The sequence below is a fragment of the Haliotis cracherodii genome, unplaced genomic scaffold (genome assembly GCF_022045235.1).
Source record: "Haliotis cracherodii isolate W230 unplaced genomic scaffold, xgHalCrac1.p SCAF_11, whole genome shotgun sequence".
Taxonomy (NCBI): domain Eukaryota; kingdom Metazoa; phylum Mollusca; class Gastropoda; order Lepetellida; family Haliotidae; genus Haliotis; species Haliotis cracherodii.
This window is the reverse complement of record NW_027266266.1, coordinates 26,755,879-26,877,774: the sequence shown is the minus strand read 5'-3', so window position 1 is coordinate 26,877,774 and position 121,896 is coordinate 26,755,879. Positions and strand designations below refer to the sequence as shown.

Genomic DNA, 121,896 nt, shown 5'->3' with positions numbered 1-121,896 from the left:
AGCCGATAATACGTTTATTGATTGTTCATTATTTTCTAACTCTATGGATATTTTAAAGAACCATGGACATCATGAACATAATTGTCACACGTGCTATCTTAGCTGACCGATGAGACTTGACACCTTTGTGAAACATCTGAAACAAACTTAGTGATCAGTTGAGAAACGAACACGGGTTATAATATCCAGAAACGCTATATGTATATATCTTAACATTTGAATGTAACAGAGCCATTTGACGTCGAATAAGTTTATTTGTACAGCTGCAGACGTATGGGATATTGTTCCTATTTGTGAATATTCACGGATACATTCCTCGAACAAGGAAGCTGCCCAAATGTATACATAAAACTTCGGTGGGTCGTAATTATGATATTTTCATTTTGTTTTCATTCATTTGCTATAGAATCAGTTTTGTTCCCCTTGTAACTGTAGGCGTGTATACATGTATATTACATTCAATGTGTAAAAAGTGATTCACTCAGGCAATTTATAAAATGTCTAAATGTTTCAGTCATATAGAAATTGACTGAATCCAAGTCCAGATTGACTAACAATTTTTAAGAGGTTCAAAAGGGCTTAAAAATAGATTATTTATCCTAGTATTAGAGTGAGTGAGTGTGTTTGTTTTTACCCCGCTTTTAGCACTATTTCAGCAATAACCACTATACTACCCGACCGCCCCGCTAGTATTAGAAGCCAAAACCATAGAAACGTACTTTGAATTTTGTTTTCTTTTAATCCTATCATTTTCAGTCACTGGGTGATGAAATTAAAACCTAAAAATGTTTGGAATTCGTTTAAAAAACCCATAAATTGACCGATTTTCAGTCAGTTTGAAAAATAAATGAATCTTTAGGCGTTGCAAAAATTGCCTTCGTGAAACTTTATACATTTTGGCTAAACAATATACCCACAATGAAATACTATCAATAAAAGCGATACATGCGCTTACGAATGGCGCAGCACAGGTCGCGAACTAATCTTGATATCTGCTATATCATCCGGACAATGACAATGACTAAGGCAACAACCAGTCTCGGGGCATGGCTGTAGATCAGTGCCCCTTTAAAATGGAAGGAAACCTGCCATTGTAGGTTTCTGGCTCATTCAAGGGACGCAACTCTACTCAACGAATTGCGGCAACTCAGAAGACTGAGCAACAAGATGACTGTATAGGCAATAAGCACAAAAACACGAGAACGCGAGATCGCGACACTTGACCAATGTCGCAATCTAGCGTTCTCGCGTTCTCGTGTTTTTGAAAATAGTTACATTGTGCTAATTGCCTATACAGATATATGTAACTATTTTGTAAGGTTATTCGCCACCGTGCAACGGCGTGAACTGAGGTGCGCACGAACCATTGTATCCAACATCTTTAATACACTGCTTATTACTGTCTACAAACTGAAAAAGTTGGAAGTATGATGTTGGATGATGAATAAAATTTCACGCTCGTGTCTTTTGACATCTAAACGACGAGATGAACCACAACGTTCATGGAAATATCTGCTTTGCAAATTAATGCAGTTTATTTCAAAATGGCTGCTCAAAATCACGTGACTTTTGACAATGTCAGAATACAATTTTTCCAAGTCTTTTGATTATACAGAACTATATATGTAGACTGGTAACATAATAAAGTCAAGAACACGCTCCGTTTCTTGCCTGTGAACTGACTGAATTTGACAAATATTTTCTGACAACTAACACTCAAATAACCAACATGGATGCCTTATAGTATTTTTCTGAAAGATTTTGTTTGTTTGTTTGTTGTTAAAGCCGCACTCAGCAATATTCCAGCTATATGACGGCGGTCTGACATCAAATATAACAACACTTGTTAGGGTGGCCCAGCCGTCTAAGGCGCCGCATTTCTCTGCAGAGTTGCGTCAGTTGGGCACGCCCGAAACCTATGATTGTGGGTTCGAATCCCGGTTCGCCCCGATTATGTTTCTTGTTTCACCATACCCGTTCTCGTGGGCTTCGTCGAAGAGGTAAACGTCTGAAACCTGCATCACTTCGGGCTTTCCTCTCATATTAAGCTGACACGATGTCATATAATTGGAATACTGTTAAAAGCGGTGTTAAACCGAACTCACTCACTTACTCTATAGATGACTACGCGTTTAATCGCTATGATCATTGAAGAAGGAAGCAGGGTGTATTATACGATTTATCATGACCTCATTTCCGATGATTCGATTCTGATCTTGAAACATTTTCACGCAGCGAGTTGTACGACGTTAATTGTGAGAGGGAAGTGACGTCAAGTTGCTCACCATGGATGTTGAGACAAGTCCGTTTAACAAACGGCTGCATGAAGGCGATAAACATCCCAGTGTCACCCACAGGGTACGGGTAATTTACATGTTTGTCGTGTCTCGAAATATGAATTGTAAAGAGTGTATCGTGCCAAATATATGGTGAGTTACTGAATAAATACAGTAGTTTCAAGAAAGTGGTAATTGTATTTATAATGTTAAGTGTATTTTACAACATGGACCAGGTTTATATTGTATCTTGTGATGTCAGGATCGAGTTATCGCCCTTGATGAATTGTTTGTTTATTATAGGGTTAAGATAATGATTTTGTATACGATTGATTATTAAGTTCATGTACAGAATATAGACGTATGTTTATATGAAATGAATTAATGTGTGAATATGTATGTGTATGAAACCTATGCAGTATTGTTTTTATAATGTTATTGTTTTGTACATTAAAGGATGTCATTATCTACTCTGGCAATAAACACTCACACCCGTAGCCTATGTTTGAAATTGTATTTTCCATCACAATCCCCGGTTACAATATGACAATCGGTTTTGGGAGAAAAGGTACGTGTAATCGACCTGAGGATTGTGTGAGCATATGCAGGAAATACCCAGGCACCTTAAAGAGAGGTAAATATTTTTAAACCTTGTACATGTTATCAACATCCTTAATGAGGCTGTACATAATGTTGATATCTCATATAATCATTAAACGACTCGTGGTTGTTGTTTATTGTACAATAAAACACTCGCCCCTCATGGTTTATTCTCCCTGCAGTGTTTTATTGTACCCCACTCGTCGTTTATTTCTTTAACAGTGGCCCGCTCATTTTTGATAACATGCGGGCGGTTTAATGATAATTTTATCCATTTTAACTATAAATAATGTAAAGCAGGATGTTTTGTAGTCAGGTTGGAGCGGATGAAAATATGATAATTAATTTTGTATTTCAAATTGGTCTATGAGAATTTTGCCTTTCATGAATATGCTAGCCGTGTATAAAATTGCCTCATGGAGCAACTCACTGGCCTGTGATTATTTCTGTAACTGTAGTACTGCTGATGCGGCTTTAAGGAATATTACTCACTCACTCACTCACTGACGGTAATAGTTTTGTTTCCAGCTTTCGGACACATTAATGCCTTCACCATCATTGGACATTCATGTACACAATTTCTTTTGTTAAATTATATTGAGCATGTTGAGGGTTTTATTATAAAGTACATAGGAAACTGTAACAACGGGAGATGACTCAGACTTTGAGTATGTAAATTACATAGCATTTCAAGCTCAAGTCATAAGTTTGCTAAATGCTACTTGGAGAATGAAGAGCATGAAAAAAGCATGACCAAAGGACAACTAACGTGCGCATGCGTTTGACCTTATGATATTACGCATGTGCACAGACAGCGTCTAAAACGCGAGAACACGAGAACGCGAGATCGCGAGAAAATAAAATGTCGCATTCTCGCGTTCTCGCGATTTCGTGTTTTTTTATGATCTCCGATAATTGCGGGTCTTTGGAGTAACCATTGTAAGGATTTGACAGAACCAGATTCATTTTCACTGAATTCGAATATTTTGAAACATCAGTTGTCGGGGTACTCCAATTTTGAATGTCCGTTCTTCAAAACCTGTGTCATTATGTCTATCGTTGGAATAACTGAGGTTGTGCATTCTCGCGTTCTCGCGATTTCGTGTTTTTGTGGCCTAATTTGACAAGTCGAGATTGCGAGATTTTGCATCATGTCCAAATGTCGCATTCTCGCGTTGTCGACTTTTGACAAAAAGTGCTATGTACCAAAAACACGAGAATGCGAGAACGCGAGATTTTGGCCAAATCTCGCGTTCTCGCGATCTCGCATTCTCGTGTTTTGGGCATATTTACCTCGTTTCCAAAGGTCGAGATCGCGAGAATGTCCCTAACAGTATTCCATAGCATACAGGGGAAAATGATCTCACCAGTGGCGGGTATGGGCCACCGTACTACTGCTATTTATACGGTAATGTACCTTACGGAAATGTTCGTTACCAAATTATGCGAAACGACCTATTTACGTGAAATTAGCTTAGTCTTAAGGCTACAAAGTGCTTCCTTCAGTCATCCATAGGCTGCAGGCAAGTATCCAAGATTGGTTATGCTTGTAGCAGATAGTGTGCTTCTTGTTCATTTTATTACATCTGCTTGTGATCTTGTGTAACAAACAGTGGACATGTCTAAAACAAGACGAGGAATGACTGCATTTATATGTCAACACGAAATACTGTTACATTTTGCTGAACAAAGATGTAACATACATTTCATAAAAAGAAACCTTTTCAAAATTAAGTGAGTTTGGGATAATATAGATGTTTTCTGCCAAACTTTTGACATTTAGAGAAAACTATTGTTCTGTTAATAATGTTTTAAAGACAAATGTCTTTACATAAACATTTTATTAATGGAAGTCAGTAAACTTGTCCACCTGAATTCAACTTTACCTCACGACTGAATGTGATGTAAATCTTAACGCAGGTAAAACTCAAACTGATTTCTTCTGACATTGAAATTATGGAGGAGCGATTTAGGAATAGGATGTGATAACAATGATACTGTTTCATCATTTAATCTGAAATAGGTACACATGAAGGAAGTCATATGCGGCTTAAATCACATACGAAGTCAAACTGATTAAGTATGAAACATATCTTCGTTCTTTATGGATGTTTGATGTTCGTTACAGTTGAAATATTCATTACTAGTGTGTAATTGTCTAGTTATATTCAAAGGAGTATGGCAAACCATTGTTTTTTTAATTTGCATACTCGTGTTGATTAATGTTCCTGGCTAAATCTGGTGGCCCTAGGTGTTTGACACTTTCATTTTAAACATCAATTATCTGTTTTTCTTTCACAATCTCTTAACGTAACTGAAAGTATAATGAACGAAGTAAAATTATTTTATCTTGTTCACCTATATTTTATCCAAGTAAAGATCTTGTTCAGATATCCTTGCTTTGATTAGCAATGTGTCTGCTGAGAACATTGTTTGAAAACAGGGTGGCCTTGTATACAAAATCAGGCAATTTTGTAATGTACGTTACAACTGTTGTAGATCTTCGAATCGCATGTTGTGGTGGGATATATATTGTTGTAGCCATCAAATACAGGAGATATGATCTCCGATAATTGCGGGTCTTTGGAGTAACCATTGTAAGGATTTGACAGAACCAGATTCATTTTCACTGAATTCGAATATTTTGAAACATCAGTTGTCGGGGTACTCCAATTTTGAATGTCCGTTCTTCAAAACCTGTGTCATTATGTCTATCGTTGGAATAACTGAAGTTGTAATAAAGATAGATCAATTATTCTCCTGTTTGCTGCTTTATATCAAGCATTGTTTTCGTTTCCTTAATCTGTAACGTACATTTCAATACATGTTCCCTCAGAAGCATACCCCTGAACTTTAATTGCTAATCCTGAGCTAATAATACAACTTAACTTGAAATCCAGTGATATACATACACAATATGCATCATGCTTACAAACCAAACAAGTTACATGGGGCTTAAATGGCTCTTCGTGAGTGTTGTAATATAATAATTTATTTTTTCGGTAGACAACTACACAAAAAAATATGATAAATAGGATATTCCATGTCTCGTGAAATATCACGTTTCTCTCATCTCGTGACGGCGGAAAAGGAGATATTGTCACTTGTAAAAATATCTACTTTCCCCACGTCACTCGATGAGAGAAAGATATTTCACTCGACACCTGAAATAGCCTCTATGTAGTATGTGCTATACTTAACATTTTTTAAACTTTATATATCACACGAACTTGAACCGACCCATCAATAATTACATGTATTTTGTTGTTTTATAAGTATTAAATGTAAGATTATCTGAAACGTATAACGATACAATATGCCTAATTTTAATCACTTTTTGACTGTTGTAAACTTCTTTCAGGTATGTGATGCGGTTATTGTTATTGGTAAGGGTCAATGATAACCGGTCGTATACATATAACCTGTACATCAAACATCCTAGTCTGTCACAACAGAAAATAACGCAATGAAAGTGATATATATCTTAAAACGTAAGGAACGTAAGCCGGGACATGTAAATCTTGTATAATTACGTGGTATTTCCGATACTCCCTTACAAGTATATTCTCATGAAAGACAACTTTTAGTTGTTTATGAATTGGCGATGGGACGTTTAGCGACATTTAGAGTATTTTATAGTGCACTTTCTTTACTATATAGGAAATTATTTGTGGCTAAGGGACATTACAATGATAGAAACGTTCCACTTTATTAAAGGAGAATGAAAGTTTTACGGTTATAAGCAGATACCATAATATATACCGAATATGGTCTGTTATAAATAAAGATAAATTGAAATGATACGTCTCTTTGAAACAAACTACACCAAGGTTATGCTTATGTTTGGTTAATAAGTACGAATGCGTAAGAAACAGCGTCATTTGTAATGTAGGTTTCTCTCTCTCTTTGTTAGAGGAACACGTAATCAGAAGTATAAATATTACTTCGTCATTTGAGATTATTTTAATGCGCATCTTTCTTTGGAAATACGGCTTTTGTACATACAAGAGTTATCTCCTATTTTGACAGTACTGCATTGTGGGACGAAAACATGTGACGTCACTTCCTATGAAAACATCAGCTGTAAATGTAAGGACGAAGTATTTTCAAGTAACAAGTGGATGTTTTGCCCCCAAAATTGGCTTGATCGTGTAGATCGAAATGGCCGCCGATTCTCCGAGAAGAACATCCCGTTTCAACTGCGCATCAGTGCGGCCCCAAGCTTACAGGTGCAAATAGTACCCATTTCGTTTGGAGTTTTAAATGAATGAGAAACATAGAAGTTATTACGCGAGTGTGTTTGGGGATGGTAAATATCCTGCATTAGGAATAAACATTGTGTTTAGGAATAAACATTGTATTTAGCGGGCCTGACTTGTTTGATGCTTTTTTTTCCATCTTATCCCAATTGCATGGATCGATGCTCATGATACTAATCCCTTGATTGTCTGGTCCAGGCTTGATTATTTACATACCACGATCATACAGCTGGAGTATTGCTGACTGCAGCGTTAAAGAACAAAACAACAAATAAACAAACATAGTACATTGATATATCACCTGCTGATAACTGAAATACTGTTTGTACCAGCATTTAAAACCCAACTCCCAAGTCTGATCGCATTGCTTTGTCAAATATGTGATTTCAATGATCAAGTTGTGAGTACTATGATTGATGATTAGTACAGATTGACAGAGATGACACTCTTCCTCGGGACGTTCTCAGCCATGGTTATAACATTGGTTGTTTTTCTCCAGTGACAAGTCTGTGGTGGAGAGTGTGGTGGACCTGATTGCTGATGTTGTGCCCCAAGTACAGGTGGGTCAATAGGAAACCTTTTAGGCCTTTTAGTTTTTATCATGTAGCGGCCATAAAGTTTCTGAGTCACGTGATGGGATTCGAACCACAGACCTTCTGATCCGAGGTCGGACGCCTTGTCCACATGACCAAAGAGGTTTACCCTGTCAGCAAGCTGACAAGGTAAGGATGTCATCTGTGGGATGACTCCACGCCCTGCTACAATTAGATTGTTAATAAATATGACTGTCATATAAAAACTAAAATTGGAAAAAAAATAAATGACTTTTGTCATGTTAAATATAATTAGGTCCGACTGTTTCACAATTAGTTCCAGGACAGTTAAAGTGATATCATCTGTGGCTGTTTACATATAAGCTGTTTATAAGCTCCTGCGATTACATTAGGCCACCCATTTTTTATTTTTGTTTCACAGGCCTGCCGACCCTACAGATGGAAAAGAAATAAAAAAAATTAAATTATGTCGCCTGCTAGTTATATAGACCCTGTTATACAATAAATTCCATGTCTGCATCACTATCAGTGATTCAGGAAGCCAGCTGCAGTTTGACATTCATATAAATAAATATATGATTGATATAGCTATTTATTTTTTTATTTCAACTGACCTTGTGTAACTGGAATATATCCGTTAAACATTAAATTAAAAAAGTGTGGCCTTTCAGTTGGTAACTATATGTTGACCATTGACCAATGTTTATTGACTGATGTTTATTGACTGTTTATTGACTGACAGTTATTGACTGATGTTTATTGATTGATGTTTATTGACTGAAGGTATGTGACTGATGTTTATTGACTGTTATTTATTGACTGATGTTTATTGAACAATGTTTATAGATTGATTTTTATTGACCGATGTTTATTAACCAATGTTTATTGACTGATATTTATTGACCGATGTTTATTGACTGATGTTTATTGACTGTTGTTTATTACTGTTCTAGGCATACAGTGGAACACAGAAAACAGATGACAAAGACAAGATTCTGTGGGTGAAGTTTGAGAGATGTGATGTCAATGGTATGATAATTATTATGATACACATTGTATGGCAAATGTGATGCCAGTAATATGCCAGATGTCATTTGTGTCTGGTCTGGACTTAATGATTTACAGTCCGTGTTCATTTGACTGGAATATTATTGACTGATGTTGACTGTAAAAAACCATTCAGTCTCTTTTTCCTGAATGTTTGATTTGACTAACATAATCATGATAATGTTATTCACATCTCAATATAACTAACCAATCAATGGAGAGTATCATTTTGACCAATCAACTTACAGCTGACATACACTTAGCTCTGTCTTTGGAAATTCTTGTGGAATTTGATTGAGTGAGTCAATGTTGTTGTGTGCAACAGTGAACAATGCTCCAGCTGGATGTACCATGAAACACAGCCGAGTTGCCAAGTAGAACTGTCTGGTTCTTAATGTTAGTTGCTAGGATGATGAGATGAGTCCAAACAGTGTTTAAAGCACATCATCTAAACTGCCTCAGTCAGAACGCCAATGGTGTTTATTTCAGATTTGTCTCACAACCCCAACTTCCATGTGAATGAAGCAGGTGGTCCTCCACTGCTGTTGATCATTGGTTACAGCAACGGTGTCCAAATATGGCATGTGACGGTGAGTATGGTTTTATGTCGCTTTTAGCAATATTCCAGCAATATCACGAACACTTTAACCGCCCCCATTAGAATAAGGGGTGAAATGGTACAAGGTCACAATACGTATCATGGTACATGTGTCATGATGCAATGCATATCCTGATACACATATTTACGTCAAATTGCATGGATTCTTCTTGACAATAAATATTGCAGAGAGGTTAAAAAAGAAAAGCTAACTGTAGACACATGTTTGTAGTGGCTATTATCATAATTCATTAGAGAACTTGGAACTCAAATTACAACACATTTTGCCATGTTTGACTGACGGAAACGCAGGAATTCCTTAAGCAAGTCACAAGTAATATATTTCAATATTTCAGCAAGTGTGTGGTCTGGTATCGATACAGAAAATATGTATTGTGTATTGTATCTCAGTGATAAAACTCATGGTGCATCGATGTATTGTCTCACCCCTTATGAGAATCACATGTTTTACTCTGCTATACCTCTCAGCATACAGATCTGAAAGCCTTCAGGTTGTGTAAGGAGAACCCTAGGTGAACTTTGACTGTCCGTATGAAGGATGTGTGGGTTCTTGAGACTGCTTCTTTACCGCCTTTATTTTGGAAATTTTGATTTGTATATATGTAAAACATAACACAGAACACAAATGTTGCTTTTATGATGATCCATTTTCAACTATGCCCAGACGGGCAACCTGTCGCACTGTTAACATGACGGCGTGACATTTTACATGCTCTGAAACAAGTGACAACATGTGATTGAGTGAAGAAAATGGGAAATGGCAGGTCTTAATTTTGAATCTTTTAATTGTAATTCTTATGACGTAATAAATGTCAGTTGAATTGGTTTAAATGATTCAACCAGACCTACTTTTTTATGTGTATAGTATCCAAAAGTTTCAGTAAGGTAGAATCCTGCCTTCTCTCTGACTTTGGAGAAGCATGTTACATCTCAAATAATATATTACACCGCAGAAGAAACATCACTTCAAGAAAATAATACATGAAAGTTTCTCATTGAAATATCAATGCATTTTGTTTAGGTTTTAGGTATCCTGTTTTTAATAGTCTGTATCCAAATTTAAATGTTAAGGGCCAAAAAGTGACCCAATTTATGGATATAAAGGGTCTCCAAGAGATGGCACTAGTAACAATACAAGAATGTTGGATCCACGTATTGGGGTGCCGTATCAGAAAAGGCACTAGGAAAACGCAAGTGAGTTTTGATTTTCTTGGTCATTTAGCTGCCATTAACACTAAATTTGGATACATACTAATGTAAAAAAGAGATACCTCCAAAAAATGCATTGATATTTCAATGGGAAACTTTCGTGAATTACTTTCATGAAGTGATGTTTCTTTTGTGGTTCAGTATAGTGGGGAAGTGAAGTGCTGCTGGAGTATTCTGAATCTAGTTAGAACTGCAGTTTTGCATGAGTCACTCTGTTTAATTGACACTAGAACTTTGATCAAGCTTGTTTCTGTGCTTGTATAGATCTATTGACATTTTTTACATCTTCAGTGCAATGGAGAGGCACAGGAAGTGATGTCACTCCGACAGGGACCTGTGAGAATATTGCGGGTTTTACCGACACCTGAACCAGGTAATGAGTTATCTCCCTTCACAGTGATGTTAGCTGGCACAATACCACATTTCAATGTTGAAATATTAATTAGCTGTAGTATTAAAGCAATGCAGTGCTTGTACCAACAAAACTACACATTATGAAAGAGATGTTGCCTGGTTTCATAAACCCAGCCCTTCAGTGTAGCATTGACTGGAAGATGCTGAGTAGTGTTTGACACTGGCTGAAATTTGTCAGTGGTCAAAAGGACCAGCACATAGAAAAATCTACTGGTCCATCTATATCTCTACTGGACACAATGGTTCTGACCACAAAGGGTTTTAGATGGTATCACTTCATTCTAATTCGACAATGTGTACCAAATTACAGTAATAAAAGACAAGTTAAGGCTGATTAACTTCAGAGAGTTGTTTGTTTCCAACGAGTGAAGTTTTCAGCTTTTCCCAGATACCGATTTAACACATCCATTAGTCATAAAAACAGTACCTCACACTGAAGTTAGATGATACATACAAGTAAGTGTTACTGGCGAACACTACTGAGTACAGTATTTGATCACAAAGATCTCCTACAGCTCCATGTCATGGCACAGCTGCATTGGGGCTGACCATTTGATATTTGGGGTGCTGAGGTAGCCTAGTGGTTAAGGCGTCAGCTCGTCACGCCCGCAGCATGTATAGTCCCCCCATTGACAGGCACAGTCGACCTTCAACAACCTTCTGTTGAACTTCAAGCCGACCTTATCAGGGAAACATGGAAATTTCTTGAGGCAAAGGGAAGTGAAAAGCTCATCCACGTTGTGATGACGTTTATTTGGAATGAGATTGGGCTATTTAAAAGATGACATTATAATGTGAGAACACAGAGATGTAAAGTCAAATCCGATAAAAACCAGACAGTTTCATATCAAGGTGGTTAAAAACCACATACAGGGAGGATAAAGGGAAACTGTTTTGAAAATGTTCCTCATGCTGAATATTTCTGGACTTTTTATGTCAGTTCTATCTTGAAACAACTATAATACATTCTTTTGCAATTTGTTTGAGGTTAGCATATTTTGGTCATGGATTGGCTGGAGTGAGTGAGTTAATGCTTTACGTCACATCTGCAATATTTCAGCCATATTGTGACGATGGATTGGCTGGACAAGGAAAGTTTAAACATGTTAATGAAGTTATTCTTTTCCTGCAATTGTTGCTTACCAGTCTACAGGGTAACAGGAACTGACTCTCTCATGATGTTGTGTGATGTGCATCTACTGTTGATCTCAGTATACTCAGTGGATGCAGTTGATGAACACTGGTAACTAGTGACTTCTGTATGTGATGATGTTGTTTATGACCTATCATGATGAGGAGTGTTGTGATGGATCCAAGTGTCACTGCATTAGGACTATATGATGTCAGTACATTGCTGACAAGTGGTACTCACTGGCCAACAACACAATTATACATAAAACACTGCTCACTTTACAGTAGTACTCATATATAGTGGCAGGGTTTTGCCTACCTACCTAGCCAAACACAACCACCCACCCAACCGTGAAGAAATGGGTTAGAATAGGTCTTCAGCAACCCATGGTTGCCGTAAAAAGTGACGGCTTGTTGTAAGGGGTGACTAACAGGACTGGGTGGTCAGGCTCGCTGACTTGGTTGATGCATGTCATCATATCCCAATTGCATGGATCAATGCTCATGATGTCAATCACTGGATTGTCTGGTTCGGACATGATTACTTACAGATCATTGTCATATAGCTGGAATATTGCTGAGTGTGGCATTAAACAAACAAACAAACAAACCTACTTAAGGCCTTACCATGATGCATGTTGTATGGTGACATCATGAATACTATAAATAGTTCAAGCTATGTGTTTTGTTCCAGTGTTTGCAGACATTGACTCCTACGGTGGAAAGAGGCCGCTGTTTGCCATGTGTGACTCCTCCAGGTACGACTGTGTCACACGTGTAGCCACACACCATGTGTCACATACACACATTCAGTCATTGTTAGTTGGATATTGCACAGGATGCTGACACTATACAACGTGGACAAAGCTAATTCTACTGTCATGAACCCCTTGGGGAATTTTGGTTTGTATTGGAGCCGAGCATCCTATGCTTGTTGTAAGAGGTGATGTTTAGAATCGGGCGGTCAGGCTGAGTGTTTGTTTGTTTGCCTGTCATCATGCCCCAGTGATGGGGAATGCTGCTCAGAATGTCCATCACTGGTTTATCTACATGCCACCATCATACAGCTGGAATACTGATGAGTGCTGTGCCACCATCATACAGCTGGAATACTGATGCGTGCTGTGTTCACAACACAAATTGTGTCTCAAAATGTGAGGCAGACTAAGAAATAGATTTAGTCAGTTTATCTGAAAGTTTATCTCATAAAGTATGCTTACATTTCAGTATGTGAAAAAAATTGGATGCAGTATTTTCCAACATTTATTATTAATGAGTTAGGGACATTTTATTATGAGTGAGTGTGTGATTAAGCATGGTTAGTAGGGTGTCAGAGTTAGAGTTTCTGAAAAAAAACTTTTTTGATAGAAACAAATAACTAGATTTAAATTGAAAAGGAGCCCCAGTGAAATGGGAGATTAAGGACATGAGAAAAACCTAGACTTGCTTCATTTAGGGCTTTTGCATTACAGAAAGGGCTGGGCAGAAGGGAGACTCATATGAGACAGGCTATGGGGTGTTAGTACACTAAAACATTCCATTCGTATCATGACTGGACACCAGAAATGGGCTTCACTCATTGTACCCAGGTGGGGAGTTAAACCTGGCTCCTTGGCATAACAGACGAACACTTTAACCACTAGGCTACCCGCCCCCTCTCATTATATCATTATCTCCACGTGGTGATGATGGCGTTGTGTTTCAGTGCTGGTCAGCCGTTCTGTAGTGTGAAGCTAGTCTCACTGAGGTCAGGAGATGAGGTCCACCACATCTCCTTCAAGACACTACCAGTCCTCAACATAGAGAGTAACAAAAGGTAAGTGACCTCAGGTGACCTTGGGTGACCTCCTGGTAGAGTCATCTCTCAGGTGGAGTCTGTCGGGTGTGGTATACCCAGCTATAGAGACAGAGCACGAGTGACAGTACTGATCAGGATGTAGAGGTACAGCTGCAAGAACAAAGGGTGAGGTGAAGGTAGATCTCAAGGTACTTTTGTATAAATTGTAAACATCAGTTCGGATAAACATTGGTTCATTTCAGCTCAATGATACTTATGTGAGATAAGCAAGTTACCTAACGTGTATTCAGATAGGTTAACCTGTACCACATGGTGAAAAAATACTTTTCAATGGCGACCCCCTAATCATGTGTCTGACACTGACCTTGAATATTGACACATGATCAGTATTGACCGCCTAAGGGGTCGGGTTGAGTCTGAGGGTCCTTGTTTTCACATATTGACCTTGTGAAGAGTAAATTTTTCAACCTATCCTAGCTCACACTTTGAAATTGCTTCGATCCTATGTGGGAAAGTACTTGAATCATGTTTCCAGCTTCTGAAATAAAGATAGCCACCCAAGCCCCCCCCAAGCCCCCCTGCATCTCCATGGTTACGTCCAAAAGTTGGTCAATTACGTGCCTCACGTGCATGTTGTGCCTGCTTGAACTGACCACATGTACACCTCTACCAAATCATCACTACCGTGTGGTGACGTGTTTGTAATATCAGAGAATATTGTTTGTACATCGCCAAGTTGTCAAGTATCCTACGGTCTATAAATATGGGAAAAAAGTACAGACAACGTCCTGCTTGTAAACAATTCTGACGTATCTTATCCCAGTCGGATCCTCACTTCTTATGTTGCGACTGTCGTGAACAGTGCACCCTGGGTTCCTGGATGTGCAGAATGTCATTCCCTAACTAACTTGGCGTTAAAAATTTATCTGCAGCGTTACTGATCGCTGTTCCAAAGCGGCTAAAACCAGCTCCTCACACCCTAAAGACAACTGTGAGGAGCCTGTAATGTCTGTCACAGACGAGACCCTCTCAGACAGCTTCCTTACAGTCCCATTTTTCAACTCACGACCACTTCACAAGAAAATACGCAGGTCGATGTGCGCTCGGTCTGTCTGTCCAATCCGGGTCCCTCACTCATTTCACCAGCAGCAGATTGCTCCAGTCCATTTAAAATACTGCTCTTGGATTCGGCTTGCTCTACTCCCCTGGCTGCTAGAGATACGACTGTCAGTATTACTACCTCTCAGGTTGTATTAGATTGTCACACTCCCGCTCCCACGATCGGTGTTCCCGCTCCCAGGATCTGCATTCTCGAGCTAATCACCATTCTCACTCCTCCGCTGATATTGAACGCCTGCACCATGATTTTTATCATTCCCGCTCCCAATCGTCTTCAATTGACCACTTGTCAGACAGTTCTCACTAAGCCTACCCGCCTCACAGTTCACAGGATTGGCGTTTGTCATCGTATTAAGAATGTGATCGTCAAAGTCATTCCCGGAGTCGTTTTCATTCGGTGCACAGATCGCCCGATCATAATCCTTCTAGGTCAGCTCCTCCCGACCCTTGTCCACCTATCCTACCACGTGTTGGGATCCCAGGGACTTCAGAACCATCGTTCGATTCTCTTGTGAAAGTGATATCCTTCACCGTTCGGATCCTTCATCGACTCCTGAACCTACTGACCCGGTCCCAGTTTCAGTTGCCTCTTGCTAGATCCCTCCCGGACCTGGCGTTCTTGATGATCACCGCCTTCCTCGGTCGGGTTTTGAACCCACAGACTCTGAATTGACCTTTCATTGGATCGCTGATAAATTGCAGTTACCACAGTCCCTGAATCAGTCCTGTATTAGATAAATTGAAGTATCAGCGGATGACTTCGGCTGCAGAACGGTTTACCAGATTTGCAGTGATCAACCTTACACAAGACAAGCTTATGCAGATCTTGGACCTCCTCACAAACCACACTGGCTCCATGTCGCCGTGGTGTACTGCAACATTTCTCCTGGGATGGTCAATTCAAGGCCAAACTGGTCTTCCTGCTCCTTGTTTGCTGATGCTATACAACAGGTCGCACAGGATGTGCATAGCGACTCTAGCCTTCAGGTCTCTGTGGATCTTCTACGTCTCCAGAAAAGACAATTGGAGGATCAAGAAAAAAAGGATTGCCAATATTCTGAATTTGTTCCTGCCCGGCGCGATTTATGCAAGCTTATTTCCTCTCGGCCTAATCCCTTTCGGTGGTGCAACAGAGGCCGGATTGTCAACGGGGTTCGAAGCCCTCCTTGGGTCGATTGGTCTCATCTACCGGACCAAAGGGTGCCGGTGTGACTGGGAACTTCTGCCCCCAGCTGTTCCTGTTACAGCCACGCCATAGGCGGAAGACTTGGGATTTTTGCAAGCAATTGGACCTTGCTCGCAGAAACCTTCATCACGCAGCTACATCAACAAGGGTATCGATCACACCTACGATGTCCATCCACGTTGGAGAACGTATCCGGCCAGACAGTTACCGACGTTGATCGACACTGTAGGTACGTTACTAGCAAAAAACGCTATGGAATGTCTCGACGCACTTCCTGTGACCCCCAGGTTTTATTCCCCCATTTTAAAATGGGCAGTTTAAAACTCAGGCTCATTTTCAATATGAAAACTTTCAACGCTACGAACCTCGAAACCCTGTAACATTTTCGCATAACGTCGATCACACTCCTTCATACGCTCTATCATCCCGACAATTTTAGGTTCAGTCTAGATCTCCAAGACGCCTTTCTGCACCTTCCCATCCTTTGGGAGCACCGTCACTTCCTCTGCTTCGTTTTTCATTACCAGTGGAAGGTGCTCCCGTTTGGAATTCTTCGGCCCCATGGCTTTTTACCCGCCTGACCCGGCCTATCACGAAGTTCCTACATTTTCGCGGGATCATGTTTAATTCTTATCTCGATGACTGCATTCGAGTTCACGCAGATGCCGATTTTGTCCATCTACAACTCGCCTTCACACTGCCTCTTCTCTGACAACTCTGCTGGCTAATCAACATACAAAAGTCGGGAACTCATTCCTACCCAGCGTCCCCAATTCATAGGAGCCCTGTTTGACAATCAGCAAGGTCTGATGTTTGTCCTGTACAACCAGTGAGTAAAGATTCAACGTCATGTATTGTTAGCAGCCCCTTCAACTGCGCCAATGGCACTTCTCGCACTCCTGGGCCTCCTAACATCGACGCAGGCGGTCACTGTCACATCATTTGCGACTGCTTCAGTGTTTTCCTGCACCCTTTATCAGCATCACCGATTGTCACACGCCGATCTCTCTACTGGTCCATCTCCACCCTCACCTTCAATGGTGGCTGGTCGCATCGAACATTTGTGAAGTGGGTCTCCTTCATCTGTTCGTCAACGCTTCAACCATTGTTTTTGGAGCATGTCGCCTTCACATAAAAAATCTCAAGTTCAAGGCAGCCATTCTCACGATTTTGCATTGGTCAAACCTCATCCGGTCTGACAGCATGGCAGTAGTGTGGTACATCAACTGGATGGGATCCACGAAGTCGATGTCCTTACTCTCACTTGCTCTCAAGTTCTTTTGTCTTATCGACTCTCTCAACATACATGTTTGCGCTCGGCCCATTCCGGGGCTATCCAACATTATAGCATACTCCCTGTCCCAACCAGACAGACAATCACCAACCGAGTGGTCTCTTCATCCACAATCGTTCCAATGGATATGACAATTTTATCGTCCTGGAAGTAAGACCCCTCAGCCATCCGCTTCAATGCTCAACTATCCCGATTCGTATATCCCATCCCTGACCCGCGGGCTTGTGAGCAAGACTTGATGGCAATCTAGTGGGAAGGTCTCAATGCTTACGCCTTTCTCCCGACAGGGCTTCTTTCCCGGGTCCTGCAGAACGTAACAGCCACCAATCGCCTGTCTCTGATTTTGGTCGCTCTCTATTGGCCAACACACAACTGGTTCCCCACCTTGCTTAGGCACGCCGACGAACGATGTCAACGTCTTCCGTTCCGCGACGGCCTCCTCCTTCAACCTCACTCTCGGTGGTTCCATCAGTCCCTGACAACGCTCCATCTTTGTGTTTGGCGCATCTGCAGAAGTCCCTCATTGCAAAAGGCTACTCAAAGCGGGTAGCGAAGACCATCACTGCTGCCCATCGTTCTTCCACCAGGCGCCATTATGACCACAAGTGAACGACTTTTGGGACTGATTTGTAATATTTGTGATATTTCCACTCCTACCTCGGCTTGGCCTCAACAGATCGCCGAATACTTACATCACCTGCATTCGACTTGGAAACTTCGGGGATCCACATTGGCAACCTACCTCGTGGCTGTTAACTCAGTCATTGCCACCACTTCCGGTGCGAAGGTTTCTATGGTTACGGAGCTACAATCGCTCATCCGTTCCTACAAATTATCTGACAAAACCGCTCGCTTTCGGCCTCCTTCGTGGGACCGAAACGTTATTCTTCAACACCTGTTTCCGGCGATTACGAACCACTGACGGAGAAGGACTTGGAGACATTTACGCTGAAGACTGTCTTTTTGTTGGCTTTGGCCACCGCTGCACAGGTTAGTGAAATTCATGCTTTCGATGAAAAAGATCATCTGTGATGTTGGGTTTTGGTTAAAGGGCCATTGCTATGGAATATAATTGATTGTTCCTCTTCTCGTTTTGGTTCGCTTCACTTGAATGTGTTTGATAACCTTGACGAAGCGTTATAAGAGTTACCAAACCTATGATCTGTGGGGGATAGTTGCTGCTGTTTCAATTATGCGTTTACAGCTACGCAGTCGTTCTATATGTATGATGACATACAGGGAAACAATTTGGGCATGTATACCCAATCTCATGCTGTTTCATTTGAGTAACGTATCGGGATCGTTAACACTGGATGATCATTGATCAAAGTTTTAAAATTTGGAAATTTTAGTATAAATTGTATATTTATATACTTATCCTATCTCACACGCGATAGGCCCACCCGACCATCCCTGCATCACATTTACTCTATCCTTATAGCTCTGCGAAAGAGAATGATTTGGTAGAGGTGTACATGTGGTCAGTTCAAGCAGGCACAACATGCACGTGAGGCACGTAATTGACCTAGCTTTTGGACGTAACCATGGAGATGCAGGGGGGGGGGGGGGGGGGGGGGGCTTGGGTGGCTATCTTTATTTCAGAAGCTGGAAACATGATTCAAGTACTTTCCCACATAGGATCGAAGAAGAAGGGAGAAGTGTGAGATAGGAGCAAATATGGTGGAAAACTTCGCATTACATAATGACAGGTGATGTCAACCAGTGTTCATGACATTGGCAATAGACCCGTGAAGATCCCGGGTAGAATAGGTCTTCAGCAACCCATGCTTGTCGTAAAAGATGACTCACAGGATTGGGTGGTCAGACTCGCTGACTTGGTTGATGCATGTCATCAATCTCAATTGCATGGATCGATGCTCATGATGTCATGTCAATCACTGGATTGTCTGGTCTAGAGTCGATTAATTTACAGACCACCGTCATACAGCTGGAATATTGCTGAGTGTGGCGTTAAACAACAGAAAAACAAACAAACATTGGAAATAGGTGACATTACCCCGTACACTTGAGTGAACATGGTGAAATTTCTCTGTGGGCTTGAGCTGTCATGTGTTTGTCATTATAATGTCAATCTATGTTCCAGGTTCCTTGTTGTTGTGTGTCAAGAGAAGCTGGCAGTGTATGAGACGTGTCAGTTCCGGGAGCTGTTCTGGGTGTCAGGTGAGTCTGTGTAGAACTGTTTATTACCTACAGGGTTAGAGGTAACTGAGTAGGGCAAATATCACTTCACACCAGTTTATTGTTTACGTCATCTGGACAGCATTGCTGACGTCTTTCATATCTTCGGGACCCACCACAAAATTTTGAAAAAAAAATTATGCTTCAGATTGCTGAGAAAAAAGAAATTGCCTGCCACAGAATTACATTGTTGCTAGGTGTTTTTCTTAAAAAAATATTCAAACTCGTTTTAAATTTTAAAAAAATCTGGTTTTGTAGCTGTAGCTGAAAAAATAACTGATCTCGACATAAAATCTCTCCCCCTACTGTCATGTAGTTTGTGTGGAGCAGACGGATGAGTCATCACGCGAGGATGTATTTGTCATGCGACTTTGTAGAAGGTTTCTTGCTATTTTATCAACAATATTGAATCTGTTTACATCCAGGGTGCTATCCTTGTCCAGGGCCCAATGTTAACCCTGTCGCTCTGGGCACAAGATGGCTGGCGTATGCTGACAGACGGGTAATGATCACTCACCAGATACTTGCAGGGAAAGATTTATAGGAATAAATATTAATATGAAAAAAAGTAATTTGTTCATTCTGACTTCATTGAACTTTCACAAATTGTTAAGCTGTAACTGTGGTAATGGAGATATCAATTCTCTTGTACTTAAATCTACTTTAGCTTTGATTTGCATGTGTGGTTGAGGTGTTCTGGGATATTCATTCAGGTATGGTAGTTTGAAAATGGAAGTGAAAACAATATGCAATGTGATAATTGTTGAAATAATTACAAGGCAGCAGGAACTAGTCAGAGATAGTTGTTAGGAAATTTTGATGCTGAATTTGTTTTTGTTCGTGTCTTCAGCTGGTGTCAATGCATCAGTCGTGTGGTGGAATGTCGGGAGATGGAGCCCAGTCTTACGCTGCCACAGTCATCAGTGCAGCCAAGGTAAGATGCAGTCTCCGAAACTACCTCCACTATGTAGCGGATAGAGAGATTTGCAAGTATATGTTACTAAGATATAAAAAATTGATTTTAGGCAATGACTTTCGAAAAGTCTGTTTGCCGTAAGAGGCGACTAGCAGGATTGGGTGGTCAGGCTCGCTGACTTGGTTGATACATGTCATCGTATTCCAACTGCGTAGATCGATCCTCATGATGTCAATCACTGGATTTTCTGGTCCAGCCTCAATTATTTACAGACCGTCATATAGCTGGAATATTGCTGAGTGCGGCGTTAAACAAAAAACAAACAAGAACAAACGAAAGACTGTTGCAATTGGACATCCTCACATTTACTTATAAAATATATGCTGCACTGCTTTCAGAATCTTTGTTAAGCTAAAAAAAGGTCTTGGTTCTCGGGCACTACGCGCATCATCATAAAGTCTTCCGGACGTTTCGTTTTTGTTTCCATTTTCAATAAAACATTAAAAAATCCTAATATTTAAAAACAGTGCAATCCAATAAAGTACACAGTTACTTCCCTTTACATGTGCACTGCTTCACTGTACATCTTGTGATATAGTCATGGCCGCAATTGGAGTTTGTATGCTCGTTCATGGAGGGAGGCCCTTTCCCAGGTTGATGGTACACAACTGTTTATTTGGTTACATACTGCTGTGAACAAGCAGAAAAAAACCAAATCATCTCCCGCCCACAATATATTTTCAAAAGTCATTGCCTGAGAACCAATTCTTTTATTTTTTTAAGCCTTAGGCCTTCCTGCCCAGCTCTGATATTTGTGATGAATGTTGTTAGTTGAAACATACTGTACATGTTCAGCTGAAGTGCTTCTTTCACACATTTACAAGTATCTTTATCTTACTTTTATATGACATGTTTGAAGAGCAGTTCTTATAAAAGTTAAACTACCCATGAAGATCCTGGTTAGAATAAGTCTTCAGAAAAACTATGTTTTGCCTGATAATTATCCTGACAATTTGATCTTTGTTATTTTCCCTATATTGCATGTCTAGCCACAATTGTTTAAAAAAATGAAGCAAGCAACGAAAAGGGATCTTCACAAAAAGTTTTCAAGGGGAAAGCTAAGTGCTGTTCTGTGCATGTCTATGTGGGGGTCTACTTATAGTATTTTTAACATACTCCTTGCTGAAGTTAAATGTTAAAAAGTCCAGGTGCTGATGTCAGTAAGAAGATATTCCTACTTCTGTAGTTAGAATTCAAGAATGTTATTGCAGAATTTGAAGTATTTTCATCTGAATGGAAAGCACACACATTAACCTGAGGTTCATAGTCAATAATTTAGAGGTATCAAATATATGACTAATTTAGGGGTATGAAATAGAAGGCAAGCTACGTCTAAATAAAATTTTCTACCAGAACTATCTTGAGTCACAATAATCTCTAAAACAAGTTTGTGTTCCCTCCCAGGGAGCGTTCAAGGGTCTGACGATGTTCGGGGAAGCCATGATGAGCAGTGTGACAGGCAACAAGAGCTCTCCGAGCACCAAGAAAGGGGAGACAAGTTCACAGGTTGACAACAACTACAGGCCGGGGATTGTGTCCGTCATCGACATGCAGACTGTGACCGGCAGCCATGTGAGTTGGCCACACCCGCACTACAGTTACATCACCACAGCACTCCCTAGATACAAGCTAGCTCCTGTACTACTGTCTGGAACTGCTGTCTTGTGTTTCCAGATAACTCAATTTACATTTTCGGACCAAATTTATTGTTTCATCAGTACATTGATTTCAAGTCAAATTGGTTTATATTTGGTATGGCAGAGGTCATGTTACAAGTGTTCATTCTTGACTTGTTAAAATGTTGACCCAGCACCCACTTGACTGACGTTCCAAGATTGTAGTGTCATCAATGAACAAATTCCTATCCCAGTAAATAAGTAATGAGCCCGTGGGATTTTTGGGTTAGAACCGGTAGCCAGGGACTTTTACTTGATGTGAGAGGTGTCTAAATAAGTCAGGACTTTTCATTACACCCCGATGGCCTGTATCTTTACTCATACTATTAGTACTTGTATTTCTGGTCCCACCTTGATTGTTTAGAAGCAACTTTCATATATAGCTTGAATATTGTTGTGTGCAGCGCTAGACAAGAAACAAGCGACTTCCATTCCAGATTAAACTTTGAATACTATTTTGGCAAAGTTCTCAATTCAAAATTTGAAAACTGACCGAGAGAACATGTAGAAATGTCAACAATATGGCCTAGCTATATAGATTTTATGGCATTACTCCCTACAGTCTGTGTAGAGTCTCTTCCGTTCAAATGTTTGTCTCACTGAAGTGAGAGATAGACAGTGATAATGACAGATTCAGTACGACAGCCTGTAACTGTCATTCGGAATACCCTGTGTTAACCTTTTTTACTTTTCTGATCTTGTAAGCAATGCTCTGATTAGTCAGATGAAAGGTTGTTCTGACATGACCAGTAATGGATGTCCTCACGATATGGCTGAAATATTGCCGATGTGCAGGGACCAGGTTCTGATTTAATGATGGAGTAAGTAGACAATGCCTTTGACAAATTTTGATGAATTTCCAGCCTGGAAATGATGCACACCTACACACTCTCTTGTTTCAGTTCCATGTCAATGATGATCAAGACTGTGATGGTCTGATTGCTCACTTCCATGCACATGCTAATGAGCCAGTTGCTGCTATGGGCTTTGATCAAAGCGGGACACTGCTTCTGACTGCATGTAAACTGGGACACAACTTTCACATCTTCCGCCTGATGGCCCACCCCTGTAGCTCCTCACTAGGGGCCGTTCATCATCTGTATACACTACACAGAGGAGATACCACGGCAAAGGTAGGTCTCTGAGAATTGGTACTATTCACATATTGCCTTGATGGCCCACCCCTGTAGCTCCTCACTAGGGGCCGTTCATCATCTGTATACACTACACAGAGGAGATACCACGGCAAAGGTATGTCTTTGAGTATTGGTACTATTCACATATTGCCTGTGATGGCCCACCCCTGTAGCTCCTCACTGATGTGGAAAGTATTCATGTTTTGATTGGACGTTTGATTGGAATGGGGTTTTTCCATCTGGTGTCTATTTCAGGTCATTGACATCACCTTCACACTTGACACTCGCTGGGTTGCCGTGACAACACACAGGGGAACAACGCATGTGTTCCCTATCACGCCATATGGAGGTAAGTGACCAGACCACTATGAGTCTGACCTGAGTATCTACCCTTATATCCTTAGCTAGACTAACCCATGCCTTGTTTCATCCTGGTTGTGTCCTTGTAATATTTTTTTTCCCCGGCATATAATGTCTGTCTCATCTGTTCGTATGCCCGTCTATCCATCCATAATCATTAGGTTTTTGGAGCGTAACTCGAAAACCGTTCAGTATTTTTCAATCCAAATTGACAGATATATCAAATAGATCCTGAATAGGTGCCTGTTGCTATTTGTGGATTTGGGGCATTTTTATTTTTATTGATTTCCATGGAAACAATTTGGACTTAGTCTTTAAAGGTAGAGGTGGGTGTCATTTTTGGAGCACAACATGAAAACTGTTAAAAACTTTTCATCCAAACCTGGTAAATGTTATTCACCAAGGGCAATGTGATGCTTTTTCCTATTTAGGAATTTTCAAAATTCAGAACTTTTTCATTCAAACTTGTACATGTATTAATCAAGTGGTGTCTTTCGCTATTTAGAAATTTAATTTTTTTTATAGTTTTTCCTGTTTCCATGGCAACAAATTTGTCTTTGACTCTGTTCATAGTGGTGTGTACCTGACATAGAAATACAAGGTTCGGAATCCCAATTCCATGGGATAGTTTGATAACTACTCATCAAGTTGGACTTAAAGTAACAGTCAGAAGATGTGTTCTTTCGATTCTGTGGGGGCCTGGGGTATATGTCATCTGCTGATGACTCTTGTTATCCGTTTCTATTAGTTTTGTCTGTTAATCCTTGTTTTATCCATTAATCCTTGTTTTATCCATAACGATCATTGTTTTTCACCATCCTTGTACTATTCTACCCTTTTCTTTTACCATTGTTTACTGATTAGCCTAATCAAAATTTTAGAAGTAAAAGTAAAATACTAGAACTTAATTGTACATCATGCTTCAAAGTGAGTCTCCTGTGTGACATTGAGGTAAACACAACAAGCAGCGACAAGACAGCAGCCATTTTCAAAAGAACATAACCATGGTTATCAAGTTTGAACTGAAATTCCTTTTGATTCCAAGTGACTTGGTGTATTGGCACGTTACAGGTGCTGTGAGCATGAGAACCCACTGCAGCCCTCGAGTGGTCAACAGGATGAGCCGCTTCCACAAGAGTGCTGGTCTGGATGAGATTGACCACGCCTCCCCCGGGCGACGCAGCCCCGTGTTGTCGGGCAGCCCTGGCTCGTCAGGTACATGGTGCAGTCAGTGGAAGAATGAGAATTAATTCACTCTTTGTCAGATATGTAACGCTGTATCTTTGACAATTTGATTCTCGGCTAGCTGCATTGCTTCATTTTGGTGATTGATTGAAATAGGGTTTTATGGGACCAGGGCTCGAAAAATTCACTTGTTCAAAACTTTATGAAATTTAACAGGGCAAGTGAAAATATTACAGGACGACTACAAATTATTATGTGGTTGCCTTGCAGGACAATTTTGGTTTAAAAAACTTTTCAAGCCCTGGGGACACCTGCGTTTTAAGGGTTTGAGTTGCAGAGTGAGCACAAATCCATACTGTAGTCCGTCAGTCATTCTGGCACTTCTGAGTATCTGAAATCAGATGCGCAGTCATTGGAAAATCTGTGTTTAATGTCAGTGTCATCATATTATTTATTTGTCTCTTCGATACCACTTGTCACAACTGTCCAGTTTTTCTTTCTTCTTGGGATGTGAGATGCCCCCTTTGGTTCGTCATCTGCAGATTTTGAACCCTCATCAGGGGAGATAATTCAGAATAAGGGGCGCCTTGGCTGCAAAAAAACACACGTCATTTTGAGTTCCACATTTCCCAGACTATGATCCTTTGTTCCTTAGAATAGGTCCCCAGCAATCCATGCTTGCCATAAGAGATGATAAAAAATTATAGAATGGTCAGGTAGAGCGTCTGCCTGGAGAGAGGAAGGTCCGGGGTTCAATCCCCGGCCGCGTCATACCAAAAGACGTTAAAAGATGGTACTTGTTGTTACCCTGTCTGTCACTTGGCATTAAGGGGCTAAAACAAGGACTGGTCGGCTCGGAGTCAGTATACTGTGTCTGAGTGGGGTATTCATGTTAAACTGCGGCATGGTATCTCAGTGAGCTAGCACTATAAATTGGCATCAGTACGGACTAGTACAAGCAGCCACACACACACACACGGGCATGCACGTCACTATATAAGTGCAGTAATCTTGGACGCGACGTTAAACCCCATTTCACCTCACCTCAGGCTTTGTGATCATTTTAATTGCGTCTCTTCATACAGCATGTCAGTGGTATAGGATGTTGCTCATAATATCACTAGATGGATCGTAGACTCGATTATTTACAAGCCACCTGAAATGCTCTTCTTCACATGACTTGATCTAATTTGCAGGGATTCCGGACCACTACCCAACCCTGATCCGCCACAACGCTCTGAACAACAACATGGGTAACCCCCGCCTGCCCCCCTACCCCCACCCCACCACCATCTACCCCCTGGCTCAGCTCAAACAACAGCTGAGTCTGCCAGGGATTGGCCCCGGGGTGGGGACGGGGGTAAGGCAGCAGAGCCCCACCCACGCCACCAGCAGTGACAGCATCTTCAGTGTGGCTGCTTTCTTTGCTGTGCCCAGGATTTCATCCATTGGGACACAGAATCTCACTGTGGAGAGGAGGGGTGAGCAGGATTATATTTGTCATTTGTGTCAGCTCACCTGACGTTATATAGCTGGAATATTACTGAGTGCGGCACAAATACACAAAAATGACCTATACTATTAACAGTCCCACAGTCTACCTATTTTGATCTACAACAAATATACTTTTTGAGAGTCAAAATATGGCATTAGTAATACATGTATCCATTCTCTGTCAACTAAAATTTGTTTCAAGGGGTCAGTAGCAGTAATCTGCTCGTGGTTGCTGTAAATAACAATCAGATGGACTGATCTGGTGATCAGTACACACACAATTTTGCTGAAATATTTGTAAACTACATTGAATGAAATTCAGAACACACTTGGGATAGCGGAACTGCAGTAATAACAACTGTCTGTTCCACATACATTAAGCAGCAGTTGTAACAAGTTCATAATGAGCCATTCAATATTGAGGCACATTTTTGTCTTGGGATCAGCAGTCAGTCAGAATTAATTTCAAGATTTACAGTGAGTGAGTTGGGTTTAACACCGCTTTTAACAGAATTTCAGTTATATCACGGCATGTCAGCTTAATGTGGGAGGATAGCCCGAAGTGATGCAAGTCTCAGACGTTTACCACTTCGGTGAAACCCACGAGCACGGGTATGATGCTGACAAACATAGAAACATAATCGGGGCAAACCAGGATTCCAACCCACAATCATAGGTTTCTGGCATGCCCAAGGGCCGCAACTCTGCTCAGCAAATCGCGGCATCTTAGACGTATGGGCCACCCGTGACCCGTCAAGATTTACGGTATTAACTTTTTTGATAATAATAGATCAAATGTTTATGTTCTGGCCATTTCAAACCTCTTGCAAATCCATCTCAGAAATACATACTTATACATACAAAATTCTGCTCTGAACAACTCAAGGCCAAATAATAAAACATTTAACAACAAATATATTTTCATTTTATTGTCACAGACCAAGATAATTGGTTTGCAAAAATGTGTAAATAATAAAATAATAATAATTTGATGTTCCAGTATTTTGAAGTAATATTGCAAGTAAGGGTGGCACATGGAGTCACAGGGCTTATTAAGGATGCTCTGCAGGCATTACAATCAAACATGCACTTGTCGGTGTACTTGGCCATGGCACACTTTATAACTTAACTCTCGTGACCTCCTACAGGTTTAACAATTTCTTTATGCGTTTGCCAGCAGTAGTTACTACTCTTTGGTTTTGTGTGCAATAAGTGACTTTCATAGTGACATTTATCTTACATGATACTTTGGGTCTGGAAGTCTTCCAGTGTTGCTCACTGACAACCTCTGTTTGAATGTACACATTTGATAGGCTACTCATCGTGTTGTATGTTTCAGAGGGTACAAAGAAGCCGGCTGAGTCACTGTTTATTATGGGCCAACATGGGAGCCTGATTGAGTACAGCCTGGAGCCCCGGGCTCGGCCTGGAGGGGAAAGAGTGGCAGACGACAGTCCTCTAGATTTGGGCGTGGCTGGGAGACTCCAGTGGTTGTTACAGAGGTGAATTGAAAACTTTGTTTCCTACGAGTGTGAAACTTGACTGTTAACAGGTTTGATGGATGTAAGGAAGATTGAGTCAGTAAGTAACCAGGGACTATGTGAGTGCCAGGATAGTCTTCAATGGGTTCAAATCCTAGATTCTCCAAATGTTGATCCTTGGCGAGTCAGCACCATATTTATGGCTTCACTAAAGTGGTGAATATCTACAGCCTTTGCCACTTCATGGACATTAATGATGCAGGTTCATTTCACATGTATGGGTATGTCTGTCACAGATAGCAACACATATTGAGTTAGGTATACTGCACTGGAATACAGATTTGCAACCCTTGCATCATCTCTCTGATCAGTATGCTTGGCATGTTGCTATGGAGGAATCTTGCATCAGTGTGTCAGTCTGAAAGGACTTCTGAAGTTGTGTTTGTTTTCAGAACAAAAACATCAACAGAAGTGAAGCCTCAGCAGCCCAGCAACCCCCTTGTGGTGGCCAGTGAAGCTGTGGTCAGCCAGCAGCCCACCCTCTTCCCAGGTCAGTCCCAGTCTTGTGTGTTCCATACACCCCATGTATAGCCCCACCCCTCCCACAGTCAGCAGCTCACCCTCTTCCCAGGTCAGTCCCAGTCTTGTGTGTTCCATACACCCCATGTATAGCCCCACCCCTCCCACAGTCAGCAGCCCACCCTCTTCCCTGGTCAGTCCGAGTCTTGTGTTTACATACACCCCATGTATAGCCCCACCCCTCCCACAGTCAGCAGCCCACCTCTTCCCTGGTCAGTCCCAGTCTTGTGTTTACATACACCCATATAGGGCCCCACCCACCACCCACGGTATGGTCTTTACAGGTCATTGACCCCATATAGAACCATCAATCACCTCCCCAGCAACTGTCCCGGATACACATTTATTCTTTTTAATGAAGTATGGTATAAATTGGGTAGCCCCATCTAGTAACTCACTCTGTCTATTTGTCAGACATGTCCGAGATGGATCCTGTATCTCGCCACGACTCCAGAGACAGTCTTTCCTCCGACCACAGCATAAAGGATGACCTTGACGAACAATGGCTCTCCCAGGTACTCGATTAGCATGATCACTGAAAGTGAAGTTGAAAGTTGAGGAAACAGAGTTGACAGAGCTTTGCTTATTGCCTTATTTAAACATGATTTGCTATTCAAAAACAAAGGGGTCATTATCCCCAAACTTGCTATCCATTGTCTAGATTTTTGCAGTCACTTTGTTTTGGATTTTTACCCAGCATTTTCTCAATGTTCATCTGTACTGAATATCTTTGTTGATTTTGCATTCAAACCATGTTATTCCAGAAGACACTGTATATCAGGGATACTTGGGAAATTAATATGTCACTTGACATATTATGTTCATGATTTACAGTAGCAGGCTGTATTAACCCACCCTTCCATGTGTAGTGTGTCCTACAGACCCCCCAGTATTTACTGTAGTAATAAAACAACTACCCTCATCCCGCCTCACAGCTCCCCATGGCAACCAATACTCATCCCCTTCACAGCTCTAGCAGCCAATACTCACCCTGTTACAGCTTTAGCAGCCAATACTCATCCCTTCACAGCTCTATCAGCCAATACTCACCCTGTTACAGCTTTAGCAGCCAATACTCACCCCTTCACAGATCTAGCAGCCAATACTCATCACCTTTTCAGCTCTATCGGCCAATACTCATCCCATCACAGCTCTAGCAGCCAATACTCACCCTGTTACAGCTTTAGCAGCCAATACTCACCCCTTCACAGATCTAGCAGCCATTACTCATCACCTTTTCAGCTCTAGCGGCCAATACTCATCCCATCACAGCTCTAGCAGCCAATACTCACCCTGTTACAGCTTTAGCAGCCAATACTCACCCCTTCACAGATCTAGCAGCCAATACTCATCACCTTTTCAGCTCTAGCGGCCAATACTCATCCATTCACAGCTCTAGCAGACAATACTCATCCCTTCACAGCTCTAGCTACCAATACTCATCCCTTTACAGATCTAGCAGCCAATACTCATCCATTCACAGCTCTAGCAGCCAATACTCATCCCTTCACGTCTCTAGCAGCCAATACTCATCCCTTCACAGATCTAGCAGCCAATACTCATCCCTTCACAGCTCTAGCAGGCAATACTCATCCCTTCACAACTCTAGCAGCCAATACTCATCTCTTCACAGCTCTAGCAGCCAATGCTCATCCCTTCACAGCTCTAGCTACCAATACTCATCCCTTTACAGCTCTAGCAGCCAATACTCATCCCTTCATGTCTCTAGCAGCCAATACTCATCCCTTCACAGCTCTAGCAGGCAATACTCATCCCTTCACAACTCTAGCAGCCAATACTCATCTCTTCACAGCTCTAGCAGCCAATGCTCATCCCTTCACAGCTCTAGCTACCAATACTCATCCCTTTACAGCTCTAGCAGCCAATACTCATCCCTTCATGTCTCTAGCAGCCAATACTCATCCCTTCACAGCTCTAGCAGCCAATACTCATCAGCCGATACTCATCCCTTCACAGATCTAGCAGCCAATACTCATCACGTCACAGCTCTAGCAGCCTATACTTACCCCTTCACAGATCTAGCAGCCAATACTCACCCCTTCACAGCCCTAGCAGCCAATACTCATCACGTCACAGCTCTAGCAGCCAATACTCATCCCTTCACAGCTCTAGCTACCAATACTCATCCCTTCACAGCTCTAGCAGCCAATACTCATCCCTTCACAGCTCTAGCAGCCAATACTCACCCCTTCACAGCTCTAGCAGCCAATACTCATCACCTTTTCAGCTCAAGGACTGGTGTTTAGAGTTAACCTTATACATAAGTTCAGAGACTGTATGTTATTCTGACCTCTGTGCTACAGGTTGAAATCATCACCCATGTCGGGCCTCACAGGAGGCTGTGGATGGGTCCTCAGTTCTCCTTCAAGACCTACCAGAACACGACCACGCTGTCCTCGACCTCCTCGGCCCTCCTGTCCCACAGCCCCGAGACACAGGCACATGTGTCTGGGATGGACATAGCCGCAGACGAGTGTGATTTGGAAAGTCTCAAGTAAGTGTTTGAACAAACCACTTGTGTCATCCCAGTGTTTGCTGCAGCCGAGCGTGTCACCTGTCAGGTTTTACTGCAGATGCTTAGGATCACTGTGTCGAGCTATAGAGTCATGCCCAAAATATTGTCTAAAATTAGGACGTTGTCTCAAACTGACTTTTGCACAAGTTTTTTTTTTTTTTTTTTTTAATCTTTTTTTTATTATTCCATTTCATGTATATTGTTACAAGTGTAGGTATTAACATGTATATATATGACAGTATTAACACAAGTTATAGTTTTCATAGGTGAGGACAGGCAGGTTGTGTAGGATATGTCGTCATCTCAAACTGTGAGGGAGATTATAAATATTTGTTTACAACTACAAGAAATAGATGATTACAATTAACAGGTAGTATGTTTCAACTGCTTCGTTAGATTATGAGATGTAAGTTTTGCCAATTCTGAGCATTTTGGTTAAATTGATTATTTTTTTTAGCGATAAAACTTTACAAACAAATTGTGTCTTTTAGTAGTGAAAGAAATTGCTCGAAAGATAAATCTTGTTGTTTTATGTTTGATATGTAGATGAATCTTTTTGCTAGTATAATAATATGATTTGCTACATGGTTTTGAGTGGAAATACCAAAAAAGATATTAAATTTCGAAAGGATAAAATTTGTTTGCAGGTTGTTATTTAGGAAGTTTTCAACTTTACGCCAGAATGGTTGAACAGATTGGCAATCGAAATATACATGAGACATATCTTCAGAAGCAGTTTTGCAGAAAGTACAAATATCTTCATCGACAAGTTTCATCTTGAATAACTCTTTCTTAGTGTAAATTATTCTGTTTGTAAATCGATATTGAAAATCTAAACGTTTACAATCGCGTGTGCATTTTCTATAACATAGAAGTATATCTTTCCAATCCAAACCTTGAGGTAAAACCGTATTCCAGTGTTCTAATGATTTTGGTACAGTATCATTCCTAATTAGTTCATCATAAAAGTCCTTGATTTTTTAACGTTATTAAAAAAATGTTTACATATATTGTTCAGCTGAACTACATTAACATCAAGTGGTGTCTCTGATTCGAAATCTCCAACTCTTTGGAATATTGTTCAGTAATTTTTGAAAGTCTAGAAAAGTTCCCTGGATCTTATATTCTGTTTGAAATTTTCAAAACTAAGAAAACCGTTGTTGTCGCAAAGGTCTCTAACACTCTGAACACCTTGATTAAACCAGTTTTTTATAATATAAGATGATTTAAATAAATGATTCAGCCAGAGTGGTTGATTCAGAATGTGGTCTAAATCATATTCATACAAACTCATTTTTTGGTAAAATATCTTCCAAGCAGACAATACATCTCTCCAAGGGTTGTCATGTTTAGATAAACATTCTACAGCATTAGAACCATATTTGAAAAGATGTTTTAGAGGAAAGATTGTTGTAGAATCTTCATGCTTTTTTATATACTTTTGTAATGAAGATAGTTTGAGAGCATTAATAAAACATAATATCTATCATCCTTAGACCTCCATCTTCATTATTTTTTTACTAATAGTTGATCTCTTAATTTTGTCGTTTTAGTTATTGCAAAGGAATCTAAAAATTAATGTGTTTAGGTCGGTAATAAAAGCTTTAGGTGGATTGGGTAGAGCAGAGAAGATGTGTACCAGAGTTGATATAGCAAGAGTTTTGATAACCGTAATTTTTCCAATAAGAGTTAAGGTTCTACTACGCCAATTAGCTAGTAGTCTATAAATATGTTCTAGTCTTTTTCTAGTATTGATTACCCAAAGGTCGTTCAATGATGCATTTAAAGTTATCCCTAAAATTTCAAAATCTCCCATATGCCAATCAAGTTTAAAGTCTTGTGCTAAAACTAGATTACTTTCAGACAATGATCCTATCCAAATTGCTTTTGTTTTTTCTACATTTATTTTAAGTCCTGACATTTGATAGAATTTGTTGAGGGTATCCATTGAAGTATTAAGGCTTTTTTCAGATCCATGTAGAAATAATTGAGCATCGTCCGGATACTGACCTAGTTTACTTTCCTTATCGTTAAGTGTTATACCTTTTATATCTGTATTTGTTCTTATCATAATACCTAGAATTTCTACAGCGATAATAAATAGATAGGGTGAAATTGGATCTCCTTGTCTACATTCCCTTTCAAGCCTAAAAAATGATGATAGATGTCCATTTTGAATAACAGATGCAGTGGTATTAGAAGTCAAAATACATACCCATTTAATGATATTTGGTCCAAAACCAAATTTTGTCATTACTTGTATTATAAAAGGTTTAGAAATTGCACAAGTTGAGAAAGCCTTGATTTGGCAATACAGTCTTGAGAAGCCCTAATTTTGAATTAGCCTTTGAAAGACGTTATAATTTAATATGATGTCTTGAAGAGCCTTGAATTCGACAATAGAGGGAAATTGAAGGAATTATGTGAATTTGTGCACTCATAAACATCCAGAAAGTTTGATGTTTGGTATGGGTTAATGAATCTTATTTCCAATCTTAAAATTATCCAAAGGATTAGAAGGTGGCATTGTACTGAAGATTACAAAGTTGGCATTATATTGAAGATTAGAGTTGGCACACTGAGGATAAAGTTGGCATTATTCTGAGGATTAAAATATTGGCACTACAATGAGGATTACAAAGTTGGCATTATACTGAGGATTACAAAGTTGGCATATAATCAGTTTAAGAATCTCTTATATAGTACATGCATATATGCAATGCGTACAAGGTTCATATGATACATATACTTATCTAGAAATAGTTGACATGATAATTATGGTGTGATATGTGTGCCTGTGGATGAAGAGAGGTAAAACGTGCTTTAACATCACATCCAAGATTATTGCACTTCTATAGCGTGCGCTTGGAATACTCTTGACTAATGCATATTTTATGGTGATATCATGATACCATGTTTGAACATGAATACCTCACTCACATAGTATACTGACTCCGAGCCGACCAGTCCTGGTTTTACCCCCTTAATGCCGAGTGCCAGATAGGTAACAACAAGTACCATATTTTAACGTCTTATGGTATGATGCGGCCGAGGATCAAACCCCGGGCCTTCCACTTTCTGGGCGGATGCTCTACCACCAGACTGCAGAGGTGGGGCTGTGAATGAGACCAGTACTGCATCAGATCCAAAATAACCTCTGAATTAAACATATTTTTTACACCTTATTATATTACTCCACCGGGTTGGAATAGGTCTTCGGCAATCCATGCTTGGCATAAAGGGCGAATGTGATTGTCGTAAGAGACGACTAACAGGATCGGGTGGTCAGGCTCGCTGACTTGGTTGATGCATGTCATTGTATCCCAATTGCGTAGATCGATGCACTGGATTGTCTGGTCCAGACTCGATTATTTACAGACAGCCGCCATATTGCTGGAATTTTGCTAAGTGTGGTGTTAAAACAAACAAACAAACATATGGAATCGTATGACCAGTCCCACAGTGTTGCTATTTTGATCTTGAAAACATCATGTGGACATATAATAGTGAACCTCAGCAAACATATGGCATATTGTACAGAGCTAATACCAAAGGGTTTAAAACATAGCCTATTTCGTGAAACATGCTTACACTCATTTCTCATTCATACCAGAATCAAGAAATAGAATGGTTATTATATATTTGTCATTCCCAATGTTTACAATTGATGGGCCTAGTTGTCCATGTGTACTTACATAGATAATAGCTGAGATACTACTGAACACATTGTTAACTTATTATTCCAGGTGGTAAAACCTCCAAAATATATATTATTAAAAGGATTGAGTGGCAATGCATCCATATATAACTTTTGGAGGGGGGTGGCGTGGAAGTCTTTCCTTACTAGTTTATATACTGCAACATTGAAAGCAATAACATTCAATACAAATAGATATAGACATTTTAAAGTAATGTAATGTACCTGGTGTAACTGTGGACGTGTTGGTGCAGAGAGTGTGTGCAGACTGAGTGCATGCAGTGAGACAAAGGGTCACCTGGAGGGTTAGCTTGGCCAATCAGTTGAGCATGGCATGGCTTGATATGTTATTAGCTTGGTACATGAAGGACACATGAACTACATTTGAACTATCCTAACCACTAATTATACATTAAAGTTCAACACAGAACCTGAAATGGAATAAAATAGCATTCACTGAAAAAATATATAGTAAGTATGTACAAAGGTTACATCTGCTACACAAAGCTTGCATTTTACTGAGGGTTTCAAAAATATGGCATTATACTGAGGGTTACAAGATGGCATTCTCCTGAGGATTACAAGATGGCATTATACTGAGGTTACAAGGTGGCATTATACTGAGGATTACAAGATGGCATTCTCCTGATGATTACAAGATGGCATTATTCCGATGGTTAGAAGGTGGCATTATACTGAGGGTTAGAAGGTGGCATTATACTGAGGATTACAAGTTGGCATTCTCCTGAGGATTACAAGATGGCATTATACTGAGGGTTACAAGGTGGCATTATACTGAGGGTTACAAGATGGCATTATACTGAGGGTTACAAGATGACATACTGAGGGTTACAAGGTGGCATTATACTGAGGATTACAAGATGCCATTATACTGAGGGTTACAAGGTGGCATTATACTGAGGTTACAAGGTGGCATTATACTGAGGGTTACAAGATGACATTATCCTTAGGGTTACAAGGTGGCATTATTCCGATGGTTCGAAGGTGGCATTATACTGAGGGTTACAAGTTGGCACTATCCTGAGGATTACAAGATGGTTTTTTACCCTGAGGGTTACAAGGTGGCATTATCCTGAGGTTACAAAGGTGGCATTATACTGAGGGTTATAAGGTGGCATTGTACTGAGGATTACAAGATGGCATTTACAAATATGACATTATAACAAGGGTTGACTGTGATTTTGATTTCCAGAATCCATCAAGCCCGGTCCAGTCCAGTGGCCATTTCCACGACACGGCCGGCCTACAGGCGATCTTCCACCACAGACTACAGCCCATCGCCAGGCCGCACCCACACCCACACTGCTGGTGCCCTGCTTATAGAAGCTGGTTAGTCTCACTTCCTTATCTACAGCAATGAGTGTAGTTCCAATTGGGAAGGGGTGCGGGTGGGGGTTAGTTAATCAAGACTTGATTCCACTTGATTTTTACTTGGTTAAGTTTCTGATTGCTTCATTACAGTATAAAAATAATAAATATTACAGATGAGAAAAAAACACTTTGCATAGCAGTATGGTGAATATCCTGTTGTACTTAACTAACACTTTTGCTTCAAATGTTTCAAAAGTTCATATAAACCATTGACTTGATGATGCAGGAAGTTTTGACCAGTCGCCGAATCTGAGTGATGTTCTGTGTGGGTGGGCCGAGTCCAACCTGGTCCGGCAACCGCGGAGCAGCGAGGAGGAGGAGGATCGTCTCCGTGAGACTCTGGCTGACGCCATGGTGGAATCTCCTGTCAAAGACTGTGGACCCACTAGCATGAGAGAGGGTGAGTTACCATGGTTTAAACAGTTCCAAATTTTCAGTTAACACTGATGCCTTTTGAGTTTAGAGTTATGTCCCTCTCGGCAATATTCTAGTCCTATCTACGTGAAGGACATCGAGAAATGGCTTCAAGCATGGTATCCATGGCAGGAATATCCATCTGGTATTTGGTATGATGAGCAAGCAGCACAATGAGAATCTGATTTTTCTGCTCCTATGGACATAGAGTTCTTTAAAGCCATGACAACAAGAGCTGAATTATCCTCTTTTATCCAGTGTATGGTGTATCCATTCTATCATGACAAACACTCTGGACCCATTCGTAGGCATGCATGGCCCAGTTTTCTAGGTGACATAATTCGCTGAATAGAGTTGTCTCCCTTAGTAGGCATGCCAGAAACCTATGATCATGCATCTTCCCGAGGCAAGGGCGTTCACTGGCTCTAAAAGTTTCCGATCGAACGTAGTGCCACCAGTGGCTATTACGAGTTATGTGCCTTCTATGTCCCACCTATTGACCAATCAGATCTGGCGGCACCCAGAAAAGACCATATTATCGATAATCAAGATTGAAATTGTATCAAAATGGGTCTTACTTCGCGGAGTGCATTAATCATGTGAGCACCTTGATTAAAAACTTGAAATGATTTGGAAAATTTTGCTGATGCTAAGTTGATGGTACACATGCTTTGCAATTCCTGCTATCTACCAAAATCTACACATTAGTTTACAAAGCAGGTGTAGATTTTGTTACGAGATTTTGATTGGACTATGCATAGACTCGTTAGTCCAGCCAAAATATAACTCCATTACTCCTGCCTTGTTCAGCATGGGTGAAAATTGGACTGTTACAGTGAGTTATCCCCCTTGCCTCGGGAAGATGGTGATCATGGGTTTGAATCCAAGATTCCCCCTGGTTTATCAGCACATGCTCATTCCTTTGGGTTCCTCCAATTAAATGTCTAATATCTGCATCCCCTCGGGCATTCCTCCGACATGCTGACACACCAGGATATGAAAGACTGCAACAAAAAACTGTCATATGTCTACATAACACAAAGAATCAGCAACAGAAAACGATGAGAACTAACTAAAAACTAAGAACCAGCATCATAAAACTGAAAGCATGCTGCCCAAATCATGGAAAGGGCATCATACTACACTAATATAACAATACACATCTAGAATATTCTATATTAGCGCTGTAATATGTAAATGTACTCGTTGTTTGCTGATCTTCATGAGTAGCAGGCAACTTCCCTCTTGTTCTGCGCATGCCTAGTTTTGAATGTTGCGGTCTGTGTGATTTAGTGCCACAGTTTCCATGGTTTCGACAGCGTGCTCTCAGATTAATGATGCTGTTTCTTAGTTTTGGGTCACATTCTCATTGTAATCTGTTGCCGATTCCTATTGGTAGGCCTGTTTTTGATAGGAAAAAAAAGATTAAGTAAGACTTCTTTTTTGTTGACATTTGTGACATGTTGTATACAGATTTGTAGGCCATGTAAATTTTTTTTTTTAAATGAAATGTTTTAGAACAATATACCCTGTATAGGAATAACTTAAGCAGTTCTTGTGGACTCAAAGATGACTTACGGTACATATGACATCATTAGTCCATCTAATTCCAAAGTGTAATTAATCTCTCTTTGAATAATTTGTAAAGTTTCATTTGCAACAGAGCATCTGAAAATGACTTATGATCCTGCATACAATGGGATTTGAACTCAAGTTCGTTCCACTTACACTGAGCATTTTGTTGTGGCTCGAGACAGACAGAGTTACCTCCCTTATACCTCTTCCTAGTAAAATCTCAGCTTATTTCTTATAGTGTCTTTGTTTTAATTGTAACTTGAGACAGAGACACACCATGGTTTGTGTTTAGGATCAGATGGTATTATGGTATATCCATCAATATGTCGATGATAATTTGATAAATGTGTTTTGCAAGAATGCAACTGTCAGGAATTATATGTTTGAAAAAATTACAAACATCCGAAAACATTTAATATTTCATACATGATTTCCACTACTTATTATATATGACTGTGTCCCAGAGTCACGTATCGGTCAGTTGTTTAATATTTTATTAAAACACATATTTAAGCTGACAAGAAATGAAATTATCACATGTCTAATTTTTAATTGGAGTTGAAGCGAATGCTTTCAGGCACCCACACTTCTATGTCGTGGTTGTTGAAAAGTTGGGATTGTGTTGTTGAGATACGGTTGATCTGTGTGATTGTCTGTCACCATACCTTGACGACCTGGTAAACTGGTCAAGCACTGGTTTATCTGGTCCAGACTTTATCCCTGACAGGTCTCAGTTATATACTGGTCAGTAGTTGTAATATTGTACACTGGGGCACTCACTCACCCATTCACAAGTCTGCACACACTGTAACAATGTACCAGCATGACATGGATTGATTATTATGATATTTACTATTTCGCCTTTTTGGATTATTTTTCTTTTTATGGTTTTTCATTTGATAGGATTTTTTGTGTGTATTCTAGTGATTAATTGGACAATTTTCATAACTACCTTATTTTATTATCAAATGTAAAAAAATAATTAATTTCAGTAATGGTGGATGATTTATGATTACTATGTAGGCAATATGATCCTATAATTACCTGATTCCAGTGATAATTTAACAGTTAGAAAAAATATTCAGTGATCAAAATCAGTCCTAATCACACTACCTATGATTCGGCTTTCAATTTTTTAAATTAACAAAGAAATATGCTCAATTCTTGTTCCAGAAATATATATTTCTAAAATTCGAATAATTTGATTAGCTCAGTGCTGACAAGGCAAATGAGCATGGAGGTTTAGCTGTGTTATTCCTGACCCAGTTTGACACTAGATTCAGGATTTCATGCATCAGGGATAATGCTGTTACACCTGGACGGTCTTTCTGTCTTTATTTTGTTGGTGAAAATAACTTTTGTATTGTTTTGAAACTTAAGTATGTTGATGTTTCATATACCATATTTCACAAACTGTTATTATTCTTATAAATATCTTTATTAGTAATGCACAAACTCTACCTATTTTATATTTGAAACACGACTAATTCAACTGTAAAAACAGGAGGAAGTAAAAAAAACTCAACTGTTTTAATTTCATCTTAAATAATACAAAGTGAACCATGAGTTACAACTGGGTTTAGGTCCTGAGTTAAAGTATTCAGCAGTTAAGGAGATGGTTCCAAATTTCTTATACTCTGTTTATACTCTTATGACAATGATAGAGGGTGGTGGGCTAAGCTAGTGGTTAAAGTATTCGCTGTTCACAGCAAAGCCCGGGTTCAATTCCCCACATGGGTACAATGTGTGGAGCCTATTTCTGGTTTCCCCCGCCATGATATTGCTGGAATATTGCTAAAATTGATGTGGAAACATACTCATGTTACTAATAATTGGCATGTTTCATATCCACCCAAGCATGTCTTTAAACCATGTTTTATATTCTATTATTGATTCATTAAACAACATTCAGTGTTTCATGTTTTCGAAAATTCAGACAATTTACTTTTACCAACACCTCATGCATGACAATTGTTTTAGAAAAAGTTTAACATGAATTAGCTTTTTCTTCTAATCATTTTACTGTGATTTTTTTTCCATTAAAACTAAATAAATGTAATTTTCCATAAGAAATGTTAAACGGATTTAGCCTAGGCTTGGGAACATAAATTTTGCACTTTGAAATTTCATCTGCCTGAGGTGTATTTTCCAGCTATTCAAGATAACTGTTTTCTGCTCAGTTGGGTTTAATTAAATCGGCAACAAGACAACTTTAATTTTGATAAATTTCCGTGATGAGAGTTAATGTGCTCGGAATCACCTTGGTTAGGTTGAAGGTGACCTGGTGTGTACGAGGTGCGTTTGAAGTGTATCATCCAAACATATCGTTAAACACAGGTAGTTGAAAGAATGCTACAAGTCCTGGGTTGTCTCTGACCTGCGCTGTCTCATCATTAACTTCCATCTCGTGAGTGACAGAAAATGTACGCCTGTCATTTTCACTTTATGTTTTCCTGTGTTGAAACGAGCGCTGATGATTTCCCCATGTTTGTTAATTCTGAAATTACCACTTATAGTTCAACATTCATTAACCCGCGCAATCCCTTGCTTTGTTCCAAAGTTTATGAGCCATGGGTTACGAAGCACGCAGGCCTGGCCCGTCCATTGCTCTGCTGATTATTCCCTGCGAAATCAACCAGCGTTAACTAAATTATAGACCTTCAACGCTCTCTCAACCTGTCATCGGAGGGAAAACGTTGCTTGACGACATTCACGATTATTATGGGGGGGGTGTTTTGTATTTATTCTAAAATGCGTGTTGACAGTCTCGAAACATCCAACTCTAGATTTTCTGATCACAGCAGTGGCAATTTTTTTCATCAGTTTCAAAATCTGGTTGCTCACACATGTCAATTAAATGCCAGATAATTTCCTTTGCCAGTTTTTAATAACTAAATGAGCCGGTGATTATGTATGAGTCAACATTGGAAAAGATTAGACTGTAATTATGTAGTGGTCAAAAGCGCTTAACAGAAATGGCAAATCTGTGTGTCAGTTTTATGAGCAGTGTGTCCTGTGTCGTCAAGGTTCTTTTGAAAAGCAACAGCTTGTCCTTTACATTTCATACAAATATTGAGAAGCTAATCACATAAGGAAATAAAGGTGAGATCACCATACAAATAAAACAATTGACTTTCCAGAGATTTTCTCATTGTTCTTAATTGTCAGTGTGTGGCTGGAATTTTACAAACACATCATGAAAAATGTCAGGGAATAGTGTTCTCTTTTTAATTTCTGAAATAAATTCTGATTTAGATTTTAGATAAATGTGTTCAGCTTTATCTTTATGGGGTAGTGAATAAAAGGAAAGATTATGTTTTTAATCAAGTCTCTGTACAAAAACTATAACTTAAGAACATTGTTTTGTTCATGAATTGATAACTTATTCACCAATAAAAAAACCCAAATTTTTATGTTTTTTAAAAATCAACTAAAAAGTCATATTTTGTTTAAATTCACTAAATCAATTTATTACCATGATTACTGTCATACTTGTATACCACAAAAATACCAAATATATTAAAAAATCATGGTGAAATTCAAGCATGTGTCAAAATATACATGACATGAAATTGACGACAATTGATGTAGATATCCCTGAAAAGACTTCCAACTTCCCATATATTTACAAGCCACAGGAGGTACACACTGACACTAATTACAGGTTGTTTAGAAAGGAGGAGTCAAATATTATCTAGCAAAGGTTCAGTTTTGACATATTTCCTTTGTGAATATTAGTCATATTTGTGCTTTTCCTACCTAATATTACGCCTCCATTTACCGCTGAACAAAGCCTTATGTGTGATGTACCAGAGAGATTAACTTGCCAGCTCTATTAAACTTCTGACACCTTGTCATTTCCGACAGTTCTTTTCATGCGGATGAGCGTAGAGGAGTCCTTTTACCTCTGTCAACCCCGCTCATCTTATTCGACCTTCGAACTTTTTGACTCAGATTCTTTTGACAGTGGCCCAGGCGACAAGGGACGTTCGAGTCAACCAGTGCTGTGCTCAATGGATGGAAACATTTCCTATGTTTTTCCACAAACTCGAAAGGAAATTGAAAGGGAACAGTGCTTGAGTGCCACGGCTGAACGGCCATTATGCCTGCCGAGTGCCAGTGTCTGATTGTTTTGTCTCCGGGGGTGTGGACAATGAACTGAGGGACAGGTTTTATGCATTAGATGCGTTAAGTATTTCCACACGTAGATCTACGAGCGTTCAGTGTAATTATGAATCATGATCAATTTTCAGTACTTATATTGACATCCACAAAGACACAGATGACAATGTTGGTTTTATCTACTGCGATAAGTATTGTGGGGAATTAAAGCTTGTGTATTATGCCGCGACGGCAGAACGGCATCTTGGGAAGACTCCCAGCAGGACAATCCTTTCACATCTTCAGATCTTATCTACTTCAAACTAAAACCCTCAATACACGCACCCCATGCCTGACCCTTGTCTGAATCGAAAATTAAACCCCAAGCACCTATTAATTTTTGACACGTTAATATAGAAGAGTATACAAGGGTTTCGAGCCGGCTTCAATGTGATGTAATGAGAGCCCCAGGTCAAAGGTGAGGCCCTACTTTTGTCGAAAGCCCCAAACGGCATCTAGATGAAAAGGGAATCGTAGGATATTAGCGTTTTGTCGAGACCATTCAGTTCATTCAAAGTACGGTGGCGTCTGACAAAATAGCACAAATACCTACCGATTATTGTTGCACAATTATGACATTTGTTAACAGTGAAATCACTTTAATCGCGGAACAAGTTAGTTCTACTGCTTAGTTCGGAATGTCAGTACTTCTGGTGCAAAGCACAGTTTATCTGAGTACAGGACTATTGAAAATTACTTTGTATTGAGCAAAACGAGGAAAGACCTTTACAGAGAGAATGACATGTAGTTTTCTTTAGTGTTAATAGCATGTAAATAGTTACGCTTAAATGTGTTTAGCATATCAGCTGAATGTCAGTGTTTGTGGTGACAGATAAATACCTATGTAGAATAAATATATACAGGTTTCTCATGTTTTAATGTATATCTTTACCTGCTGTTTTTGATTATAGGAATATTTTTATGTTTAAAGATAATTTTTTGTTTTGCAGAAATTTGCGAATCTCAAACATTTCAACATTAGCATATTGCTAATATTCTTAGATGTTGTAAAGCATACCATATTTAATATATTTGGCATTGACCTTCATAAACAGATCCCAAGTGTCTTATTACAGATGACTGAACACTTCATTTGGATATTAAAATGATAAAAACTCTATATGGAAAGAAAATCTCAATGTGTTGCCTCAATAAAGGACATATATTTTTGTGTAGTGGGGCAGGGGGTAGGGGTGAGTAGGGGTGATGTGTGTGTAGTGGGGTAGGGGGTGGGGGTGAGTAGGGGTGGTGTGTGTGTAGTGGAGCAGGGGGTGGGGGTGAGTAGGGGTGGTGTGTGTGTGTAGTGGGGCAGGGGGCAGGGGGTGGGGGTGAGTTGGGGTGGTGTGTGTGTAGTGGAGCAGAGCAGGGGGTAGGGGTGAGTAGGGGTGGTGTGTGTGTAGTGGGGTAGGGGGTGGGGGGTGAGTAGGAGTGGTGTGTGTGTAGTGGGGTAGGGGGTGGGGGTGAGTAGGGGTGGTGTGTGTGTAGTGGGGTAGGGGGTGGGGGTGAGTAGGGGTGGTGTGTGTGTAGTGGGGTAGGGGGTGGGGGTGAGTAGGAGTGGTGTGTGTGTAGTGGGGTAGGGGGTGGGGGTGAGTAGGGGTGGTGTGTGTGTAGTGGGGTAGGGGGTGGGGGTGAGTAGGGGTGGTGTGTGTGTAGTGGGGTAGGGGGTGGGGGTGAGTAGGGGTGGTGTGTGTGTAGTGGGGTAGGGGGGTGGGGGTGAGTAGGGGTGATGTGTGTGTAGTGGGGTAGGGGGTAGGGGTGAGTAGGGGTGGTGTGTGTGTAGTGGGGTAGGGGGTGGGGGTGAGTAGGAGTGGTGTGTGTGTAGTGGGGTAGGGGGTGGGGGGTGAGTAGGGGTGGTGTGTGTGTAGTGGGGTAGGGGGTGGGGGTGAGTAGGGTTGGTGTGTGTGTAGTGGGGTAGGGGGTGGGGGTGAGTAGGAGTGGTGTGTGTGTAGTGGGGTAGGGGGTGGGGGTGAGTAGGAGTGGTGTGTGTGTAGTGGGGTAGGGGGTGGGGGTGAGTAGGGGTGGTGTGTGTGTAGTGGGGTAGGGGGTGGGGGTGAGTAGGGTTGGTGTGTGTGTAGTGGGGTAGGGGGTGGGGGTGAGTAGGGGTGGTGTGTGTGTAGTGGGGTAGGGGGTGGGGGTGAGTAGGGTTGGTGTGTGTGTAGTGGGGTAGGGGGTGGGGGTGAGTAGGAGTGGTGTGTGTGTAGTGGGGTAGGGGGTGGGGGTGAGTAGGGGTGATGTGTGTGTAGTGGGGTAGGGGGTGGGGGTGAGTAGGGGTGGTGTGTGTGTAGTGGGGTAGGGGGTGGGGGTGAGTAGGGGTGGTGTGTGTGTAGTGGGGTAGGGGATGGGGGTGAGTAGGGGTGATGTGTGTGTAGTGGGGTAGGGGGTAGGGGTGAGTAGGGGTGGTGTGTGTGTAGTGGGGTAGGGGGTGGGGGTGAGTAGGGGTGGTGTGTGTGTAGTGGGGTAGGGGGTGGGGGTGAGTAGGGGTGGTGTGTGTGTAGTGGGGTAGGGGGTAGGGGTGAGTAGGGGTGATGTGTGTGTAGTGGGGTAGGGGGTGGGGGTGAGTAGGGGTGGTGTGTGTGTAGTGGGGTAGGGGGTGGGGGTGAGTAGGGTTGGTGTGTGTGTAGTGGGGTAGGGGGTAGGGGTGAGTAGGGGTGGTGTGTGTGTAGTGGGGCAGGGGATGGGGGTGAGTAGGGGTGGTGTGTGTGTAGTTGGGGTGGGCATGGGGGGTCTGCTCGACACTGAGGATGAAATTCACTAATTGGAATAAAATGATAATAACAACCACAAAAATGATAATAAAAACATTTGTGTAGCACCAGATTCTACAGGTGCCTATCTGCTCAAAGTGCTGCAGCATTATTATCCTGGTGGATAGACCTCGATTCTCATTCTCAGCTCCCTGGGGAGTACAAAAATGAAATTGCAATCCGAAGGTATTAAATGTGTATTCTGGTGTGATGTGTGATGTGTGATGTGCATTACAGTGAAAGCTTGTTTACCAGTTAATTCGTCAGCTTTGCCTTCCGGATAATTAATTCTGGGAACAGTGAACAATGATGTAAAGTAATGTAAAGAGACATTACTCCGTACACATGATTTGTTGATCCGGAAATTCAATGATACTATTGTCTGGATTAACAGGGTTTCACTCTACAGATTAATTGGTAAGATAAGATAGATAGATAATATTTAATTATCCTGAAGGAAATTTTGTTTACATCATTGTTTGTTTTGTTTGATTGTTTGTTTGTTGTTTTACGGTGCACTCAGCAATATTCCAGCTATATGACGGCTGTCTGTGAATAATCGAGTCTGGACCAGACAATCCAATAATTGATATGAGCATCGATCCACGCAATTAAGACATAATAAATAAAAAGTGGTTTGAAATAAAACAAAACATGATGTTACAAATTTTGGCTAAGAATCCATTTGTTTGCAGAGCACCTTACACTCCAGAAAACATAACCCATCGAAGCATTTCATTTCTACTTTTGGATGTAACAGGGAAAAATCACTAAATCAAACAGAAGAATGTTTCTGAATGAATGTATTTTGTAATATAATTGTCTCAGCTAGGCTGGCTTGATTGCCTTACCAGCATTTGATCTATTGATGTGATGAAAAAATATTTGAAGTTACTTGTTAAATATGTAATTATTATCATCTTGATTTAAAAAATGGTATTGGTATGATTAAGAACAGTATCTGGTATCACAAAACCTTGACTGTAGAGAATAAACTGTGTCTGCATGGCATAGCAACAGTTTCATTTCTACAAAGACAAATGCCTAAACTGAGTTACCTCCCTTACTCCATTTAGTTGGTGAAGTGGGATTTGCTGTTTCGATTGCAAATGAAAGAGATATTAATTTTTTAATTGAGAATTAGCTTCAGACATATTATTATTGATGATTTTTATGCTGTAGTTTGTTACAAGCATTTGCAAATATCTAAAACGGTAATGATATCATGTGATTCTAAGATCTGTGAATTAATCAGTACCATATCTAGCTACAGCTTCTTGTCCATGTGTTTATGTTGGATTGTGGGTAGGGAGGGATAAGGGAGGAGGAAGGGAAGGGGCACGGGGTGGGGTAGGGATTAGGAGATGGGCCCAAATGTTATGTGGTAGGTGATAGTATTGTAAAGTTTGTTGTTTAACTCTGCACTCTGTATTATTCTTGCTATATGACAGCGGCCTGTAAAATACTGAATCTGGTCCAGACTAGTAATTGATATTATGAGCACTATCACCGAATGTGACCACCTGATCCACTGAGTTGCCTCTTTCATCCAGCAAAGGTTGATTGGGACCTCTTCTAACCAGCAATACCTACAGGATCTGTGAGTGTAGTTTGGAAGGAAAATTGTGATATTTGGTGTGCACATGTTGGGAGGAGTGGGGTCAGGTCTCTGGCAAAGTGAATGTTTGAACAGAGTTGGTATTGTTGGAGCAGGGTTTGGTGGAGTGAGTGGGAGACAAGTAGAGTGGAATGGATGCTAGCTATCACGTAACATGTTCCATCGTTATGCTGAGTGATGGTGGATGTTATCTGACTGTGACTCACTGCCTATGCCACCTGTAAAGATCCAGGGTCGAATAGGTCTTCAGCAACCCATGCTTGTGGTAAGAGGTGACTAACGGGATCGGGTGGTTGATGCACGTCATCGTATGCCAATTGTGTAGATTGATGTTCATGATGTCAATCACTGGATTGTCTGGTTCAGACTCAATTATTTACAGACCACTGTCATATAGCTGGAATATTGCTGGGTGTGGCGTCAAACAGCAAACAAACAAAACTTCCTATGCTTTATGAACATGTTATTAGCAGTTGGAAATAGTTCACTATAAAATAAATTGTCAACTGTAAGTTCAGGTACAAGTGAGGGGATAAAAATGAGGGGTTCCTGGTGTCAGATTTTTCACTGTTACATCCAAAAGTAGAAATGAAATGCTTTGATGGGTTATGTTTGCTGGAGTGGAAGCTGCTCTGCAAACAAAAGGATTCTTCCAAAATTTGTTACATCATGTGTTTTATTTCAAACCACTTTTTGTTATTTATTATGTGTTCATTTTAATTCAATTTTTTTAGGACAAAAACAAATACCCAGATATAGTAGTAGGACATTATACAGGTGCTCCTCAATACTCCTCCTTTACTCTTCAATACAAGAGACTCGTGAAGATGCGGGGTAGAATAGGTCTTCAGCGACCCATGCTTGCTGTAAAACACGACTATGCTTGTCGATAAAGGCGACTAACGGGATCGGGTGGTCAGGCTCGCTGACTTGGTTCAAGCATGTCATCGATCCCAATTGGGTGGATCGATGCTCATGATATCAATCACTGGATTGTCTGGTCCAGACTCTATTATTTACAGACCATCGTCATATAGCTTGAATATTGCTGAGTGCGGCATAAAAAAACAGACAAACAAACAAACAAATCTTCCTATGCAATATCAACATGTTAGTAGCAGTCTGAAATAGTTCATTATAAAATAAATTGTTAAGTGTAAGTTCAGGTACAAGTGATGGGAAGACCATGAGATGCCAACTCCATATTGAGGGCGTTAGGAGTATCTGGAGTAGGTGATACATGTATCTAAAATATGTAATGTTGCATTATAATTTATCCCCCAAACTCGCCTTCAAGAGCTAAAACAAGGGGTTATCAATTGATTATTAACTGTGTATATGTGTATCACTGATGATAACTGTAGCTAGCTCAATATATGTAGTTGAAATTTCAGGAAATATTATTTAGGACAAAATTCTATATGTATTTCTCATGAACATATTAGATTACCATAGTGATTACTCCCAAACCATCTAGGTTGGCATCGGTAGTATGTATGTGTGGAGCCATGCTTAGTCAGTGCTAGGTGTATTGATGACCCAGTACTACAATTCACTATGCAGAGTTGCCCCTCTTAAGTGCACCAGGATCAGCTGACTGTAGGTTTAACTCCATCATACATCCATAGCTTGTTTAGCTCCAAAGTGTGCAAGCATCTGTCGCCTGCATCATTTGGTCTTTGCTCCACACTATCTTATAACTAACATACAGTTGAAAGGGGTGCTTTTATTTGTTCCAGTCTCTCTTGAAGTAAGTGTTGAAGACATGTTAAGATTTGAATGGTTAAGTTCGTATTTCAAGATGAAATCATTCTGACTTTAGACACAGATACCGACTCAAACAGCACTCTGCTGGTTAACCGTGACATGCCGCCTCCAGACCCTGATTACAGGAAGATAATAACGTGACACTTGTCATAATGAGGCCTTCCGACAGATGCACACCAACTTTACATTGGTAGCTCTTGGTGAGAAACACATATTTGTATCTGATAAATTTGTGTTAAATTTAAATGGAATTGGCACATAGTTCTTCTGGCTAACCACTCACCTGCTTCCATTTACTTGGCTGAAGACTTCCAGTACATCTTGATAGTACCTCTTTGTTTTGGGTGTGAAAAGGTAGACAAGTGTAGAAACTGTTTTAAGAATGCAACAACTATGTTGAGGTCTGTCATTCTGCGAACTGGTTTTTTAATCAGTTTGACAACTTTGAAATATGTTGGTGATACTTTTGGAGTTTCTTGGTGTAATATATTTTTAGTTATATTTATGTTTGACTACGTAGACGTGTGCAGTGCACGGGCACAGGTGGTCCAGTCGTCAAGCGCCGCAATTTGCTGTGCCACACCAGAAACCTATGATCTTAGGTTTGAATCCCGGTTCGCCCTGATTATGTTGCTGTCAGCACCATATTCATGGGTTTCAAGGTGGTAAATGTCTGAGACCTGCATCACTTTGGGCTTTCCTCTGACACTAAGCAGACATGCCATGATATAACCGGAATATTGTTTAAAGCTCACTCGCTCACTCACTTACTCACTCACTCACTCACCCACTCACTCAGATGTATAGTGTGTATGTTTATGTTTGACTTATGCTGTATGTAAACATGAAGCTGTGAATTATGGGAATGGTTTAAACTATAAAGATTTGTTGATTTTAAAAAGCAATCTATGGTTGATTAATGATGGATGATGGAAGATAAATAAAACATTATACATTTAGAACATCCATATCCTTTTTCTAAAGAGCAATAAAAAAAGCAACACATTTTAGAAGATTTTAGTGTCTCAGCAACACAAGTATATCTATTAGGGGAGATTGCAGTAGCAAGAAGTCTTGAATTCTTGTCTTCAGATTTGTGTGTTTTTATGCATGTTAGACTCAGTATTATTATAGCGTAAATAATTGATCACAGAATTCATGACAACAAAACTCAACTAGACTCTGACTGCTATCAGTGTATAGGAGGTACATGGATGTCACAAACATACATAGATTCCTTTGTTGGGAAATAAAATAAATGAACTGGTACTACACTACTGTCAGGTGGCTGAACTCATATTCAGTGAAATATGGTAATTCATGTTTACTTGAGTGGTACATCCACAAGATTTCAGTGAGTGAGATGGGCTAAGCACTGCTTGAAATAGTTCAGATATATTTACGTATTTCAATTTAGTTTGAGAAGGAAGCATGTGGCTCATGGTAAACATTTAGCATTTTTGTGAAACCACCAGGCGATGGTGTTGACGGATGATGGAGACTTCAATAGAAGGATCTGAGATTCGAACCCATAACCAGGGGATCCGTGGATTGCTATGGCAGGAGAACATAATATGTACAAGACATATAACACAATACATCTGGATTAAGGACATTTGCTGCTCTGAGTGCATGTTTTTAATACGTGCATCTCAAAATGTCATGCAGAGGGAGTTCTTTAGCGACATATTGTAAGGCCATCTTTTCCCCAAATCTAAATGATGAAGCAAATCATAGGTTAAACGTCAGTGCATCAAAGATAGGGTTTTAAATATCAAGCATTAAGTGAATTTATTCAAAGTTTATAAAAGGTTGCGTTTTGCTTTGGCAAAAGTGAATACAGGTGTATACAGTATATATGATGTCACTAGAATGCAACATCGTGGTGTAACGTCATAGCACTGTGTGAGAAATTAAGGGAAATATGTAAATGTGAACATATTTGTCAATTAACTCAAAACATTGCACACTAACCTGGAGAAATTACGATATTTTTGTTTAGATAAACTTTTTTTATACTTCTGTTAACACAGTGTGAAGATTCGGGGTAGAATAGGTCTTCAGCAACCCATGCCTGCCTTAACAGGTGACTAACGGAATCGGGTCAGGCTCGCTGACTTGGTTGATGCATGTCATCGATCCCAATTACGTGGATCAGTGCTCATGATATCAATCACTGGATTGTCTGGTCCAGACTCAATTATTTACAGACCGCTGTGATATAGCTGGAATATTGCTGAGTGTGGCGTTGAACAACAAACAAACAACAACAACCAACAGTGATTGACTCCCCTTTATACCTGTAAAGAAAAGTGTATTTAGGAGGGTATGTAAACAGTGCGTCTAGCGCAATGGAAATCGCTAACAATGATAACCCCCTTTTCTCTTCATTTGGAAAGTTAGATTTAATCAAACATCTTACAAAATGTTAAATACTCTTAATACAGATCAGAGGACATGTTTAATATCTTATTTATGCTCAGCTCCCTTTAATCAATTATGAAAACTGCTAGCATGTTGTTTTTCTTGACAATCTTTGGGAGTTGTCATGGTAATGGCAGTTAATTATTTTGGGTGGCAATTAACAGTGTTTATTATTGATGATATCAACCTTCCTGCCTGGTGTCACTGCATGGTAAATGACATCAGTCCTCCTACCCTCCTAATGTCATCACTGGCAAGCTGACAAATGTTATATAAGGCCAAACACAAAACAACTTGTGCTTCAGGTAGCATGGATTCCACAGATATTGGTTGGTAGGTAGGTGTTTTGCTTTTTTTTTAAATAAGAAAATATATGGCTTGTTTGAACTGATGTTGGTTGCAAAGTTCTTCAAATTTGGAGATCATCTGATTTTTTTTCTCCAAATGTTACATAACTTTGGTTTCTTGACGGATGTTTCCAGCTGTGATAAAAACACTAGGGTAGCTAGTGAGTGAGTGAGTGAGTGATTATGGTTTTACGCCGCTTTTAGCAATATTCCAGCAATATCACGGTGGGGGACACCAGAAATGGGCTTCACACATTGTACCCATGTCGGGAATCAAACCCGGGTCTTCGGCGTGACGAGTGAACGCTTTAACCACTAGGCTATCCGACCGCCCGGGTAGCTAGTGAAAGAATGGGTGCGTTGGGGTATCTGAAACGTAGGGTTTTTTCAGCCTGTTAAATGCTGTTAGGTACATGTCCTCATTGTATGACTGAATGATTGAATCAATCAACTCATCATCATTGATGTTGACTTAATCCTACACAGGGATTTATCTAGACCTGCTCAGAAGCAGATTTCCAACCCAAAGTCTTCTGTAAATGACAGTAAAAAGTCCCAATTTGATTAAAAAAACTCCCATTACCTCAGAATTTCCAAAAATAAGAACATTAAAAAATCAGATTTTGAACAATATCAATTTTTTTGTTCAAATGTGCCTGCCAAAGGCACTTAGTTTGAAATCCTAGATTATTCTCTGCTATATATTTATTTTGGAACATTGTACTTTTTGAAAGGAATATGACATACAACAACATAATGGTCACTCTTAAACTGTTAGAAGTAGAGGTAGCCTTGTGGTGAAAGTGTTGGCCCGTCCTGTAGCAAGTCTGGGGTTTGATTCCCCACATAGATTCAATATGTGAAGTCATTTCCTGGTGTCCACACGTATAATGTGGTTGAAATATTTCATTGAAAGCCTTCTTACTTCTAAAATGGCTTTTCCATTGTTTCCTTGTTTATATATTCTAACACATTTATAAAACAACATATCCCCCTCCTTTCCCCACTCAAAATGAAAAAGGAATTACCTATATTTTGTATATATGAGGTAAATAAAACCATTAACCATCATCCCAGCAACCTACTTCAACACTCTTTGACTTTAAGGACACGATCGCTTCCCACCACAGATAGAGTCGTCAAACAGCGACATCTTGAGTTGACACGATGAAACCTATAATTTGTCCCAATCTTTTTGTCAACTTGTGTCACAAAGGTCGCACTCTCGTCAACAAAGAAAGGGGCCGGAGCCCAGTTCTCCTCATCACTGACATAAAAGCTAAATAATGATGGCTCACCGAACGGCCTGTCATGGGAGATTCAGACCCTCTTTAGTGTGAAACTATCTACCGACCATCGCTGCTAAAGGGAGATAATTGGTATTGTCCACCTTCACAAGGTATTGTGTGGAAGCAGAGAATTGTAGGACCCACTCGCGAGTTAAAGAGCGCTTTGAGAGCACTAGTTTGCAACTAAGTTGCTTCAGATATTAAGGGCTGGGTTTTATGCCGGAGTCGCGTGATAGTTTTCCATAAGTCAACTGGTCGCCAGCCGTGCATGGTATTTGTTTAGCCGTTTAGGATGGAGTGTAAAAACAGAATACCTTCTCTCTTTCTAAAGTGAGCTTTTCAGCCAGCAGAAAGTCATTGTGTAAAGTAATGCGTGTAGTAATAGCATGGCGAAGTGCTCAAAATGATAAGTTTCCCGCGAGCTCCCTAGACAAGCTTGCGACATTATAATGCAACTCAGGCGATAATATCATTTGGCACGAGTGGAAATAATAACGTAGAGAGCTCGTATTCTAACATGTAGAAAGCTCGGTGATTTACGACGATTCCTCTTATTGTTTTAATGTTTGACTTTAATCAAGGAATGATTAGGGTTTCGACATTGTCTATCAATGCCCAGTGTTGACGTTTCTCAACACACATATAATTCTCCTGCTAACGTGAGTAATTTTGCAATAATGGACAGAATTCATGCTAAGTTGTTTGCAGTTCTTCTAACGCAGTGCGCCATTCCTCATTCCACTCCAACTTTGATGATATGATTTTTGCTCCAAAACATCAGTTCCCTTGTCATGTTTGTCAAAGTTCAAATACAGATAAAATAGATTCTGAATTAAACGGATTAATCGTATTTGTGTTGTGTCATGGCTGACATTCGTCATGTAGGAATTATTTTCTTTTCTGTTCGAGATTTATTTTTCATGTAATAGGCAAGTTTTGGACCTCATTACGTGCTCCAGGAAATCAATACAGTTACACTGAAATATCCTGTTTGAATACTACCCGCGGCATCTACATTTCATTAAAGAATGATTTAGTGAACAAATTGGACAGATTTCATAGTACACACTCGCCTCTTTGCTAAAATTTTCAAGCCATTTTGTTCACTTGAATTAATTTGCAGAGGAAACAGTTGCTATGATAACACGCTGATCAAATAAATAGAGAAATTAAAATTTATCTTGGCCATTAATCTTCAACAAATGTGTTTTGGCCTTGTACACCTACTCCTGATAGGATGCAAATTTGCAAAGCCTTTGTCTAATTTTTTATGAGATATTTAGGCATTGGCTGGGCTTTTTAGTGTTGGTAACATTTAAACAGGTTGTTGACTCATTCTAATTGGTATTGGTGAAGTGACAATCAGGTCTTGGTTCCATGTTTGATGGGGGAAAGTGATGGATGTCCAATGTGGTATATTCAGGGTCCCTACAGACTGGCACTTGAATGGATAAAGTGTTTAGTTTGGGGCTGGGCAGGTAAAGGGCTTATTTCCAGGCTGGGCAGGTAAAGGGCTTATATCCAGGAATAATTCCAAGTCTGAAGATATTAGAAACTTTGTAAATCTGAAGAAAATGATTAGCCATTTGAAAATGTCATGTGCTTTGAGTAAATGACTTTTATTTGGAACAAGACATTTCAAAGAAATTAAGAAATTAGATTGATTTTCCCCAGTAATGGAATAACTACGGAGGATTCATTCCACACAATTAATATCTTTAATTCACGTGCCATTTAGTGTGGATGTATCTCTGTTTGGAAATGAGTGTTTGGAATACCCCGCCCCCCTGATGACCCCCTAGATAAGAGTAAAGGTGCTGGTCCCCAGGACTTTAACAAACCAAAAATGGAACTGTTCAGAGTAACCGAGTTCCACTGTATTTGATGACCTCTCCACTTGTTTTGAAAATGGATTATTTTTATGATTTTGTTAATTATCTTAATATCTATGAGGATAAAAACAAATATTGCTCATGAGAAAAAACTAATACACTGTCTCAAGTTTCAAGTCGTTCATTCTAGTAATGACGATAATCATGTCCTTAATAGCATTATTAACGAGTCTGTATTTCTGTATAATAAATTGTCTGAATTCTGACAAGGGGTCCTGCCTCAGGACATGAAACATTGTGTGATATTTGAGTCACGATGATATACATACCTGCATACTTTAATTTGCTTTGTTTTTTGGTAAAATTCCCTCTGTTTCTCCAGGTTATTTCCATAGAAAGACCATGCTGTGTGATGATTGGTTAATTAAGGCTTGTTCTAATAGTATTATCCAATCAAATGTTGCATTATGTTTCTTGATGGGTGGTAGTTATTTTATATGTTATTTGTGCCCACTATTCAGCCATTTTTGCATGTATCATTGCTATCCCTTGTCACGAAGTGGGAAGAGAATACAGGAATGGGTGCTGCCATCTGTCTTGGAGTGAGACGTGCCTGCGTGCATGTACTAGTCCGGCCTAATGCAGATTTTATGGTTCTAGCCCACTGATATACCATACCACAGTTTACCATAAATATCCCACTCAAACACAACATAAGGACTGCGAGCTGACCACTTCTTGTTTCAGCATCTTACCAAGCACCAGGCAGGATAACAACAAATACCATATTTTATTTACGCTGTCTTTTGGTATGATACGGCCAGGGATCTAACCTCGGACCTTATGCTCTTTGAGCGTACACTCTCAAATACCACCAGACCATAGAGGCGGTCCCATCTGTCTTGACATTCATCATGTTTTGTTTCCAGACGATGTTAAGCAGAGTAATGTGTGTGTGTTTTAAGTTTTGACCCTGCTGTTGTTATTTTGTATGAGACAATTTTGCTGTTTGTTGCATGGAAACATTTAATTTATGTTTTAATACTCTTGTTGACCCTATTTGTATGCTCTACAAGACTTAGGTTGCAAATATTCAGCAAACATTCAGGTGAGCTTCAGAGCCATGTTGCTGTGTATATATTGCTCTGCTTGTTACAGTTCCTATGTCAACAGTCCCTATGTCAACACTAGCATCTTCTGAAAATGATGCCACGAGAAAAGTTTGGCCTTGAAGACTGTTTGGCTAAAGCTAGTACACATGTATAACTCTTAGTCATGACCCACTGCTACATCAGTGAGCACTTCTAATCCTACCCAATTCCATGTTACAGATGTGTTCCATGGAAGCAATGAGACACTGAGTACAAGTTCCGGATCCAGTGGATGCCCTTTACCACCTCGAGGACTCACAGAAACTGGACTGGACATGTTTCCAGGAGGGGGTTCCGGGTCACCGGACCTTCTTGGCTGACCAGTGGTCACTCATCTTCTGTCTGGAGGCTGCCCACTTGGCTACAACTACTGTGTTTTTCAGACTTGTTATAGGATCTGTCTTGTGAGACACATGATTGAAGTCATCTTGTTGCAGTCTGAAGCCTCAATCTAGTAAAATTCTGTTTGGTCTGTTTAGCTCAGCTAATAATTAGTAGTCCATATTATATCACTTAAATCTACTGAAAATGATGTTAAGAGATTGTTCAGGCTAGTAGCCTCAAGTCTTTGGTACAGACTTGTGTTGGTGCTTGTATGATGGTCAGCGTATAGGGTATCCTTGAGAACAGACTGGTGTTGGTGCTTGTATGATGGTCAGCATATAGGGTATCCTTGAGAACAGACTGGTGTTGGTGCTTGTATATGATGGTCAGCGTATAGGGTATCCTTGAGAGGTCAGTGATCTGGGCCTTCTGGCTGTAAGCTGTTTCTAAGACAAATCTGGCTGCACAGACTTTAAGCTGGTTCATCCCCATGCTCCAAATCTATACCTATTATATATCGTGGCCTTTTCTGAAATCTATACTTGTACAAAATTACACATTAATACATCAATAACATGCAATCAATCAGTCATTTGAATTTCAAGACTTTTATAAATCAAGATTACTGCAAGAACCTTAAGATCCATATCTTGAAAATAAACAAACTATTCTGACTGATGTTGTAATCAGTTGTAACTGACCCATTTCAAACAGTAATATTGCTGTTACTTTGCATATAGTTTACTTCGATCACTTCATTGGTGGTGAATAAAAGACAGGCTTGTCTGATTCGAAAGACCTTTAGTCTTGGAGTGCTGTTACAAGGAGACTTCATTGAAGTAGAAAGGATCAGATGTGCATTTAAGATACAGTGAAACATTTTTAGGTGTGGATGATACTGGTGCTGTCTTTTTCTTAATGTTAGTGAGGGGACACGGGTGGCCCAGTGGTTTAAGGCACTGCAGTTATTTGGCCAGAAACCTATAATTGTGGGTTTGCATCCTGGTTCGCCCTGATTTTGTTTCAATGTTGTCAGCACCATACCCATGTTTGTTGATTTCACCAAAGAGGGATGTGCATCACTTCGGACTTTCTTCACATTAAGCTGACACTTTGTAATATAACTGTTCCAAGCGGCATTAAACTCACTCACTCACTCGGGTGGTCGGGTAGCCTAGAGGATAAAGCATTCGCTCGTCACGCCGAAGACCCGGGTACGAATTCCGACATGGGTACAATGTGTGAAGCCCATTTCTGGTGTCCCCCGCCGTGATATTGCTGGAATATTGCTAAAAGCGGCGTAAAACCAAACTCACTCACTCACTCACTCACTCACTCACTGTCCCACCCACTCACTCACTCACTCACTCACCAATGATTTGTTAATCTAGACATGAACTAGTACAGACTATTCTATTGGGAATGATAGCTCCAGGTAAATTAGTAGGTTTCTGTAGGAATGGGGGTAACTCTTTGACTTGTCATTCAAAGTAACACAACAAATAATGATTTTCTTTTTCATTACTTTTCATTTATGTATTATATTTGTGTAATTTGTTATTTTTAATTTAATCACAAACCCTGTAGTTTTAAAGAAAAAGACAACAAAGTTACTATAAAAAGGACAAAAACAAAGCAAAATCCCTGAACCTCAGAAAATCAATGTTCAAATTGTCAAGAAAACAGCCACATCTCTTCTGCTTACAAAAGCCTGCATTGATTTGTACTGAAGCTGCCTGATTTAGGTGGAACTGATTTACTCTGTAGATTCCTACTATGAAATGCTGAGTGATACTCTAACCTATTGGCAAAGATAATCATAAATATGGCAGGCAGTGGAGTACTTTTAAGACCCACTGAAACAGATACATATACTGATGCCTGCTTTGATCAAAACCATCAATACTTTCTGATAAGCCTCAACCGGCAGCTCTATCTACACATCCAAACAAGGTAACAATCATAAAACATTTATGACCAGCCCATCCTTAGCCTTCACAACCATTTCTATAACACATCTACAATCATGAGTATCTACATTTTTGATGGCGTCTTTAAAATCCGTTATGACAAGGACAATTAAACGGCAAAAATCACTTAAACTGACAGACCTAATGCAGAAACTGAGATAAGTCCTAAATATTGAATTTAATGACTATCACGGAAAGAAATATGATGGGTAAAAGGCCCATCATGCTCTTGACAGGTACATTCAGATGAACGTTTTCTTCTCCGAATTGGTGACATAGCTCTCCTAACACATCGCTCTGTCAACCGATGACATCCCATCTGTTGTATTATTCAGAAATAGACGTCAGTTCAATTGCGCTGTGCTTATCATAGTGGCATTTATTTTCTAGTATTGCTATTTGAAATGCAACATTCTCATATCTTAGGGCTGATTGAAAGGTCAGTACAGGTAGAAAAAATGATTTACTGATGTAAAGTCTTTGATACTTTTTCTTTTATAGTACTGGTGGAATTGGCTGTTATGGTCTTGAGAATTGAAATTAACATCGTTTATTTCAAAATGATTTGTGTCAATTTCATTGAAATAGATGACTATGGGGAATTTGGTTGGTGAATGAGTGATTCTGTTACTTTATGATCATTTAGCTCTCTAACTGAACTTGTGAAGAAATACCCTGGACCTGTCAAGAGCCGATAAAATAACCAAATATGTATGTAGGAATATAGTTTCATATTTTACATGCCAATATATGGTTTGATAATGATTATGATATCTGCTGAATATTTTTTTTTGAGGTGAATCATCCAGGTACTTCTGGCTATTCTTATCTGATTTCAAATGAAGATATTACTAACTTCCTCCTGACACAGAAGCTGATGTAGGTCATATGCAGAGGAATGAGGATCTGATGTATGTAATAGTTTCAACTGATGAAACATTTTGGGTACTTCTGCTAAAGCTGTATCATTTGGATTTAATAAGTGACTTACACATTGGATGTGGAACACTTTATCTATTTTATTGTTTGTATAAAAGGTTTCTTCTTTTATGATAGTAAACCTTAATGCTCAATAATCTCTGTCAATAATTTTTTATACAGTTATGTATTAAGATGTGATCCAGGATGTTAGGCCATTATGATTGATCTATCTTCATCCTGCTTATATTCTTTGGTTTGCAGAAATTCGACTCACCAATAGTCCTTATCCGGGTCTGTGAAATCTTTCTGTTTCTAAATGTTGCATATCATGTGACACAGGATATGCTATCAGACAAGAGACATCGCAACCTGTCCACACTCCTATTTCTTGGTCTGGGTCCTGCCATCAATTTTTTTGTGTGTTTTGTTTCCAGAGTTTAACTCAAAGACTGTACCAAGCAGAGTAAAGCTTTTTTGTGTGTGTTTTAAATTTCGAACCTGCTATGGCTATTTTGAATGAGATTGTCTTTCTATTTGATTGTATTAAAACAGTTTATTTAATTGAGGGATGAAGACTTGGAATACTGATCAAGATGTCACCGTGATACATGGAACTTTAGCTACATATATGTATCAGTCGACTACGTTTAACAGTAGCCATTTTGTTGTCTTCATGTGTGTCCTCAGTCACGTGAGCCCAGAAACACAGTATTAGTGTGGGATTGGTTTGGTTGGTTTGTTGTTTAACGCCGCACTCAGCAATATTCCCGCTATATGACGGCGGTCTGTAAATAATCGAGTCTGGATCAGACAATCCAGTGATTGACATCATAAGCATCGATCCACGCAATTGGGATCGATGACATGCTTGAACCAAGTCAGCGAGCCTGACCACCCGATCCCATTAGTCGCCTTTTACAACAAGCATAGTCGCCTTTTACGGCAAGCATGGGTTGCTGAAGATCTATTCTACCCTGGATCTTCACGGGTTGGAAGGTCAAATATATAATATTATGCAGCTCAATATTTTTATGTGTATCTTTTCATGGAATTATTTGGGTCAGTTGATTTGGTGAAATACTATAAGCTGAAACTGTGGACAGTGCAGGATGTAAGTAGTTTTATAGGAAAATGAGGTGAGAAGACATGTTCACTGTATGTGAGACGTCATACTGTACATTTCATCAATTATTGCATAAAAAGTTAATAGTTATTTTAATATTGTGTGATTTTTGTCGTAGCTTATATTTTTTCAATCTATGTAACACTGAGAAGTTAGACAAATATAAGTAAAATCAAATTATTTTAATTATATTTTTGATTGTGGCTTTAGTCTCTAGTTGAAATTGCAAACTGAAATGCAAAGTGTTGCTTAACTCTTTATGCATTGCAATTGTCGGAGGGCCAGTGGTGACAGGTTGGGTGGTGACAGGTTGGGGTATCATCATGTCACTTGGTCTTTCTTTCCTTTGGTCCAGTAAGCCTAGCTGATGTAAATCATATGGTAACAGTAAACAATGAAAATAATGTTATGTGTCAAATTTCAGGGTAGTTGTCAAAAATGTTTGGACATTATAAAACTATAGACATTTTCAATAAGATGTAATCCGATGAAAAAAATCTGTATTAGAACCACCACTTTACTTTCATTTTTAATCAGAAAAGTTTCATAAGAAACTAGATTATACTCTTCATGTACCTTGAAATCTACTGTACCTGGAAAATGATGGACATTTTCATGCTTCACCTCTATCAAATACAGCCAGAATGTCTGCATAGTACATATATACTCAGCACATTGTCGCAGTGTTATTGCGGGAGTGTCCCAATTGTTGGTAGCTGTTGCTATACTATTGCAGTATTTAAGATGCCCCCAGCTCCCCCCAGCGCATGTCATCATTATGAGGTACTGCTCTACCTTTGTTGGAGATATGTGCTCAACTGTAAAGGATCCCAGTATATAACACAGGATCCGAGCGAGTGAGTGAGTGAGAGTACTTGTTGTCTAATGCTTTAACAATCTTGCTGTCCTTTGCAGTGAACAGGATCCAAGTGAGTGAGTGAGTGAGTGTAATTGTTGTCTAATGCTTTAACAATCTTACAGTTCTTTGTAGCGAACAGGATCCAAGTGAGTGAGTGAGTGAGTGTAATTGTTGTTTAATGCCTTAACAATCTTGCAGTTCTTTGTAGCGAACAGGATCCAGGTGAGTGAGTGAATGAGTGAGTGAGTGAGTGAATGAGTGCGTGTTGCAGGAGTTGGTGGAAATCAGGAATCAGTATGAGCATTCATACCAGATTCAATTGTGAGAAATCCTTGAAGGTAGGGCACATGCTTGATCAGATTCAACTGTGCACTATTGATATTTGGATGGCAATCTGCAGAAAGCTACTGGCAGACAAATGTCAGCATGATCTAAATGTCACAAGTGTCTGGTCATCTATAACAAGCATTATGGCAGAGAACATACACTGATTGGTCTCTGTTTATGATTATGATGATGAATGTTATGTTGTGTTGGCAAAATTTAAGATCAGCCGCTGGTTCTACTGATCACACATGCAGGGCAGAGGTTGATGTACAGACTAAATGAGATGTTTCAGAATGATCACCATGTCTTTCAGGAGCATTTACAAAGTGATAGAAACGACAACTAGAAAAACTTAACCTAACCCCAAACCAAACCCTGAAACTCTAACCCTCACCTCAAACCCCAATTTCATTAAAATCAAATCTTAGTTTTCGCTACTGCTTAACAAAGATCTTAGGACATCCCATTACAGGTGACTTTAAATTTTGACCAATGAAATGACTGACAAGAAGTCAATATTAGCCAATCAGAAGGCAGCTTTCTCATGCTTTACGGAACTAGTTTCAAACTGGGGACTACACTTGAAACATATTTTGACAAATTCTCAGTGCGAAATTTGAAAATGGAGCAAACAAATATTTTGGAGTGGCTAATAGATGACCTGGATTGAATGGATTCAGTCATAAAGCACTTAAATGTTGTTTCGAATACCATGTTTTAAAAAAATTGAGGCTGCAGGATCAGAAATCACTTTCCGACTGTCACTTTCATGATCTGGTCAGCAATGCTCTGATTGGTCGGATGATTGTCGTTCTGACCTGACCCATAATGGGATGTCCTCAGATCTTAGTTTAGTGGTAGCGAGAACTAAGTTCTGATTGTAATGAGATTGCTCAAACTCCGATCATAGCCCTACCATATAGCCATCTCCAAACTGTAACCACTATCCTGAACACAAGCCCTGACCCAAACCCTATCCTTAACCCAAACTCTAGTCCTACCTCAATGCTCAACTCCAAACCCTAGACTCAAAATACACCTGACAATCATGACATGTGTTCACAAGACCAACCTGAATACTGGTCCCTAAACCCCTAAAATAGTCCCCATTTGGGAAAAAACAACCATCACCCTTTATCTCAGACCTTTACCCCAAACTGGAATATTATTGCTTATTTCAAATCTATGTCAGAGAGTGAGTGTTTTGTGTTTCAACTCAGCTCTTTCTGTATTTGAGGACAAGTGTTAGAAGTCCTGCTTGAAGTTATATTTAACTAAAGGATTGTGTTACCAACTACTTGAATGTTTTCTACTGAGGCCATCAAAACAAATGTTTCTCATCAGAATGATCAGGTGACCAGGGCTCACTTCTACAAAGTGATCCTAGAGCTATGACTGTCATAAGTCAAAGGTAAAGTGTGGCACATACAATCTTCTTATGCAATCCCTTTGTGTAACAGGGCCCTAGATTTATTTTTTTCATTTCCCCAAACCCCTCCTAATCTTGGAATATTATAATGAAGAACTAAATACTTTATTCAAATTCTGGTTTTTACAACCATGGCAGAAACAATTAGGTAAGGAAAATAACTCTTTCATTAAAATTTGGTTGGTTGGTTGGTTGGTTTGTTGTTTAACGCTGCACTCAGCAATATTCCAGCTATATGATGGCTGTCTGTAAATAATTGAGTCTCGTCCAGACAGTGATTGATATCATGAGCATCGATCCACGCAATTGGGATCGATGACATGTTTCAACTAAGTTAGCAAGCCTGACCACCCGATCCTGTTAGTCGCCTCTTATGACAAGCATAGTCGCCTGTTAGGGCAAGCATGGTGTGCCGAAGACCTATTCTTCCCGGGATCTTCATGGCTCCATTAAAATTTGGACAGTTTAGGCAGACCGATATCAAACTGGATTTATTGTTCTGAAAATGTTTGGATTGACCCATACAATGGTGAGGACATTTTTATCAATATTGTTATGCCATATATGTTTTATTGATGGGTATTATCGTTTAAAATGGTCCTTTGGTCCTTCAAGTAATAGATATTGCTTGATAGAAATTGTAAATATCTTGGCGAACTTCTGTGATGATCTTTGTTATGTAACAAGCAATGTTTACATTTTTGTTTTGCATGTTTACATATTTTAATGATGTGAATATAGAAGTGTTGTAGCTGATGTTGATGACTGTGTTATGCCATTCCCATTCCGATCAGTGAACTTGAGTTGCGTTAGTGGGACGTCGAAATGACAATGTGTTTTACTATATTCTTATTGTACATAGACCTTGTGGCATATATGTATTGAAGAATTGCTTCATGTAGACATAGTTTTAGCTTGATTTAACCTTAATGGTGTAGAAATAAAATTGTAGAATTGCTGATTCAGCATGTAGCACTATCACTTGATACATGTCCTCATGCCTTTCACATGGATAAGCCTTGCAGTTAGTGTGTTTGCTCCTTAGTGTAAAGTCAGGTTTGTTGCTTGAACTGTGTATAATCTACTCCGAAAGTTGAGCAAAGTAGGATAGCCTCCCTTGATCTGTGGTGCAGCATCTGGCTATGCAGTTACATCCCTAAGCTGCACCAGGATCTGATGACCAATTATGATCCTTGGCCTATCAGCACTATACCCTTTAAGGTAGCTTGTAGTTTTCACAGAAGTTGTAAATATCTACAACCTGTGTCACTATTGGCTGTCCTCCAACATCAAGCTTAGACGCCCTGATATAACTGAATAATTGAAGTGTGCTAAACTCAACTCACTCAATCATTCTATGTTGTGACTACTTACACCTTCACATGGACCAAGGAAAGGATACAACATTAAATCATTTCTACTTTCTATGTACAAACTTGGTGCAAGGTCAGCATATGAAACTACAGAATGGCTAGTCACTGCTTTCCCCGTCCCTGAAATTATTTTGCATTTAGTATTGATCAATGGGTCATTTGCAGATTAAAAACACTTAGCAGGAAAATATATTTGTATGAGAAATTGGTGTTTATTTATTGAACTTTTCTACTTGGCTATTGTACAAACGGGTATACCCTTAAATTTTGCCATGTTTGTGTAATGCTCTTCATGAATTTCAGCTCACTATTCTTGTAAAAATGTGAATTTGTTGTGCTTTCTTAGACCAAGGCACTAAATTGTATATACTGTTTGTGAAATAAACCACTTTTCAAGTAGTGTTTGTTGAAACTGTTCCTTCCAGCTTTGGCTTTTGGGCAAAATTTGGAAAAGTTTTCATCAGAATCTCTTATTAAGTTACGGATGCATTATAACAGTAATTCATTGGTAAAAAGCTATGGTATTCAGTACGTGGCTACTAAATCATGAAAGAATTAAAGTATAAATATATTGTATTTCCAGGACAAGGTCCAAGTTCTGAACCGTGACAATCTTCACCATCCTGCACTGTTGCTGTCAACATCCATTAAATCAGTTTGAATCAAGAACGTGCACACAGCAGTAAAAGCAAAATGACTCGAAATTCCTCATCTACCAACCATTTTCACATATTTTAGTGACACCATTAGAAGTCTTCAGAACAGTTAATTCAGATTTTTCAAATTTATGTTTCGAGTGTCAGGAAAATCCTTCTCATACCTTGTATGTTTAGTTAGTTTGTTGTTTAATGGCACACGCATACCATGACATACATCAGCCAAGTCAGTGAGCCTGACCACCTAATCCCATTAGTTGCCTCTTAGGACAAGCATGGGTTGCAGAAGACATATTCTACCTAGGATCTTCAGGGTTGTGTTTAATTTAGGAGTCTAATTAAAGCAGGTCACAGAACTACCATACAGCCCGTGTACAGCGGTATACTCAAATGCCATGCAGTCTGCAGCCACGGTATACTCAAATGCCATACAGTCCGTGCACCATGGTATACTCAAATGCCATACAGTCCGCACACCATGGTATACTCAAATGCCATCCAGTTTGTATACTCAAATGCCATCCAGTCCATGCATCACGTCATCAAGCCATACAGTCCGTGTACAACAGTATACTCTAATGCCATACAGTCCGTGTACAACAGTATACTCTAATGCCATACAGTCCGTGTACAACAGTGTACTCTGATGCCATACAGTCCGTGTACAACAGTGTACTCTAATGTCACACAGTCCGTGTACAACAGTATACTCTAATGCCATACAGTCCGTGTACAACAGTGTATTCTGATGCCATACAGTCCGTGTACAACACTATACTGTAATGCCATACAGTCCGTGTACAACAGTGTACTCTGATGCCATACAGTCCGTGTACAACAGTATACTCTGGTGCCATACAGTCCGTGTACAACAGTGTACTCTGATGCCATACAGTCCGTGTACAACAGTATACTCGAATGCCATACAGTCCGTGTACAACAGTGTACTCTAATGTCATACAGTCCGTGTAGAACAGTGTACTCTAATGTCATACAGTCCGTGTAGAACAGTATGCTCTGATGCCATACAGTCCGTGTACAACAGTGTACTCGAATGCCATACAGTCCGTGTACAACAGTGTGCTCTGATGCCATACAGTCCGTGTACAACAGTGTACTCTAATGCCATACAGTCCGTGTACAACACTATACTCTGATGCCACACAGTCCGTGTACAACAGTGTACTCTGATGCCATACAGTTCGTGTACAACAGTATACTCAAATGCCATACAGTCCGTGTACAACAGTGTACTCTAATGTCATACAGTCCGTGTACAAGAGTGTACTCTAATGTCATACAGTCCGTGTAGAACAGTATACTCTGATGCCATACAGTCCGTGTACAACAGTGTACTCTAATGTCATACAGTCCGTGTACAACAGTGTACTCTAATGTCATACAGTCCGTGTACAACAGTGTACTCTAATGCCATACAGTCCGTGTACAACACTATACTCTAATGCCATACAGTTCGTGTACAACACTATACTCTAATGCCATACAGTCCGTGTACAACAGTGTACTCTGATGCCATACAGTCCGTGTACAACAGTGTACTCTAATACCATACAGTCCGTGTACAACAGTGTACTCTAATGTCATACAGTCCGTGTAGAACAGTGTACTCTGATGCCATACAGTCCGTGTACAACAGTATATTCTTATGCCATACAGTCCGTGTACAACAGTGTACTCTAATGTCATACAGTCCGTGTAGAACAGTGTACTCTGATGCCACACAGTCCGTGTAGAACAGTATACTCCAATGCCATACAGTCCGTGTACAACAGTGTACTCGAATGCCATACAGTCCGTGTACAACAGTATACTCGAATGCCATACAGTCCACGTACAACCGTATACTTGTAATTGTTAGTGAACGATCATCTGGATCTTTGATGTGAGGTTGGTAAAGTTCGTAGTTTATAATTGTGCCTCCATTAAGGATCATTTGTCACTGTACGAATTGGCTTCCCACACTGTGACCATGGCGAGAACCGAACCCGGTCGTCGGCGTGACGGGCAACAGCCGCAGTCAGTAGGCTACCGGACCGTAAAAGGTGACGAGATTTGATCAACTATTGCAAAAAAGGTTTCTTGTATTAATGTAGTACAATCTTTGCTCACAGTTTCTTTTTAGATAATTATGTTAACATTTTTTATGCTTCAATTAGTATAATTATTTGTCTACTTTAAAAAAAAACCCACTTATGTTTTTATTTGATTCAAGTTAATATGCATCTGTTTTTCAATCATCCACTGATACTGAAGGATAGTTGACTAAAGGAACGTCTCTCTCATATAGGTAGAAAAAATCTTTGAGATGTATCTGTTCTGAGACTTCAGACCGCCTTCGTGGTCTAGTGGTAGAGCGTCTGCCCGTAGAGCGGAAGATCGAGGGTTCGATCCCCAGCCGAGTCATACCAAAAGACGTAAAAAGATGGCACTTGTTGTTACCCTGTCTGGCGCTCGACATAAAGGGGCTAAACAAGGACTGGTCAGCTCGGAGCCTGTATACTGTGTCTGAGTGGGGTATCCATGTTAAACTGCGTCATGGTATCTCTGTGAGCTAGTACTATTAAATCGGCATTAGCCCGGACTAATCACACACACACACACACACACACACACACACACACACACACACACACACACACACACACACACACACACACACACACGCGTTAAACTTCTTTCTCACCTCGTCCCTGAGACTTGTATTAATAACTTATCATATTTTTTCCAACACAGAGCCGTGTGACGCATAAACCAATGTCCTTGGGCCCCGGCCCTGGTAGAGACGACAGTTCAATACACCATCTCTAAGTTAATGATTGCTGATCACGAAAAAATATGATTTATGACAAGATATGATAAGCACTCCAATATAGTCCTGCAGAGGAAGTCCCCGCCCTGATACAGAACATAATGACATACATACAGAGAACATCATCTCTCGACGAAACAACGTATAATCCATACCATGAGAAACACTTCGTGCCACCGCTGACAAAGATGGGTATCTACTTGTTAGCTTGTTTATATTGATGTAAACAAAGCATTTACGCTAAATCGAAGATGGCACTGGGGACGAAAAGCCAACGCTTGTCTTTAAACAAGATACCATCCCACACACCTTCGCACAAAGGACCTAGTGGTATATGATTTCCTCAATGCTTTGATTGTGTATCGATGAAGGGGTGCAAATAAAAGGGGCTATTTGGCTCGTTGGTGTCTTATTTTCGTGTTTCGTGCGATAAAGACATCGAGAAGCCCTTGTCGATATGCCTGTTATGGAAGGCGTCGATAACAATAGGCTGTACCCGGGGAGATAGCCACGTTTGCAGACGGCGGCCAGAAACTCTATATCATAGGCTTTGTTGTCGTCTGTTTTGGACTTCTAGCGGGCTGGGGGCTGGTGGCGGACCAACACTCGGAACAAACGCGATTTTGAGATCGCCGACCAGGTCTGTGATTATGTGATACGCGATCTACGAGGTATACACTCAGAGAACGCAGACGGCCTCTCTTGTCGAATGGCGTTTTTTAAAAAAAAATCTTAAAGGATTAGTGCGGCTGATGACAGATATTGTTGGGGGTGTACCGAATAAGACCGGATTTGTTCGAACGTAGTGTTACATGTCTACTGTGATCAGTTGATCATTTATTTCACCACAACACGTATTTTTGCGGACTGGGATCAGTTTCGCAACATTTTTTTATTTGAAAAAAATATTTATTTGTTTTGAAGGAAAGATGGGATTTCGGTTTTGAGATAGTGTAATAATTCAAATTGTTTCAGTTTTGAAGAGTTATTGTATCTGAACATGTCTCACATTTTTCATCCTGGTGTCTTCCAATCAAACGCTCGAAGGTCTTGCCTGCTACCGCAATGGAAGCCGCATTCTGATTTTTTGACTGATTTGATCTGATGAAATTGAGGAGATATCACCAGTCAATTAGAAACGTGTTAATGCGAGTAGGTCTTTGATTTCGTCACCGGTCTGTGGTCTGCGACATCTGGGATGGCAAGAGAATTCCCTGCAGCTGTAGATGCGGTCAGGGTCAGATTGCAAGATACTCGCCAATTTACATCTATTTTGCATGAATGAAAGACTCTATCCACACTATCGTCCCCGAGCGATATTTTGGCGACCCCCAACCTTTAAGATGTCGTCTGCGAGTGTTCTTTGAAAGATTTGATATTTTGAAGACGTAATGTGACCCAAGCTTAAGATGATAACATTTTGTAGTCATTAATTGGCTGACTGTGATGGTTGTCGACTTTTTACTGTGGCGAGGGAAGGGAAGTTGAGGAGACAAAGAAGATAGTGACAGAAGTAGGGAAGGGATGAACGGATGAAGAAGATGATAAGAGAGGGTATGTGGGTTAAGTTCAGTTCTCGGGAGAGGGCAGATTTGAGTGTGTTTTGTCAATTGCTATACCCTGGTGGTCAGGGGCCAGGTGTCTCCATTCTTCACTTTTGGAGAGAGCTTCACTCACTGGTATATCATAGTCCTCTTACTCCCATCTTACAGGGAGATGAAAGGTGGTTTGATCTGGTGCACTGTTTACGTGATAGTACTTGACTTTAGCCATGCCTTGTTCTCTGACAATAGTGATAGTACGAGGTTGTAGCCATGCCGTGTTCTCCGACAATAGTGATAGTACGAGATTTTAGCCATGCCTTGTTCTCTGACAATAATGATAGTACTAGATTGTAGCCATGCCATGTTCTCTGACAATAGTGATAGTACTAGATCGTAGCCATGCATTGTTCTTGTGTAGATTAGACCACATGTCTCTGTGTATATTATGTCAGAAATACCTGGGTGAATCTGAAACGTATTGTCTCTGTGTAGTTTCGATACATATTACACAATCTAAACATGAAGACACAAGCAATGTTGCTGAACGGACTTGCGTCAGATGTACTGCAAATTGTCCGAGCCTAGCACTCTTCAACGGAGACAATTTTCAATTTTCTGTGAAAGTGAGTAAATAGTTATAATGTTTACCCCAAAAGTGAACCGTAAAAGACATACTCTGACAGTAAAATAGTTGTATAGATTATATTCGGTGTATCTTTTATCATTAATACCTTCATGAAACTGAAACATGTTGTTTCGGTTTGCTCAAAAAGTGAAAAAGGTTTAGCTTAATTTAAAACTAAAATATAGTTTACCTTTTACTCAGGGCGTAAATCAAGCGTGTTTATTAGTAACTTATTCTTTGACACGTTTTTTACATTAACATTCATAACATACGCTGTCTTACAAATTCGTCACTATCCTCGTGTAGATGTCTCATTTTTCTTAATATTTCATAAATTTGACCTTTAAATTTTTAAGACATTTCACTCGGGGCCTATCACGTGCGAGCTGTCATTAATCAGATGACACAAGGGCGCTAGGTGACAGCTTTGTGGCACCCCATCCGCGATCGTATCAGGCACACTGACCAATCTCTAACCCCAACAGGATAATCACCATATAAAGATCGATGCCGCTGTCGATAATCTCCGGATTACCATTCACGAGAGTTATTAATCAGCTATTTGATCAGAGCACGTCGCTACTATAATCTTAACGGCTGTGTTGGTACCTCAATGTAGACAGAAACAAACAAACAAACATCGTCTCGGGGCGATTGATGTAAATTGATTACATTTGTTCCATGGGACTGATTTGAATGTATAAATTATATCATACCCGATAACCCCCCGCCACCATTCGAGATGATGTGTACATTTTGAAAGCTCCGAGGCTGTGAGCGAATCATCCATGGCGAAACTAAACAGCTTGGCAAAAGAAAGTTTATATTTGAAACTTGGATTTGATCAAAACACCACAAACGTGAATACACGAGACTTATGGATAGCAACTTCTTGTAGTCTTTGTTACCATCCATGTGACAAAGTGACGAAGTGACAAAGTGACGAAGTGACAAAGAAAGTTGCATGTATTAATGTTCAAAGATATCAGAACAAACGTTATCAAAACTAAACTAGGTTGAAAAAAGTCGCCGAAACACTGCAAACATGAGGTCCAGAACTTTTCTATGATACTCGTATCAAATACATCTCCATCGAATAACCTTGTCTTGTTTGTCTTGTTTGTTTCATTTTTTAAACGCCACCAAACGTGTGTATACCTTTTTCTTTTGGTCGCACGGCAGTTTAAGCTAGTAAGATTGGTTCACCGCCGCCTAGAGGAGTATTTCAGTCATATCAAGGCGTATCAGCTTGATGTTGGAGGGAAATGGAATGTAAATTGCGCACGTCGTAGATGCTTACCATTTTGTTGAAACCCGTAAACATGGGCCGGCGAACGTAGACACATTATCAGGTTTATAGGTTCCGTAAATGTCTGTGGGAGCTGTGTGAGAATTCAGAGATAATAGATAATAGTTTGATATGGGGGCACGGTTGCCAAGTCATCTTTGACGCCGTATTTCGTCATGTAGAGTTGCGTCCCTTAGTCATGCCTGAATCCTATGCTTGAAACAACAATATACAGACATTTTATTCCGTATTTAAGGCCGCCATTCAGTACTTGAGGCTTTGGTGGATTCAAATACCAAATTGATTAAGATTGTTGGTTTGTCATGACCTTAGCTGTGACACACTGGTACACGTGTTTGACCTGCGTCTTCCTAAAGCTGTCACGTCGTGATAAAGCTCAACTATTGTCGCTGTGGAACACAGAGAAGCGCATTCCCAGTGTCTGCCCCGGCTTCCAGACTGTTCTGTGTCAAGATCCCAGGTCCAGGGTCGATCACAAAGCCATCTTACCTCTACGACTGTCGTAAGGGAACAATCATTTCATATTCTGTGGGCGACCTGGGAATAACTGTTTGATTGGCATTCTAGAAGTTGGTAAGTAAGTAAGAAAAAGTACAACTTCATGAATAACAATTTCTGGTTTATTGCATATGGCCATATGATCGATGTGGTTTCTTCACCGTTATCCAGCTTGATAAGGGTGTCGCTATATGCAATAAACAGATGTTGTCATCCATAATGTTCTACGTTTTCTTACTGACCTGGGAATATTTTTAAAAACATGTTCCACACCCGAATCGAGAAAATCACTAATAGTTCACTAAGGAAATAATTGTTCGTTGGATGACTTGAACACAAATTTGGTGTGTCAGACAAAGGTTGTGTGGGCCCTGCTTTCGGAGAAAAGACAAATGTTTAGAAGCAGTGACCGAAAATATATTCTGCCTCTCAAAAATCCTGTGTCTCTGCCTCGAAAAGCCCCTGCGTCCCTGTGCGATTGAATTAATGTATTGGACAAGAGTACCGCTAACGTCTCAATATGAAAGAAGACATTGATTTATAACTTAAAAGAGTTCATTGATGGAAACACGTGTGTTTATAATTGACTTCATGCGCCCTTAAAGGACGTATATAACTGTTCACCATTGTGGATCACATTCACAATATGACTTCAAAGACTCCACTCAAAATGTCTTACAAACTATGAGATTTCTGTATCAATATTTCTCCATATCCTAGACTTGCGTATCATACAGTTAACTCAGCGCACGTTCAGTCAATCACGAGGCTGAAGTTCATACCTCGAATCCTGTGTACATATGGAGAAGGGGGTGGGGATAGGGGAAGGTGAGGACGAGGAGGACGAGGGGGGGCGGGGGTGTAATAGTAACAGTATTTCGGGTCTTGGAATCAGTAGCTTTCGTTGACTATCCTATGATATATTTATATTTCAAGGGAATCGACGTCAGCCCATTAAATCATATACTAGCACGTCTGTTGAAGGAAACAACTAATTGCTCATCAACCTAAAGGTCTATTGTTCCCAAACGGTTCAGTAAAGTTTGTTCAGTCCCCATGTTCCCTGTGACATTATGTTATGCTATCTCCACATCTCTTCTACATATATATGCGACTCTAAATGGATCTGCAACAGACGTTTATAAATGTAAACCTGTGTTTGCTTGTTGGTTTAACACCACAATCAGCAATATTGCAGCTATACGACTGCGGTCTGTAAATAATCGAGTCTGGGTCAGACGATCCAGGGATTGACATCATGAGCATCAATTACTCAACTTTGATACGATGACATCCATCAGCCAAGTCAGCGAGCCTGGTCACCCAACTCCGTTTGTCACCTCTCACAAACATTGCTTGCTGAAGACCAATTCTAATCTGGATCTTCACGGGTCGCGTAAATCTTTGAGATATCATGGCTGAATGACGCTTCTTGACCCAGCCATATGTTTGTTTGTTGTTTAACTCCGCACTCAGCAATATTCCAGCTATATGACGACTGTCTGTAAATAATCGAGTCTGGACTAGAAAGTACAGTGATTGACACGCAATTGGGATCGATGACATGCATCAACCAAGTCAGCGAGCCTGATCACACGATCGCGATTGTCGCCTCTTCCGACAAACATAGTCGCATGTTAGGGCAATCATAGGTTGCTGAAGACCTATTCTAAACCGGATCTTCACAGGTGATGTATATTTGTGCGCGAAATATGTGACGAAGTGTGTTTACAAAATCCAATACAAAATTAAATTCATTTAAATATTTTATCATTTGCATTACATATTTTCAATATTATGTTGTTCGTTTCATGTTGACATACCCAGAGCCTTCTTAGTAAATAGGTTTGGTTTTGGTTATTTTGAACAATATTTCACTGAGGCGTGCCAGCGTCATGTGGACAAACCAACATTTGACGCAGGTCTCAGACGTTTACTACCGTGGGGAAACCCACGAGCACATGAATGGTACCGATAAACCAATGACTCGACATGACATGGCTCCGTCTATGCAATTAACAGACCACTCCCAAAGAGGTATACTCCATTGTCGGCCACGGCAAATTGGCTCAAAAACCAAATTGAACCAAATTGAATTGTATCCTGCGTATATCCTAGCAGTGAAAGATTACCCCACAACAGACAGACAGATTCACTGGCTCAAATCGTGATTCAAAAAATCACACCATTAAAACGTTATAATCCCTTTTCTTTGGACACAGTTCAATACATTTGACTGGTGATGGGTACATTGAAACTGCAGGCTTTTCTGTAAACAGACTAACATAAAGGATAACTTTGTTGAATATATGAACATAAAAGAGTTGAAACGGATTGAAAAAGGCAGTTTGCTCAAGTCATGCTTGACCTCTGGTGTTGGAAGGTGTTCTCGGGATGGACGGCGTGTAACACATACTAGTTGCTTCTACGCGCGGAAGATAACATAGGCGTACACACCTACATACACACATACGTATAGATACAAACACAAATACTTGTCTCCAGTCGTTATAACCATGATTGCTTCACCGAGGTTAGGCAATAGATAATACACATTAACTGTCTGAAATGGAACGAATCGTAAATATTTTTTTCTAGGTTTCTTTGAGTGTTAACGATGTCAAATGTAAACAATTTCACGAACATGTATACAAAAGGATTAACATAAAACTTCATGACGTCCCTGGGCCGCAAGTTTATATAAGTTGGGAAGATGTTCAAAGTGGTATTGGTCTTCCTAATGCCGTTAAATGTCCTACATCTCACATCATTGTATGCTGCTACACCGCTTGGTCCACACAACGGGATGATGAACTCAGTTATTTCACATCTACACAGATTTAATTTCACACAGTACGCGTATACCTGTCTTATCCAGAATATAACTTAAAGTTACAGAACGAAATGATTCACTTAATGCTTGATGCTACATAGTTACATACTTATCACCTACACATTAGACAAGGGATAACGCCACACATAGCTCTTCTCACAATGGATCCGACGGTCAATCAATTCAGTGGTTTCAGTTAATTCAAACACAGTGAACAGTCTCAATCCATTCGTACGCCACTCGCTGGGACTGTTGGTAGTGTTTGTTCGTTGGTTGTTTACAAGAGGGAAAATTCATGGTATTATTGATTTATTACTGTATGCATTTGATATAGAATACTCCTAAAATGTACAATGTACACAGACATATAATCAAGATAATAACCACATAGCTGACAAGTTACTCAAGCTGACAAAAACTTTTCGTGATCCACCCTTTGAATCCAATTCCAGATTTAATGCTGTGTTCAGTAATTATATACACAGCATTCTTTTGATGTATGTTCAATGTACTTTGCAACCATCGACAAAAGCGTTATTTATTTATTATTAGTTTTTGACACATAAACACATAGGAAAGTGTATTTACAAAAACACTCTCATTAAAAACTAACAAAACTTTTTTCTCTGTTTTATTTAAATGGCAAAGTTGGAATGTCTTTCGTTGTGAAAGGTCATACGAGGAATCCAGCTCTTTCAACTCAATACAGCTGGTGTCGATATTTGTTTACAAATAAGAGAGACTTGTTTTTAAGTTCACATTTTAGAGCCTACTTGAAACAGCGATGTCATCTTAAATTGTACTTTTTCTTAACTTATTTTTTGTGTGTAAAGTTGATTTTTTTAGAAACTGGCATCTTGTCACTGTTGGGTTGCATGTCAAATATAGAACCCCTTAAGCCGAAAAAATATGACCTCTTTGCCTCGTTTGTTTAAAACTGTGATAAACTGCCGATTGCATCGCTCAGAATTTTCCATCTTCTAAAATGTCGAGACGGTCAGACGTTGTAACTGTAAAATCCGGAGAACGTATGATGTTTTAACGAGAATTAACCGGACGGAAACACGTAATCAAGATAATAAACACATCGCTAAAAAGTTACACAAGCTGACAACATCTCTCCGTGATCCACTCTTTGAATATAATCCCAGAAATTACGTTTGGAGACATTTCTTAATATCCTCTTTTGGCTATCCCCACCTGAGCGTTAAGTTGGACAATGTTGTTTCGTATAGCACTTCGCGTGGAGACAAAAAGACGATAAAATGGGTATAAAATCGCAAGCCAGATATTCCAGTGTTATTCCCAACAGTCTTATAATAGTTATTAGCGGTGTTGTGTTCGTTACGTAGTAAGGTTATTCCCAAACAATAAAAGGCTTTCTACAAGACAGCGAAAGCGCCGTTGCTTGATAACAGTCTCGGGCAAAACCACAACTCTCGCAAAATCTCGTCCCCTGTCGCGCTGATGACAGCTTGGGAAGTTTATGAGCCCATCACGTGACCATTTGGGCTACAGCTAGGTATCATTTCTGTTAATTTTTGGTGCTCTGCATGAGATTCGACAAAGTTGACGTGTGTCACACCGCCCCGAAATTGAAAAAAATGATTTATAGTCATGGGATGAGGTCTGATTATATGACAGTTAATTTCGGTTGCATCAGTCTTTCTCAACAGTTTGTAATTTTCGCTTCAGTTTCAGAGTACCTTTACGAAAATGCCACGCGATTTTTCGCAAGTTCCAAAATGGCGCCGTTTTTCGTGTTGCAGTATTATGTGTTATTCTTCAGACTACAGAAGATCAATAATGATTAATGAATCATACATACAAAGGAAAACAAATATGACGATAGCGATCTATTTATTGAATTATCAAAGCCATATATATATTTTCATAACAAATATATTCAATAATCCATCATTGGTTTGTCAACATAATTGCTAACTGATGTTGTTCTTCAGTTCCAATCTGTTTCTCATGTAATCATAATTCGCTTCTACAGATATTCCTTTTTTGTTTTCACATGTTCTAGAAAAATGTTGGGCTGTTTACAATCTTTGGTTTATTATTGAGAGTTTTTGCATAATATATTCACCGTTCACATATCTTATCATCAATCCGTCCTGATGTTATATCATACAGGTTTATCTTTTCGCATCTACCAGGTTGTGCCTTCGTTTGTGTGTGTGTGTGTGTGTGTGTGTGTGTGTGTGTGTGTGTGTGCGTGCGTGCGTGCGTGCATGAGTGTGCGTGTGTGTACGTAGGTGCGTGCTCGATCGAGCCTAATCGATTTCAGCCTAATTGGGCAAGGGTGGAAACTGGACTTTTACTGTCAGTTAACTCCCTTGTAGAGTTACGAGATGTAGGCGATATCGTAGAAGGTTCAGACAAAATAGAGTTTGAATTAATTGTTTATAGTTAATATTACACATGATTTTAACAAGACCAAATATCGGACTACATACACAAATGAACGATAAGACAGTTGCTTCACCTTTGTTGGAATCGTCCACCGAAAGCATCCCTCCACTTACCGTCAGTTATAGACTTGCCATTAAGTTAAGCATCTTAATTGTACTTCTTTAAAATGACTTTAATGTCATTTTTTTTGTGAGGTTATTTTAACTTCACCTGACACAGTATTTGATAGGATTTTTATCTTATCGTTTTCTTTATCTGTGACATTTCAGCGTCATGAATATTTTACCCTTAGTATAATTGCTTGTAACTTACGATTCATTTGTATGCATGACTTGTGCCCCAGTACCGTGGCGGTCGCCAAACGAGACAATACAGGCTAAATAAACACAAACAGCCGTGCTTGAACAAGTGGTTGCCCATAAAAAGTTACACAAAAACATTTCCGTTTTAAATAGTTGTCCAAATACATAGAGATTCGTGTATGGTATAAGAATTTACATGTAGCGCGTAAAATGTTGATATGTATAGTGTGGGGTTTATCTATAGTTCCTCTGGTCCTGACTGCTCTCCTGATTTGTGTGAGTTAAAAGGTCCTGAAAACCATATCAGTACCTCAAAGAAATAAATCTCTGAAAACTGAAAGGTAAGATTTAGTGATTATCATTCAGTCTCCATTAGTCCATGTACAGACGTATTGTTGAATGATAGGAATTAGTGCTTATACGGGTTCGTTGTTGAATGTTAGGAAATGCACCTCTGCTGCAAATCGAATTGTAGTGCCCGTCCACTTGGCCATCCGTTACCACCCCCATCCACCCCCACCCCCCTCCCTCCCCTCACACACACCATCCAGCAGTATACAATCAATCAAATATCAGCATAACGCATGCTCTGTTGTATTTATTGTATTCAATGCTAATAATACAACAGTTGTTTCGTAATCCAAACAATCCTACCTGAAGAGTTCGATACATTTAATTCACCGACAAATGGCTGCAATGTACAAGCATGGTTATGGGAGTAGAGCCTAGTGGAGCAGTAACTGATCACTTTCTACCAGGCATCTTCAAAGTTTCCTTCAACGGCTCCCAATGCCGCCCAGCAACATGTTCTCGTTAAGTCATTACAAGGAAAGACGCTGTCTTGTTACGTGAACAAGGAACCCAATTAAATAACAGGAATCGGGAGTTAATTTTGCTTCACGTTTTCAGCGAGCAACAAAGAGCAGGCAGAAAGGACATTTAAAAGAAAAAGATACAACTTCCATATCCTGATTGGAGGTTTCAAATTCGCTTTGAATTCAGTCTCCTCCAGCGCCAACGAGAAGAATTTATCGTTAAAGCGCACTAACAAAGCAAAAGCCAGTTTTGTACTCCAGTTAGTTAAACGAAAACTAAAGATCCAATTGAAAATTTGAGAAATCAAAGAATTCAATAATTACAGTGGTACTATTGAAGTTTAAGATTCTCTATTATCTCTGGTGCTATCTGATTGGCTGGCGCGCGTTTGGCTCCATGTGAACTGCCCCGCGTAAGAATATGGTGCCCTGTCACGCTTATTTCGTCATGCGCTGCAAAGTAGGCCCGGCGTTAAACACAGTAATGGCGGTGTTTTACGTTGATTGCGCAACTGGATAGCGTTGAAGTGTGTGATTATGGGATTTTAAACTAGTAAAATGGAGAGTTGATTAACTGAGAGAGTAGGACACACAGCGACTGGCTGTCTGAGAAGGAAAGCGTAAAACAATGTTTGGTCAAAGGTCATCGGAGAAATCTTGTTTTCCTAATGTATTCACGGATAAAAGAGAACAATTTTCCAAAGTAGATTTGTATACAATTTTAATAAATCTATACAATTCAGTTGAATTTCTTTCAGGTTTGATAGAAGAGACTGAAAAAAGAATAAATTAAAAGAAAGGAGTCTAGTATATTATTTTAACGTTTTACAGGATGATTTCACTACGGCGTGTAATTTGACATTTTGTTCAAGGTTTTTTTGTCCATTATCGGGTTTCTCTTATAGCAATGATGAACTACCACGCTGACCATATCCAAGATGGTTCGCCTAACATACATGTTGTTTAACGCCGCATTCAGCAATATTCCAGCTACATGACGGCTGTCTGTAAATAATCGAGTCTGGACTAGAAAGTACAGTGATTGACACCATGAGCGTCGATCTGCGCAATTGGGATACGATGACATGCTTCAAACCAAGTCAGTGAGCCTGACCACCCGATCTCGTTAGCCGCCTCTTACGACAAGAATAATCGCCTCTACAGCAATCATTTGTTGCTGAAGACCTTCACCTGGATCTTCACGGGTCGTCTTGGTTAGGAAGACATATTAAAGCATGTACAATTGTGAATGTGGTCATCCAAATCAAAATGATTCTTTTCATTGGACACACAAACAACTTTGATTCCGAAACATTGCTACCTTTTAACACCTGGGAATTATTTCATACCCAGGAATAAAACTCTTTTAGTTAACACTGAATTCAAGTGAATCGTCTCAAAGTTAATTCCAGAGAGAAACAATTCTTCTCTTCAAATTAAAAGTGACATCAGCTGAATTATTCGCCTCTTTGTGTGTGTGAAACCCACGAGCACGGGTATAGTTCTCACCAAACAAGAATCCTTGTCAGTGTCAATCTGAGATTTAAACCACGATCATAGGATTCGGTCACTGAGGAAACTGATTACGAAACCTATGACGACTTGACGTTGCCATATCATGGTCTAGACGTTGCAATAAGTGATTGATAGAAAACGTATATTCTCTGTGTAATTGTGATGGTCAGTATTGATCAGATCTATGTACATCATATAATTAACCAGAAAAGAAAAAAGGTGTTTCAATGCCTTGAAGCCAACTTGTTAGAACTGCCAATGGGTCACAAACTTTCCAGAAGATTCAAACCAAACGGAAATTACAAAGGGGCAGAATCCCTCGCACAGTGCAGACAACGTTTTTGTCAACAAACACTGTCGCTTTTAGCAATATTTCAGCAATATCACGGCAGGGGACACCAGAAATGGGCTTCACACATTGTAACCATGTGGGGAACTGATCCCGGGTCTTCGGCGTGACGAGCGAACGCTTTAACCACGAGGCTACCCGACCACCCCGGTATGTGATTATGAACGTCCATAGATCACTATTATAATATTGTTTGTAGCGAAGTAAAAAAGAGCGGGTTGACTTCTCTGTAGTCAGTAGCACAGACAACTTTTATTAATCGTTATATATAGAACGTTGCAAACAAAAAAGGCTCGAGCGTGCATAATGATAAAACCTGAAATATTCATAGCGTTTGTAAGATAAATCCTGAGAGATCTTAGATAAAACATTGACTACTATTCCTTGAAACCCCTCACACGTCTTTCAAAGGAATAAAAATAACATGTTTTCAGCTGATGTGTTAGTTTCACTCCACTCGTATCAGCGGGAGAATTGCCATATTGGATATTCCCAAGAAAGTGGCATTAAGATGCCAGAAGAAAGCGACATGTTGGGGGGTTGATATCGAACCTTCTTTAACTTTTATGCTTGATGTCTTGTAGCAGATGTTTTGACAGTAATGTTTTTATTTTTCATGATTTCTATCATCAATATCTGTCACGTTGCATGCTATTTTCTCCCGATCTTGTGATATGAAAAAGGATGGCTTGTTGACACTCTGCCCACTAACGGTATACTTTACAGCACAGGGGAAAAACTCTTGTACTTTATGGTTGGCTAAAGACCTTTTAAGCAATCCTGGCTACAAGGATAAATATTTACTGCGATGGTTTTATAGATGCTTGCGTAGTTAGGATTAAAACCATTTCTCTGGCAAAAACCCTGTCTTGAAAATAACACATCTAAAACGATCAAGTCACCGGAGTGACTTAGCCTATACTTTACACCATTTGCCGGAGTTTTACGGGAATCTACGAGTCGTTTACGACTTTATTGTCGCGACGCTAGGGGGCGCCAGGCGGGAAGTTCCGCAGATATGAACGGCCATATTGGATCTTGAAATCAATGCGAGCTCTCTTCTGGCAAGGGTCTGCACAGTCTTTAACTCTTTATAGAACAATATTTGTCAACATCAAAGAACCCACATCAAAAGAGATTTGGGTATTTCCGATAATCTGCAAAGTTGGGCTCTCAACTCTCGGTGCTTTTGTTAGAAAAGCACTACCAACGGCTGTCGACCACACACCGGAGCTGTAAAATGACACAGATTCTTCAACGATAGGCGCATTTCCGATAGCTCACAACGTGTAGCCCTTAAATATTATATCCTCTTCAAAAGAACACGACATATCGAAATCTTCCTGTTTTACAGCCAATCCCTCGTGAGAAGTACCGTCCATAAACCATCTTTATACAGCGTACCATCTCTCCGGCTGCTGACAAGTATTAACCGCCGTAACGGCAAAGTGGGAACTCACTGAAAGTCTTCAGATTTATTTACCTAGTAACTGATTATTATATTTATGTGGAGGAATAAGCATATGATTAAACATTAACCTGGCACGAGACGCCAGGCCACCAATTCAATGGTTCAACTGTCTGCACAGTCCCCACGAACGTCTCCAATACAGGCATCAATTAGATCTAATTGGATCATGAAGGAATACTTTTAAAAAGTAGCAGGATCACGGGGCTTTATTTTATCACAAACACACATTAATATGTTGCAGAACAAGGGGTCAGATCTTAATAAAAGATTATTATGGAGCACTTCGTGTTGCTTGTGAACCCATGAAATAGATCAAAATGTGTTCTTGTAGTCGAGTGTGAAAGTCGATTCGGGTTTATCTAAGTATTAATTTGCAGACAAGGAATAATTGAACGTTAATGCTGCGACATCATCCTTACACATACACAGATACCGTGAGAGAAGGCGTAGTCGGGAATGGTATAATGGTATAAGTTAGGTTGAATGACGCTTTGAGCAGTATGCATGGGTTTTTTTAAACTTCTTCGGCTTGATATGGAGGGAAAGCCTAAAATGAAACAGGTCCTCGGCGTTCAAGGGACGTATGTTTATATTCTGGGAGAGGGTTAGGGTGACAAGGATGATGGGAATGTGGATTTGGCGGTCACTGCTTCTAAAGACAATGGTTTTACGCAACACAAATCTCTTTTAAAACAGCACCCTTTTATGAAGACATCCAGCATGGACAATTTCTTGTTAATAAAATCTGGGAATCCCACACACAATAACCAGATCTTGGCAAGACAAAGGGTAATTATAGATGTATGTGAAAGAGAGTATTCTTGTGACTTGTCATCTTAAATCACTACCTAATTAGGTCGCTGAAAATTGTTTTTTATCCTCGTCAGATGTTTTTGTACGAATTGAGAAGCTTAAGACAGGCACAGGTTTCCGAGGCCCAGTGTGTGTAAACAGTAAGCGACACGTTAATATACATGCCTGTTCATCGCGTTTGGCCAACACAACTTTCCTCTTCTGGAGAAGATCTCTCCGTCGTCTTTAAGACAATACGATGTTTAGATTATGCTTTGTCAACTGAAGAGAATTTTAACGTGATTTGTTAGAAACACATATTTTGTTACAGAAAGTAATCCCGCTCTTTTTTAAAAAATATTTTTCCATTGGATGTAATGAGTTGCGGGTCCCCAAAAATTGTTCAGCTACTTTGAAAGAACAGGAATATATGTCAGTGAAGCGCTCCCAAAAATACAACCCAAATCTTCATCCCCCAATCCACCCTAACCCAACGCCAACCCCGAATGTTGCAAAGTGGTTCCCTAACCAGACATCGGCAATGTTATATACATACATTCGCGTAAGCTGAGTGGGTATAGTTTTGAGCCGCTTCTCACAATATACCAACCATATCACGACGGAGGACTCCAGGGTTTAAACTTCACAGATTGTAGGGATTCGAACTCGGTGCAGCGAATGCTTAGATCATGAAACTAACCGCCAATAATAATAATAATAATAATAATAATAATAATAATAATAATAATAATAATAATAATATATTGTACTTCGGCGCCTTGAGGAGTCTGATACAAAATGATAATGTCAATAATCATCTTTCAGGAAGTAAATTCCCCTCTTTGGAACTGATAAGAAAGTTCCTCCTGATCCATCACGATGTCCGGTGGGCATGTAGCCAAGTGGGAAAAGCATTGGCTCGTCACGCGGAACTCTGGGGTTCATTTCCCCACGCGAGTACAATGACTGAAGTGCCGTCATATTTCTGAAATATTTCTCCAAACGGTGTTAAATACTTTATATGCTCATCAGCCTTTCAGGCCTTTAAGACAAAAACAATTGGTAAATCTCAATTAAAATCCACATGAAAGTGCAATTGCAGTAAAGGTTAGTCTGCAACAAAACATTAAGTAAACATCAAGTCACCCTTTATCCTCACTAAACAAGGCAACACGGAGAGCCCCTCACGCCTAAAGGTGCAGCATTACATGGGAACCAGACTGAGCGTGGGTGATGCGGTAGTTTATGACATTATCACCCCCACAAGATTACGACGCAGGGTAGCAGGGTGTTAGCGAATGGGTGGGTCCGACGGACGGATAAATGAAGACAGGTCAAAGGGCGCCAGAGCAATAATTTAGCCTAATCCACTAATGGCTCTGCACCTAGTATATACCCCTGCCTACCACCTGTTCACACTACGCAGACACCTTGGCTTTTGACACCTTCCTACACCTATTACGGAAAAGAGCTTTCTAAAGGGAGATAATCGCTCAAACTAACCAATCACCGATTTGGACACGGGTGTCGGGTCAACTTCTGACGAACGGACAACAAAGCCGAAACCAATGATAGCTAAGTTCTCATTGTAATTCGGCAGTGTGTGTTTCTTCACTGTTGATGATAATTATAGGTTGTGTTTGAGGAACTGAAATAGATGCCTGTGTTATTGTGTCCAGATGACAGCGAGGTCGGCGGAGGTGGGGAGCAAGGGAGATAATCTGCTGTATCGGCCCTGTGGCTGATCTTATCATAAGGATAGCATGCAGCAATTTGAAGTCATTGTCTACGTACGCGGCTATTTCTACACTAATTTCTCAGATTTGAGGAGGCTGAAACTTTGAGGATGGGTTATTTGAGGGCAAAGCAAACTCTTTGAACCGTACTGCACCTAATATGCATGCATGCACGTGTGACAGAATGGGTGTATATATAGTTGAATATGTCTTTTGCAAACGACTACATCAGGATATATTTACATATTTGTTCGATGGTAATATTTCTCTTTAGTGATACTGATTGATCGATAAACAAATAAAACAGAAAATAAATATTATTCAGTGACAATAACCCATAAAAACATAATCACTTCAAAGATCAACATGGCTACAGTTTTAGCTTATCTTCAGATGTCACGTGATCCGGAACTTGGGTGGCAGTGACACCGAGGCTACAATCTTTCACCTACAGTACCCGGCTGTATGTTCGGGCCGCCATTGTAAAATTTCGAAGTAGTCTCGCTTCAAATTACAGACCTCGCGGCGAGTCCCTCATCCAACCTTTTCTTTCCCCAATTTGGACTCATATCGCTATCGAAGGAAGAGCGAAAATTATAGGTGTTATAAGAACTTGAGAAATAATTACTGTACGTTGTGACAGATTTGGGCAACTGAAGCCCGAGCAGGTTACTGATACCAACAATTTTCGCGAAGGGTCTTTTGAAAATGTGGACTGCCAAACGAAACGAACATCCTTTTCCCAACTCGATGCAGTGTGTGCGTTACTCGAAGCTATCAGCTGATCAAATGAAGCGAAAACCGCGGCTAACTTAACGGAAATGGGGTTTTAAAAAGTGTGCCTGGCTTCTGTTCGGGTTCGACCAGTCTTTACCCGGAGCTGACGGTACGGGGAGACATAATGGTACCATTTTGTCAGAAATATGAAACCACGAAAATCATATTTGTGAAAAACTGGAATTGGAGATCAGATGGGAAGCAACTTTGATGTCGCGGCAATCTCGTCCTATTTCAAGCCTCGTGGACAGAGACATTTGTCGTGGTTTTTTATTACTTGCTAAAAATCAAGGCTTTCTGATCATAGCAGAATCTTTATAAGGAAATTACCAATTCCAACCGAAGCAGAAAGATCCTGTTATTGTAGGAAGCAGCAGCGAGAAAAGTATGATTTGAATAATTACCAAAGCTCATTTTTCTCCACCGATGAAAGACGACATCCCTGTGAAAATTTGAAACTTTTTGTCAATACGCTTATTTGTCGAGTCAAGCAGGGTACTGGGCCTGAATGATATTCTTTACATTTTACCAAACTTCCTGAGATCTTAAAATATGTCTCATAATCGTAATTTAATAACCCAGTAATTAATTTTTTAAACTAACTGTCGGGTTATGTTAGAGCAATCCGGGTTTTCGTGCAGTTTTGAATAAATGAAATCAACATGAAAGACAGTTGTTAGCGTGTCTTATCTTTTGTGCCACCATTTATCTTGGGGAGATTTCTAGTTGCATTACGGCTCAGCGTTATGACTTCTGTTGGCAAGTGTGGATTTTCACCTTTGAAATATATTTGAAAGTTCTTTGTATAAAGAAACTCTAAATGTCTTTTCGAAATATATGCAAACCAATCTTCCACAAGCTTATGCGTATAGTGAGTGAGTAGGGTTTTACGCCGCCACAGGCTAATTTCTAAATACATATGTGGGTTTAAATGTAGACATTTTTTTCCAGGAATTTATAAAAGTAAAATCGACCACCAGATTCTTCACACAGTATATTAATATAATGTTAATCGCATAAACCCATTTATTTGGGGGGAAGGGGGAGTGGGTGCACATAAGGACGAACGTGTAAAAGAGACGTTATGCATCATTAGGATGTCCAGCATGTAATATAAATGTGTGCGACATAAACGCTAAAAGCACGCATTATCTGCCTACTGGTGACATTTCCGCTGCGTCTAGTAAAACTACACTTATCGTTCCAAGTCTCGCCGATAACGTTACTTCGCGAACGCGATACAGATGAGCAAACCGACCCAGAGTGAAAAAGATTCCCTTTATGTGTTATCAGCTCCCACTGCACAAGGGGGACCACCAAGGTAGAGGCATGTATTCCATGATGGCCGTGATAGGATCCGTCTTTCATACTTTACTGATACTTAATCTTCCATAGATGGCGCGTAATCCAGCTTTAGAGTTATCAATTATGACCTTTGCTCTTTAAGCACACCTCGTTTTGATTTGATACCTTTCATACAGTTCAACCATCTCTTTTGGGTATGTAAGACTGTCTTCTCATCACCGATCTGCCTATTCAAAATGGCCGACAACTACACCGGTGCTCATTTGCACTTTCGCGGTCTGAAGAGTTCCAACATTTGAATCTCCTTGCGTGGTGAGCGTCACTATACGAAACCGTCCTTTTGTCCTTTTGAACAGTTGGAGACGTACTTCTAACAGTATTGTTGCTTGAAACTGTTTCAATTACACATGAATGCTATTTGTGAAGCGGTACCTTTGCTCTCTGCGTGGCTGCTAACACTGTTGCTTTCCTGTTCAACAGAGACGGTTGGAAAAGAACTCACGCAAGTGGATTTTATCGCCTCCTGTGCGTGACAACAGACATATGGCGTGACGTATTGTTTGGACTTCAACAAACGATCTACTTTTCAAAATCACAAACGAGATTTTAAACAGTTGTTGCCCAGTATAGTTAATCCTGGTTAAACTCACAGATTTTGTTTTAGTCGTTGAAATTATATCAAACAGACACCGACAAATGTTACGCAAAATCTACAACATAATTTGGTCACAGGATATTCGTAATTATCGTGTGAATTATTTGGAGATTTTACAAATAACCCACATTTTTTTCTTTTGATGCCATTAAACACACGAAAGCTGAGTTGCCAACACGAAGGAATCAAACCCGAGACCATTTCGTCATAAACAAGTGCGGTAGCCATTAGATTGCTAACTACCCTTGCTCCAAGGCTGTACTGAATGTTAAGTCCATGGGTGTATAGTAATTCTATCCTTATAATAGGCAAGTCTAGATAGGCGGACAGTAAGGACATTAGTCTCTTATAGGGACAACTTGTTCTTATTATTTACATAATCTAGACATTATGATTTAAACAATGCCTCAGAGTCTTGTGCAAGTCTATTAGATTACCTGCCGGACCACCTGACACAGATTAACTTCTATATAGACGTTAGGGTTTACCGTTATACACCTTTTTAATCATCATTATTCCAGCTTGCAATTGTTTTCGAATCTGGTGTAGGAAAACCAATGGATTTCGTTGTGAGCTTGATCCACGCCTATGATCTGCCATGAATATGGGATGAAACACGGAGTGCTGGGAATAGGGTGGCTGCTGGGGTTTCCTTTACCCCCGAATACACCCCACGCCCCCCTCACGAATACACGTGAGTCATTAGTCAACTCAAAGAGGCATGAATGAAACTTAAGATCCGCACAAATATTTCCCGTTTACATTTCAATGAAACCCATTTAATGAGGGTGAAATTGACCAGATTAACATAGTGTCGAATTAACGACACATGTGCTTGGGAACACCGCTGTACTTTCATGTAGATGTTCCCTACTGTAGCTGCCTAGAATGCGAGGATTCCGTATTATCGAGGTTCCGATTACTGGGGTTTCTTTGTGCATAAACCAAAGATGCTTGCTGTAATTTCCATTCCACGTTGTGTTACAATTATATATTATACATCAATTATATATCATTTGGAAATACTTCAGAAGACGAGGGGCGGGGGGGTAGCCTAGTGGTCAAAGCGTTCACTCGTCACGCCGAAGGCCAGAGTTCGATTTCCCACATGGGTACAGTGTGTGAAACCTATTTCTGGTGTCCCCCACCGTGATATTGATATTGCTGGAACATTGCTAAAAGCGGTGTAAAACCATACTCACTCACTCGGAAGACAAAAAAGGGATACTCTTCATTAGTATGAAGTTAAAACATACATAATGTAACGCGATGCTCAAATCTCTTGACATCACCGAACATAAAAGACAAGTGCGGAAATGTGTCAATAATGCTAAAAGCCAATTTCCTGAGTGTTAATATGACGTCAGAGGAAATGAACAATGATAGATTGACAGTTGATTGTTTTAGTGTGATACCTTTCACACTTTGAAGTGTGGGTTGCCATGAAATGCTAATGTCGTGTTTTCCTACAGGTATGTTTCATGGAGGTTTTCTTACCCTTCCGGACAGATTCCACATATCCCCAGTACACAAACAGGTTTCCTATCAATCCAGATCTGTGTTCTATATATATCCAGATGTGTGTTCTATATATTTCCAGATATGCGTTCTATATATCTCCAGATGTGTGTTCTATATAATAGTATCTGCAGATGTGTTCTATATATCTCCAAATGTGTGTTCTATATATCTCCATGTGTTCTTTATATTATGTGTTCTATATATCTCCTGATGTGTGCTATATATATATCCATATGTTAGTTCTATATATCGAAAGATATGTGTTCTAAATATCTCCAGATGTGTGTTCTATATATCACCAGATGTGTTTTCTATATATCTCCAGATGTGTGTTCTATATATCTCCAGATGTGTTCAATATGTAGCAGGGCGTGGAGTCATCCCACAGATGACATCCTTACCTTGTCAGCTTGCTGACGGGGTTAACCTCTTTGGTCATGTGGACAAAGCGTCCGACCACTGATCAGAAGGTCCGTGGCTCGAATCCCATTACGGGATTCGGAAATTTTATGGCCAGATGTATCTCCAGATGTGTGTTCTATATATATCCAGATGTGTGTTCTATATATCTCAAGGGGCGGTCGGGTAGCCTAGTGGTTAAAGCGTTGGCTCGTCACGCCGAAGACCGGGGTTCGATTCCCGACATGGGTACAATGTGTGAAGCCCATTTCTGGTGTCCCCTGCCGTGATATTGCTGGAATATTGCTAAAAGCGGCGTAAAACCATACTCACTCACTTTATATATCTCCAGATGTGTGTTCTATATATCTCCAGATGTGTGTTCTACATATCTCCAGATGTGTTCTATATATCTCAGATGTGTGTTCTATATATCTCCAGATGTGTGTTCTATATATCTCCAGATGTGTATTCGATATATCTCCAGATGTGTGTTCTATATATCTCCAGATGTGTGTTCTACATATCTCCAGATGTGTGTTCTATATATCTCCAGATGTGTGTTCTATATATCTCCAGATGTGTGTTCGATAAATCTCCAGATGTGTGTTCTATATATCTCCAGATGTGTGTTCTATATATCTCTAGATGTGTTCTATATATTTCCAGATGTGTTATATATATATATCTTCAGATGTGTGTTCTATATATCTCCAGATGTGTGTTCTATATATCTCCAGATGTGTGTTCTATATATCTCCAGATGTGTGTTCTATATATCTCCAGATGTGTTCTATATATTTCCAGATGTGTTATATATATATATCTTCAGATGTGTGTTCTATATATCTCCAGATGTGTTCTATATATCTCTAGATGTGTTCTATATATCTCTAGATGTGTTCTATATATCTCCAGATGTGTTCTATATATTTCCAGATGTGTTATATATATATATTTCCAGATGTGTGTTCTATATATCTCCAGATGTGTTCTATATATCTCCAGATGTGTTCTATATATCTCTAGATATGTTCTATATATCTCCAGTACACAAGCAGTGCTGTGAGTAGCCAGGTTTCACATCCTTCACTTCGGGCTTTCCTCCACCATTAAGCTGACATACCGCAATATTATTGAAACACTGTTCCAAACGGCGTTAAACAGAAGTCACTCGATCACTGATGGTTGTCGAAAGATGCGGCTAAATTGGACCCGGTTGTTAAGGCTCGGCTCGTCGTGTGTCTTCGTACCCGGAAGGCATGGAAGTTCATCATAATATCAACCACTGGCTTGTTTGATCTAGATCAATTACAGACCTCCGCCATAGAGATAGTGAGTGAGTAGGCTGGGTTTTACTTCTCTTTCAACAGTATTCCAGTTATAACACGGCATGTCTGCTTAAGGAGGGAAGAAAGCCCGAAGTGAGACAGGTGTCAGACGTTTTCCACTTTGATGAAACACATGAGAAAGGGGTATGGTGCTGACTAACCTAGAAATATAATCAGGTCGAACTTAGATTTGAACCAACAATCACAGATTTCTGGTGTACCCAAGGTGTCCATCTCGGCACACCGAATTGCGGCGCCTTAGACGACTGGGCCCCCGTACAGATAGAGTAATTCTAATTATGATGTTTTGTTTGTTTGTTGTTTAACGCCGCACCCAGCAGTATTCCAGCTATATGACGGCGGTCAGTAAATAATCGAGTCTGGACCAGACAATCCAGTGTAAAGATACACAACAAACAACAACAAACAGTCATGAATTGTTTTAATACCATCAACTTGAATCGACATGGCTCCCTGTATGAAAACACGGCAAGGACTCCTTTCATCCATGGCTATGGGCACACATGCTTCTATTTGCCCATTCAGTGCAACCTCGTTAATCCGGACAAACGGAAAGTCCGGATAAACGAGGTTATATGGAGAAATACAATATTTATTGCTCTGGTCACGGTCCGAATACGTTCAAGTGGTGATTGAGGTTTTGCTCGAAGTTGTGTGAAACATTCAGACTTTGACTCACTCGTTATATGCAGACCGCCTCCGTGGTGAAGTGCATTGATAGAGCGTCTGGCTGGAGAGCGGAAGGTCGGAGGTTCGATCCGGCTGCCTACGCGTCATACCGAAAGGCATTAAAAGATGGCACTTCTTGTTACCCTGTCTGGGACTCGGCATTCATGGGCTAAAACAAGGATTTGTCGACTCGGTGTCCAACTTCTGTATCTGAGTCAGGGCATCTCAGTGGGCTAGCGCTATTAACCGGCATTAGTCCGGACTAGTACAAGCAGTCACATTGACACACGTGTATGCATGTCCCTATGTAAGTGCAATAATCTTTGACGCGACGTTAACCCCATTTCACCTCACTTCACGGCCTCACATCGTATACTATGACAAGTCCGTGCGACCATCTGAATAAGCATGCAGAGTTCGTATCTCAACGCTTCAGCAGGAACCGATGGTATTTCAGACATGTATCAAAATGAATTCCATACCACGTGCAGATACTTCCAAATGATACAGGGAAGTTCGGGATACATAAAATAAAGAAGCGATGTTCTTCATGTAGGGGTCGTTTCAAGACTGCAAACGTGAACATCGATCGCAAAAAACTTAACGCTCATTATTTTACCTTAGAAACAAGTTAATATACTTATAAGAATAAGTACATTGAAATACAGAAACCGGAATCTATGATGCAATGACATATTTTGTAATTATCTTATTACCTTTCAATAGAACCTCTCCGTTTTCACATCATATGCGACCGCATCCCTGGTGTAGTGGTAGAGTGTCCGCCCGGAGAGCAGAAGGTTTGGGGTTCGATCCCCGGCCGCGTCACACCAAAAAACGTTAAAAGATGGTACTTGTTGTTATCTCCGCTTGGCGCTCGGCATTAAGGGGCTAAAACAAGGACAGGTCGGCTTGGAGTCAGTATACTGTGTCTGAGTGGGGTATTCTGTTAAACTGAGGCATGGTATCTCAGTAGGCTGGCACTATAAGATCGACATTAGTCCGGACTAGTACAAAGCAGCCACACACACACGCGTGCATGCACGTCGCTGTATAAGTACAATAATCTTTGACGCGACGTTAACCCTATTTCACCTGTCCGTGCGACCATCTGAATAGACATGCAGTGTTCGTATCTCAACGTTTCAGCAGGAACCGATGGTATTTCAGACATGTATCAAAATGAATTCCATACCACGTCCAGATACTTCCAAAAGATACAGGGAAGTTCGGGATACATAAAATAAAGAAGCGATGTTCTTGGTTCCACTTCTACAGTCCGTCGTTTGAGGGGCAACAATTTTCAATTGTCTGTATGTTGTAATATTATTAATAACTACCATTATGAATTGTGACATTTATTTCTGTAATCGTTAATATAATTTGGCATATCTGTTGATTCGATGAAACATTTATTGCCCTCACGAGCCAGAAGTCATTTCACTGATGACAAAGTCCTTATTTTGATAATGGGATGATTAAATGTCATACTTTAATCTCAAAGCTACACAATCAGTAAAATCAACAAAAAAACACTCTTATTACCATCTGTTGACGAGAATCGTGACGCTTATACACGTTTAGGGCCCTTAACCGGGCTAATGACACGCTCCAACGCTGATTGGACAATTATGTTTATATCATTATGCACACGAAGCACTCGACCAATCACAAAAGTCGAATGAGAGTTAGGCGCAGAATGATCGACCCGAGCCTCTTTGCTACAGTAATAGTTGACGTCGACTAACGTAACCTTTGACATTGACAGCCATTACAAGAAGTAGTCCCGATCCGCTGCACATGCTACAGGCATGAATTTGAAAGGCGCGGATCTGCTCTTCTAATACAATATTGTGTGTAAAAGGACCCATGTGATTATTGCGCCACGAACATGGGAGCACCCAGTGCTTTTCATGTAGGGGTCGTTTCAAGACTGCAAACGTGAACATCGATCGCAAAAAAATTAACGCTTATTATTTAACCTTAGAAACAAGTTAATATACTTAAAAGAATGTGAATACTTTAAATCTGTTACAGCCAGAGACAATAAAAAGAAACCATTCAAAGAATACTACCAAAAGCTTAAATGTTTCAATTTATAAAAAAATATTTTGACACGATCCCGTATTGCCATCGTCTGCATGGACAGCCAGGCTACTCAGGCCATTGCGCATGACAGACTTTGATTACGAAATAGGCCTCTGGAGGGGGTCCGGAGGGAACTGGGAAATTCTCAACGGGTGAAATACAATTCAATTTTTTCAATTTACATTTAATTTTAAAATGTTTAACGGAATTCTAACAGACTAGGGATTATGTTAGCCGACTAGAAGTCTTTGTTGTGGCAATTCTTTTTAGTTCCACTCCTGCTCATCAGGGAGAAATTAGTGATGTATTTTTAAAGTACGCTCTGGGTAAACCCGCTGTTCAACACAGTTGGGGCCCTGTTACTATACTGTCGACATTTTTCCTTTGATATTATTTTTATATTAATTCAAGCACTAGTATGAAATATGAAACTGTTTACATACATGGTATGGGGACAAGACGTTGCATTATGATAACACGAATACAGGCACATATATATATAGTGTAAATGTCAGTTTATTTAAGCTTATAGAATAAGATATTAACATTGACATCCAACTATTTTGTTTGATACTTTAAGAAAGGGAATGATTCTCTATGTGAGGATTAGCAGTGAAACAACCGAGGTTAGTGTCATCAATTTGTTGGTTTAGACGAGGGAATTATCTCCAAAAGAATAACTACATTCCCCATTCTTTCCCTGCCCCCAATAAAACAGAAACTAAACTTATAAGACTTAAAATAATTATACTAAAATTAGCAAACTAATGAATTGAACACACAAACAAGAAAATAATATTGATAACAACAGTCATTCTCTCTATCTGGACGGAAAAAAGTACACAAAATATTAAAATATGTTGATGAGTTTCAACATTTAAAAAATCTTTAACGTATATTACATTCTTCTTATTGTTGTTGATGACGGTGAGGATAAATTTGATTAGATTTTATTTATAAATTTCAAAAGATGGAAGCATTATCTAAATGAAAACAGTAATACAAATTCAATATGACTTGACATCAAGCATATATGTCACTTGGGACGTTAGCTCGAGATCGTACTTTCCTAAAGAGACCTTTACTTAAACATGAAACTGCAAAACCCTATCAATTGATTGTGTTTACAATCTTAACATCTAAATGTTTAATAAAATATCCCCGCGTGTACATAAGGAGAAATACAGTTATAAATCATAAGGTGCGCAGAAAATGCTTTTAACAGTCAACGATACCGTTCCTTCTTAAACCCGCGAGAGATAAAAACCCATGTAGCCTTTTCAAGCTATTTTAAAAGCAACTAAATAGACATTTTAAAATAAAAGACCTAGATGTAATGCTATCGTTGGCTGCGATAGATGGCGATAAGGGTGGGCGATTACCTGCCGCATTTAACAGATAACAAAACCTTTTTATGAGCAGCGTGCTTGATATATCAACGAGTCGCACATCTCATATCCGCGAGTGGGATGAGTGTTGGGGGCCCCTCGAGACAGGTAACGCTGAAACATTTATAAAGTGTAGATAGCCACGAGAAGCGCACATAGCGAGCTGCAGAAATGGCTTTTAATCCGGGGCAGTGGATTTCGCGAACGACACAACACCTTTGCCCGTGGAACTGGCATTTGCATTCAAGGCGATCATCGGAAGAGATGAATAATTGATAATCCTGGTTTAATAATGTAGAAAACGTTAGCATCAAGATAAAGAGAGATTAGGACGGGTCATTACATTTCCCGTGATGCATCGCCGAGTACCTTTGGAAAATGAAACCTCCGCGAGATTAAGATGAAATTCATTTGTTTTGTTCATGCGACGTGTCAATTTCATATAGAAGCCGTTTTGTTGGCCTTATGTTGTGGTGGCGCTCATTGACGGAAACAGTGTGCTAATTAACACGTATGTGACGTTACGACAACTCATGTGTGTTGGTAATAACATTTTTGTTTCCATGGTAACCTTGTACATTGACGGTTTGGAGCGTCAAAAATAAAATATCCGGGTTAAACATACATTTACTCAGTAACGTAGCAAGCATACAAACAATAAAAGATGGTACACAGCAATATTATCTGACTTTCTCGATCTGGGTGATAGAATGAATGTACGATTGTCAGAGTCCATGTGAGAGTCCGTATTACAGTCCATGTAAGAATCCACGAGAGTCCATATTGGAGTGCAATCGAGTCCACGAGCCTTCATGTTAGGATCCACGAGAGTCCAGGAGTGTCCATGTTTGAGTCCACTAGTTTCCATGTGAGAGTCCATGAGAGTCCATATTAGAATGCACGAGAGTCCATGTTAGAGCGCACGCGCGTCCATGAGAGTGCACGGGGAATGCACGAGAGTCCATGTTAGAGCGCACGCGCGTCCGTGAGAGTGCACGAGAGTCCATGTTAGGGTGCAAGAGCAAGCTGGAGTTGACGGCGGCCAAATGGCAGTCTAACATAGACCATGTGTGCTATTTTGAGTCTATGCGAGTCCAAATGGCAGCCTAACATAGACCATGTGAGCTATTGTGAGTCTATGTGAGTCCATATAGTATATATGGCAGCCTATATGTGAGTCTACATGGCAGTCTATATGAGGCCACGTGAGTTATTGTGAGTCCTTATCATAATCTATATGGCAGTCTACCTGAGACCATGTGAGCTATTGTAGGTCGATGTGAGTCCTTATCATAATGAGCTATTGTAGGTCGATGTGAGTCCTTATCATAATGTACATGTCAGTCTCCATGAGGCCATGCGAGTGCCGGTTTTGTTTACATGTTTATGTGTGTGAGACTGCGCGAATTAGTTACAACACCCTACAATTAACTAGACAACGTGTGATAAGTTGAACCTGCAAATTCTAAAATGTGACATTTATTAACCTAGTCGGTGCGAACATATCGGGCGTTTTAGAAAAAGAGCAAAGTCGTCGACAGCTTCCTCGGAACAGATTGCGAACAGAATACAGCTCATTCAACGCATAATCAAGATAAAAACAACCTCACAGTCGCTGTATGGAAAACGTCATCGCAGCGTACGACATAGTCTGTCTCACATTCCCTGAACCAAAATATGTTCCCTTCCACCCAGCCCTTTCTGTAATACAAGACCCTCAATGAAGAAAGTCTAGATTTTCCTCTGAATCTCCAATCTCACTGGGTCTCCTTTTCAATTTGAATAGAGTAATTTGTAATTAAATAAATAATTAAAATTATATCTTTCAGAGATTTAGTGTTAGTCCACGTCCGACACATTCGTGACGCCCTCAGCAGGGAACGAGACATTCGGCTTGTCCCGGAATAACACGAGTTGGTCACGAATGACCAGGGTGGACACCAATCGGTAAACCGCGCCCCTTTCCGTTACCGCACGGGACGGAATATACGGGTGTGTATGTCGGAGGTGTGCCCATACAGAAAACAAATTTCCGCGGATGCACATTTGTTTGTGCGTTAACTGTTCATCTGTGTTTAATTTTCGTTATATATAGGCAGTTACTCATTTAGAAGATTTTATCCTAAATATATTCAAAAGACACTTGTCTACAACAACGTTCTGAGTATATAGTTCTAACATGGTGTCACGAGGGTACCTGCACTAAAGTGATCATGGCTAGCATTGGCAAAGAGATTATAGTAATAGTGATCTGCGGACGTTCATTATCACATACCGGGGCGGTGGGGTAGCCTAGTGGTTAAAACGTTCGCTCGTCACGCCGAAGACCCGGACTCGTATCCCCCACATGGGTATAATGTGTGAAGCCCATTTCTGGTGTCCACCGTCGTGATATTGCTGGAATATTGCGAAAAGCGGCATAATACCAAACTCACTCACTCTAGGTTAGTCAGCACCATACCCCTTTCTCATGTGTTTCACCAAAGTGGAAAACGTCTGACACCTGTCTCACTTCGGGCTTTCCTCCCTCCTTAAGCAGACATGCCGTGTTATAACTGGAATACTGTTGAAAGAGAAGTAAAACCCAGCCTACTCACTCACTATCTCTATGGCGGAGGTCTGTAATTGATCTGGATCAAACAAGCCAGTGGTTGATATTATGATGAACTTCCATGCCTTCCGGGTACGAAGACACGCGACGAGCCGAGCCTAAACAACCGGGTCCAATTTAGCCACATCTTTCGACAACCATCAGTGATCGAGTGACTTCTGTTTAACGCCGTTTGGAACAGTGTTTCAATAATATTGCGGTATGTCAGCTTAATGGTGGAGGAAAGCCCGAAGTGAAGGATGTGAAACCTGGCTACTCACACCACTGCTTGTGTACTGGAGATATATAGAACACATCTAGAGATATATAGAACACATCTGGAGATATATAGAACACATCTGGAGATATATAGAACACACATCTGGAGATATATAGAACACACATCTGGAGATATATAGAACACACATCTGGAGATATATAGAACACATCTGAAGAAATATAGAACACATCTGGAGATATATAGAACACACATCTGAAGATATATATATATAACACATCTGGAAATATATAGAACACATCTGGAGATATATAGAACACACATCTGGATATATATAGAACACACATCTGGAGATATATAGAACACACATCTGGAGATATATAGAACACACATCTGGAGATATATAGAACACACACATCTGGAGATATGTAAAACACACATCTGGAGATATATAAAACACACATCTGGAGATATATAAAACACACATCTGGATATATATAGAACACACACATCTGGAGATATGTAAAACACACATCTGGAGATATATAAAACACACATCTGGAGATATATAGAACACACATCTGGAGATATATAGTGCACATGTGAATATATATAGAACACACATCTGGGGATATATAACACATCTGGAGATATTTAGAACACATTTGGAGAAATATAGAACACACATCTGGAGATATATAGAACACACATCTGGAGATATATACAACACACATCTGGAGATATATAGAACACACAGCTGGAGATATATAGAACACATCTGAAGAAATATATAACACATCTGGAAATATATAGAACACATCTGGAGATATATAGAACACATCTGGAGATATATAGAACACACATCTGAAGATATATAGAACACACAGCTGGAGATATATAGAACACATCTGGAGATACATAGAACACATCTGGAGATATATAGTGCACATCTGGAGATATATAGTACACACATCTGGAGATATATACAACACACATCTGGAGATATATAAAACACACATCTGGAGATATATAGAACACACACATCTGGAGATATATAGAACACACATCTGGAGATATATAGTGCACATGTGAATATATATAGAACACACATCTGGAGATATATAACACATCTGGAGATATTTAGAACACATTTGGAGAAATATAGAACACACATCTGGAGATATATAGAACACACATCTGGAGATATATAGAACACACATCTGGAGATATATAGAACACACAGCTGGAGATATATAGAACACATCTGGAGATACATAGAACACATCTGGAGATATGTAGTGCACATGTGGAGATATATAGAACACACAGCTGGAGATATATAAAACACACAGCTGGAGATATATAAAACACACATCTGGATATATATAGAACACACACATCTGGAGATATATAAAACACACATCTGGAGATATATAAAACACACATCTGGAGATATATAGAACACACATCTGGAGATATATAGTGCACATGTGAATATATATAGAACACACATCTGGGGATATATAACACATCTGGAGATATTTAGAACACATTTGGAGAAATATAGAACACACATCTGGAGATATATAGAACACACATCTGGAGATATATAGAACACACATCTGGAGATATATAGAACACATCTGAAGAAATATAGAACATATCTGGAGATATATAGAACACACATCTAGATATATATAAAACACATCTGGATATATATAGAACACACATCTGGAGATATATCGAACACACATCTGGAGATATATAGAACATAAAACGGCGTAAAACAATGCCAGTTTTCCGCGGCTTTTACATGACATGGCGTCCATTGCTGTCGGCTGCACGCTGGTATGTCTACATCACGTGACGATCATAGCCGATCGTGTTCAGAGTGGGTGGACAAATCTCTGTGCACGCAAAACAGTGACGACCTCTTCGTCAGAGTGTGTAAATGATTGAGGTCACGATGTAATTGTATGTTATTATATGCAAATATTAATGTAATATATACTATAATACTGCACAGTATACACCGTTTATTGACAAAAACAGTTGATTACAGTTGAACCTTTCAAAACCGGACAAAGGTCAATGTTTGATGATGGACCTTTTAGGTTAGTAGAAGTTCAAAATTTCGAATTTGGAGAAACGTTTCAAACAAATCCTGAGGATACTTTGAAAGAATTCATACGACAGACCATAGTTAGCGTTTTCTTTTGAAGTCTTTCAAGTTTTTGACTTCCAAACACTTACAACTCCAGTGGTATGACTAATTTGTGTGAATAAAGCCAGTTTTTCTTTTTTACATTCGGGTTGATATTTAAGGAGACAGTGCAGCGATGGGCACAGCAATGACATACTAGTAGTTAGTTTTTCTGGGAAATTTTTCATTTTTATTTCACAAAAAAAAAAATAATCAATGAAAGTTATGATTGTCATTTTCAAAGGTTTCTCTAACGGTTTTTTTCAAATTTATTGGGAAAGAACCCAACATCATCATCTATACCTTTGTGGTTGGTTTAAGTACCGTTAAGCATGAGTTTTCTTCGCAAACCTGCCCCAAATTCATCTGAATATGTATACTGACAACTAATAGCTACATCAATCATCAAAAGTTGACTTAAACGTTTACATATAACATCTTGACTCGGGGATGAAGACAATGTTGAGAACAGTTAGTAAAACCAAATTCACAGACGGTGAAATCATGCTATATAGCCCCGTTTCCTCATCTCGTCCCAAATGTACAAAATCTCGTTACTCTGAGATGCATGGCGCTAAGAATGTTGTCTGGGGCTCATCAGAGTTATTGCCCCTGACAAATGGAACCTGCGATTGGTTTCCCGCCAAAATAATCGCAGCTCAGCAGGCGTTGGTTTACCAAGGCGCCTTGTCTATTGAGGAAACATGGTAAGAAATTACGACACAAATACTTCAGGCCGCGCTGGGCCATATTTAACTACCGAACCCATCATCCAGGCTGTCAAAGCTACGCGTAGGGATGGCGGCCATTTCGAAAAAGTTCGCGACCCGAACTCTGCACTATTGCGCCCCCTGGTGGTATTATTGCCAAAGGTGCGCGGAGTAGATGCTACTTTCCGTACGGAAATCATCAGAAATGAGAGGGATGTCGTTTCCAATTTGTCTTGACTGACTCTATATTGTTTCCCGGGCGCCGTCTGTGTTTCTACGTTGTTGTATTTGTGGTCGACGTGGAACCCAAGGCTTTGGAGGAACCATCAATAACCATTCTTCCCTTCCAAGAATTATTTATGTTATGTACACCATCAGTTTTGTTGTACTTAACGACGTTTGAATGATGACGATTATCGTAAACATTGCGTTTTCTGTTAGTCTGACATAAGTAATGTAAATATGAAGTGTAGACATTTGGAAGGAATCTCAACTGTAAATAGTCGTTGGTATTTGTAGCTCCTCAGGCAACAAGACACATATACCACTCAAGTTTTGATAGGGATCATTCATTCCATTCCATTATATTAACTAACATACCGTAAATATTTACATGATGCACCTGCCATAATATGTTACGCATGATAAGAGTTCGCCTCAAACAAATACATACACTGCTGGACTGAAAAGGTATGCACTGGAAAATTAAGTTTGACCAAAACTTACAAACGTTATTAAAACATTACCAGGATCCAAACAGCTGAAACACTTCAAACGTAAGGTTCAAAACACAACTGTGATACCCGTATCAAGTACATCATCATCGAATAACCAATTCGTCTTTTAGACAGAATAAAACATAGGTTTATACTTTTTTTGCTGGTAGTTTATTAATTATAATAATAAGTGCTTTTATAATGCGCCAAAGTCCAATCACCAAGTGGGTGTTCAAAGCGCTACACTATTATTACCCCGGTGAATGAATCAGTGTGCACTCGATTTTCATTCTCAACTCCCTGGGGTGTATTCAACCTACAAGGCTACAGTTTATATGGTTATTGATTGCAGTTGTGAACTCCCACAGCAGCATTCCGATACCAAGACGAACGCTTAGTCTCTGAAAATATTTTTCCCCATAAAAACGAGCAAGCTACATTTAAATTGAAAAGGAGACCCAGTTCAATGGGAGTTTCAGACCCTGTGGAAAATTTGAATTACAGCAAGAGCTGGGCGGAATGGAAAGTACTATGATTTAAAGACTGTGAGACAGACTACCCGACACTCTATGCCTGTAGCTGAAGTGAAAAGGGTTTAACGTCGTGTTTGAGATTACTTTTCTAACATAGCGACGCGCGACGAGTGCGTGGCCGATTGTACTGGTTCGGACTAATGCCGGTATATGGTGCTAGCCCACTGAGATACCATGCCGGAGTTTAACATGGATACTCTACTCTACTCTACACAGTGTACTGCGACAGCCAGGGCCACAACAAATACCATCTTTCCACGTCTTTTGGTAGTACGCGGCACGGGGACAAAACCCTAAACTTCCACTCGCAAGGCAGGTGCTCTATCCACTATACCACGAAGGCGGACCCGTCTTAAAGAGAATAGGGTGATCATTATTCAGCCTATCACCCCAGCCCTGACTGATAATTTACAGGCAGACCCAGTTTCGAGTGAGCAACAATCCACAATACAATCACAGAAATAAGTAAGACCACACATTGTTTACACCCAATCTTCATATTCGCCTTGTATAACAAGCATGGGGTTCTGGGGACCTACTCTGCTCTTTGATTCCCGACGATTGTTGTGCACAAGTATTTGACGATACATGTATTCTAGTGAAGATTTCTGAAGCTCCTGACGCCTAATCTATGTACGATTTGAAGCTGTACCACAGCAATACCCTGTCTGGGGCACCAGAAGCGAGCCTGACAATGTGAAGCTATTCCAGGAATCTAACCCAGTTCTCGGCATGACAAGCGAATGGCAGAACTACTGTTCTATCCACGACCCTGCACCACCACCATACCGGGTAACCATTCAAAGGATGAAGGTTCGGGACAACTGACAGTCCGAGCAAAATTGACCTACTCTGACCTACTCTGCTCTTTGATTCCCGACGATTGTTGTGCACAAGTATTTGACGATACATGTATTCTAGTGAAGATTTCTGAAGCTCCTGACGCCTAATCTATGTACGATTTGAAGCTGTACCACAGCAATACCCTGTCTGGGGCACCAGAAGCGAGCCTGACAATGTGAAGCTATTCCAGGAATCTAACCCAGTTCTCGGCATGACAAGCGAATGGCAGAACTACTGTTCTATCCACGACCCTGCACCACCACCATACCGGGTAACCATTCAAAGGATGAAGGTTCGGGACAACTGACAGTCCGAGCAAAATTGACACAAGTCTGTCTCCCAAACCCTTGAGGAGAAATAAAAAGAAGGAGTCCAACTCAAGTCTAGAATGATTGGGCAAGTCTAGATTGCCTCGGCTCTAAATTAAGCATTGTCCTGGGATCCATTTGGATTTATTATTTATATTTTGTAGATATATATTTTTAAACAAGATAACTTTTTTCTGGGACTAAAAGTTAGTCTAGATTGACTCAAGTAATTAAAAAAACACTTTCTTGTCTGTAAACTCACATTTCATGATGCACATCAAGCTAGCAGGTTATGATTACCTTAAATACATACAGACAATGTCACAGTTTGACACGAAGCACTCCTTGCAACGTCTAGGACTGAATTGAAGACAGACACCGGCACCGTGGAACATATTCATTTTGTTCTCCTGGCGTCAAATCAGATGAACATTTCTATCTGAAGATTGTCATCAGACAAAACAATCTTCATTCCAAATAGTTAGCATCCGTATTTTCGTAACATACTTTAATTCAAAACGAAAATTGTCAAAAAAATAACATCAAAGTTAAATAGGTCGCTTAAAAGGTTTCTTTCGATTTTCATGACTTCTCACGATGAATATTTAAAAAATATATTTAAAAACATTTTTTTCGTTTATCCTGAGTTCAAATCATTAAAACTCTTCTCTATCTTACCATTTTCTCTTGAGAATAAGTGATCTGACCTTTAAGCAGAAATTTCACAGTGAAATCGCGTGGAATCCTTCTTTTTATACTATTACTGTTGGAAATGAGAAAAAAAGGTCAAGTGATAAGTTAACATTGATCTTGCGATCAAAACTTTGAAATGATAGCCAATATTATCTATAGGTTTTCACTAGACTACCATTGTCATCCTTAATTGGATTACAGATGATATAAGTGAGCAAGGATATTTACAAAGTATTTATATATATATAAATACATAAACCTTCAATGAAATGTACGCACTGCAGTGCTTTGAGGAGGAGTTAAGGGCGTGAGATTAGACTGCCAAATTCAACAGCCATCCCCATAGTTTCCCTTGGGAACATTGTAGAGAAGGAAACTTAGTTTTGCGGACACGACATGTGTGTAATAAATGCATTTGCCTGTTAATTCCGTAACTCAAGCGTGCTGGGGGCAATTCCATTCACGACAACGCATCACGTGACCACCCAGACCAACTTACGGCATCTGCGGAAGCGCTTACAGGTCACATTTGATTATGTTTGCTGCAGTCCAGATTGCTTAGATATTTTTCACAGAGTTAATTTTCTTCATTTACCCTCATTTTAAATTATGACGACGCTTTCGTAACCTTCGGGCCCTCATCACAGAGACGCGCAGACGGAGAGCAGACGATAAGTACCCGGATGACCGCCATGATGTCCGCCATGATGCATGTCGAAAGCAATTGGGGCTGACGCGGCTCTGGGCCTCTCTTGCTCAGTAAGAAGTCTCTTACAGTAATTAAACATCCCTATCATTCCCCGAAAACCAATCACATTCACTTTCATCTGGTGCATGTTTGTGAATGCCCCGTGGTGTGTAGGGAAAGTTTGGCGACGAATCTCTCGCGATGGTCTGCGAAGAGGGGCGCGTGGTGAGGGGGTCATATTCTTCCTCGCTCCTTCTCTAGTCGCCATCTCAATTTACCAATTGCCATATCCTGTTGTAAAATACTTCAGTATATTACCTTTAAATGTGAGTCAGCTCGATGTGTTCACGTTGATGTGCACCGTAGATGTTCCTGTACAAACATGAGTGACGTGGGAGAGTGTTCCTGGAGTGTTAATTTTGCAAAATGATCAACTTTATGGAACAACCGGTCACGTGGTCGCGTAGACATGCACAAAACACTTCACCAGGTTCTTGAATGAATAACATCCGGCGAAATCGAGCAACCTAGAAAATTGGTCTGGTAAAGGAATGATATTTAGGTAATTTTAATCCGGAAACTGTATAGTGAGCTGTACTCTTTTTAGTTTAGCAGTTACAACCATGCCTCTTAAAATATTGTAATTGTTTTCTGTCTCGTTACATTTTCTCTGAAATTGGATTTGGTTAAGGAACGACAGTCGTGCTATCAGCGTAAGTGTAATTCATGCACGGATAAGCATTACGTAAGCAAAACTACTGACGATATATATATACTTCATATCAACTAAAATAGGCATCTAGAGACATGTCTGTATCTGGTGGGATCAATATCCTGCTTTGTTCAAGGTACTGTCGGAAGTCGACTGTGCCCCTATTTTTGCCCATCAGTATAGAACTGAAAACCAACCATAGATCTTGTGGCAATGGTTTGTAATACTCTGACGTCACTGACAGATTCGTGTTTCCGCGTTAGCATGACTGGTTTGCAGTGCTGTTTGTGGTTAAAGGGACACATCATTAACTATTCTGGGTGGGGGACGGGGAGGTTTGTCGGGTGACTGCCTCAAAACACACAATTTCTGTCTGTGACATGAGCCCAACAATTTCTTTTACACAACGCAGCATGTGCAGCGATCATCTTCGTTGTGTGTTCAACACCAGAACAAATTATTTTTTTCGAGTTTTTTTTCAGGAACAAACTACTTTTGTTCGATAAAATCCCAGCTCAGAACCTTGCCGTGGACATGAACATCATCACTATCGTTGGTAAAACGATACAAAAGAGATCATGCCTGATCAAAACCCTCATCAGTGTGTACATTGATGTATATTTGTATTTTACTGCTTCAGTTGTTCAATGTTTTCAATGGCACTTTGATTTGTCGGGTTCTATATCACGAACCCGTGTGACCAACGAACACTTTCACCAAGGGGCAACCTTGACACCCCGTTCACTTTAGTGATTTGGATTTGTTTGATGTTTAACGCCACACTCAGCAATATTCCAACGGCGGTCTGTGAATAATCTAATCTAGAACAGACATTCCAGTGATCGACATCATGAGCATCGGTCTACGCAGTTGGGATACGATGATATTGCATCAACCAAGTTAGCGAGCCTGACCACCCGATCCCGTTAGTCGCCTCTTATGACAAGCATGGGTTGCTGAAGACCAGTTCTTACCGGATCTTCAGTGGTAAGTGATTTAGTCTTCCCGTGGTCAATATTGATATATAAACGTATATTCTCTCTTGGTAAAAGTAAGCATTTCGTTAACTTAGAAGCTAGTTTTAGTTTTTCGTGGTTCCAATCCTTGACCTTTCCGGTGATAATCTTGTCTGTGTCCTTAGGACTTACAAAACAGAGCTAATCGTGCTGGACCAGGGGCGGATCAAGCATTTGTAAAAGGAAGGGGTCCAAAATATCAATCCTCTCTCAAATAATCTTACTGCCTACGACATACTACATTTTTTTTTTAAAAAGGGGGTGGGGTGGGATGGACCCCAATGTGGACTTTGGTCACTTCATTGTTTCGACCAAAAGTGACACTGTGGTTTAACTTTAAAGCGGAAAAGGTGCGTTAAGCCCGTACTCCTCCACCCAATCATAAAAACGGACTCACAGAGCAGCCATGTTGGCCACCCGATCTCCGTTTAGTGGCTCTATACAGCAAGCATTAGGTATTGGGTGTCGTGACCACATGGCTATCATGCTACAATGAAGTCGTTACACCAAACTAACTACGATTACCACTGACGCTATTTAAGACTAATAATGATTATTTACAAATAGGTCTGACCGTGCCACTTGGCCATCTGTTTGTAACACTGAGGTCCCCTCCTAAACTTTACAATAACCACTTGCCCTCTTTAATCCGATAATGAACCAGTGCTTATCCAAGAGCCGTGGTTGAGAGTCACGCATTGCATGCAACAAGAAGCGCTAACCGTGATGATGAGGCGGTAATGGTCACTCTAAGTGACCAGATGAGCACATTATCATCAGCGTTACTGCGCACGTGCCCACATCAAAGGTTGTCCGTGCGCCAGGCGTGGTCATCGGCTTAGACTACCGGACACTGGTCAACAGCGCGCGTGATTAATGATAGTCTTTAATGCACGTTTGTCCTGCTTTACATCAGCGTGTTGGGCGATGCTGTAACATGGTGTGATATACTGACAGAAGAAAGTAACGCAATCATTTCTAATACTGGTTTTACTGTTAGGTGTTATTCATGTTATACGTCAAAGCATTTACCATCAGCTCTGGTTCTCTGTTGTTCTGGTGTTTGATATTCTGGGGTGGGTTTGGTTTGGCGACGTCATGGGCAGTGAGTGAGTGAGTTGGGTTTAACGCCTTTTGACAGTATTCCAGTTATATCACGGCGTGTCAGCTTAATGTGGGAGGAAAGCCCGAAATGATGCAGGCCTCATACGTTTACCACTTCGGTGAAACCCACGAGCACGGGTATGGAAAAATAATCGGAGCGAACCGGGATTCGAACTCACAATCATAGGTTTCTGGAGTGCCCAAGAACGCAACTCTGCACGGCGAATTGCGGCGCCTTAGACGACTGGGCCACCCGTGCCCCCCTTTGGGAAGTATCCTAGTCACATTGCACTGGGTACCCCATCACCTACGTAACAGGCAAATCGGTGGCGCATAAAATGTGCCCGCGTCTAAACTTCAACCAGTCTAAGGATACTGAGACACAAAGATGATTAAAATGGTACAAAATTAGAAAATATGGTAAAATATACAATGACTGAAAATTAAAAGTATACATACAAAAATTGTTTACAAATAAGACATAAACGCGCCTTCTTCTTTCATTTTGTAATGCAGGGAATATATAATTCAGTTTGTTTCTATTTAATTTCCCGACATACTCACATTATCGACCACACCCCTCCCCACACAAAAATCCCCGCCCCACTCCCTCCCATTATCACCATGTCATCTCCAATGAAGAAGTAAAACAATTTATAAAAATCCTTTAAATCACATCCTGAATGAACCACTACTTCTGTTCCTTGGAGAGCCAAACTCTATACGTCAGCTCGTTTTCTCCTAATTTTCATGTTAATTATCATGGTTATTACAACATTATCAAGACATTGTGTAGATAATAAATCAAGCTACTCCTGCTGTTGTTGCCCGCAAAGAAAAACGTAAAATAGCCATCAAAAACGCTTTTAATAAAAAAAACCTTCATTCCATGACCAGACTTTGTTTTTCAAAATGGCTCATCAAACATCTTCCTGTGCTCCCACTATCACGGTTGATCATAAATCTCTCTCGCGAATCTTGAGAAATTTATACCGTCCAGACTTGGTTATTGTCATTTTGTCTAAATCCGTAGCCGTTTTTTCGTTTCATCGCTTTGTAACACCTGCCTAATTTTCATGCCCACCGGTGGGGCGTATCAAAATCTTCTCACTACAATAATTAAAAACACTTTGATAATGGCGAAAGGGAATTAAACCTGTGCATTAACATTAATCAATACAACCATTTGCTTTTATCATCACATATCGTGGCTATCCGTTTCACCGAAACATTATAATAATAAATTCTTCATTAAGACATTGAACCGGCCCCCGTATCATCAAAATGGCGTCAGGTTCGTCCATTCTCGCTTATGTCACTTCAGCGCCATTTTATCACTCACGGACCATAAGTCCAGAAGGGGCTCAAAAGGAACGATGTGATACGTCTGTCATCTCCATTTATCCTTGCAGGACACATGAGGCGAAGCGTGTCATTTCCTCCCTTTAGGACAATCCTGCCATCAGGAACATGCCTGTTTACGACCGCAGTACAGTTATATGTACTGAGTATCGCCCTCCGCTAAAATCTCATTGTTACCATTTTACAGACAAGAAAACCATAGACTAATTTCCTCCTTAAAAGCAATATACGCCAAAATAATGAGGCCTAATTGCTATCGTCATTGGTTAAAGGCTTTGTTGCGCGGAGATCAATGTTCTCGTGTTGCACGTGCAAGACGGCGAAAGCTAATAGGACCACAAGTTGCGGAGCGTCCACTCGGCAGCGCTCGGGATGTAAAGAGCATTCCTCGCATATGGTCTTCCGAAGTCTCGAACGTCGTAAATGTCAAGCGATAGATTGAGAAAATGACGACATATTAACTGCCAAGGTTGTTTGGTTAGAGACGCAAATTATTTATTTACTCGTTTGTTGAAGTGTTTGATAGGACGTATTTTCTTCCGATTGCGTTTTACTTGGTTTCGTTGTCTTGATGTATAGGAAGTTGGGACTTGTTTATGAGATTTAAGGAGGAAATGGTCGAAGAAGAAAAAACAAAATTCCTATAAATATCACAGAATTTAGTTTATATTCGGATAATTCTCCAGTTGAGCGTGTTGTAATCGGAAGGAATCAGTCAGGTTTGAAGTATAACTTTGAGTGCCAGTACATCACGTCTAACACATTTGACCCTTGTGACGCCGGACTGCTGTGATAGGTCCGCATCACCCACGACTAATGACAACCATAAAGAGTATTATAACAATGATACAAATCATAAGAATAATGCGGAGAACAATAATTATAAGAGTACACATTTATTATGAAGACTGTAATGGTTGATGATGATAGTGATCATGGCGATTGCGATTGTGATGATGTAACTCGCATACATATTAGTCTCCTAGAATAAAAAAGAAGTCAAACTCAAATCTAGAAAGATTTGGCAAGCCTAGCAAGTCCAGATTGCCTCAGCTCTAGCTCTGAAATTAAGGATTGCGCTCGGCTCCATAATTTTTTTTATTTTGTAGACATATATTTTTAAATAAATAACTTTATTTCTAAGACTAAATGTCAGTCTAACATCTAACATATTTATATGTTTTGCAGGTATAGTTAATTATTTCAGTTTTTGAGACTATGTCAAACATGTGCAACTATCTCCCCGTACCCACCGTCCACCTCCGTGGTCTAGTGTTAGAGTGTCCGACCGGAGAGCGGAAGGTCGGGGGTTCGATCCCGGCCACGTCATACCAAAAGACGTTGAAAGATGGTACTTGTTGTTACCCTGTCTGGCGCTCGGCATTAAGGGCTAAAACAAGGACTGCTCGGCACAGAGTCAGTATACTCTGTCTGAGTGGGGTATTCATGTTAAACTGATGCATGGTATCTCAGTGTGCTAGCACTATAAAATCGGCATCAGTCCGGACAAGTACAAGCAGCTACACACATATACGTCATTACATAATCTTGAACGCGACGTTAATCCTCATTTCACCTCACCTCACCCTGTCCATTCTTTTATCCACACTGAAGTGTCGCTGTACTTTGTGTGTACTATGTCGGCAGATTTTACTCCGGACGCCTCTTCTCCCGACTCGCGTGCCAAGTGTCGATTATTTCTCTCTTTTATCTTAAAATCTCAAAAGAAATCACTGTAATTTCCAGCCTCCTTATTCTGGCGTTCTGTTGTCACGTGGTACCCTGAGGACGACTTGCACCAATGACAAATGAAAAGGTCACACTTTGTTAACATTTTCCAATCAGGAAGTGAGTGAGTGAGTGAGTGAGTGAGTGAGTGAGTGAGTGTGTAGTGTTTTACGTCGAGTACCGCAATGTTTTAACATCACGATGAGAACACCAAAAATTGTCTTTCAGACATGGCAGTGACTTTGCGAATCGAGTAAGTGAGTGAGTTAGGTTATAACGTTGAGTTGGAGGACATTGTACAATGATGCAATTCGTTGGAACCCATGGGTATGGCGCAGCCTGACCAAGGTTTAATCGGGGCGAATGTGAGATTCGAACCCAAGAAGGTCGGGTCATGTCACGTAAAGGTAATTCTCTACAACAAGTTACGGGCCTTGGACCACTGCTGTCGCTCTCTCACCGTCCCCCGTCCCCACCTTCATCCCCTTGGACCACTGCTGTCGCTCTTTCACCCCCACCCGTCCCCACCTTCATCCCCTTGGACCACTGCTGTCGCTCTCTCACCGTCAACCGTTCCCACATTTATCCCCTTGGACCACTGCTGTCGCTCTCTCAGCCCCACCCGTCCCCACCTTCATCCCCTTGGACCACTGCTGTCGCTCTGTCACCCCCGCCCGTCCCCACCTTCATCCCCTTGGACCACTGCTGTCGCTCTCTCACCCCCACCCGTCCCCACCTTCATCCCCTTGGACCACTGCTGTCGCTCTCTCACCCTCACCCGTCCCCACCTTCATCCCCTTGGACCACTGCTGTCGCTCTCTCACCCTCACCCGTCCCCACCTTCATCCCCTTGGACCACTGCTGTCGCTCTCTCACCCCCACCCGTCCCCACTTTCAACCCCTTGGACCACTGCTGTCGCTCTCTCACCCTCACCCGTCCCCACCTTCATCCCCTTTGACCACTGCTGTCGCTCTTTCACCCCCACCCGTCCCCACCTTCATCCCCTTGGACCACTGCTGTCGCTCTCTCACCCCCACCCGTCCCCACATTTATCCCCTTGGACCACTGCTGTCGCTCTGTCACCCCCACCCGTCCCCACCTTCATCCCCTTGGACCACTGCTGTCGCTCTCTCACCCCCACCCGTCCCCACATTTATCCCCTTGGACCACTGCTGTCGCTCTGTCACCCCCACCCGTCCCCACCTTCATCCCCTTGGACCACTGCTGTCGCTCTCTCACCCCCACCCGTCCCCACCTTCATCCCCTTGGACCACTGCTGTCGCTCTCTCACCCTCACCCGTCCCCACCTTCATCCCCTTGGACCACTGCTGTCGCTCTCTCACCCTCACCCGTCCCCACCTTCATCCCCTTGGACCACTGCTGTCGCTCTCTCACCCCCACCCGTCCCCACTTTCAACCCCTTGGACCACTGCTGTCGCTCTTTCACCCCCACCCGTCCCCACCTTCATCCCCTTGGACCACTGCTGTCGCTCTCTCACCCCCACCCGTCCCCACCTTCACCCCCTTGGACCACTGCTGTCGCTCTCTCACCCCCACCCGTCCCCACTTTCAACCCCTTGGACCACTGCTGTCGCTCTCTCACCCTCACCCGTCCCCACCTTCATCCCCCGAAAAAAAACCCCAAAAAACACCAAAACTACAGTGATAAAGAAAACAAAGCTACAACCACCCACCCGCCAAACAAATAATTAATAAATATAAAACAAACAAACAAACAAACAAACAAACAGAACAACAAAAACAAAGCAGCCTCGAATCTTCCATGTGGGGAGAGATCCCTTAAACCATTCAACTACCCAGTTCCAGAATGAGAAGAATTTAGTTAAAAAAGCATATTCAATGTAGCGAAAGAGATCGGTAAATGAGATTTAAAAATTAATCAAAGCGACATGTAACCTGTATCCTACGACAGGGGAATCCTATGCAAGTATATGCATAATTAACTCTCCCTTGTTCCTCGGTCCAAACAAGGAGAATCTTTGGAATGTAAATTGGCGCGAGGAAATATTCCAACGGACTTGATGGAAAAGATTAAGTAAACGATCTATCCAAGCGCGCTCGTCACGAGAGCACTTATTTAAGATCCCCACGTTGTTCCTTGAAATGGATATATTTTGACGGGATTATCACCAGAAACAAATCTCCTCAGTTAAACAAGCGTGGGTGTTAATATATGTACAGCCGAACGAAAACAAGTAAACTCAATACACGTATTTGTTATAATAAGAATCAATATAACACTAACGATATTTTTAGCTCGTAAATCCCCCCACATTTCGCGACCAATATTATTTACAGTATATCTATTGCCACAAATATCACGATTTGTTGAATACAAATTTGCACAGTTTCCGTGGTGCAGTGGATAGAGCGTCTGCTCGGAGAGGGGAAGGTAGGTGGTTCGATCCACTGGCCGCGTCATAGCGAAAAACGTTAAAAGATGGGTCCTTGTTGTTACCCTGCCTGATGCTTGGCATTAAGGGATTAAAACAAGGGCGAATGGACGAGGGATCAGTATTACTGTGTCTTAGTTTGGTATTTATTGTAAAACTACGGCATGGTATCTAAGTGGAGCAGCGGTATAAAGCCGGTATAAACCCGGACTAGTACCAGCATCTACACACATGTTCACTCACGTTCCGACCCGTGAAGATCCGGGGTAGAATAGCAAACCATGCTTGTCGTAAGAGGCCACAAACAGGATTTGGTGGTCAGGCTCGCTGACTTGGTTGATGCGTGTCATCGCATCCCAATTGTGTGAATCGCTGGATTGTCTAGTCCACACTCGATTATTTATCGACCGCCGTCATATTGCTGGAATATTGCTGAGTGCGGCGTTAAACAACAAACAAATCGCTCACGTTCCCGTGAAAGTGAAATAACCAAACCTTATACATCATTTCATTCCTTGGCGGTATGACCTCCTGGGGCCGTCACTACAAAACAATCCTTGCACTGTATCTTACTCCAATACCTCAACACAGACTAACAACAGGTGTCGTGCTGCTAAATGTGGGATGCGATGCCATACATATCCCATTATCGAGTTATGTATCGATATGAACCAAAAATCGGGAACTACTGTTGGTATGTTTCCCTAGGAAATGCAAGTTTTGTTTCGGATTGGTCGCTTCACGCCAATTTTTCTTTTATTGTTTGCGAAGGGGTCTTTAAACAATTGACTTCATATCAATTCATTGTCGCGAATAACTCGGAATCATGGCACGTCTAAGGGGAATAACTCTGCTCTGCTCTGAACTCCGACGCCTCAGACTACTGGGTCGTTAGGAAAGTGGGCTGGCTTTAGCAAGTTCACATTTTTCACATTTTCTTTCAAGAATCCATTTCTGTGGAATAAATAAATCAACCTATTCACAACTCGGAAATATATGTATCTTAATTATTGCTCATTTTGCTTTCCTCACAGCACATGACATTTCTAGAAATCAACTACAAGTACAATCTATTTACGAGTGAGTTTGGTTTAACGCCGCTTTGAACAGTAGTCCCGTTATATATGTGTCAGCTTTATGTGGGAGGAAACCCCGAAGTGACGCAGGTCTCAGACGTTGTGAACGTTGTGAACCCATGAACCTATGGTGCTGACTAACGTAAAAACATAATCAATGCCCCCGCCACTGTCAATGTATGCGATAAACATTAAATGTTTCGGATATGCGGTTGTTATTACGCATTTGATACCCGAAAAAAATGATTTGAAATGTTTACAGCTGGCCAACAAAGACCAATGAAACAAAACTTGAAATGTTTATAGTGTCAAGATTTCGAGGTCATCAATAAAACATTTGTTTGCAGGGAACGGAGCCGTCTTCTCTCCTCCTCCTGGTAATACGGCATTAAACCCCCATAACGGTAAACCTCTTGCAAGGGGGTATATATGATAATTTATACGCCCATGGGCGTCGTGTTCTTCTAGGAAGGGTTCATTTAGTCACATCACTTCTTGAATTAATGAGGAGGGGATTCGCTGCTGACATGTCGGTCTCTGGTTCCTTTTATTAGCCGAATATTTTGGCAGTACTCACCAGCCTCGTTTTGAGAACGAGTTCAACCTCGCGACTTCAAACACAGTTACCAGCGCAGGGTTCGGCGTAGTCGTCCATCAAACGACTCGCGAGTCAAATTGGGCTGCAAACTCGTTTAATTCACCTTTAATTAATCCCCTTCCTATCACCCATCAATCTCCTTCGTGTCAAACCTTGTACGAGTGCACACCTATCCGACTGGTTTGACCGAGCGCTGAGTCAGAGACTGGGCCCATGTCTAAAACACACAGACGGCATACACGTTGGAGCACAGACATCGAGGCGAAATCTCGTCCAATCATCATGTCGATCAAAACAATTGACAGATCAGCTGAACCATATTACACAAGTGCAAACGTCTCTTTATCAGTCTATTTGGAAACAATTAAGGCCCCAAATAACCCCCTATCAACCTGGTCGAGACTAGTACCCGGAGGCGAAACGATAACGAACATGCGCCGCCATTTTACAAGATGGCGGTGTGTCACCTGAAGTCAACAGGCGTGAAATTGCTTACACTGACCGTCGGACAGAAGGACAATAGGTGGACATTTGTATCCGTGTTCCCGTCTTCATTACCTTGTCATGACAATCCCTGATCGGCTGATACAAGCTAAACTACCCGTCAGGTCATCTGTCACCTGACCACTGGTCGTTTTGATATACCGGAGACCATATGCAGGTGTATTGTCTCCAGGTAAACTGATGACTGATTATCAGAAAAAAGACGGCAGTGTTCTACTTCTGACAATACACTCTCCCATATGAAAACTTGTCAATTATGACCTGTTGCGTTTTCTTTTACATGCAAAATAACAATTGATGTAACTTTAAAAAAACGACTTTTAACCCCCAATAACAAATATTTCTTCTTTCGTCGCGAAAAAAAAACCCGGCAGCTGTTTGAGAAATGACAGGTCTGTGTGAGAATGTTTGTCTTGAGCTGGACGAATTCCAACTTTTGTTTCATGTCGTGTTTTATATGCAAATATGGGCGCCGCATTTCGTTGTTCAGAGTTACATCCCCTTATGCGTGTCAGGATCCAACGATCCGATGCTCAAATACTCCTTTTTTTCCGCAGCATATTATAATTGTGTTATAATGATAAACGTCTACGACAAATGTCACATCGAAATATTGTTTTAAGTGGTGTTAAACCCAACTCACTAACTCAATAATTTCTTTCAGTAATGTTCGATTATATAATCCGTTACAGCTGTAGCCATCGCGTACTATATCGGGTTGAGGTCCCAGCAATTAAAATGTAGGTCAAGCTTCAAAACAAGCATTTGTTTTCTGTGCAAAAAGGGGGTTGGGGTCTTATTTTAATTGTTTCGTACAATTACTTTTTAGCGGGAGTAAAATTGGAACACCAAGTGGTCAGGACTTAAGACACAATGTCTCGTTTCTCGATAACTGGTTCATGCCAACTTTCCATGCATGTGTTATGTTCGAACACAAATTGTTATTAAATTGCTTTTCCATCCATGATGCGATAGAAATTCCACTTTACCCAAGAAAGTAGCTGCAATGAAACATTTAACGCGTGACAAACCTGTGATGGGATGTTGGAGTGCTATATAGCAATACATAACTTAACGACAGTTCACAACGAGAGATATTAACCAATGAATATTGAATCTCCATTCTCGCATCAGCAGAAATATCATTGAAATGCGAACCTTGTCTCATTCCATAAAACGTTTTATTTCTTAATGGGCCATTGCAAGTTTCTATCGGTAAATTACATCGACTTAAAACTGGTTCGCCTTCAAAATATCGTGGGATCTCGGTCTTTTTGTCAGTTGACTTCTTTAGTTTTATAAATCAAACTGACATGTTTCGATCTGTGAATATTTGATTTTTGTCTGTTTATCTATTCACGCAGTATTTGATTGTTCGTTTGTTCTGTCCTCTATCAAGGATTCAATGTTTTGTTCGTTTGTTCTGTCCCCTATCAATCATTCAATGTTTTGTTCGTTTGTTCTGTCCTCTTTCAAACATTCAATGTTTTGTTCGTTTGTTCTGTCCTCTATCAATCATTCAATGTTTTTTGTTTTTTTTTGTTCTCTTTCAATCATTCAATGTTTTGTTCGTTTGTTCTGTCCTCTTTCAATCATTCAATGTTTTGTTTTTCTGTTCTGTCCTCTTTCAAGCATTCAATGTTTTGTTCGTTTGTTCTGTCCTCTATCAACCATTCAATGTTTTGTTTTTTGTTCTGTCCTCTTTCAATCGTTAATGTTTTGTTCGTTTGTTCTGTCCTCTTTCAAGCATTCAATGTTTTGTTCGTTTGTTCTATCCTCTATCAATCATTCAATGCTTTGTTTTTTGTTTTGTTCTCTTTCAAGCATTCAATGTTTTGTTCGTTTGTTCTGTCCTCTATCAATCATTCAATGTTTTGTTTTTTGTTCTGTCCTCTTTCAATCATTTAATGTTTTGTTCGTTTGTTCTGTCCTCTTTCAAGCATTCAATGTTTTGTTCGTTTGTTCTGCCCTCTATCAATCATTCAATGTTTTGTTCGTTTGTTCTGTCCTCTTTCAATCATTCAACGTTTTGTTCGTTTGTTCTGCCCTCTTTCAATCATTCAATGTTTTGTTCGTTTGTTCTGTCCTCTTTCAAGCATTCAATATTTTGTTCGTTTGTTCTGCCCTCTATCCATTTTTGTATTCGTTGGTTTCGTCCTCTGTCTATCCACACATTTATTGTATATTCCTTCAGATTTTGCCTTTTTCGATGCATTCATTTTTTTATTCGTTCGTGTTTTAGTTATGCATTTGTATCAAGTCAGACTACATTTCCCACATTCTTTCACTGTCTTCTGAATTTGTGTTTCATATATTGACTGTCCAGCTATGTTGTATCCGGGCGTTAGAGTAGCATAATGTCGATAGCTCGTCATGCCGATGGCCCAAAATGGGTCAATATGTGTGAAACCGTGTGTGTGGCTGCTTGTACTTGTCCGGACTAATGCCGATTTTATAGTGCTAGCCCACTGAGACACCAAGCAACAGTTTAACATGAATACCCCACTCAACACAGTATACTGACCAGTCCTTGTTTTAACCCATAAAGCAGAACACCAGGCAGGGTAACAACAAGTACAATCTTTAACCGTCTTTTGGTATTATGCGGTATGGGATCGAATCCCCGACCTTCCATTCTCCGGGCATTCGCTTTACCAGTAGACCACGGACACACACACACACACACACACACACACACACACACACACACAAAGGCAGACAGACAGACACACACGCGTGCATGCGAGTCTCTATACAAGTGCAATAACCCTGAACAGACATAGACATAGGTTATTTTCCATAACTAACCACTCACAGTGGTACACGGACATCAATGCAAGGAAGTCATTTGATTAACAGAGGACAGTCGCATGCCACCAAACCCCATTTCACTACTCATTTAAGGTTAATCCTACTGGTTGTTGATAACACTAAGACAATCTTCCCTTCACCTATGTTCATAATCCAGTATCATCCTACTATTCTAGTCATGTCTGTAAAGTATGATGTATCGACACTCACATGACAGTGATTCACTGTGCTGACAAGTATTTTCCCCCACCTCAATCCACACTCACACAACAAGCTTACGCCCCAGCAATGTCGACGCCAATTAATCTAACATTTCATCTGTTCATTGTTTTACAAGGGAGCAACGCCAAACGCTTCATAGTGCAATTGCAATCAGCTATCGTGTCATATATTGTTACATCCGTATCGTACAAGGCGATAATCGACATAAATGATTCAGATTTATCGATTTGACCCGCGGCCATCATTATGTTGCCGCGAATGTCAACTACTTCCGGTTGCTCTTGCGGAGAATGGAGTTAAAAAAGTGACATTTGTGTTACGTCATCGTTACATGTGTACATCACCATGTGATTGAATACCTTTCATGTGGGTGCAGGTAGTGTAATATTTCAGTTATCTATGTGAAATACTTTGACGTGTATTCTCGCGAAACCAGCCATTCTTCTATCCCAGACGTTGGTCTTTCGTGTTGATAACCTGATGAAGCAGCGTAAATGACATGACGAAGTATACTTGTACAGCTCAAGTAGAGTCGAAATAAACATAATCCATTGCGTAATTACATTATCATACTCGTTCATTGTCGGTTGTAGCAAAGTTCTCGTCTACGACGTGCGTCTCTCCGAACACACCTTCAGCAACAACACCAGTGACTGTAATACCGCAGAGCTCCAAATAAGCGAATATGCATAAATACATAAGATAACTCCCCATTACGCATTTATTATTGCTTTTAACCAATAGTATAGCACTTTGCGTTAGTTCCCAAACGTAGACTCTTCAGCTTGTATATTTGTTTACACGTCTTTATTTACGGATCGAATACAGTTATCACATGAACTCTGCTACAGTGAAGAACGCGCAAAAGCGCAAGGTTTCGTTTTTGAAACTCAGACATGGTGCTGAATATACGGCCCTCGGGATTTTCTCTCACTCGCGGTTTTATCCTATACGTATGAACCTACATTGTAGACAAATATCATCGTTCTCGATCAGTAGTAATGAGTGAGTATGGTTTTACGCCGCTTTTAGCAATATTCCAGCAATATCACGGCGAGGGACACCAGAAATGGGCTTCACACATTGTACCCATGTCGGGAATCGAACCCGGGTCTTCGGCGTGACGAGCCAACGCTTTAAACACTAGGCTACCCGACCGCCCCTCGATCAGTATGAACCTACATTGTAGACACATGTCAGTGTACCCGATCTGTATGAACCTACATTGTAGACAAATGTCATTGTACTCGATCAGCATGTATACAAATGTCATTGTACTCGATCAGCATGTGTACAAATGTCATTGTACTCGATCAGCATGTGTACAAATGTCATTGTACTCGATCAGCATGGAGACAAATGTCATCGTACTCGATCAGCATGTATACAAATGTCATCGTACTAGATCAGTATGTAGACAATTGTCGTGGTACTCAATCAGCATAAAGACAATGGTCATCGTACTCGATCAGTATGAAACTACACTGTAGACAATGGTTTGTCTGTCCCGGACAGCAAGGAACGCTAGCGGTTTTGAAAGTGTTTTGGTGTTATCACGTGTACAATTTGTTCAAATGAAGATTTTCAAAGTTGTGTTTTTATCAATCGATATATTCTTCTATATGGTCTTTGAAAGTTCAAAGTATCTTGAATGTCACGTCACGACTTCTAATTGCCAAAGTTGTTCTAGACTTAAATTATGTTTCTTTGTTTGTGGTTTAACGCCGCACTCAGCAATATTCCAGCAATATTCCAGCTATATGACGGCGGTCTGCAATAATCGAGTCCGGACCAGACAATCCCGTGATTGATATCATGAGCATCACGGAATGGGGATCGATAACATGCATCAACCAAGTCAGCGAGCCTGACCACCCGATCCCGTTAGTCGCCTCTTACGACAAGGATAGTCGCCTTTTACGGCAAGCATGGGTTGCTGAAGACTTAAATGAATTATTCATCCGTCGATAATTGTTCTATATGGGACATTTCTTTGTGGAGCATCACTGGGATGGAGCTCAGGAGAGCGCATGAGTCAGGTGGGTGTCAACTCTGCTTCAACGAATGTGGGAGTAAAATCACATGCGATGCATGCTTCATATCTTTAAATCATCCAAAAACTCTGATGCAGAGACACCGAGGATGGTAATCCGTGAAAATCCGTATATCGATCCATTTTATAAATTCTAACCCATGACTATCTATCGATCCATAATATAAATTCCAACCCATGACTATCTATCGATCCATATTATAAATTCTAACCCATGACTATCTATCGATCCACATTATAAATTCCAACCCATGACTATCTATCGATCCATATTATAAATTCCAACCCATGACTGTCTATCGATCTATACCATATATTCTAACCCATTCCTGTGTATCGATCCGGAGCCTATCTTCGAACTCATGACCGTATATCGATCCGAGGCATCCATTCGAACATATGACCGGTTATCGATCCGTGGCGTCCATTCGTACATATGACCGGTTATCGGTCGGTGGCGTCCATTCGAACATATGACCGGTGATATGGTTACTAATAACCATGACTATACACGAAGCTCTTCTTCTCTTCGCATTTCTATATGATATGCAAGTAATGCCACCATTATTATTCAGAATAAGTCTTTAGAATATAAAAAAATCCAGTCAGACGGAAAGACACAAACAGCAACGCCTGTCAGGGCAGTTCGCTCCAGTTTCAGACAATGGCACCAGGTGTTCGCGAAATTGATATTGAGAAGAGTCAAAATACTATATCAGAAATCAGAGAGTTTAACACACTGACTTTTCCGAAAATCTCCTTTTCATAATGTAGAAATATTTTTGACGCTACGTTTTTTTCTGATTTAATTAGAATTCAGGAACATTCTTTATGCTCAGTTCAATTTTAGAACTTGAGTGAGTGAATGAGTGGTTGGGTGAGTGAGTGGGAGTGGGAGTGGGTGGGAAGGTGAGTGAGTGAGTGAGTGAGTGGTTTTACGCTACCTTCAGCAATATTCCAGTAATACCATGGCAGGAGATCGGACTGAACTTAACCTTAACATCTAGGCCACCTGACCGCTCCAGATCCAAACATTGTTTTTAGAATAAAACAAAAACAGAGACATTGTCTTTGTGCAATTGGGGTTATCGTTAACTGTCTCAATGCTTTACATTGTAAATTTCAATAGTTTCTCAAAGTGGGTTTTTATATGAATTAAAACACCTGACTAGGACTGTAGAATGAGCCAGGCCCGCATGTAAATATAAAACTACCAATGCGAGCAATTCACGTCAATTTTGCAATATATGCCACTGATCGCGACACAGCGGCTGACTGCGTTTTAACGCTACATCAACTCCAGATCGATAAGACCACACATCTGTTTCACGATGATAGTTGAACACCTCATTCTGTTTCATGACCAGGACAGTACGTTCGCGATTTCAAAACGCTTTTGTGACCGTTCGCACATAAAATTGTTCCTGACTACACTAAGACGTTGTTTACGTTCGAACAATTTGCAGCTTTGTTTAACAAGACATTAAGCGTTTAATTATTGACACTGGTCCATGAAAGGCTGAAATATTAGTTGATACCGTGCTCAATCTCCTTAGTGTGTTTATTAGTGTGGAACAACTATTTGTTTTACTGGGCATGTGGGGTGATTATTCGCATTAATTATTGAGGGTGGTCTTTCGAGGACCTGGGTATTATGTCGTATGGCGTTCAAAAGCTCGTTGTTGGTCGGCGTGGTAAGTAAGTGAAACGTGGCATTTTAGAGTATTTTAGAGACGGGTTCTTCAACTTTATTATACTCTACGCGATATAGTAGGAGGTTAAATGAACATTGGGTGCTGTGTATCTGAGTAAGTGATATAGGCTGTGCCGAGTGTGAGTGATTGTAGTTGTGAGTGAGTCGTACTCTGAATGAGGGGATAGGTGCCCGGTGACGTGAATGAGTGAGTATGGTTTTACGCCGCTTTTAGCAATATTCCAGCAATATCACGGCGGGGGACACCAGAAATGGCCCGGTGACGTGCTTTTGAAATGTTTCCTATAAAAAGTGAGTTTTTAAGAATTCTAGTTATGTCACAGCGTGACAGCTTCATGTGGGATGTCCGAAGTGATGCAGACCGCAGACGTTTTCAACGCTGGTGAAACTCAGGACTGAACCTATGTTGTTTATTGTTCTGATAAAAAATCACAGTCAGGGCAAAACTTGCATTCACATGCACGATCCCCGGATACCGGGACGTCAAAGGGACACAACTCTGAACAGCGAATTGTGATGCTTGCGACTGTTGGGTCACCCTTGATAGTACCCAATATCACCCTTGACTGTGCCCTATATCAGATCCGTGAAGATCCGTGAAGATCCGGGGTTAAATAGGCTCACCAACCCATGCTTGCCGTAAAAGGCGACTATGCTTGTCGTAAGAGGCGACTAACGGGATAGGGTGGTCAGGCTCGCTAACTTGGTTGATGCATGTCATCGATCCCAATTGCGTTGATCGATGCTCATGATCACTGAATTATCTGGTCCAGACTCAATTATTTACAGACCGCCGTCATATAGCTGGAATATTGCTGGGTGCGGCGTTAAACAACAAACCAACAAGTGCCCAATATCGGATGATTGCGTGATGGTATGATGTGTAGTCTACATCACAGTCGCTTGTAAACAAGCAACCAGTGATTGATATCATGAGCACCGAGTTAGGCCGCCCGGTACCAGGACATACATCACACATTCGCAGTAAAAAAAACTCCTATCAAACCAGCATGGGGCACTTGGGATATTACAACCCGGAATCCCCATGGATTCTCTCTCACTTCTGCGTTCCCGGCTGACCCTGTGGCATAAGTAGAAACAACTCACCACGCGTAGTTGCGTCCCTTGGCCGCGGGCATCTTCCCGAGGCTGGAATTCCTGGGCTCGATCGTAGCGCCACCAGAGGCTATTACGAGTTATGTCCTTTCTATGCCTCTCCTATTGACCAATCAGATTCAACCTCTCGTATCACTTGCATTTGCTTCAAACAAAACGGTGGCGCCCAGTCAAGACGATCTGATCGATAATCAAGATCTATATTGTGATAAAACGAGTTTTACATCG

At 40.4% G+C, this 121,896-nt stretch overlaps 1 protein-coding gene across 1 annotated transcript; it reads left to right on the top strand.

Moving 5' to 3' along the window:
* Nucleotides 1-6,952: 6,952 nt before the first annotated feature.
* LOC139456379 (BCAS3 microtubule associated cell migration factor-like) lies at nucleotides 6,953-64,245 on the top strand. Its single transcript, XM_071238041.1, has 22 exons — nucleotides 6,953-7,105; nucleotides 7,635-7,695; nucleotides 8,643-8,718; nucleotides 9,226-9,326; nucleotides 10,856-10,937; nucleotides 12,804-12,867; nucleotides 13,815-13,925; nucleotides 19,611-19,687; nucleotides 20,131-20,207; nucleotides 20,556-20,639; nucleotides 22,086-22,253; nucleotides 23,260-23,490; nucleotides 23,749-23,842; nucleotides 24,925-25,068; nucleotides 26,235-26,519; nucleotides 27,872-28,034; nucleotides 28,466-28,563; nucleotides 29,007-29,107; nucleotides 30,917-31,107; nucleotides 36,039-36,175; nucleotides 36,444-36,617; nucleotides 55,720-64,245. The coding sequence occupies exons 1-22, from the start codon at nucleotides 7,038-7,040 to the stop codon at nucleotides 55,857-55,859; spliced, it is 2,727 nt and encodes a 908-aa protein (XP_071094142.1). The 5' UTR covers nucleotides 6,953-7,037; the 3' UTR covers nucleotides 55,860-64,245.
* Nucleotides 64,246-121,896: the final 57,651 nt, after the last annotated feature.

Bases quoted from the DNA above. Each gene is read 5' to 3' on its own strand.
- LOC139456379 (XM_071238041.1), top strand. From the start codon at position 7,038: ATGGCCGCCGATTCTCCGAGAAGAACATCCCGTTTCAACTGCGCATCA. The intron at 8,719-9,225 runs GTATGATAATTA...TGTTTATTTCAG, and splicing joins TGAGAGATGTGATGTCAATG to ATTTGTCTCACAACCCCAAC. The intron at 10,938-12,803 runs GTAATGAGTTAT...GTTTTGTTCCAG, and splicing joins TTTACCGACACCTGAACCAG to TGTTTGCAGACATTGACTCC.